The following is a 141376-nucleotide window of genomic DNA, read 5'->3' as shown; positions in this document are numbered from 1 at the left end:
ACTCGCTTGTTTTTTTCTCCGCCATTTTCATTTGTGACATACCATGTTGCACTAGTTAATATCTCATAACTGTAATTTAAGAAATGTCATTTAGGCACGCTGTTCTCTCCAAAAGTGTGGTTACATTCAAGCAGCACCACATGTACCGACTAGATAGACCGCTAGAAATTACCGTCTGTATTTTAAACCCATCCTGTCAGGAAATTGTTTAAATATTTGAATAATAACTCAAACATCCTTCTTAACTCACAGTGGCATACAAGGAGCTTTCTGCAGAACTGGTGTTAATGTGAACCCAAGAACGAAACATGACTGTCCACTTACCCTGATGCTCAGCCTGGACTGCTGCTGTTACTCAGCAGATGACAGACATCTTCTCCACTTTGCTCCCCTCCCCGTCTCTCACCTGTTGAAAGAGGATGCAAAGCGGGCTGCAGCAAGACATTGTCTTTTGCTGCCCACTTCTGGCTCGAAGGAGGAACAACACCACACGATGGCCTCAACTACGAAGCACAAAATCAACGTGATGGCTCTCTCTTGTGTTACTTTGCAGACATTGCCAAACTAGCCATGCACGCTCTGTCAAAAAGCTCATGCAAAGTATCATGGCTCTACTAACTGTTCGTCAGTAACCTCACATGCACAGTTGAGATAAGTTAAATTCAAGTCTATATTCAGCAAATGGTGACTTCTGTCTGCATAATTAGTAAATTACTTCATTACACTTTCTGTACATGACAGTGATTTCAGATGAGAAGGGTTAAAATACAGACATAGCAATACCATTTACTCTAAATTATTTTAAGTTATGATTTAGGGATTGTGGTCTTACCAGCTACAGAAGAAATTTGACGTCACCTACATCAAAATCCTCCAGTTCAAACAGAAACAAAAGACTTGTAAAATAAAGAAAACAGACTCACCGTTCTCATATCTATTCTCTGAAATGAGGGTGATCATGTCAACTGCAGTCACCTCAGATCGTATCTTCTTTTTGCTACAGAAGTTCCACCGACGCCCTAGACGAGACTTTTGATCGGCGCCCCCGACCCCATTATTTGTCCAACACTAATCGCCACTTGCAACGCAAGAAATCAAACATTGTACAACATACATAATAAAAATATTAATGATGTATTCATTACGAAGAAAGCAACTTTTGACAACTGTTAAGAGTATTTCATCCTTTTTTGACTCATTTTGCAGCTGCAACTCGAAGGCAGACCTAGACAGTCTTGGATGGTGCGTAATAACGTGCATGCATTGGTTACTTGCATGACATCAGGGTAGCAGACAGTGTTCATCATGTTGTCAACTTGTGACTGACAGTTCAGGGTGTTCAGGGCTGAGCTAGAATTTGGACCCAAAATACAGACAGCCAGACTCTATGAAAGTTTTAACATATTTCATAGTTTTTTAAGCAATATAGGGTGAGGATTGGGGGTTGCGACTTTGAGCAGTGACGTAGACAAGCAGGAACAAAGTCATCGAAGAAACTGTCCGAGTGTTTAATCACGGTCGGAACAAAACAATCTGGCGACGCCTCACAGCTTTAATTGAGGAGATAGTGAGCTCGATCAGGGACCGGTGTGCAGCCCATGGGAACTCAGGAAGACCACGGCCACTGACAGACAGAGAACTTATCGACAGAATAGGAGCAGCCAAGTCAGAGCCGTGACATGAACTTTATGTTTGCGTGGATGACTGCGCCATTAGCATTTCCCTATACAGCCTATGCCTAGGGCCGGCTCACCGCTGCAATTTAAATCAAATAAGGAGACACTTCATCTTCACGCATGACAAGACAAAGTTGATCAAAATGTAGCATTGGTGTGGGCTTGGAGGGCCATGTGCCTTGTAACTGCAGTGCCCGATCATCAGTAACACATATTTCCTGTGAAGTGCAATGTTTCTTTAGTACTTTAAATTTTGGAAGTTGACTTATTTCTTAAGTCAAACCCACTTACACAGCCTGCTGCCATAAACACCGGCTCACACACACGTGTATAAATACACAGAAGAATATGGTCCCCCAACAAATACACCATTTTCTCCTGTTTTAGTAACATCTGCCTGGTTCCCTATTAAATCCAATCATACTTTTTTCTAATAAATAAATATATATATGTATATTTTAGTGAACAAAACACAAAATAAACACTCAGCAAATAAAATTACATTCTTTATGTTCAAGTCATATCTTCCAGAGATACAAAAACAATGAGAAATCATATATTACAAGCACAGTACACTGTATCATCCACAGTGTATCTTATACAAAAGGCACATGCTTTGAATTAACTAAATCTCTGACAATCTTACAATATTGACATCATCTGTCCTATAATAAGTGCCGTGTGGCTGGAACGTTGCAGTCATTTTGCTGGTCAGCAGACATGTGGCCAGACAAGGGAAATGTCAGTGAAGAGCAGAAAAGTGCCACTAGATGTAGACGTCCAAGTCCATGTGTTCACTCTGCGTGTCTCCAGTCTCCGATTTATCCGTGTCTGTGCAGTCGCAAGAGTTGTCCACATTTACGGTCTCGTCTGGATTCATGCTAACATTCTCTGTATGGTCAGAATCAGGTGGACGTGCGTCTCTTTGAATGGGATCTGCATTAGCATCTGTTCTTTTAGTGGGGGTGTTTTGTTCATCCTGAGTGTCTATGTCTGTAGCGTCTGCGTGTCCTGGGATGTCATTGGTCGGAGAAACAGGTCTTCGACTGGGCACGCCGGCGTCAGTATCAACGTCTGGATCATTCTCGCCTGTTGGATCCTGGTAAGTTTGTAGTGTGTCAGCGGAGCTGCTGGAGTCTGAGATCTGGTCCTTCGCTGTATCAAAGGACTCAGTGAATGTACTGTCACTGCACGACTGACTGGCGACGGTGTCTGTCTCAGGACCATCCACATGAGGAATGTTCTCCTCTGCACCCGTAATGTCCACATGCCTCACACATGTTCCTGCGGCTAAGTCAACATCATACTTTTCATCTGTAGGTATAGAGTCAAAGATGTGTTTTCTCTTCATCAAGCTCTCTGTGTGTCCCAGATCAACTTCCATGAGCTGTTCCTGTTGGTCAGGCCGCGCTTCTGCACGGTCCGTGTTCTCCTCTCCAGCCGCAGTGGCTTCCGCTCCAGCCAGAACTCTCTTCAGACCCTGAGCTCTGTCTCTGTAAACTTGGCACAGCTGAGTGTCGGGCATGTGGTTGCCGTGGATCTCTGCCAGCTTCATGTACACCACATACAGAGCCTCAGGCTGAGCTTGGTCCTCCAGGGCCGCTGCCAGAGCCAAGTGGAAGTAGCCCACTGCATCAAACGGATCCTGGACAAAGTGCACAGTGCAGAGTTGGTCATGGCTGGATTTTGATCACCACCAGTTCTGTTTAGACAACACCAGATAAAGGTACAAAATGCAAAATGTGTCCCTGCCGAGATCTGAAGCCTTTTATCAGGACAAGTAAAAATAAATGTGACCTAAAATTTAATTTGCCACATTATTCTTCTTCATGCCAAACACAGTAAAATGCATTAGTTCATCCAAGAAAAGTACCATTACCATTGTGTAAACTACATTTTTTTGATCATATAATTTAAATGTATTCACTTTCAGTCACATACAGTATAACTGAAAAGTTCAACTTTGAAGCTTGTGTTTCACATCCGATCATATTTCCAAAATGTGACTCTGTTTTACTCGTGTCCTGTACCTTCAGTTTGTGTAGGGTGAGATTTCCCAGTCTGCAGTAGACCTTGGTGAAGTAGCCAGCCTCCGTACGGTGCTGCAGGACTGGGGGGCAGAGGGACAGGGACTTCAGGTAGTAGTTTTCTGCCAACTCATACTGCTGCAGGCTGTAGTAAACTGTGGCCAGCCGGTGGTAGGCTGCTCTCTCGTTCACACGCACAGCTGAGGAGAAACAACAACGGTGTCTGCTCACAGCGTAGGTCTATATATCATCGACAACGATGGTTATAGCTTCACATCTTCATGAACAGTTAACCAATAATCATAAGGTGCCGATTCTTTTTTAGGCCACCCTCCTACTCTGTACCTGTTTTAATGGCGACCTGGACGGCCAGTGTGGCATACTGCAGAGCCTCCTCCTGCTCTCCCTGGTTCATCAACAGCTCTGTCAGTTTACTCAACAAACGAAACTCCGAGTGGATGTCCTTGATGCTGCGTGCAAAGGGCAGACTGCCATCCTGAATAATATAAGAGTTATTTGTTCAATTAGATCGAGAAGTGATCCAGAAGTGTCGAGAAGCATTTGACCATGAAGGTTACAGATTAATCAAATGTATTTTATGTTGCATCCTCTTACCCTGAAGAAAGGCAATGAAGACATCCGATTTCTGTGGCCTTTAAAGTAGACGTCTCCTGCCTCCTCGTAGATGCTCATGGCAAAGTGAGGGTCATTCATCCTCAGGGCCGTCTTCACTGCTGCCTGCCAATCAGATAATGTCAATCAGCACTGATTGTATGTAAAATAATTAGTGTTTGTCATGGCTGCTCAGGAACACAGATCAGGGGTGTAGCACCAAATTCTGGGCCCTATTCATGAGCAGTCGCTGTGGGCCCCTCCACTATTTTTTGTAAAACATTCATTCAGTCTCTCAACCAATGTATTCAGCCAATTTTTAATTCATGTTTTGACATACTACCTAAAAAACTTAGACCCAAACAAAACATGACAAATGCCATACAAGCCCTTGCACACTGATGCACAAATCTCAATGCAACTTACATCCCAATGCGACACGTCATGCATCCAAATATATATATTGTTTGCATCGCAAATAATTGTAATTCTTTTTTCTACTTGTTTGCATCTATTCCAGTAAATATACATATATATATATGTATATATATATATATATATATATATATTATAGAAAATATGACAAGCAAATTCTGCTAAGGAGCCCTCCTACTTGTCTGAGACATCAAACGACCTATCACAGCTTTCAGAGCTGTTAGTTTGTGAAAAAGACCTTAGCAAATCCCTTAGCATACTTATCAGTGAGCATTTTGCTTCAATATGCATATTTCAAGGTTTGCATTTTCACTAGCTCACTTATTTTAGAATTTATTGACTTCAGAACCACCTAAAGGATTGCTTGTGTTTGGTGAATGCTAGTTGAAAAATGCTCCCCTCCCTCATGGTACCACTCCGCCCTACTCTGTCATACATACCTGCAGGTACATATCAGCCAGCTCGTCCTCCTGGATGAGGTAATATATGCGTCCCACTTGTAACCAGGTCTCTGACTCTTCCTCTCTCCTGCCCAAATCAATAGATATCCTCAGGCTCTGCTTGGTGTAGTCGAGGGACTTACGCGATGATCTGCAACACACAAAACAATTTTTTTATTTTTTTAAATTAAAGCATGAAAGAAAAATTAGAGGATGAGAGTGAGAGAGAAGGAGAGAAAACTCACCTCTCGGTGTTGAGTGAGAGGTAGAGGCTGCTGAGGATTTCCAGGTACTCTCCCTCCAGTCTCTTGTCCTTCAGCTCTCTGGATACTGACACACAGTGCTCAAAGTAGACGATGCTCTGACCGTACAGCAGCATGTCAGCGTACAGCCGACTCAGCACCTTGGCCACCACCATCTGACCTATGAGAAATACAGCTTGAGTCTTAAACTTTGCTCCTGAGAAATGATATCTTACCACAGGTATGTCGGTATCAGCGTGCAATTGATATCAGTCGATAATGAACAAATAGGAGCAGTGTATTTGTCTATATATAATAAGCAAATATAATAAACAAGTAATCATAAAAATACATTCATTAACATAGACTGTAGAAAAAAAAAGGATGTAGTCAACAGGTCCGGGAAGGGGAACCAATCCAGAAGTGGCTAAAGACTGTATAACCTCTGGAATGACCAGCAGAGGGCGACGCCACTGGTTGCAACAATATGTAAGGGTGACAGATTATTTTTGTCTGGCTCATTTCAAATTTTTCCTTAGGTGTACAGTACTTACTGTGCATATTCCTGGCATGTAGTGCAATTAGCAGTCCCATTTCGTAACACGCCCTGATGTCCTGACTCCTCCCCCTGTCTTTGTAGCTCCGCCCCATCCAAAGGTAGGTCTGAACATGCTCCTCATCTGTGGGGCTTTCCCAAAGCTCAAGAAAAAGGTGCAGTGACCTGGTGATACAATTACCATCAGAGTAAATTAGCATTTGTACCCTCTGTCTACATTTCCTTGGAGCGTCTCTATTGCACAACTCGGAAAATCAACAGCAAGACAGTTATCTGACCTGACAAGGAAGCGTTCTGCTACCCAAGATGCCCCTGCATCCAGCGCCAGGCAGCCCAGGTTGGACAGGGCCAAGGCCTGGTTCCTCTGATTACCATTCTCCTTGGAGATCACCAAAGCTGAGTGGAGGTGCCAGCCTGCCTCCCGGACTCGACCCTGTCGCCTTAAACACAATGCCAAGAGGTTGTGAATCACTCCTCGCTGCGTGGGACTGTCTGTGCCCTGGAGACAAATTCACACAAAGAGACACATGATAATTATATAAAGGAACATATAGAGCCCAAGTGTCTACAAATGTCTATGTGCATTTGCTGTACCTGAAGTGATGTGAGCAGTGGATGTAGGACGCTCTGGGCCCTCTCAGCTTGTCCCGACAACACCAGCAGCCACCCTAGCAGGACAGAGGCTTCAAAGCCCTCCTCCTCATTGATGTGGCCACCCATCTCCACAGCTTGTTGAGCACAGCGCACAGCTTTGTCTAGAGCATTATACTGCTGGTAGACCGAGGCCAGGCCCAAACACAGGTCCCTTTGGGTCTTCATGTCTTCCCCCTGCTCAGCAAGAGCCAAGGCCTGCTGAAGGAAAACCACAATCTGGGCAGGGAGCAAGGAGGTTCCTTCCTTCCAGCACGGGTTCAGGCGAACAGAATTCCTGATAAACAATTCAATCCTCTGGAAGGCATCAGGGAGGGAGTGGTCTTGTCTTGAGTCCAAGCTCAGAGAGGCCAGGGCTAAGTAAGGCATGTATTTACGATGATAGAGCCAGCTCAAGAGCCAATTGAGGTCCAGAGGAACTATGGGCTGCCCCTCGGCAGCAGAGAGAGTTACTGAGAGAAACTGGAGTCTCTCCACAAAGGGAAGAGCTTCATCGGTCTTCTTGAGAAGCAGGAAGAGGCTGGAGATGAGGTAGCATACGCGAGCCTCCAGGTTTTTGTCCCCTATCACCACCGATCTCCTCAGGAGCAGCTTCAGCAGCTCGACCTCGTCCGTGGAGGTGAAGGTGTGGCTGGGGAGACAAAGGAGCAGGGCGCTGGCCTTCTCCAGAGTCTGGGGCAGCTTGTCCGTCATACGCTGCTTCAGGTAGACGGCGGTGAGGTTTGTCAAGAGAGCGACGAGGAGCGGGGTGTCAGAGAAACTGTCCACGCAAACGCTCAGAGCCTCCTCATAGTACACCCTTGCCTTGGGAAAAGAGGAAACACATGTAGGGTCTGTGAAAACAATGCATGAAAGGCTTAAGATTCATATTCTTTTGACTCACTTGTCCCTTCAACGAAAAGTAACCAACAGCAGATGATCAAATACAGAAATAAAGCATATTGATATCAAACACCACTCACATATTAATTCTACAAATTGAGTTCAAACCTGTGATAGCTTTAGCTTCTTAGCACAGAGCCTTCCCAAGAGAAAGCATGCTCGTCGATGTGCCCAGTTCAGGCCCATCCTCTTCGCGCACTCCCTGACACTCTCGAGGTGACCCGAGAGTTCATCCTCTGTCTTACCACTGAAGGTCACCCACAGGAAGGAATACCGCAGGTCGTACAGAGGCAGGAAGTCCTCCTGGGAAAAAATAACAAACAAAATATTTTAAAGTTAAGTAAAAAATAGAGTTAATGGGATTGACTGGAGTCCCACAGGTGCGTCCTTACACATATAATAAAGATTGGACTAGAAATTAGTTTTTGAACAAAGTGAAAATGGTGGCTAATTTAATGGATGAAACCAATGAAGATATTTGAAAAAAACATCAGAAATGTGATATTAAATGGAAAAGACTTGAAGCCTTTTTTGAAGATGTGAAGTACACTCTTGATTCTTGCACTTTTTGGATAATATCATCATGGTTGAATACAATTATTGTAAGTCGCTTTGGACAAAAGCGCCTGCTAAATTCATGTAATGTAATATTATGTAGATCGATGTCTGATGGTGTTGCTAGAACGGTTAAAAGAAGTGTGCTTATGCTGGAATAGGATTTTTGTTTGTCTCTTTGCACTGTATAATTGACTCAGACATTACAGGAAATGATTTTAGTTATCAGAAAATGACAGAAATAGAAAATGCTTTCTGATAAATGAAAAAAGGTTCAAGAGTTAAGTGCCAAGAGGATTATGAGTGAGCTGAAAATAAGATTGAAGGTGGTGCTGGAATAAATAACTTTGAGCAAAACAGGAAAGATTTGAATATGCTGATTTTCCTAATCTATCAACCATCTGAATTATGAAATCTTGAAGAAAAAAGAAAGTCTTCTGTTCAATCTGCCTGTTTGGCTTTGACTGAGCGGTTGACCTGAGACTCTGACCTGGAAGTGTTCATGGTTGAGCAGGGTCAGTGTGGGGTCACTGAGCTCTGACTCCTCCCCCTCCCAGCTGTTCTCCTCGGAGAAGAGCGATGGACCGTTCTGTAACTCGTCCAGCTCTCTGAAAGTGTCGTCCAGGGCAAAGGACATGTGCTCCCCGTCGCGGGGTAGGGGATTTTGGGAGGGATAGATGGACAGGCGGGGAGAGGAGTGAGAGACGGAGGCGCGTGGGGAGGATTGGTATGGGGGTGTCCCACCACTTCTCTCTGACATGACACTCTGACGTGTGCTCAAAGGAACCTTGTGATCTGTGAGAAGAAGAGAGACAAAGTGGTTAAGTATATCAGCGCAGAGCAAAGAAGCCAATTGAGGCTTATTTTTTAAAAAAAACAGCTGATTTCCACTACGAATTGTGAAGCATTACCATGTTTTGGCTGATTCCTGATGTACATGAAGTCGGTCTCATCCAGTCTGTCTGGAAACACGCAAGGTAAATCAATTTAAGCGTCAGTTTTCCATTTGGGAGTAGAGATGGAAACACTGTCCTGTTTCATTTTACTCCCAGAATAAATGCAACATTACCACGATTTACAAAACAAATATGAGCTGCACATCGAATCAAACATGACCCGTGATTCAGTTATGGTTCTGGCACAAATCCTTCCTTGAAAAAAGCATGACCTTACCTAGCCTGTACACAGAGCTGATGTCAGAGGAGAAGAGTCTTTCCAGCAGACTGCTGTCACTTGGCTCAGAGCTGCACGGGTTTGCCTGGGCCAGGCTGACCCTCTCCTCCGCAGTCAGGAAGACCAATTGTCCATCTCTGTGCAGGAGAAACAAAGGCAGCATTATCATCTCAGCTGTCGCCCCAGCCTCCTCACCCGATCCAGACTGCAGATACACTAAATGGGATTTCATTAAAGATTAGTGGAAGATGATAACCAAGAGGTAACTAATGTTGATTCGATCAGGATAAAGTTCTTTAAAGTTTAAATGACGCACAACATCATCAGACCAGTAAGTTCAAGCCACGTCATGTATTGTGTAACTGGAAAAAAAAGAAAAGATTTCTTACAGGGGCATAGTGTCCAGAGGTTTGACGTGGGCCTTTTGTATAAAACCAGTGCGTCCCGTGGATGTGTGTGTTCCTATGAACATGCCCAGGCCTCGGACTAGCAGACCCTGGATCTCGACAATGTCCCCTTGGCTCAGCTGAAGCTCCTCCGGCTCCACTGGACAGTGGTCGACCACTGCGACACAGGAACCTGTGACTGAGGTATTTGATGAGGGGAACAGGATTAGCACAAGCAAAATATATTAGCCTTTTGTGATCAACATGTAAGAGCATTATGTGATCGTGATTATGTGGATACGATACAATGTATTTACACTGTACCGTAGTACTACATGGATGTTTATATCCCAACAAGAAATTGAGAGGACATAAAAATTTAGGGGCTTATTACCTCAAAACAGCTGCCTGCTGTATCGGGAAATAGCTTTTAGCAGTATGCGTGAGGGTTAGGTGTTAAAGCCTAAACCTAAAACGTTAAAGCTGCAGGCTGTAAAACCGAAGCAAAGAGCTTAAAAAGGCCAAAATACTCTGTAGAGGGGATATGCAGAGTAGTGTGATAGTTACACCATCTGTGAGTTTGCTACTTTCCCATTACACATTTGATCTCAAATGTGTTGAAGAAAAATGTGAAAAACTAGTGTAGCATCCATTGCACTGCAGTGCCCGGTGTGTGAGTGAGGATATGGTATAAGAGAAAACTATACAGTACACTGAGTCTTGTTGATGAACACATGGTGCTACATATGTGTGCATATACTCTTACCAATTGGATGTTCAAATGGTTCCTTTTCTGTTGGCAAGCATCCAGGATAGCCTGGGTACTTCCTCAGGAACCACCTGACCAAATGGGAAGTACAGTTTATCAAATCTATAATTCTATTAATGCGTATAAATGTCCCCGTCCTTTAGTACAGCTCCGTTCATTCAGCCAATCGTTTTGACATGGGAACATATTAGTTTTACTGTTTCTAAGTCTAGGACTGTGTAACTGAAGTTGCTCATTTGAGGGACGCAGCGTGACTCACTGATAGAAGGGGTATGGCAGTGGCTGCATGGCATCGACTGGTACCATGCCGTGGTTTCCTGTGGAGAGCATGGTGCCCTCCCGCATGTTGTCCTGCCCTGTGTCCTTGACCATCAGCAGGTCATTCTTTTTGAATGGCAGCAGTTCTTCGTCATCTACATCCTGCTCACTTCTTGTGAATAGCGCCTTCGCAAAAAAGGATCCTGCGAGGAGATTTGCATTAACATGCATTAGTAGAGAGACACCGTCGGGTCAAACACACACACACACGCAAGCGAGCATGTATTAAACCAGACACCTCAGGTGTATTCAGTAAGTGGTTTTGTGTTGATAAAAGTCACAACACTTAAGTTAAAGATCAGCAAAACTGCTACTACTGCGCCCCCATTCAGTCACTTGCAAATGATGGATGTTTTATAACCCCGTAATGTAATTCCCATAACTATTTGCCAGCACTGCAGTGCCTATTATACGTTTCCATGGAGTGTTTGGCCTCGGGGAAATGCTGAGGAGAAATAAGTTATGTCTGTGTAGACCAGGCAGGAGGGAATCAATAAACATTCTTTAAGGCAAGTAGAATAATAGTTTTGCCTTAGCTGCTAATTATGTAGGAGTAAAATGGGAAAACCAGCTGAGCAGAGTCATCAAAAAAAAAAAGAAATCAAAGGATCACATTGCCTACTTGCAACTAGAAGTCTATAGCAGTGTAGAGATTGGCCATACACAGTAAGACATGGGCGGCTCTCTCAACTGACGATAAGCCGCTCAATGCTATGACATGTTCAATGTCACGTGCAGTCGTCAGCGGGTCTGTCTTAGTGTTAATTGGGATCGGTTGAAAATCCGTGATGGGTTCAAATGTCAGCTGCAGCTAGTTTCTGTTATATCCTGCACTGTCACTGTCGTCAATTGAATGCATTCTGAATGCATGAAAGAAAAAAGCGAAAATAATAAAAAATAATAAAAAAAAAATTGGATCGCATATTGAATGGCTGATTTCATTCGTCTCCAAAAGTCTTTACAAGGGTCTCAGTAATTTAACAGAGGACCCCTTTCACTCTCTCAGCCTCTGTGCTAATTGCTCAAATTAAGCTCACCAAGCTTCCATTAATTGACTGACACAGCATCACTGACCTTCCTGGACCAAAAGTCCTAGGTAGAGTGTGGCCAGATGTTCCTCATCCACGCTGACTTTAATCTCCAGGTCGCTGAGCAGCTCTGGGTCCAGCCAGAAGGACTGATCACACAGGAAGTTCTCCAAGCAGCGAGCCACATAGCCTGAGACAGTGCACACGCAGTTCAACATTTAATACCCATAACTTTACTCATGGTAATATCACTGCATCCCCGACAACAGAACCATGCTACACAATCTGATGATTAACACATTCAAAATTGAACAATAAATGCAGGAGTGGGGAAAGAAACTTGAAAAAAACCATTCAATATATTAATGACCATGTAAGCATTAATCAGAGTTAATGTTGAGAGTTGTTTTGATGATGTTCTTTTAGGGCCATTAAAGAAATAAAAGGGGGTGTGGTTTCTTACCCAATGCCAGGTAAGTTGAAAACTTCCAGATTTCCTCCACAGTCTTGAATGTGAGTACAAAGCTGTCTTTCTCGGCGTGGACAGACACCAGACGTGCAGACAAGTCCTGCAGGAACAGAGTCTCGTTTTTCATTTATTGAAGAGAAATCCGTCTCCATAAAGTGCACAATACACATTGGCTAGAGTGTGATATATCACATCGCACTATATTGCCTCTTAATGCACCTTATTCTAGATTATATCAGGAGTTAGTGTGACATTACACGGACATTGGTACAGTAATGTCTGTGTAATGTCTGCATTGTCAGCGCCAACGCTCACTCACTTTAAAGAGCTGGATCACGTCCTGGCTGTTGCTCTCCACCACTCGTAGTCGTGTGCGCAGTGCTTCCTGTAGGCTTCGGTCAGGAGCCACACTGGAGCGCCTCCGCCCAGTGAACAACAGCGAGATTTCTAAGTGAAAGACGAGAATTTGAAAGTTTAAGATCAAACAAATCCAATGCAAATAATGTCCCTAATAATAATAATAATAAACATTTGTAATGCTCATAATAAACATTTGTAATGCTCATAATAATTTTGTAGAAGTAGAAATAAGTTGCACTTTTTTCTATTTGGGATCATTCAGTTTAAGGAAATAAAATAGAAAACTGACAGACAAAACTTTCAAGAGAGCATGAGGATTTTCTTCGAGAGCCCATATTCCCGTTAGATGCTTTGTGAGCACAATGGTAGTCCCTGGAGGAATAACATAGCTATTAGGCTTCTAACTGGACTCTCAGTGTGTCCAATTAAATCCATTTGAGAGGAAGAACCTGGGGGAATGTGATGGATGGAGCTAAACTGCTGAGTGAGTAAAACATTAGTAGACAGGGAAATGTGCTTCATCATTATGCAAAAAAAATAATAATATATATATATATATATATATATATATATATATGCACGGGGAACACATCTGTGGATAAAGTAGAACTAGTTTAGACTGGTCAATGTGTATGCCACAGATCAGGCGATGGACTCTGGTGAAGGCCTCATTAAATGTACCTGAGGAGAATTTATCTCCCAGTGACACTGTACTTCTTCTAAAAAAGGCCTCTTTCTTCTTCCAGTAACTGTCAGGCTCCACCTCTCCTTCAACCGACTCCCCCAGTGGACCGCCCTCCTCCTCACCTCCACCTGACAGAGGACAAACAAAACACTGGATCAAGTTAGGATTGTCATCTTTGCCAATTCAGAGCATAGATTACACGCTGAGGTAGAAAACTCAAAAACAGTGTTGTTTAAGCCAATGTTGCCCAAACAGCAACTTGTATTTACCGTAGGGTTTTTTGGTTTGATAAAGACAGGTGTGTAGTGTGTGGAAACAATTTTATCAAAATGGTTGTCTCAAGGGCTGTTCAAAGCAGGCTGCAATCACAGTGCACACTGGCGTGGGGATTTGACTCGAAATGTTACCAGATGACAAGAGATGGAAATCACTGTTTGCCCTTTAAGAAAACATACATGTCTGTGGTCAGCCTTTAGTCAGATGGAGCAGGTTGAATGTGTTACTTAGAGCAGTGGTTCCGAACCTTTCTTATCTACTGTACTTCCACCGCCCTGAAAAATAACATCAAATAGTCTTTCACTCACACCACCCATGATATATCCGCTTTCATTTCATTTGAAACTGGATATTATTCAACACTACTGATTGTTTAAACTTGAAACTTTAAAAAAAAGCAATAGTGTTGAATGATATCCAATTAAAGGAAATATCTGTCACTGGTTAAGTCGAGTAATATTGAGTATTGTTGAGCTTTACCTCAGCACATTCACATGATCTGAATAGTTTAGAGATCTATGACGCATATAATAGGGTAATAGTCGTATAGGGACAAGCCTCCCCTGGTTTGTTCCATTGTGCGGAGAGGATGGCCCAAACGCTTCCTCAGTTTGTCACCACAGCACAACTCCTTCCTAAATGAGCCTCACAATGTTGTTTGGGGGTCCAAACTAACAGATGAGCAGTCTGTTATGTTAAGATTTCTGCAATAACCAGCCTTTCTGTGGAACACACGCTACCTTGAGTCATGATGTCATTCCCTGAAAGGTAATCATTTGTTCCCCCAAGAGTATATGGTGGTTCCCTCCAAAGAGCATCCAGCTCAGCAGGAGAGATGTCTGTGAAAAGGGAAGCAAATCAGAGTTGGACTTGAAAATAAAGAACACATTTACTCCCGTATTAACCCAATGAATCATAAAATTATTCACTTGGATTTATAAAGTTCGATTATCATATCATTGTATATTAATGGAATAGTTCAACATTTTGGGAAAAATACATATCCAGTTTCTCTCTAAGTGGAGATTGATACCACTGCAAATTTGTACAGTCAACATGAAACTACAGCTAGCTGGATTGGTTTAGCGTAAAGACGCACTAGGGTTAGGTGCGGCCCGTCCATATGGGCAGGTGGGGCGCCACTAAAAAAATAATCCACCCCGAAACAAAGTTCCTCCTATTTTAGATTTTTGAAAGTTAAAACAAATAATTTCAGTGATTTGCTCTCAATTTAGTGCGTTAGCAGATTGATCTCATTGCCTAATGGTCAAAGATACGAACTGCAATATGCGCCAATAGAGGCTCATTGGGGCAGGATTAAATCCTGCCCTACTGCTGTACTCTGCAGACCTTTATTGTTTTCTTCAGTTAGTCTGTGGCGCACACGTTAAGAACTTCCTGAAGAAATAGCGACCAGTACCATCGCAGCGTCGGCTGTGTCTTATACTGTAGAATTAGTTTTTTTTAAAACCATTTGATCGACTAAAATTGGAAGAGGAGTTGGTGATCAAGCAGTTTGGCTCTGATAGATCAGACATTCATTCTATTATGTTTATGTACTGTCTATTCTCGAATGTAGTGATTATTAAACGTGATTACGATAAAAGTATAAAATATACTTAATTATTAAGAAACAATATGAAAAGTGGGTGTGGCTAGCAAGTGTTAGTGAGCAAGTGTCCGCCCCACTAGAATTTATGACCACGGGCCGCTGACGATTAGGTCCAAAGGTCAAGGCACTTCCAAAGCTCGCTCATGTAATGTAGTATAAAAAACATGATGTCATATATAAAATCACCATTTTTAGGGGTTAGCCTAGATGCAAGACTATTTCTTGGCTGGAAACAAACAGGAGAAAGTCCACAAAGTTATATAGCATAGCTCAGAAATGTTCCAGCTCATACAGTAACACTGCGTAAAATCATGAAAGGTATTAAAATATTTTAAATACTTAGATTTAATACAGGAGATATAATGTGTTAACTCATGAGATTTATATGTTCTTGTAGTGGGTGTAGTCAAGCTAGCTGTTTCCAGTCTTAACTGGTCCAAAGTCCTGTTGAAGTTTTACCTCACATTCTCTAAGAGTGACATTGATCTTCTCATCTCCAAAAGACAGTTATATTTCTCAAAATGTTAAACTACTCTTTTAAACGACATAGCTGTCCGGGTAGGGGAGAGAGTTAATGTCATGGGGGGAATTGGGTGCAGCAGTTTATACAGGAATCGCCAAGTCTGAGCCATTGGTTAGTATGAAGAGTTATTGGGTTGCGGAGGAGGGGGGACAACAGTGACATTGAACACAGACACACAGCTGCACTGACATCAGAAAAAACCTCCAGGCTCAAACAGCTGTCCTGCGCGAGACTCCTGAGAGCATGGTCACGTGTTTTCAGACACAGTTTAAAAATGACAAGGGGACGTTGTCCACCAGATAGTGCCAAAAAATAGTCGGGATTTGTATTTAAACGGCACTTGTCTTTATTTTCAACATGCTTTGTCAGTGCAAAACCACAACAGAACAGTATTATCTTGATGCAAAGCATTCACAACAGGACAATGGGGCGCACAACTTAGCAACACAATGCAACATGACACACGGGCTGGAGTGGACAACAGCCTATTCTCTTCCGTCCTACTACACAGAGCACAGTTAGCACCAGCAGGACTGCTTGGGTCAACACAAGCACAGTCATGCTGCTACAGTACAGAAACACGCCATGCCATTTTTACCTTCTTGGCTAAATGTGTTACCCATGTTGTATATACAGTACACAGAGCTATGCTCCTGTCTATCTGAATACAGGGCTGCGTCTCATGGCGGTACTGTAGTAGCACCGAGCGCAGGCTGGGACCGACCTGTGAAGGAGGAGAGGCAGACTTTGATGAGCGGTCCACAGCAGGAAGAGTTGAGCAGCGGTCTGCAGCAACAAGACGCCATCTGGCCCAAGAGCCCGCAGCTCCCAGAGATCAATGCCATCCCATCACTCCCCGCCCGGCCTCTTTAACAACAATTCACTCTCTTCCTCTCTGTTGGACAAGCCCTGTTTCCCTTCCTATTTCTGTATTCCCTTTCCTGCCCTGCTCACCCTCTGTCTTCCCTATAGTTAGTGTTTACTGAATGAGTCTCTTCTGTACCCCTGCAAACCTTATCTCTCCTACTTCTCTATCTGACTGGGCCGGCTTCTATTTCTAATCCTTCTGTCTCTCACTGTCTGCATCTCCCTCCTCCCACCAGCATCTCTCTCCTCAGTAGCTGCCCAGTTCGTCAGTGAATGCATAAAGCACTCTCTGCGACTGGTATGAGAGTGTGTAGGGGGGGCAGGCCTCAGTGAGAGTTTCCCTGTGTGTTGTGTATGTGTCCGGGTCAGTGAAAATATGCACAGAATGTGTGTCACAAAGACAATGAGTGAGTCTTCTGCTGGGAGAATGTATTGCTGATCCACTGTAAGGCAATGCCACGCAGGGACGGGCTGCAAGGTCACAGGAAGTAGGGGTGTTGAGAGTAGCCTGGTGGCATAGATCGAGGATCAGTTTATCCACATCACACAGTTCAACACAAGTCTGCTCTCTGCCATCAGAGGGGGAGCGGACCGACAGAAGGCAAGACATTTGCACGCCAGGATAGCATCATCCCACACTGTGAGGTCACCGTGAGGAACAGGAGGTCATATAATGAGATTAGTCCTTGGCGGTTTTGACTTTTCAAGGATCCATTTCTGCTGCAGACACTGAGGAGGGACAGGACCTTACCATGACTGCAAAATATACTGTCACTGCTTTCATGTGACCCTTTACCAGCCAAGAAGGAAAGGAAGCATTTGTTAATATTCTTTAAGAGAGAATTGAAAAAAGGTGATACATGTATTATGTTGTTCTCTTCGATGCACACAGTCTTAGCCTGTGGTATGAAGGCAGGACACTTTGTCTTGTGCTACTCCAGCATAATGTGTTCACTCAGGCAGTGACGAATCACGTGATTAGGTGCTGGAACTTCATGTCACTTTGGGAACAGTGTGTAATGTTCTGGGTGTGTAATCTTGACACTGTGATTCGATTTGTTTATTTCATTTAGTTATTTGAAATAAATGTAACCTTTTTTTTCATCATCAACTTTCAAGTTGACATGGTGACCTTATTAGCTTACAGTTGCTCATTAGAACATCCACTTGAACCAGAGCATCATCATCTTTCATTCTAAGTCTTGGTTTGACACCCTGGCCCGTGTAAGTCCGATAATCGCGGTCTTTCAGCTCTGTTTTTGGTCCCTACCAACTCCTGAAGGAAATATCTGGCTCTTCAGCTTCTCAGTGCGCCGCCATGTTCATCCTGTAGACTCTGCTGTCTGATGATGAACATGATGTGTACAGTGCATTTTGAGAGCTTTTCCACGGACAGCAGCTGGATGATGCAGGCCAAAACAATACAATGAGAGTGGTGAGCGTGAACCCACACAGTAAAGTAGGCAGGTAAGGTCCTAACCATCAATTTTAAGAGATATAATGCTTTTTAAAATATGTTGAACCCATACATCCACAGGCCTACTGTTTCTAGATGTAAAACCTGTCAACGCAAACCATCTGATTTGTCGTGGTGTTAGAAACAACCTGGTTCAATCGACACAGAGCGAGACGTGCTCCGTGCATGATGCATTGTGTGACTGATGTCAGTGAGTGGCCACTGAATGTGATGACCGAGCATGGGAAACCAATGCATAAAGTGTCTCCCTCTGTGGCCTGAACGTTCTGCTGCTTTAGCACACTGGAGACAAAGTGGCTGAAATCCTTGTCTGCGACCAGCTTGTTTACTTGGCGGCTGAATGACCATGACTGAATTCTGCGCGGGTGCATTTTGTGAGGCAGTAAACAGGCCGAAGGCGCGTCTGAGCATTTGCTGACACTTTTCCAGAGTGTCTCCCCTGCTTGTTTCTCATAGCGGAAAAGCAGATTCTGTCTAATCTAATAAACACAGACTGCTCAAGGCTGATATGTGCGGTCACATGCTAGTCCTTTGTTAGCACCAGGAGCTGCACAAGGGGCAGCGGTTGCCTCTAGTGACAACCACTTTTCAAACATACAGAGATTGACGAGGAAACAATGCAACCCGATTTCTGGCGATACTGTATAAGTCTCTGCATCATCTTTGCTGAACACCTGTGGCTATTGTTTCCTTCACACACGTCGCAACTCACAACTTTACTTGAGTCTCATTTAAACAATATACATGCGATTGCAGACATGTAAAGCCACAGACACAGAACGGGTTGACGGGTTCTAGTGACCACATACCATAAATGACCCTAGAGTCTCCACACAGTCTGAAAACCACAGCAAAAGCCTGCACTGGAATTGTGACCCCCTCGGCAGTCCATGACAACAACATTCAACCCTGATGAAAAACATATGGCACCAGCGGCGTCTGGCTGTCTTCAAATGCATGCTCAGTAGGGTTTGTTCGAGGTGTTTGTGACTGTGTAAGTGTATTTGTACAATCTGAGTTTTTTTAGAATTGGAATATGCGGCGCAGGACTTAGTGGAGAGTAATGTGAGACCTGGGTTTGGGGCTCTAAGTTTAGACGAACCTCCTCACTCACATGCCTGTGTGTCTCGGGCAGAGCTCCCTGCAGGGAGATTCCCACACTGTTGCGCACCGGCATTTGTGCAAAAACGGACACAAACATTGTGGAATCATAACCACTAATTCATCAGGCTACCGTGGATCAGTTTCCTTTCTGCAATATCACTTTCATTCATTAGAAACAGAACGGAGACATGAGATGAATTGTATAAATCTATTGCTCTGCCCCTGAAGAGACTTTGGAAACAGATACACAAATTAACAAGCCACAAATAGCAGAACTACAACGACTACATGACAGTTACTTAAAGCTTCACCTTCCACCCCTACAACCTGTTGACTGACAGCAAATCAGGCAGTTTGTTTTTGTGACTAGGTACAAAGTACAGTGGTGTTAAACCAAGGAGGAAAGTTCATGACACAGCAAGAATGGTGTGTTAAAAAGAGCAAAAAAACCCCAGTAACTCTTACCTCTGTGATGCCTCCAGTCCTCCCTTCTCAAGTCATTTCTCAAGTGAGTGGCAGAATGTGTGTGTATTATCTATATGTCTTTGTGTATGTGTGTGTGTGTGTGTGTGTGTGTGGTTTCACCATTTGACTGGCGAATTGTCTCTGATGGCTGGTGAAACTGGCACCATTCCCAAAAAAAAGAGATAAAGAAAGTCAGAGTGTGTGTGTGTGTGCGTGTGTGTGTGCGTATGTATGTATACACCTATGAGCGCTACAGAGGCTAACAGCATGTCACGGAGTGAGGGAGTTTTTCTTCGCTGTTAACTCCTCCCAACATTTATTTGGGACGAGGGTACAGCCCCCTCCTTCTCTCCCTCTCTCTTTTTTCTCACTCACCCCTACACACACACACACACACACACACACACACACATACACACACACACACACACGCTCTCTCTCTCTGTCGAAATGTGTCAACAAATGAGCCTGCAACCGAACTGAAGCAGTGAAAACAGGTCAGGTTGAAATTAGCTTTTGACCTTTTCTTGTAAGCGATATTAAACTATGTGACATCTCTTCCCATTAAGAGGCATAAGAGCAAAGTATTTCCTCATTCTACAACACCAGTCGCACCAGTTTGGTTTTTGACGCGCCCGCACTCAGGAGAGGACAGACGATGTTGAGGCACAAAACAATCAGACGATTTATACAATCGCTCAGTTCATACCTGAGAAATCACTCATCTTCATTCCAAAGGTGTTGAGCTGCCACAGTCCTGTCGAGTGAGTTACACACACATCAACAGCATTCCACCAAACTATAATGCCTAGAAATGAAAAGTGTCAAACTTCATGTACAAAACTAAGGGATATGGCGGTGCGAGGGGAGATAATAATCCCCAGGCCAACGGTGGTTTGGTTTCTTGTTTTTTTCTTCTTCTCTTTCCCTGCTTAGTTAAATATAAACTCTGGAACTGATTGTGTATCCCCGGCCCCCAGTCCAATATGACAAAGTCACCCTGAACATAGAATATCAGCCCTGCACTGCACATGTGATCATGCAATTTGCTATGCAAGGCTGCAGGACACAGGCCACTTATTCTGCTCTGTTTGCAAGAGTGTGCGCGTGTGCGTGCGTGTGTGTGTGAGAGAGAAAGGCAGAAAAAGTGTGGTGGAATGTGGGTATATACTGAATGGCAACAAATTACCTATAGACAGGAATGGGTGGAGTTAGCAGTGTAGCATTACAGGGTGGACGGTACAATTTGCGTTCATGTGTGAGTGTGTGTGTGTGTGTGTGTGTGTGTGTGGGGGGGGGGGGGGGTGTTCACACATCAGGCCGTGTGGCTGGACAAAGGGCAAGGATTGAGAGGGTTAGTGAAGAATGCAGCATATTGCTGATCGCTGCTACTGATAATGCACGCATGGCCTGAGTTAGTGACTGACGGATGATTAGGCCGCACGGTGTGGCAGTACACTGGGAAGGCATGAAAACACTGTCGTGTCATTTGGGCTCAGCGTCGCTGTTTCACACTGTTTGATGTGCTTGATGAGGCAGTTTCCTTTAGAAGGAGATGGGTGATGTCAACAGTGTGCCAGTTTATTCCAGTAAAAACACATACCAGGAGATGATTGCCCCTCTTGTTGAATAGGGGGCACTGGTGCCTTTGCAGACGGTGACAACACTGTGTTGACCTGGCGGCCTCCTGCCCCACTGCCTCCAGTTCGCAGGAAGGCCAGCTTCCTGTTTTTCTGCCCCGTCAGTTTTGGAGGACAAAAGCACAACGCAGGATTGACATAGGAGCACAATCAGCACCCGGCGCACGTCAGGCCCACAGGACACCCACCTACACACACGCACGCACGCACGCACGCACGCACACACACACACACACACGCACACACACACTCACCCTGAAGTTGGTCTTCTCTGTCAATCATTATCCCTTCTGATCATACTAAGCTTTGACCAGGGCACAGCCAGTAAACATGTAGCAAACATTTAGGACGCTCGCATTTATGTATTATTTACTTTTTCATTTAGAGTGAACTTTTCAATTGTTTGTTGAAAAGACCAGACATAAGCATTGGACAGTCAAATTTATTGACGTAACAATGATGACTTGATCTTGAACCAGTGATGTTACATGGTACAAACTTCTTCTGTAATGGCGGAATTTACGAATCAGCTTTTATCGAATGCAATTTCTTTATTGCCATGTAAAATCCAAATCCAAAGCTCTCTGCTCACAGTATAGAACTCTGTGAGAACTGAGAGAGAAGAGCAGATTAGATGATGAAAAGAGGTCGTCTTGTACAAACACAGAGCTCCAGAAGCGAGGAGGTAAGACTGATCATGGCAGCAGAGAGGGCGAGAGAGGGAGAGAGAGGGAGCCTGTCACATCCCGCCATTGTCCAGCTTCCTCCGAGCTTCAGAACCACGGCTTCCTCAGGACACGGGAAGAGTTATTTGGTTAGTTTCATAAAACAGCACATGGACGCACGCACACACACGCACACGGCCTGAGCATAAAGTTCTTCATAGCTCCTATGACAACACAAATAATAATAAATGCATATTTGAATTAGGCTATACAATATTTTTCTGTCTGTTTAGAATATTTAATATATTTCCATTGCCTTCCTTTTTATAATAATAGCAATGATAAACTTTATTTATATTGCTCCTTTCCAAACACTGTCCCAGGGTGCTTTACAAGTTAAAAATAAACACTCGAGGACAAATAAGAGGGAAAGAAAATCAAAAGCAGTTTGAAGATCTCTGACTGTGACTAATGTGTGAGACTGTGGTAAACGGCGGCTGCGTGTTTGACCATTGGTTGGAGATGGAGATCTTTCCACTGAGTCCTGAATGGAGCACAAGTCTTCTTCTGTTCATCACACAGTCAAAGTGTTTCAGTAATGACCAACAGAGTGGGGGGCAACCGTGTCACAGTTAACCTCAGCTCCTCACTGCAGCTCCACCGCAAATAATCCAATTAACTCATTTGCTTACGACGATTTTCCAGAAGGGGGCGGTGTCGTGATAGTTTTAGCAACAAGCCCGGCCCAGCACTGCAAAAAGAAAAGAGGAAAACACCAACAAGTCCTTTTAGAAAGACCCCACAGACTCTTTCAATATGATAAATGTATGAGGTTACTGCTATGACTCTTATTTGTATGCCAATTGGCAAATAACGCAGGCTTCTTTTATCAAGGTAAAAATGCAGCAGGTATTTTGCATCTCTGTCTCAGGTCTCACCTCGAGTGGATAATGAATAAAGACCGAGACTAATGACTTTTGAACACTTAACACTCTTTAGCAGTGTGATGTAGGCCATCGTGTCCTCCGAGCGTTCACAGCAGCCCAGAGTGACGTCGCTGACTCGGGATAATGAGAGTGATTAGTCAAGTTACCCACAGATAGCGAAAGCCACACCGGAAATACAGCAGCCTTACTTTCACAATAAAATAAAAAGCTTTTTTTTTTCATTTACCGGATCCACTTGACATCAAGTGGTAATTCTCATTTGTATGCGTATATTATGCACATGTTTCTCGATGTGTTTACAGGTGTGTTGTCTGCTGTATACATTGGACCCTGCTGAAGTTGCAATTTAAGATGTCCAGGATACAGGAATAAGAAAGAAAAAAGCGTTAACAGTGTGTTTCATGTCATGATATTTCAAAGAGATAATTTGTAAATGAAACAGCTGAATGTCATTCAACTGAAATCTATATAATTTGTTAGCTAGTTATTTTAGTGTAGTGTTTTGAGATATGTTTTACTGTAACCCTTTATATACCTCAATTAATAGATAACTAGTAGATGGATAGTGAGATAATTAAATTTAACGTCTAACGTGAAAAGTATTGGACCCATGTGTTTGCCGTACTCTACAGCACCTGAAACTGAATATTAATGGTTTCAAATTGTTTTCAAATCAAATTTGTAAATCAGGGAAAGGTAATTTACTGCTCAAACTGAATTGAACTTTTAATTCATCAATCATGTGTTTATCAGTGGTTTTTGCCTTTTCAAAATAATGCTTTTGGCGATCAAAGCACGTTGATTTGGATAAAGGTGTTTGGCATATTTTTTCAGGGTCAAATCAGTGATTTGAACATCTTACACCCAGAACAAAAAACAAGCCACAGCCGATGAGAATCACCTAATTGCTCCTCTTATTCTGAAAGCGGACGGCCGGAGCGCGTTTCCTGTGAGTGGGTTGGCAGCGTTTGCGAGGCGCGCGGCGACAGCGGCAGGCGGGCGGGCACAGCGCACCAGGGGGGGCGGGCACAGCGCAGCAGGGGGAGCGCGCCCGGAGCTGGAGTCAGTCCCGGAGCGAGGATGTGAAGGTGCGACTCGACTGAGCAGCGTTGTGTTGTGTGTATCTGAGGGAAACAACCCACATCACCACACGGCAACCACAGGAGCTTCATTGGGATTTCATGAGCACAGGAAAATATCCTCGCTTCATTTGTTTTTCATTTAAAAAAAAAAAAAAATGATTTTACATATTTTTTAAACCATCGCGCTGTGGCTGCGTGCACCTCCTCCAACAATTGACTGGGGAGCAGTGTTGCGGAGAGTGAGGAGCATCATCTATGTTTGCTGGATATCTCTTCTTCTTTTTTTAAATAATTGGCTCACACAGTTTGCAAGGGGCAAAGTGCTCCGCGAAGACCTCCTCTTGCTTTATGGGATTATTTGCGACGAAGCCCCTTTGTTTTAGATAAAACCACATTGGGCATCATGAGTTTCAGAGGTAAGTCCATTCTTGCGCTCTCTTTCTCTCTCTCTCTCTCTCTCTACTTGCAAGGACAACACCTATTGGTGCGAGCAGGGAGAAGAACTACTACAGAACAATAGAAGCACATAACCAGTGTGAAAGAGGAGATGACCGATAATAAACATTTGAAAAACAAAGCTGAGATTATGGTTTTATTCAACGCCTCAACGCCGCCCCCCACACCCTTTTTTAAGAATATTTCATTTCACACTCATTTAAGATTTACATTTTAGCATTTATCCATAAATCAAATATTTGGGGCTGATGGGAAATAGTGTGAGCCAGCAAGCCCTTAGCGGAGCAGGTTTAGAGGAGAGCTAAGAATATCTGGAGGTCAACGTAGCATTTGCCCAGAGTTCAGGTGAGAACAAGCATTTTTGGGATTCCTCGTCCACGTACAGTAACAGCTGTTGCTGGGGCCCCTCCTAACGTCTCCCTCTCTCCTCCACCCCTTCGCTTTCACCCCCCCCCCCCGCTCCTTCCTCATCCTCTTCCACACCAGCAGCATGTGCCTTTGACCTCCCCTCGGGAGACCACTCGGGCTTTCAGCTGCTGCCTCTTCGTAAAAAGTCCACCTGCTCTTCTCATGGAGTTTGGTGTATGTGTGACGCAGCACATGACAAACAAGTCTGACAGCCCGAGGGCTCCTGTCATGCTTATCCTGGCTCGGCCTGGGGGTGGGGGGGTCAGCTGACCTTGTATCAGCTGACTGTGACCCTGATCCCCTGTCAGCTGAATCAGGGCTTTCCCCTGCAGGGCTGGCTGGGTCGGCTGTCTGTGCGCTCATATGCATGTGCCCACTCTGTGGTATTTCCAAGTAATCACTGGTTGAATCAAGGCAGACTGCTTAGATCGGGCAAGGTTGCCTTTTGAGGGACCCTCCCACCCACCCCTCTGTACCTTAGCTGTCAGCGAGGCCAGTTGGAGTCGATGTGCTCCAGGTTCTCCGGGAACTGATGGTGTCAGGCGCCCCGTGCCCTCCTTCTCCTGTCTACAGGAGTGAATCGGGGTATCACTGCATCATTCATAATCTGGCCTGTCATTGTGTGGCACTACATTATTCATCCAGTGCTCTTAACCCTCTGGTACCGAAGGCCTCGCCTGGCTGCCAGTTCCCGTGCCGTGCGTGCCGGGAGTGGTGTCACAGCTCCTCGATCGCTGAGGAGACTGTGTAGAACGTCTTTTGTTCAGCTTTTCTCAGCTGACACACGGTGGAGGAGGAGCACATGGAGGGCTCTCGCAAAGCCCTTGTGATTTAAAAGCATGTGCTCAAACAGGAATCCACACAAACACACACATACACACGCACACACCACATCAACATTGTCAACCTGTGGTTAACCATTTGAATGTGAGCGCGCGCGTGTGTGTGTGTGTGTGTCACAGCAGGCAGATGGGATGGAGGTGTGACATGTGTCCATACTCTGGCTTCAGGCAACACAGCTGAGGAAGGAACATCTCCTATCTCCTCTCCTCTCAGGCAAACATATGTTCCCCTCCAACACTCTCAAGGTTTGGAAATGAATGGGCCTGTTTCCGGTGTGTGCGGCGTTTTCCGCCGCGTTGGCTGTGATTGCCCAGAGGCCACCGACACGCACAGAGCAATTACAGACAGCTCCGACTGTCTGTCTTCATCTTCTGGGCCTTCTATATCTCATGGTCACTGGGTTTTCTGTGTGTGTGTCCAGTCAGACACTTTTTTGTTTCTGCCTGGTTGGCAAACAAGTCATGACGGGTGGAAAAGTCCTTGTTTTAACATACTCATATAGTCACACAGTAAGATAATATCCCCTCACAGTAAAGACGCAGTTTATGCAAAATTTGGCCTAACTGATAAATCAGAGGATTTCTGAGATGCAGTGTACGTACAGTTCAGTTTGTGTGTTTCAGGGGAGTGATAAAACACGTGTTGATCAATATACTGATCATTGAGCTCGGGGACCTGAGGGGAACAGAGCCATACATCACAGGCAGCACTGCCACCGCTCTCCTCCTCCCCCCTCGCTGCATAGCTCAGAGTTCTCTGTCATGGAGAAATTGAATGCAGCAAGTTTTGAATGTAAAAGTTCCGTCATATTTCATTCGCCAAAAATCACATCCCAAACTTTTTTAACAGAAAAAAAAAAAAAATTACACTCCACCATCTGAATTGTGATCTATATCCTTGATTTACTGTTGAGAATATGCAAAGTGAAACCGGCATGGACTCAACGCAACATTGCACTAAAGACACAGGCAGATCATGCCATTCATCTTTACACAGCTTTGAACGGCACCATATCCTTAACTAGGTAGGATGTGACCGTCTTACTCAACTCTTTGGATAGTTTGCTTTTTTTATTATATTTTTTTCCAACTCTTGTCATGCGTCGCTCAGTGATAACTATTCATGTATCGGGGCCTCGTGTGATGAGTAGGGTTGTACAGAGTTGGCACATTCCTTCAGGTGCTTTCTTTTTAGGTGGATAAATAGATTTGTGGTATAACCTCCAGAAGTGCCGACCATTGCCCGACAAAGTTGACAGATAACTTTGTTTTGAGAAGTGATTTCCTATAGCTGAACCACTGCCGCACAACTGATATCGAGTCTTCCGTTGGCACCATCTCCTCCTCCACCATGCTGCGAGCTCTCATTGAACTGTTTTTCAAATGCATCCTGCATGAAAGAGGCCCTTTGATAGAGACATGTGATATGAAAGGGACTTTTTTTTTCTCTCATCTGCTTGCTCATTGAGGCGACTGTTTTTGTTTTTTTCTGTAATATTGTGGGGTCTTGACCCTATTATGTAAAGTGTTTTTGTCATAAAATGTCAAGATCTCTATGATTCACTTGCAGAATAGATTTTTGCTTAAGTGCTACCATGCGGGCAAAATGTAATTTGGACGGTACTGTAAAATCCAATCGGCCTGAACTGTACTTAATTATAAAAGGTCATTAGCAAATGTAAGCACGCTAAGCCAATATTGTAAACATTACCCACAAAACAAGATATTAAAATTTTGTCAAAAGCCTCACCGTGCCTATGACAGTTTAAAGAATTAATTCAAAATCAATTTAATGATCATTTTTCCTGTTTTAAATATTTTCCATATATATGTCAATAACTTGAAGCAGATGGAATCAAATTGATTGATCCACTTGTGCCAAGAAACGGCAGTTGGTTTCATAAAGGTATTCAAACAATCTGATTTGCTTTTAAACGTGATTCAGTCTGCACCAGCATGGCCTCTGGTATCAGTGATTGTCTGGAAGATTGCGCTGGCCTGTCGAGGGCAATAGAAGAAAAACAAACGAGTGTGGCGCCAAAAGAGCAAGGATTCTCTGATACTATAAAACGTTTGTGAAAATTGGGCCTTTATGTTTCCTGATGCCTTGCCATGGACAAAATATTCATCATTCATTTTTATTTAATGAAGTGCGTAACGAAGGGACTTGTTCCTCTTAGAACCATGAATATTCACTCTGAATTTCACAGCAATTTGGCGAGTAGAGTAGCTGGGCAAGTGTGTATAAATGGACAGACGACCCTCTGACAGACTTCCTGTTGAAGGAGGAGGGGCTGAGTGTGTATGTATGATTCCTGCTCTTCTGCCTCATCGGGTGAACAGTCCAAACCAGAGCCAAGCACCATTTATCACCCTTCCTGCCTCACGCCATCGCTCAATAACACAGAGAGCAAAGGTAGATGACAGATGCAAACACAGATGCTGGGATGCACAGATGAATATTCATTCAGACTTGTACAAGTGGTTTGTATTTGCAGACCAGCGTAAAATTTGGCACGTGTTTTTGTTCATTTGCAGCTGCACATACAGTGGTTATTAGACTGGTGATCATTTAGCTTTTTGTGCAAACTTTTGGAATGGAAATTTTGGATACTGCTTAGAAACAACATCAGGTGGCAGTTTCATCTGTAAGCATTTGTTTTTTTCTAAATTTCAGTGAAGAGAATAAACGGCAGCCATCATTCATCGTATATCACATGGTGTGTCCTCGAGGTTGCTGTCCCCATGACCTTGCCTTCTGGTAGGATTGAGCGATCATTCAGACTGTCAGTAGCACTCTGACCCTTCTCTCTCGCCATATAGAGTGACAGTATGTTTGTGATTCCACTGGACGCTACCAGCGCTCTGATGATTGTTCCTGCCCAAGGCCCTGACAGAGATGGAGGGAGATAAAGATAAAGGGATGGGGGAAATGCAGGGAGAGAGCTGATCTTTGGCTCTGTAAGATTACAGAGAGGGAAGACATGTTGTGGTCAATATATAAAGTATAGCAGATCTCTGGCTCCTTTTCTGATTGGCGCTGCCAGTGTTTGACTAGTTAAGCTGATATTAAAGAGTATGCTCACCTAAAACGCAAAAAGCAAGTAAGACACGGATGTAGCATCAGTGGTGTCATCCGTGACTCTCAGAAGGGTTGTAGTGAACATTTGGATTTCCTGCTTATCGCCATCTCTCAGTTGCTGGAGCCAATGAACCTGAAGGCATAAGGCTTGTCCGCACAGGAGGTTGTTTTTCCATTCATCCATCTCACGTGTATGTAAATCCGACAGATAATACATTTTTGTTTTTGTCAATCCAGCATTCTACACTGACCACCCATATTTAATTTGGATGTAACACACATAGCCATGTTAAAGTCTGCATTGGTCCATTTTAATTGCATAGCCACAGTGATTGTGAAATGAGCTCTGAACAAAGCCTTACTTTTTGAAGGAAATATGATTGCACAAGATTATATTTTCTATTAATATAATGAGGAAATTACATTCAATTGTGTATTTGGCAAGTAACTCTGGTTTCTCCTTGTGTTGCTTGCAGAGGGTGAAAAGAGGAGCTGCAGGAATGGACAGTATGAGAACACTGATGCCTTTTCTGAACATTAGAGCATGTGAACCTTTTCAAGTGGTGACACAGATTAAAAGTATGAACCTGAATATGAGCATAATATGTCACCTTTAAGCCAAATGAGGTCTGTCCACACTAGATGCTTCGCTCCTTTCACTCGTCACCACCAATCTCAGCTCCCAGCATGTTCCTCCCCGGAGGCCGTCAGATCAGGGGCAGAAATAGCAGCAGTCTCTCCGTCCCCCGGGATGCTCCTGGCCCTATCTGACCCCGGCCCTGTTCTTATCACCTGTCTGCTGCAGGCTGTATTCTCCCGGGGCACTTCCCACTGATTTGGACTCAGTGGATTACACCTGTAGTCTGGTGGCTATCATTAGAAGAATGACTCAACACGTCGGCTTGGGGGAGGATGGAGGGTTGTTCGAGAGCTCTGTAATGGGTTTAGATGGGGAGAGCTTGGCTGCGTTCAATGAGAGTGGCCACACTGACACAATTAGAAAGAGTTGCGTAACGCTCCAGCTCCTGAGCTGATTGTCTACCTGGGTTCTCTGCTTAGTTGTCATGAACATTCAACATGCCACATAAGCTTCTCATTATTAGTACATGTTGAATATTGTATAATTCTACCCCTGTGTTGATAATCTTCATGCACCACCTTGCTCAGTTTTAATGCATGTTATTCCCAATACAACTCCACCTGCTCACTTGGCCCACTTTCAGAAGGTCAGCATTGTAAATAAATGCCAATGTGTTGCCACTAGGTGTTGGCACAGGGGTGCATGCACTGGCATTAGTTCCCGTCTCTCATTCACACCTGATGGGATCAATGTGGCTCCTTTGGTTTTGCAACAGAAACGAGACTGCCTTCCTTTGCCTGCTCTCACATACACATGTAAAAAAAAAAAAAAAGAACAACTACTCTTTGAGGGGAGAGTCATTATTGGTCACCAGCGGCTGGGCACTTATCAGGCAGGGCGGTGTGTCCCAGCTGTGCAGCCAGCATTGTGGGGGAAACAATGAACCAACAGAGACTTGAGTGTGGGAGACTGGGAGTGGGAATTAATCATGCTCGCATATTTCCATTGCCCACAGATCTGTCGTATACAGGAAAGTAAACAAGTACACTCATGCATACATGCTCTCTTGCCCCCCCCCCCCCCCATGGATGTATGCCCTCACACTCAGTGTACATCATTGCATGTACTTGTCGTCGAACTCAGGACGATGGAGCCGGTTAGCCTGTCGTTACACCAAGTGTAGGACCACTCAGATGCTCCTTAAAGAAGATGGGGCTAAATAAGAGACACTGTGAACCCAGCTGTTCTGGCACAGACTCAGCGTTGGCAGGCTGCTTGTCTCCGCTTGTTTAATGCATCAAGATCTTTTTTATTGCCATGAGGAGAAGATGGACCTTTTAAAGAGCCCGTTGTAGCCCGAGAGGTCTTAGATACTCTCCCCTCACTTGTTTAAGATCAAATTAATCATTTCGATCTTGAGATCTTGCATCAGTTCCATTAGCCTACTGATAAAGCTGTATGTGAGAACTTCCTGACAACGTGAAATCAATGAAATGCAGCAGTCTGACATGAAGGCTACTGCGTAATGAGGTAAAGGGATCCATCCACTTTCTAACATGGTGTGTGTGAAAAATGGAGATAGTGGGAGAGAAAGCCTGGAGCTTACCCAGTTAACATACTGTAGGTGTCAGACCTCACAACTTCAGAACAAGTGTTGACAGCTACACACTGACCTTATTGTGTTAACTTCACAATCTATAGTGCATGCTCCTGCTGCATACATTTAAGAATGTTGGAATGTTAAGATTAATGAAATCAATACAGTGTTTTTATGATTTAAGCAGATGATGGGTTCGCTGTGGTTGGAAATGTTGTCCTTATCGGTGTTACGGTTTGAAGGGGCAGGACCCAAATGCAAGGTGCAAAAGAAAACTATTTTTAATTAAAGAAAAACCAAAAGAGACATTACAGTCTTGCAGGTTGATCTAACAAAAAAAACCAAAAAAAACCCCGGGAGATAGAGAAATAAACCAAACCCAGGAACAAGGCACAGGAGACAACACAAAACAAGCTGGGGGGAAAAAATCACAGACAGACTGACATAGACCAAGGAAAGCACAGAGACTAAATAGACACAAGGTGGGCGGGGCAAATTGAACCCAGGTGAGACACATTAGGGACAGGTGCAGACAATCACAGGGGGCAGGAGACACAGGAAAAGCAAAGACACCAAACACAGGGGAACAGGAAGTGCAGAGACACGAGGAACACAACTTAAAAAAGTTAAACAGGAAATAACAAACTCGAGATAAACAAACAGAGAATACAAAGGTGACCTAGCTAAAACCTAGACGCAAGGAAAGTCACTACAAAACTAAACATTTAAAGAAAGCAAGGGACCAAGGCACCAACAACAGATACACAAGGGATGATAATCAAACCAAAGACCAGAAACAAGGGTTCATGAGGGCAGAACCATGGCAATGGGGGGCATATCTGATGAACAATGCCAATGATACTTTATTATGAGGCAAAACACTATTTGTTTTAGGCTCCATGATTTGCCAATCAAAATTATTTTATTGTATTCCAGTAACTGGGAGGTAACCTTGCGTTTGAGAAAGTCACTAGCCGTTCACCAAACCCCTCACTCAAACAGTTGTTCAACTTTCGATCGTCAGTTTTAACGTAAGCTGTAAACATTTGCATGTCCGGCTATATCATCAGCGTTACATCCAAAGCCAATCACATTTCATTTAGTTTCTCGTGTTTGTGTGTGTCACATCTCTGTGAAAGCAGTTCCTGAATTCTATTTCAGACTAATGTTAGTTGCTATGTCCTTGTCTTTAGAATTTGAAGAAGTTTATACTCCAGCAACCCAACACACTAATTAGTCCTCATTCTATAAGCCTAGTGAAACTCTGTTTAAAAATACGAACAATGACACATTACTTTAATCACTGTCTCTGTATTTGTATGCTGATCACTAGGCTGTTGTTGGAATCGGACTGTAGAATATTAAATGTGTATTTTTGTCTCATCACCAAGCCTCGACGGGTGGCGGGCGGAGCTCTGGACCGATCCGGTGCCAGCGATGTCGGGAAGTCTGCAAAGGAGAGGTGGTGCGAGTACAAGAGACCCACTTTCATGTCAAGTGCTTCACCTGCACCGGTAAGAAATGGAAACTCGACCCATAACAACACAACACAGCCAGTGTAAGAGTAGACAAACTTAGCTGTAGTGATCAGACCTCACTAAGTCCCAAGGCCTGGGTGGCCCTCTTCACGAATGTTGAACCTGGGGGCTCAAGTTCCAGTGGTAGAGGACAAAGTAGAAAATTCTATCTTGGTCACATCTTTACACTTACTACACCGACACACTCTGACAGATATACTCAGTATGCTCATCCGTCTCCTACTGTACATGCTGAGTGCTACTATTAGCCCACAGTGGGGATTGGAAAGGATCAGAGGCGCGTTGCAGGAGACTTAGGCTCCTGCTAAGGTAGCTTGTTATTGCCTTGCCAGCTTCGAGGGGATTTTCTCTTGGATGCTGTGGTCTAATGAGACTGTCTTAACCAGCTTTGCACCGCTACAGGTGAACAGGTGCCCTACCATGGATACAGTGGTGACATAATGGCATATCCTCTCATGACAGGAACAGTGAAGGGTGTATTTGTAATATTTTTCAGTCTATGTACAATGTTTTTGATGCTTCTTCTAGCCAAGAAAAAGTCGAACTCTCGCTTCAACACAATAAATATAATCTAGGTCCTTTATTTGAATTAACTATGGAACTCTGCCAACATGGTACGGGTAAAAGCTGATGACAGTCAAGTATGTGTGTGTATGCAAATTATAAATCAAAGAACCGAGAAATGTTATTTGTCATGCTACTGTATGGCCTGGAGCCTGGTGCTATTTCTACAGAAAAGAGAGTCATGGGTTACTTTTCAGTTATTTGCAGATGACTCAGATTAGAAATAAACGTGTACCCGACACTTAGAATAATGATCGGATAGTTCCCAGTGAGTTGTATTTTTAGTTAAAAAGACTGGTACCATTATATCAAAGAAAAACCTCTAGACCCAAACTATGCATTAAACAATTTAAAAATGATAGAAACGATAACTTGAATTTTCTTATCTGTACACATTCATTCTGTTTTCTGGTTGATTTGTCTTCATTAGATTAGCTCACAGTGTTATTTATGTGTTTTACATGCTGCATTTTATTAAAATGCCTATCCTAATAAATCATTCAGTCCCGTATACATATAATCCCTGGCAGTTATTGTCTTCACTTGTTTAAAGAAAAAAACATTATATATTAGACTTAAAATGATTTGATAAAAATGTTTCAAAGCTGGGTTTTTTATAGAAGTCACGCCTTCAGCAGATGTTTTTGGAGGAGAAGAAGCTGAGTGAGTTGTGTTTGTTATTGCATGAGCCTCACTTCACTGTTGTTGAGCACAAAGCGCAACAGTAGACAAACTCACTGAAGGTTATTCATTGGAGGGTTGTTGTTCTTGTTGTTGTTACACGTCCCCTGCATGTAGCCACCACACACGTGAAAAGACAAGCTCATCGTGCACACATACACACATGCAGCCATGCATATGAGCGTGCGCATCCGTACATGCATGCGCACTCGCTGTGTGAGTTGTGAGGGGTTGCTGTGGTAACGCTGGGAAGGGGCACCCGGGCCCTGGTTGGTGGATATTCTCAGCATCTCTATGGTGCTATTAACCAATCGGAAGCGGTATTCTGTGCCCTGGAGAAAAGGGGGGGGGGGGGGTGAACACAGGAAGCGAGCAGACAAGAGAAGAAGAGGGGGGATGGGGGTGCTGCTTGTCGCTTAAACATTACATCATCACTTGAATGTAATACCAGTCCGACTCTCGTCTCCCTCTCTTCACTCAGCAGCGTTAAAGTAATGGGAAACTGTCATTGATGAGCATCATGTGAAATACACCTACCAGACAGCCCTCCCCTCTCATCTTCTAGAGAGCTCTCCTCGTCCCATGAGGCAGCGGGGCACTATTGTGCAGCCAGCCCCAGCCACATCCCTGCCCATAATATGCTCTCCTGCACGGCCTCTGCACAGCCAGCAGTTTTCCAAAGCTTTTATTGTTTAGTGTATAAACCCACGCTCACACACAGACATGTTGCATGTTCTTTTGAACTTCATTAACTCCATCTGCTCTACATTGTCTGTGTTTCTATTGTCTGCTTATCACCAGTTCCCTTGTATATTCTCTGAGGCTGAATGGATCTGAATGAAATAGCAGGATTTGAGATGGAATTTCTATTTTCTGTCTCTGTCTTTTGCCTTTCTTTCAGTTTCTCTTTCTCTTTTGCTCCCCCCTCCTTTTTTTTCCCGGTGACAGTCACCCAAGCATGAAATCAATTTCTCATCTTGGGACAGGATGACATTGGCATGCAGGGTTGCGATCTGGGGGCTAATGGCTAAACTGTATTATACGATTCAACTAGAGTGACAATCCGCTGTCAGCCGCCAATTGCCTTATCTGTCGGATGTGTTCATAAACTCTTTGATTGGGGTGTGTGTCAGCATTTGATTTTGTTCTTCGCTGGGCAATTTTTTTTCAGAGGATCAGTATGTCTACCCAGATTATTGACCTTGACCAATGATATTGTGTCCGCCACAGTTCATTCACTCATGGTTTTTCCAATGAAAACCATGACTTCAACTCTTATTCATCCCCCCTTTTTTCCTCCCTCTCATCTTTTCCTTCCATCATTTCTGTCTCCGTTTTCTTCGAAGGGCTGACTCTGCCCCACAGAATAGATCATGATCACTCAGACTTAAACTGAATTTTTTTGAGCACACTCATTCACTCACATCATTCCAGTCCACACATTCTCAAGCCACATTACCTTCCGGATGCTACATTATCATAATTCCCCTCTCATGCATTAGTCAGGAGAAGAACAGATCACTAATCATGTGCATTTAACCTCCCATTTGAACCCATTATACAGCAGCTGATCAAAGCATTAAAAAAAAAAAGCAGACGCGCAATCAAGTCGAGAGAGAAGTCTGTAGGAAATGCAGATGACAGAAGCCGTCTCACAGCTTGATGCATCAACTCCAGACACAGGGAAGGCGGTGGGGGTGTATTTTGTGGATTATGTAGATCCCGTAGCACTTCTCAGTGAAGCAGCCGGCTGTGTTAGTGTATGGGCGATGTGGTGTTGTATTACCGGCAGACAGACTGACTCGTGCATACTGGCCTAATGACATAGTGACCACATTTACCCCGCCTCTGAAGCATAATTGGCACTCGTAGATTCCAACAGAAGCAGCAAGGCCTGTCAGTGGCACAAGCACAAAGCTTACACACACTTAAACCAAAGGCAAAGGAGTCACATGTTTTCTGTGCAAGTCAGCTCACATGTTAACAAAAAAAAACCCACAGAGGGGGAGATACAAATATAGACACAACTGCACATAAACTTCCAAGCTGCTCTAGTTACATACTTCCAGAGACAAAAAGATCATCTCCCATAAAACAGTTGTAAGGGGAATGGCAGATTTACACAGAGACGCCAGATGAATATTTGACTGCTCTGCTAATGCTCCACATCGAGCTCGGGTTTTCTCACCAGGGCTCTTGTAAAATTGCAGCATCTTTGTCTCTTTCTCTGTGGACCTGTTTCAGTCAGTCCAGCCTCCCTTTGGATGCCATTAGCCCCCATCACTCATCCTCAGTGTTAATAACATCAAGCCACTGTACTGAACCGCTGCTCTCTGAAGGCAGTGGGGGAGATAGAGAGAAATCTAGTAGGAGGAGTAAGGAGGTGACAAATAGTATGAGGAATAGAGAGAAAAGGGAAGAAAGAGAGGTTATGAAGAGAAACAGAAAGAAAGACACAGCACGGGAAAAAAAGGGGGGTTACAGGGAAGGGGCGCTTCCTGTAGCTATAGCAACCGCTGGTTCACTGGTCCAATCACCACACCAGTGCCTGGTTGCTAGGGAGAGATTCCGGCAAAGAGAGAGAAGAGAGCGCGGAGGGCAGCTGCGCTTTTCCCCGACAACTCTCCAGGATCCAGGATAGATGACAGGGATTATTTCTCCGCTTGTCTCTCTGAAGCGTCGCCGTCCTCGGGGATTTTCACACACTGATGCCCTGACTGTTGTCTTTAAGTGTGTGTGTGTGTGTGTGTGTAAGTTGTAGCGGCTTGAGTGTGCAAGTGTCTGGATCAGCGAAGAAGTGATTTCTCAATGATAAAGAGGATCATTAGGTGACAAACCCAACAGTGTTGAACAAACGCACACATGCGCCCGCTAAACCCGTACGTCTGTACACAGAGCTGGAGCTGCACAAGGCCCCATCTCTAGCAGTTTGGTCATCTCTGTGCGTCTGTGTTCTCATTCACGCCTATCTTCCCCTCAGCCGAGTCTCTTACCAGCCCTCAGAGGGTTAAAAGCCGAAGGCCTCAGCAGCAGGGTTGGTCTGCTTGTATGACGGGACTCAACTGGGCAACCGTCTGTCTCCATCAGCCACTGCAGCCAAGTGCTCGGGGAACCCTGTCCCTCATGCCCTCTTTCTCTCTGCTTTAGCCTTTAGCTGCCTCTCTCTCTCTCTTTCCCTCTCTGTCACTCTCCCCTTCTTGCCCTTTTCTACGACCACATCTCTTCATGTTTTCTGTTACCGCTTTGGATGAGTTCTACGGACTTTGATGATCTATTCTACACCACCTAGCGCACAGATTATGTTTAACTTTTTGGTCTTGAGTTAAATATTCTGATAACTATTTGGTAGGTTGCAATGAATTCTGGTACACACGTTGATGTTCTCTACAAGATAAAACCTAATGACCTTGTGAGCCCCTGATTTTTGCTGCAACGTCACCACCAGGTCAACATTTTCAATTATTCATTCAAGTAGCTTTGCATCTACTCAATGGATTGACACAATGACAATGACACACTCCAGACGATGTATCCCATTGAAATTATCGATCCTTTGACTCCTCCTGTGACACAGTCAGAGAGTTAAAATATGCAATGCAGAGCAAATTGTCTTCTTAACTATTGGATCATTTGCCTTACAGTGTGGATACAGGCCTTTGTGTTTCCCCTAAGGATGATTTCTAATGACTTCAGTGAGTTGTCCTCTGGCACCACTATCAAAGGTACATTTTTGTGTCAAAGTGGATATTTATGACATTTGGTAAATTTGGCCAATTTGACATTCATGTTCCCCAGAGGATGGATTGCAAATAACTCTGATGATCCCTTGCCTTTTCAACTGTCACCATCATCAGGTTTGTCAATGTTGGTTTGTCACCTGCAAAACTAATGACATGTCAAACCACAATGTGTTTGGTGAATGTAAGCATAAAGCATAAATGTAAGCGTAAAATGGTGACATGATAATTGTCAACATGTTAGTATCGTGAACATGTAACCAATGCCGTCACGGGCATGTATCTCAGACCACTGGGCCTAAAAACAGTTTCACAGGGCAGCTGTAGTGTGGACTGTGGGACTTTTGTTTCTCTCTTCTTCCTGTCAGTCTGACCACTTCTTATCCCACCCTGCGATTTGGCACAACTTGAAAAAACACATTATTTACTCTTGGAGTGTTTCCTCCCTTCAGAGGGGCTCAGATCGGGGGGGGGGCACAGAGGAGCCCGGACCCCATGTTGGTAGCGCGGATGTGGGGGTGAATAGGTGAGTACCTCCCCTGCTGCAACTGCTCTGCTACATACAGTACAGTAGGCCTACATGGCCCTCTGTTAAAATGTATGTATTACATTGAAAAAAAGCCTTGAAAATTCTCAAAAAATGTATGATGACAGCAGCAATGAAGCAATTACAATATGCAGCAGGGCTACATTGATGTTCTGTACAAAGCATGTCCATTAACTTAATAGCACATTATGAAAACCTAACAGTGGCATAATGAGCTGGGGGAGAGAGGGGAGACTGTGGAAAAAAGGGAAGGTTGCACAGAGGTGCTCTCTGTAATAGTGAGAAAAAAGAGGGTGCAAATTGAGATAAAGTGGCCACCCTTTAGAGCCACAAAGACTTGGAAGCAGTCTTGAAACGGAAAGGCAGAGAAAGAGATGGGGAGGAGGGGGACAGGGGTGTCAGGACTATTTGGGGGTTCCGGCCCGGGCCGGCTTTGAGATGGGAATTTTAATTGCGTCTGTTGGCTGGAGATAAATGGCCAATCGTGCAGACCCCATGTGGGTGTCTAATCAGTACGGTTCTAATGACCACAGCTGCAGGCACCAGCCTACATGCTAGCCTCCAATCACTAGACTTATAATCTTTAGATGTTAACTTCCTGAGTTGCCAAAAAAGACCAGTATGAAGCAGCATCTTTTGGTTTCTCTCATTAGAGTGGCATTCAGGGATATCACAAAATGAGCAAGATAGAAGAAACGAAGCCCTTTACTTGAGTCTTGCAAAGCTGATTATGTTTAGTTTCGGAAAATAACAGATGATACGTCTCCATAAGATCACACATATCTCATACAAGCAAATCTTTTCAAAAACAGGAATTCTGCAAGACTATGATTTGTGTGCACTTTCCCACGAGTAGCTACAGTATAAATCCCTAAAGGCCACTGCATGGCACAGTGAAATAGACCGGTCTGTCTCAGCATCGGTTGTTTTGGGCTGTCATTTTTATGGGCGGGTGTCCGCATCGTGTGGTGCTGGTTGTGCGGCTGTAACCCAAATCTTTCTTCTCAAAGCCAAGCTATACCACATCGCTGCTGCAGCGGAGGAGACACCAATGCTCCGACCCAGCTCCACCCTCTGCACTGGCAGCTCCAACATGTGGAGGGATGAGTTTAAAGCTTCTGCTCGATGGTTGGGGTAAAAGGAGAGGATTTGAAGAGTAACGAGGGTGTGGTTGAATGCAGGCCGCAAAAAGTCGGGTCCATAAATCTTCCACAAAATAATAAGCATGCAATAAATAACTGTTTAAGTTCAGTGAAAAATGATTCACTCTGATTCAGTAGGCACACCTAGAGCAGATTTGTTCTTGCACATGTAAAAAGAAACATTAGTGTATCTCTCATACTGTTTGTGAACTTTTATGAACACCTTTGTCCTAGATTGTGATAATATATGTTTTTAGCTTATCTGATGAATTAACCATTTTTCTCAACCCATTAATGTAAACCTAATTCTTAAATATTTTTTAAATATTCAAGACCACAAAATTTGGAAACACTATGTCCGAAAAATTGTGTTCACTTTAGATTTTTTTTCAATTATTTTGGTGCATATTACTCACTGCATTTATACTATGCTATACTGTAATAAAATCACATATTCACTATATATGAACATACTTCACAGAGTATTATGTACTGATGATGCCTTAAATTGCATTTGGGATTTTTTTCACCCACATTCCTGTTAAACTGTTAAGATATGAATAACATTAGTTTGACATTTGAGTAAAAACTGGACTCTATTGTTTCACACGTTTGAAGTTATCATCCATAATAACATTTAGTATCTACAGCTACCAGTTTAATCACAACACCACCACCACATCATTCATACTGGGACCTGGCTGTCTCTAGGGCAACTGTGGAAGGTTTACGTCTCCTATGGCAACTGAGGAAGGGGGACGTCCTTTGCTATGCATCCAGCCAATCATCCAGTCAAAAGAAAACAATGTGATTAGCTGGACCAGGTGAACCGGCCAGCCGGCCCGTCCAATCCAGCCTGAGCAGGTCCAGTCGGCCGGCTGTGATTTGGTCAGGCGTCTGAATGCCAATGAAGTGCATTAGGCTAATTGAGCAGTAGTTTGAAAATCAGCCTGAGTGCAGATTGAAAAGCAAATCATTTTGAGAGAGAGAGGGAGAGTTGGAGAGAGAGACACAGAGAGAGATTTAAAGTGGTACTGTACATTTAACAACAATTTAGTTTTTAACAAAACACTGCTTTCATTAAATGAACACTATGGACCATTTCAAGACACAAGGTTCTTTTTTTTTGTTCATTTGAAAGAGCTTAGTAGATGTGGAAATATTTACTCTTCCATTTCCATTTTCCATGAAGGCATCACATAGCCTGTGATTTGGGTTTCTGGTTGGAGCCTTAGATAGTCTGGTTCGAACTGCAGAGCGACCACTTTCTGAGGCTCTGTGCCATTGTTCAGCAGATCTAGAAATGTGGTTGGCACATGCACACACTCACATGCTTGTGCACACACACACACACACACACTTTTATAACAAGCTATTTTTAATCTATCCCCTTTCTCTCCTTCACGTTCCTCCCCACTGCTGCACTTCTGCAGCCGCCTCGCCTTGATGCCAATGACCTGTCACAATGATAAAGATCCATCATCATATCTCGCCATGCACACACTGTCCCATTTCATCATCCAATCTTTGCGTACGCGCTGTGCCATCTCATCGGGGATGGATTTATGTGTCTCCGTCCTCCTGTGGGAGCCGAGATTGTTTTGTTTTTAAGTGAGGGCCCATTGATCTTTTATTACACCATTAAGTCAATATGCTCCACTCATAAACAGCTTGAGATTAAATGAGCTCCTTTGAAGGGTGTGTGTGTGTGTGTGTGTGTATGTGTGTGTGTGTGTGCGCGCGCATGTGTGTTTCCATTAGTCCATGTGTCCGTGCGTCTCTCAGCCAGGGAACACTGAAATCTGGTGGCTATTGAGAGCCAAGTATAGCCTGTGGCAGCAGCAGTTCCAGTCTGACCAGTATAAAGACATTTGTTAGCAGTATATATGTTGTTTATATTCCAGGTACTTCATTCCGCCACAAGTAGAATGGTTATTGTTATGTACTCATTCAATTATGTGTTTGTTCAGTATCGTCAGTTGGACCTGATTTGTTGATGTCATGATCTGCATTTTTTTCCTGTAGATTATATTTTTGTTTTTTGCCCCTGCTGTGATAACAGTTAATGTTTTGGAAAAGGTTTTCAGGAGTAATTGTTGCTATATGGGATATGGGGAATTCACATTCAGCTTTGGACATTTTGATCATTTAGACTGGCCATTATTTTTCCAGGCAAATCAAATGAATCTTTTGAGATTCAGGGGAAATTAACTAATTAAGATGAGTAGATTGATAGGATAGTTGTAGGTGTGTTTCAGGATTTGGGAGCTGCATAATTACAGTGCCATTGTCACTGCAGGGGTGTAACATTTGGGTCAAGTGTCAAGTTAGACAGCGATGATGGTTTACTTTCTCTTTGTACTGGTTTCAAGGTATAGTCAGATGCTGCAGGGTTGGGGTTACATGTGTGGAAATCTGGGTGTGCTTCACACAGTGTGTGACCTTCATCGGCGGCGTGTGTCAGCACACGGCGTTTTGTTCCAGCCAGGGGTTACAATAACTGTCAACTCTTCCTGTTGGTAACCGCAGAGACGAGGTAGAAACCAGAGACCAGCAAACCACACTAGCCGCTGATCCGTGAAAACGCCTTTTAGCTATACTGTTACACTCACTGGAATCCACTCTCAGTTACACGACAAAGTGCTGTAGCATACATTGTCTGCTTTGGATATACAATATAGAGACGCATACAAGTGCACAAACTGCACACTCTCCTTTCGCATACACAGCAAATGATTTCGAGGTCTTCCCCGTTGCTATGTAATGGGTCTGTAGTCGATGCTCTGATGATGCCGGGAACGTGCGGTGCGTTGTTCCGTCTCCGTCTTCACTTTGTTTAGCACAAGATGACTTGTCCACTGATTATATCATTATATTCTCATCAGAGCAAAGTGGCTCACCACTGTCTGGTGCTGAACAACTTCCCCAGCAGCGATGTGTGAAGACAAACATACACACAGCACAAACATGCACCACACACACAGGTGAAAAGGAGGGTGTTCAGAAAAACACTAGGTACAACATTAAACCATCACCTGTAAGACACCTAACACGACATACGTTATTGAAATAGATTGTAACAGCATATGACCGAAAATTCAAACCTCAATGTGTGTTTGTGAAAAAATTGCATTTCCATATGTTTTACTGTTTAAAGCATCCTACTCCCTCACTTTCTTTCCCCCTGTTCTCTCCACAGTGTGTAACTGTGATCTTGCACAATCTGGCTTCTTCCAGAAGAAGGGCGAGTACATCTGCACAGCAGACTATCAGCGTCTGTACGGCACACGCTGCGACCGCTGTGACAGCTTCATCACGGGGGAGGTGGTCTCCGCTCTGGGACGCACGTACCACCCCAAGTGCTTTGTCTGCAGTGTCTGCAGGTATACACACACACGCACACATGCACACACACACACTACAACACAAGGGCAATCGTGAGCATTAATTTGGAGTTGTGTTTTGTGACATAACAAATAAGTAAATCAAATATAAATCATTACCTGCTAGTTACTAACTCTGTACCTGCCATTTGGTATTTCACACACCACGTACATGATGAGGCTCTACACTGTGAGACACATGAATTCATCAATTTGTCTTCATCCTTTATTGCTTTATGGTGTATCCTGCCTGTATCTCAAACAAAGCAGATTTGTTGCCAATCAATTAGCAGGACTGCTTTATGGTAATAACAGATGTTATTTTTTGAATCAGTGTGAATGGGTATTGCACATTTGTTTGCCAATTGTTGGAACGTGCATTGCTCTTTTGGCTGCCCTGGGTCAGGAGAGAAAGCTGTAAACACCACACTGTCAATATCACTTGATGACGCGGATACAGTATGTTGTGTGTTTAAGCAAACAGTGGCCTCTCAAACACAGGGCAAATTTAGCCTCTATTTGGGACTGTGTTTCTGGCTATATGGTGACTTTAAATCACATGATCCCCTTTCCTCTAACCCTGCTTTTGGTCTCAACAAACTCCTGATGAAATACGTTTATCGGCTTAATGTTCACTATGTTCAACAGCTAGTTGCTTTTTGAGGCCAAGCAGCTGTGTGGTCATTCATGAGAGCAGTGATACCGAACCAGAACATAAAAGTGTTGTCCATATAATCAAAACAATGAGCTGAAAGACACCAAAGATGTTACTAAGAGTTGCCACTGCATGTTACTATGAGTGGCTGATTAAACATTACAGAGAGTCATTTAATCCATTGGTAACATAAAGATATGGATTTGAGCATCTTAATTATGAGGTATAATGCAAAAACAGAAATTCAGTTTGGTTTATTTTATCTATAAGCAATGACTCATCTGATTTTGCAAGATGTTTTGTTAATGCATATACGTGATACTGAAGCATAACAACATACAGAAATCATCACTTCTTCATCTGTACTGTTCTGCATTAGCTCTGTACTGTGAGGAAGCACAGAAGTGATGGTTCATTAGTGAAAGTGGCCTGTAAGAGAAAAGTGTCTGACTGGAAAGATCAAGCAGCCTGACGTTTTGCTTAGTCGAAGCACAATCCCCCAGAAAAAGAGAGCTGACCTGGTGTTTCACGCTGTGAGATTCAGAAGAAGTGGGCCATCCCTCCTCTGACCTCCATCAGTGTTCGTGTTGAGCACCTCCTGATGTACATCAGCATCGCGTTTGGCTCCTCTTTCAATTTCCTCATTTCACTCTCCTTGTCACACATTCATGTTTTAATTCAGAATTTTTCCTCTGTTTATTTTGCATAAGCATGTATTGAATGTGGGAACACACGTTTATCTTGTGCTCTCCCTCCTTTCCTATCCTCCCTGTCGTTTTTGTGTGTGTGTGTGTGTGTGTGTGTGTGTGTGTGTGTCATAAGGTTAACGTAACAGTCATTTTTTTCCCTCCCTGCCTCCAGGAGAGTAGTGTTTGTCTGTTGTTGTGTATCTGCTTGACATTGGCTGATAAACACACAGTCATGCCCAGTAGCCGAGGGCAAAAAAATTGAACTGACACCAACTGGCTGAAGACAGTCAGTGGAGCAGTCCAGGGGTGTGTGCGTCTGCGTCTTGTCAGTTTATGTGAGAAGAGACAGCGAGAAGCCGAAGGGTGAATCTCCTCTTTCCTGTACCAGCTGCCCTTTGTCACATCGCTCACAGTCCTTTCATGTACTGCCTCTTTCTTTTCTCATCCTCCCCTCCTGTCTTTTCTTCCATGCCCCCCTCCACCCTCCTCATTATTCCTGCCATCATCTTCCTGCTCCTAATCATCATCCGCATCCCATCGTCCCCCTCTATGTCTTCATCGCTGTCCATCACGGCCTCGGCTCTAATGAAGGCAGATAGCATGTCTTTGGAAAAGCGGCGGTGATCAAAACCAGAGGGCATATCGCTAAACCCAGAAATAGCTTCACTTCTGTGGACAGTTAAAAAAGAAAAGAAAAAAACTGGCATTGAATATGTAAACAGGGTGAATTTTTAAAGCGCTTAGAAAGGCTGACAAGGCAAGAGTGTCTTGAGGGAGTGAGAGCCACAGACAGGTAAAGACAAGGTCGAACACAGACCTAACTCCCTTTTCTGCACCATCATGGCATTTCGTGACCTTATTGTGGGCCATAGCTACGACCAGGCACTTTGACATGTAAAAAATTTAGCAGGTCAAACTTGGAAGTGGACACGGATACAAATCCCAAAAGCAATTCAAAGTCGGCCGTTTCTGCTTTCAATGCTTAGTTGTTTCGCTCACTGGAGGAAAGAGAATGTTTAAGTTTACAAAGAGATGATAAACCTTGTGCCGGAGGAGAAAATATCAAATGTGTTTTACCGGTTTTCACTGACTTGTGTGCGTCTCTTTCTGTATTAACCAGAGCCTTTGTTGTATAATTGGTTGTGCTGAAATGCCTCAGCTCACTTGTTGTCTTTACGCACTCTCTCGGGCCTCCACAGTTGCATGCAATGTATGCTTTGCCCAAGCCTTTATCGTGGTCGCCCCTGCACATCTCTCAGCGCGTACACGGACGCGCTGCACTCGCGTGTGCTGACTGTGAGCTCTGCTGGAGACTCGAGCCTCCCTCTGGGTCTTGGCTCCAGCTCCAGGCCTCAGCGGGGGAATAAAAGGATTACCGCCATCTATGTCTTTTGAACAGCCTTCCCTAAGCCTTTTAGCTGCACGCTCCTTCTCACATTCTCCCCGGCCATAAAGAAATCAATCTGTCGTTTTGGAAAGAGCAGGAGGAGGCGAGACAAAAACTGGGTGCCACGATGTGGTAAATGACATTTTGCATTGCGGTCACGTTTGTCTGCGTGTACTGTATGTGTTTACTCTTTCTCTACTGTAGCGTGGGTTTTAAAGCGACAAGGAAAACGGTGACCCGGTGGCACCAGCTTTGTAAGGAGTGAACGGGGCGGACAGACTGAGAAAGGAAGAGGCAGTTAGGATCAGGATGCGCTCCGCACAGTCTCCCTGATAAGTTTTCATTCTCAATGACAGAGCCAGTTTTCCTTTTAGAAGCCCTTGGCAGCGTCACATTATCGCCTCTTTAATCACAGAGCAGCCAGGTGCTCCTGCGGCGGCCAACGTCCTATTAAACCCGTCAGCTCAACTGTTTGCAAACGTGTTTTCAGGTCCATAGAGGAGGTCAGACTGTGCAGCTTGTGTCAGCAGGATTATGGCCTGTCTGTCACCCAATCGTGTTTCTGCCAGCACCCATTTGTTATTGCCATGTGTTCACTTGTGATGTAAACACACAGACTCGCTGTAGGAATTTTATCTCCTATTGTGTCCTGGTTTTCTAATTCTATCCCTTGATTTCCCCCCCCCCCCCTCAGTAAACCCTTCCCCATCGGAGACAGAGTGACGTTCAGTGGAAAGGACTGCGTGTGCCAGCACTGCTCGCGCACACTCGTCAAGCCAAATGAACCAATCAAGATCCACGGGCCCAGCCGTAAGTCCCGCATCCGCCTCGCTCTGTCCGCTCTGTTTCGGGCCACCAGGCGCTACAGCGCGCCGAGTCTAATGCAATATGTCCACAAGGCCCATTTAGCTCATTTAGCTAATCAAGTGTGTGTCAGATCAGTGGTCCGACCTGTCGAGCTGATCTGCCAGCTGAGGATTACGCAACAAAAACAGACACATCAGTCGCTCATTACTATGAACACAAAACATGCAGAGAGTAGAGGATCCGATGCATTTCACTGCACACGTGGGGACACACTTTCCTCTGCATAATGATATAAGAATTCTGTGTCTTATAATACGGGCGTGAGCAGCACAGCCCTCTCCTTTTTAATGACACATTATTATCCCACAACAGAGCAATAGTGGATTGATAGCGAATCATTTCTGAAGTGCGGCGTACAGACAGCCGGCTGCTGCTCTCTGGCTGTGCAGTAATAAGTGAGCAGGGTGTCCTCCCCAGACCGCTCCATTCAGGAGAGTAAAATCCAAAACCTCTCCCCAGGTACGTGTTCACCACTCAGTCTTATGAGGAGGCAGTCTATGAGACAGGACACCGAGTGCAGCTGCTTAATGCAATGCACTGGCTGTTACCGCCTGTGCCTCTGTACTTTTGTGAAACAAGCAGAATGCAAATGTGCGCTCGGTGTAGAGAAGTGGTGGAAATGCACTTGCCAAGTACAAAATGACTACTTGGAGAGATTTGAAGGGAAGGAACAGGCACTGAAATAACCTGATGGAAAACATTATTGATTGAAGCTTATTATTTTTGCACTGATGAACCCGAGAAATTAAATGTTATAACCTCAATCAAGTTTCCCATCCTAATCCTTGATAGTGTATTCTCATTAAGGATGACTCTCATCTCAGTTAGAAATTTAATGCAATCGTTTTTTTTTATTTTATCTTTTTTGAATATAGATAATTACTTGCTGAACGTGGTAAATCTGACATGTCTAGACTTGACAATCCTCAGTTGACCACAGTTGAGGCCTGAAATACTTCTCATTCCTCATCATAAATTTTATATTGGGGGCATCACTGTGGCCTAAGGGCTAAATCGGCACCACTTAAACTGCAACTGCAAGTTTGAATACTCTCTCCAAAGTTAACAACATATACCTACCAAGGTAGTACTCATTCGTTTCAACTGCTGAATAATCAAGGTGTGTTGGTTTGTGGGATTTTTCGGGCAAATAGACATTTTGTTCCCTTTGGACAGTGGTAACAGTGGCTGTTTCACCCTGGTTCTGCCCTGTATGCTTAACGCACAGTGGTATTGTGATTCCAATCAAACTCTTGTAAAGACAGTGTTTAGAGCATCTTTCCCAAAATGTGTCAAACTCTTCTTAACACTAAATCAAAAAACAGCAGGAAGTTACTGCTGTTGTTTAAGTTGTCTGTCCTCTCTCTCCTTCAATGGGAACTTGTATGTACCGTAACCAATAACTTCTTGTCACAAGCTCTGTTTCGTAACTGTAGATGATGTTAAATCGATGGTTAAAACGGGAACTTTACAGTGACTCAGTAGTGTCTCTCAGTCTGGACCTGAAATCCTCGTCCCACAGAATCAGCACTCTCGCCACTGAATGACAGTTGGGATTTACTTGGACTGGCCAGACTTTACCCAGTGCGCTGCAAAACACAGTTTGTCTTGGCTGACAGGGCAGAGTGAAGTGGTCCCTCCCCTGTGGCTCCAGGCATCGCTCAGGGGCAGTGGAGCAGGCCCGAAAAGGTCGAGCTGAGCCAAACATCTTCCGGACAGAAACAAATGGAGCACAGACTGTTTTTTGTCGTCCCCCCCCCCCCCATCATTTTGACACTCTGCAACCAAGCATCATTTGCAGCCTCGTCACTGTCCCGGGTCAATAACGGCTGCTGGGGCGTCTTTCTGAGGGAAATGAACGGTATGCTGGTATACAGCATGTTTGCGTGTGAGGAACAGAGACATTCATACATGTTGTATGGGGGGGATTTTATGAAACTGTTTAGGCCTGGGGCTGTTGCAGTGATATTTGCTTCCTGGCTGCACTCACTCATGTTTAACAGTGCTCACAGATGAACACACAGCTCTGCAATATCCCACATTAGACCGGCTATTGATTAAGGCGGTGGTTGTGCCAAAGGGGTAGAAAACTACACTTAGGAGCACAGGGGCTGTTTGAAGATGTACAATTACACCATGGCTCACTTTGTTTAATCTTTGTCTGTGGTTCTACTGCTCCTGTATTTCCAATGTTCTCTTTCTGCATCCTTCCTCTTTTCCTCTCTTTACCCATCCATCTTTTGGTCATGATCCTTTTTATCGCACAGACTGTGCCGGATGTGCAGCCGAGATCAAGCAGGGTCAGTCTCTCCTGGCGTTGGAGAAACAGTGGCACGTCAGCTGCTTCAGATGTCAGACCTGCAACATGGCACTCACTGGAGAATACATCAGCAAGTGAGTGGGGGGGGGAGGGGGGGAAACAAATAACACAAAGATATATCTGTCATGTTATTTTCATTATTCGTTTTTCGCCAGAATAGGAAAGCTGTGCATTTGACACGCCAAAAGCAGCTTCATTTATATTTTCTATATTACAGAGATGGAGTGCCGTACTGTGAGGCAGATTACCATGCACAGTACGGGGTGAAATGTGAGACCTGCAGCAGATACATCAGTGGAAGGGTTCTGGAGGTGAGAACGGGACCAGATTTCAACATGAGTTGGTGCTAACAGAGATTTAGCTGCACAGAAATGTGCGACAATGCAGAAATCCAAACTGGGAGTTGACTCTGGTAACTGAGCGTAAATAGCGTTATCAGAAATGAGCAGTTGCATTCTATCCTCAGCTCAGCTTAAGCCTCACTGTGCTTTGGGGAGAGAGCGACTTAAGATTGGGGGGTGATAAAAAGAAAAATTCTCCTGCTTTTCTAAACCAAAACGAGTTCAGCTGTACTGTGTGAGCATGGTCAAACAGAGGTCCATATCCACCACGGCTGATCAGAACACGAGCCCTACCTTCAGGAACAGGAGGCAAATAGATGTGAAAGTTGAGAGTGAAAAGGGTGTTATAAAAAGAACAGAGTAAAGAGTCAGGGGGAAAGGTAGAGGATGCAGACAACAAATTCTGAAGTGACAAAGAAAGTTTAAAGAAAGTCACATTTGCACGTTGCGTGGAGGAGTAGGAGCAGAGATGGACCAAAAGGAGACAAGTGGAGGGGAAATAATGAGGTGAGTGATAAAGTGCAGATGCTAATTAAATGTTTTGGAAGAGTCTCTGGAGGGGAGTCTTATGTCAGCTGGGTCTTGGGGAAAGGGAGCAGACAGAGTAAAACTTTGACACACACACACACACACACACACACACACACACACACACACACACACACACACACACACAGGGCCTTGTTGTCCCTGTGCTCCTTTTGCTTGTCAGAATGGCTGGTGTAAAGTGCTTTGTTCCTGACTGTCAGTCTCCCTGGACTATTTATAGACATTGGGACATATCAGCCTTCATCTGCAAGTCTATCTCTCTCTCTCTCTCTCTCTCTCTCTCTCTCTCTCTCTTTCTCTCTCTCTCTCTGAACGTGCAAACGCCCGTGTGCACGGCGTTCCTTCTTTTTCCCGTCAAATTTTGATTTTTATAATGATGCACTTCTTCAAGATCCAACGTGCGACTGACTTGACACACACGATATCTGATGCAGAAGACTTACTCCCCCGACAAATACACGGCAAACACGACACATTCGTGATAAGGATAATACATAGCCTCCATGTAGGCACTTTCAACAGATGCGGTGCTAATGCTGGCACCTCATTTCAATTTAGCTTTCAGTCTTTTGTGTTTTTGTCACATTTTAACTTGACACATTTTAGTCTTGCTTTCATTAGTCAAACCCCCAAATCAAAAAGAAAAGAAGATTCTTCATAATGTGAAGTTTAGACCACCAATAATCTATCAATCAACAGTTTATCAGTGGATATTTGTCTCAGCTCTGCTTGTACACAAGTTATACGTGTAAAAAGTAACTACTCAGATTCTGAAAGTTGTACTTAAGAACAGTACTTCAGTAAATGTTTTCAGTCACTTTCCTCCTCTGAATTTCTCCGGGGAGGACACGATCTGTGTTGGTGATTTTCAGTCCAACTTTCCAGAGCCATAGGTTGTTAGTCTGAGGAGTAGTTTTAAAGAAGATGGAGACAGGAAGACATAAAGAGAGGAAGCAGAAGACAGGTGTTCCCTTTCTTCAGTTTAACTTCTTTTCTTCTCCTCACTTCGTCATTGCCAATAAATATAGCGGCCTATTAATGTCACCGGGGAGAATGGGTGCCTCATTAGAAAACTTGAACGTCAGTCGCTGAGCCTGATACCTCACAACCACAGTCGGTAAACGTGCTGCTGCTCGGAAAGCAGGAGACGGAAATGCTGCATCCTCTCCTGGCTTTCCTTTCAGAGTAACCCGAGACAGACGAGGAGAGCAGGGACTGGTTAGGATGCGGCTCAGACACAATTAAGAAGCTACACTCTGGTCGTTCTTGGAGAGAGTACATCCGTCAACGATTTCCTTCACACAAACCGTATCGGTTTTATGAAAGGCAGGAAAAGTCAGAGCAGTGTAAAATGGCAACCCCCCCCCCCCCACACACACACACACACACACACATGCTGGGTGTGTTCAGACGAAACAGTGCAGATCTCCTTGACACGGGACACATGTCAGCTGGGCTTCTATTAATAGAAATTCTCCAATGGAGTGTCAGGGAAGGCAGAGGTGATGGGACGGGGCCACGCCTCAGACAGTCGGACACGTGAGAAACATCTTGACGCTGAACTGGATTAATGGACAGGCCTGTCTCACTGACATCATACTGCATCATTTCACATGTCCACTTCCATTGTGGTCCATTGTTTTTTAGCTGTGGTCCCTCAGGGTTCCTCTGAATGTCCAAGGACATGCATCACACACTCTTATGTCCTTCACTTACATGGCAACCTACCGCCCCCTCACACACACACACACACACACACACATACGCACGCACACATAACACACACTCATATAGTACAGTACACTCCAACATTTTTCTTCATGTGACTGGCCTACAGGGGTCTGTGCTCTAATCATGGCATGGAGGAGTAAGGATGGTGGTATCATGTGATTGCTGCATGCTGATGAAACAGCTACAGGCTATGCAATGATGTCTTTATGCATTATGAGGCCAGTGATGGTCAGGCGATGTACAGTAGAAAACATACGGGGACGTTGACTTGCTGTTTACAAAGGTAATGCATGTTCAGTCACACCCTCTTCTTTTCTCAGGCGGGAGGGAAACAATACCATCCGACCTGCGCCCGCTGTGCCCGCTGTAACATGATGTTCAAAGAGGGAGAGGAAATGTATCTGACAGGTGAAACTTGACGCCAATACATCCACACACTCAGACACACACAAACACTGCGGAGTACACTTGACGGTATGCAGGGACACCCCCAACACCGATCTGTCTTTCTCTTCTTCAGGATGTGAGGTGTGGCACCCATTATGCAAGCAAGCAGCGAGAGCAGAGAGGAGACTCAGGGTGAGACAGAGTTTGACATGAGACTGTTCAAATGAAATGGAAACGCTAATTTCTTCACGTTGTGCTTTCTCCCCTCTCTGCTTCTGTCTGCTCGTATCTCACAGCACAGACGCCTGTCAGAGACGTCCATCTCTCCACCAGGCTCCTCAGTCGGCTCTCCCAGCAGGGTTATATGTGTAAGTAACCTGTGAGTGTGCAGCTTTAAAGTCACTTTTAGCTGCCGCTGTCTCGAGCTTCCCCTAAAAGCACAGTCGCTACACCAGAGACACAAGCACTACCCATAGGCTTGAGTGGTTAGGCACCAACCCCAAAGGCTGCTCACTCCCTTGGCCTGTTCACTTGTCTGTATCCTCCCTTCTCTGTTTTCATTAGTCATGTGGCAGGAGTTCAAAATATGTGGGAAAATATGAACATTTTCAACAAGAAATGACACCAACACATATTAGTCTCCTTCTTTTTCCATCACAAAAATCAAGATTATGTCAGTATTTATGCTTTACACAGTAGCTATGAGGACCATCTTTTGTCATCGTTTCATAGAAAGCATTTATATTTACATGTCGAAAAAACATCTAGTCATGCTGATTAAATCTAAATCTGGATGAAAACTCATGACAGACTCGGCCCATAACTTTGGTCCAGACTTAGAATTCTATTCTATTGTTTTGATTGTTATATAATGTTGTACAGACATCCATTGTCCCCAGAGGATGACTCCCAATAAGTTTTGCAATAAGTGCCACCAGTCGTTGAAAGTCTTCAAGGATCCAGCTTGTGAAGTAGGTAATCCTAATGCACTTGTAGGCTAAATGCTGTCCATAAGGAAGGGAATGAAATCACAACAACTCATGGTACATTAGGGTGTTCATTTAAGTGCAAAAACAAATGTTTAAAAAGACCAAGACCAATATGTGTTGTCTGCAGGATGATCTTCCTCAGGGTTTTGCCACCTGACTTTTAATTTCATTGGTTTTCGTTCTGATTTAAATTCTGAGGTGCTTTGGTATTGTTTTTAATTATGAAGCCAGAGCGATAAAAAGGCTTTTTAATTCTTTAAGCACTATAACAAGGTGCCCTGAATTTATAAACAACTTTCATATTTCAACAGAATTCCCCATTTATTGACCCACTCACCTAGACATTGCGTGCGTGTGTGTGTGTGTGTGTGTGCGTGTGTGTGTGTGAGCGTTCGCGCATTTTAAAAAAAAGAAACGTGTGTGAGAAGGAATGCGCTAGGTTTATGTGATGGTTGTCACTCGAGCGCTCCAGTTGGACCAGTTCCATTCCTAAACAAAGCCTCAGACATACGTGGAACGTGGTCCGGCCGTATTCTCCTCACTGGGCGTTGCTGCATGTCGCCAGTATTGGCATGTCAAGTGTTGTCTGCATGCGAGCAGGAGTCAGCGCTCTCTGCTCAGCTCTGCCCTTCACTCGTCTCATAATCAATGACCTTTCTGTTTGAGGTGATGGATGAGGGAGAAATGCAGTGTAAGCATGCGCTCTCTCTCTCTCTCTCTCTCTCTCTCTCTCTCTCTCTCTCTCTCTCTCTCTCTCTCTCTCTCTCTCTCTCTCTCTCTCTCTCTCTCATTCTGCTTTGCTTTAGTACATGTTCGTACATGCTGAGCTCCTGAAGGTCAGAAGCTTACACTGCTGTCAGGATCTGCAGCGTACATGTGTAATTCTGATGAGCGCACACGCACAAGCTGCATGTGCAGATGTGCGTGTGCTTCATCAGCTCCGTGTCGCTCCCGTCGCTGCTGCATGATCAGCTCGCAGCACGCTGGCGGAGTTTCCATTCTGCTGTGTTGCTGTGCGTCGTCCACGTGGCTGACGTTGGGTCGTGTTTGCTGTTGTCTCTGTCTTTGGTGGGTGTATGTGTGTGTCCTCTCTCCAGGCCAGAGTGCAGAATGACATCCTAGATTATAAGGACCTAGCAGCCCTGCCAAAGATCAAGGCCATATACGAGGTCCAACAGCCAGACCTCATATCCTCCTCATACCAGCCCTACCACAGATACACCTCTGATGAGAGGCTAGACACTTACAGCTATGGGGAGGTACTGCTGCTACACACTCCAGGCCAAACTTAGCATTGGTCTCTTCACTGGTCCATAAACACTTTGTTTTAGTTGTTACTTATTAGAAGAATGTTCATTTGTTTGTTTGTTGGTTTTTCATGTTTTATTCAGCAAAACGTTGGGTAAATGTAAGTCCGACAAACTGGCTATTGGGATTGGAGAATTGGATAAAAAACATATAGTTTGCAACAAGGGGCTGGTGCATAACCAGAAGCTTTTCCCCTTTTTTTCTCTTCACTGTCAATTATTTGCTGCCTTTACTCAGCTGTCAACTTAACAATAGGATCTTGTTTTCTTTAAAACATTTTGAACTTTGGTTGCAGTGAACATCGTTTTTTGGAACATGGATTAAAAATATTCTTTTAACCAAACACCTTTTAAAATCATGGGTACTTCCTCGTGAAGACAGGATACAAAAAAAAACAAATACTTGGAATAATAAGTATGACAATTTTGTGAATATTTTGTTGTATTTGTTTAAAGTTTGAGACGATTATTCACACTTTCTGGTAAATGGCTTATTGCAAATGGGATAATATGACATTTTTGTCTAAAAAGGAATATCTGCCTATGATAACCTCTTCATCTCATTAACTGAGCCCAAACAAGAAATAGTTCCAGCACCTAGCGTGGGGTAAAACCGCAACTTGACGTATTCATGAACTGCTAAAAAAAAAGCAAAGGATTTAAAGTGTTAATAATTCAACTTAAGACAAACCTGACTTTAAAATGGTTATGTGGCTGCCAGCTATCACTTTAATCCACGCAGCGAACCCCACCGAAAAGCACAAACTGAATTTGAAATTAGCTTCTTTCTTGTGCTCCTGTTAATAAAGATGAGACATGACACATAGTTTTTTTCTTCCCCTCCGGCGCTACAGTACAAATAATAACTCTTTTCCCTCTACTGTTTCTCCAGTCACTCGGGACGCTCTCTCCCTATTCTCAGGTAAGCATTCTTCCTCCCAGGGTAAGTAGCAGAGCACTCAGGACGAGTTGAAACAAGTGAACTCTTGTCATTTTTGACCTGTCACTAAGCTATTTGTCTCCCTGTTGCCCCCCTGCTTTTCGTTCCCTCCTTGTCTTTCTAGGACTATGACAGCCTGGATTTGAAGCAGAGGAGGTGCTCCAGTCCAGGATATATAGACTCACCGACATACAGTCGTCAAGGCATGTCACCCATCATGCCTCGCTCCCCGCAGCACTATGCCTACCCCGGTGAGTCTTCTAGTATTCACTCCTGGCTGTCTGCTTTTAACCTCTGAGCTATGTATCAGTCTGTTGAAATAAAATCAAGTCGATCATGCTCATCATCATAATGTGAAATGTACATTAAACAAAATCAAAGCACTCGTGAAGTTTCTGAGCTGTATTTTCTTTTGAATTTTTGGGAATTATATCATTTAAGGGACGGTCATTTAAATAACTATTTTAACATTTTAGTTAATATGCTTTCTTGGTGAGAATGAGAATGAGAAGATTGATACCAGCCTTTTATCGGTCCTTTCAGTGAAGCTAATGCCAGGAGCCGTTTATTTTAGCTCAGCATAATGTCTGGTAACTGGACTGGATGAGAACCTGGTTATGATCGAAGGTAACAAAACCCAGCTACTTATCAGCACCTCTGTCGTGTCATCACCGTGATTTTGCCATCTTCAGGACATAACAAAAAGTAAATAATAAAAAATATGTACATAACTCTCTTTACTATCTTCAGTTTTTGTAATAAACAAAAAAAAACTGATCAACGGTTTTGATCAGTAAGCTGTAGCAGTGCCGGTCCCCAGATTTTGTCAGACTAACTGTCAGTCTCCTGTTTCCAGTATTTATGCTAAGGCAAGATAACTAGCCACGGGTTGTAGCTTCAACTGTAGCGTACACACGAGTTGTATCAATATTTTCATTAACTCTCAGCAAGAAAGCGAATATCTCCAAAATATCAAAATGGTTCTTCAATGGAGCTTAAATTGCTTGTCATTTCCAATATTTTTTACATTACCACTACCGTATATTGCAAAAAAAAGCCCTTGTGTGGTATCAGCATCAGCAAATGTTTGCCACATTAGGGATGGGTGTCTTTCCTTTCTCTAGGAAACACTTCTTTGACTATCTCATATGCTCAGTTGCGCCTCGGCTGTCATTGCATATAGGCTAACTCTTACACATGTGCATTGACACACCACAGACAAGTCAATAATCTCTGTCATTACACAAGTGGAAAAGTTCCCCGATGTCACTTTGTAATTTGAACGAATGCTTAAGCCTCTTTAGTTTTCACCTGCATGTGTTGAGGCCCTTCTTTCATGCTCATGTTTCCTCTGCTGTGATTGGCTGTGGCTGGCTGCAGGCTCTGAGAGTGGCAGGAGTTCACCTTATTACAGCCAAGAGGGGCGGTCAAGCACACCCACCACAAACCAGCCCCCTAAACATTTTCATGTACCAGGTAGGACTCCTCATCTCCCCATCGCCTTACTCACAATGTTGTAGAATTTTCTACTGCATCAGGAAGATTTCATCTGCCATTATTCACTAATGCTAATCATTCAGAAAGGTCACTTTCTGGGGTGGGGTGGGGGGGTGCAAATGTGACTATGTCATCTTTTTATAATGCACATGATTGCTTGCCATGATGGCCTATTCTTCCCCTTACACTGCATCTTTACCTTCCTTTACAACTGTCCCTCCTACCTCCACCTTCTCCCTCCTCTGTGCCGTCACCACGACAGAAACTCACATCACCTCCTCCTTTCACTCCTCCACGTTTCACCTCTCCATCTCCTCTTTCTCTCCTCAGCCACAGGGGACCCCAACATCTACAGGAAGCCTCCAATCTATCAGAGAACTGGTACAGTGCAGTTAGCCCCCCGCCTTAGCCTGCCTGTCCTCCTGTCAGTTTAGTCATGCTGTGTTTGAGTACTCGATGTAGATGTTCTCACAGACCTATCGACGTACTTCAACAGCCCCTTGTGCTTTAGCATTGAGTACTATTGATGTCCCAGTTATCATTGAAACTTGAAGCCATCGCAAACAAAACAAGATCAATGGAAGTGATTTCAAATGCACAAGTGAAATAGAGTTCGACTTGTACGACTTGCCCTTTTACAACTAACCCTTTTAAAATTGAGAAAAACAATCAATCCGACTTAGTGCACAAGTGATGAGGTGGAGAGGTGTGCAGTGTGCATGCTTACAAGCACACGCGCATGCCTGCCTTCGGCGTGCAGTCCCCACAGCACGACAGGTTCTTGTCAGTGAATAGGGCTGGAAGAGGCCATGAATGAAGGGAAGTTTGCTCAGGCGTGAAGTGTAGAGTAGAGTACATGGGACTCTGAGGACACACAATTCAGCAGAATGGAAGCTAACAGTGGAACAAGGCACGATGGAAAACTTGCAAAATATATTTATATTTACTGTGGAGACTTGTCTTTATTTTCCCAGCCCAGCCTTGTTAGCCAGCGGTCAGTGTGTGTTTTAACAGATACTGTGATTGTGTTTTTAAAGGATCTGGAGACAGCTGTTGTGCTCACTTTTGTAGAAAACAGACAAAGTGTGTGAGAGGGGAAGTCTGATTTCTTAATTGTGTGGCTTTCTTTTGTCATTCAGGCAAATAGCATGGCAGCGCGGTTGAAACAAAATGCTATTTTTGCCTCTCTTTTTCTTTTTTTTTTACAAGCCATTAAACTTAAATGCAGCTCAGCCATCTGGATAGTGTGCTTGAGCATAAACATTTATATGAAAAAGATTCACTATCCCCTCGTCAGATTACAGTGGAAAAGGCTTTTCAGCTCAGAGTCACAAGACTGACGATCTCTTGATGGAGGATAGTTCATCTTTGTTGTTGTCCTGCATGTTGCTCTGTCCCGTGTGTGTTGGTATTTGTGGGTTAGTTAGTGAACCGTGTCGACCTGTGCTAGACACGCTCACCTTTCTTTGTTACTCGGCTATAATTAGTACATCACTGGCCATAATGTTTCACCATTTTTTAGATTATTGAAGACAGATGAAGACAGTTTTGAACATTTCAGCATCTGCTGTAAACAGCAGTTCAAAAACCTTTCATCTTGCATTGTTAGAATACTGACATTCAACACAATCTTTATGATAGGTCATTTTGATCGATGCTGGTACTTTGTCTTTCTGAACAGCTGTTGATTATTTCCTCTTGTTTTAACAGGCATGTGGAGTTACTGTGTGCATCAATGGCCCGTTATCTACTAATCAGATTACAAGTTTGCTACCTGTATTGAAAAGAGGCTGTGTTACACCACACTTTTTCTGACTTTGTCCTTGAGCTCTGTACGGGTAGCAAAGCTCTCACATCATCACATCGCCCTCTGGAACGCTCCAATAATGTTTCCCTTTTCTTTTCACCTCTTTCTTTATTGCACTCTATCACTATATTTCACTCCCTTTCACCTTCTGCTTCACTTTACCCGGTGACCTTGCCGCTGTAAGTATCTCCCTCCTCTCGCTGTTTCACTCACTGTTGGTAGATGGATATTTCACGTTTGTCTGAGTGTGTATGGTACGAGCATCACTGCCGGTGTTTGTGATCCCATGTCAGTACTGCACAACCATACTTCCAGTGACAGAAGTCCCAAAGATGAGAACACCTACCGCTTGTCTCATGGTTCATCATATATATGGGAATTCAATGGATCATGAACCGGGGCTGGCATGGCTAATGGCTAACAGGATGAAGAGCGATCTATCTGACATAATATTGCATGTCACCCCCGTTGACTTCCATTGACCGTGCTTCTTTAATGCGGAGTGGCATCAATATCATTGCCTCACACCACTCATGACACGACTGTGTGCCTCAGGCTGAGCAGTAACTGAACTCACGTTAATACTGGCTTTGTTCATGCTCTTGGCTGAAATATTCATCATCTCTGACAGGAATGGTGGGTTGATGTTTATTTGTGGAGTGAATTGACTATCTAGCTGTAAATCTTTGTGATGTTCATTAACACATTTCCTCCTGAGCACACTACAGTGACAGTCTTGAGCCAATTAGTTTGGTATTTTGGAAAATACACGGATTTGCTTTCTTCTAAGAGCTATTTGAGATCGATAGGACTCTCATGTCTGTCCATATGGACTCCGGATATCTAGCTTAGGTTAGCATGAAGACTTGAAGCAATGGGAAACAGCCAATCTGGCCCTGTAACAAAATCTACATACCAATACCCATAGTGCTCACAGATTAGTTCTATCCTGTTTTTTCAATCCATACAAAAACCAGGATGACTTGAAATAGTCTGGCACTTCGTTTTTACTCTCTGGTTGTTTTTTCACCTCTATAGAAACAGGCTAGCTGACTGGTAATGCTACACTATGGTACTCGTCCCTCCTCCAGCCCCCAAGAAATTGAAGAAGCATATTTCCCAAAATGCCAATCTTTATTTTAAACCAAATCTTGATCTGTCTGTTTTTCTTTTCTTTCGTAACATCATGCGTTTCTCCACAGACAATCATATGGACGCAGCCACCAAAAGCAGGACCAGCGAGGACATTCTCAGATCCTCCAGACTGTCCACCTACTCTCCTGAGCCATACACCCAGTCCGAGTCAGACTACTACCCATACACCAGCTCCCCCAGAGGTAGGAGAGAATCATCTCACCGAGTTTAGCCTGGCAAGCTGCACAGTTAACTCCATTTTTCATTTTCCAATGGACCAAATGCAGACATACTGTAGGTGTGCAGTTGATTTTGTAAGTCTGGGTTGTCATATTTATTCACCTGCCCGCCCCTTTACTGCATTCCACTCCGAGCTCTGTATTCAAACAAGGGGATCTCTTTCATCTCTTTGCCCGCTCAGCCTATCGAGTACCGAGGAGACGCTTCTCGACAGGAGGAGATGAAGAGAGTTGGAGTCACAGTCTTCAAAGAGTAAGAGCTTCATTCTTTTATGGCTCACTTTCTTCAACATGAAGAAAAAATCCCTCAGAAATATCCATAAGTACCCAGCTTTTTTTGTATGGTGCTTAAACTATCCTCCTTTTCTTTATTTGCCTTTATCACCATCTTTGCAATCACTGTACATTTAATAAGCATTTTCCCTAATGTCTCCTTCCATTTTTCTCCCCCCTGTCTGCCTCTTTCTTTGCTCTCTTTCAACCCAGATTGGGAGTGGCATCGGGAGGATGATCCTAAAGGAGGAGATGAAAGCCAGATCTGGTTCCTATGACAATGACCCCTGGGGCAGTGCGAGGAATTCGCGTAGTGGGAGCAAGGAAACACTCAACACCACAGGCTATGGCACCACAGTGTACAACAACACCGTCAACGGCTGTAAGGATCCACCCTACCCCCTACGAATCTCGCTCTTTTGTCTGTTCCTTCAAATTCACGAACACCACCTCTAAATGCGTTTCTGTGCTTTTTTTTAATGGGCCTCAACATAAACTGTCATTGGGTTTTGGGGCAAGGGCAGGGAGGTTGTGGATGCAGGTCAGAGCGGGTCATGGCTGCTGCGGGCGGGGTGGTTAATTGATGTGGAAAGACGCTGAGAGGGGGGAACAGCTGCTGCCAAACCTGTTGTGGGCCAGCAGCAGCACCAGATGTGGCCTGTCGTTGTTGTAAGGATATCTGATCACACTGATTCTGAGTATTTTAAGCAACAGAAAACAGAGTGTCCAACCAGGTGTTCAGACATGCCATAGTTGTTTCTGTTTGTAAGGACCAAGCTTCACTGGACGTGCAGCGTAGTGGGAGAGTTATTTTAGCTCCTGAAGTTCAGACACCAGTCCGTCTTCATCTCCATCCAACTCTTTTTTTTTTTCTCTTCCACCCTCTGCTGAAATTGCTCTCTATATTCTACTGTTGACTCTCCATCTATCTCTCTGTGCATCTATCTCACTCTCTCTCTCTCTCACAGCTGGTGTCCCATATCCTGTTTTATTTATGAACAGTAAGATCTCTCATTAAAGCTGTTTCTCGGATGGGAGGGGACACAACTGATCAGGACTCTGCTGGCTACGGTTGAAAGGCAACAAAGCCTTGTAACCAGACAAGCTGTGTGGTGCGATTAGATGTTGGAGTGTGTGGTCTGTTTTTGTGCTGGTGTGATTGTGAGTTTGTCTCTTGTTGTTTTTTTATTTTCCTCCTCCACTTCCCTGATCCAGTTTTGGCCTCTTTCTGCCTCATTGCACCTTTGATGTTTTGTGTTGCTCCCAGGGCTTGACGGGTACCCAACTTGCTCCTTTTCGGTGTCTTTGTTAAGCCCCAAACTCGACAGATGGCTGTCAAATCTCTTCGCTGATTTTCTGCATTTATTTTTAGGAATTTAATCAAAATTGCAAGGAGGTAGGGGAGAGCAGGGGTGAAAGATTGTAGCAGCCTGTTGTGTGATTTGCAGTAAGGAAGATGCCCTGTAACTGTTTGATTTCTTTATTTCACAGCTCCACGTTCTCAGTACAGCACTGACAGTGGTGAGTTTATCATTCATATTCATGCGATAATAATCTTAAGCTGTTTAAGATGATTTTCAAAGGGGGCCTCGGAATTAGCTTATTAATGATGGGTTTTTGATGGATCCAGTTAGTTAACAACACAAAATTCCAGTAGTGTTTGTTAGTTTTGAGCGCCATCTTCTGGCATTTTGAAATTGAAGCAACTGCTGTTTTCACAAAGGTCATATTTAACCACTGTTGTCTGTATTTTAGATTTTGTTTGTAAGTCCGCCTCACTACCAGGATATAGACGCAATGGCCTCCAAAGGGTAAGACCACAGAATAATACCATGACAATATCTATCTGTCGTATATGCCTTTTACTTAATGCATCTCTGGTTCAATTTTCACTTTTAGAAATTTACATGAGTCACTTCAGTTCTACATCTGGCTTTTCTTTTTTAACTGTTTTGTTTTTTCGGCATCTGCAGCCTCAGAGTGCAGACTGCTACCAGTACCAGTACGACAGTGGCAGTGAGGTCAACTGGGGAAGCAGAGGTAATTTCACAGGAATTTAAATCACCTACCAATTATTGGATTGAAGCACTTAATTCAGTGCTGCTTTTATTCTATTGTACTGACTTTTTTATCTTTCTTTTTTCTCCCAGCAGAGTACAAGGTAAAGTGTTAACATAATTACCCAAGCCTGTATGTTAAAATATCCCAGTCTTCTTGTAACCGTGTCTCTGAAGTCTGATAGAGCTTTGCTGCCTCTGCTTCCCTTCAGATTTACCCCTATGAAGCCCTCATTGTCACCACCAGGGGGCGCAACAGGCTGCCTAAAGATGTAGACAGAGCCAGACTGGAGGTATGTTATGAGTCCTCTAACTTTACTCAGAGGACTTTGACCCTGGCCCAGTTTAAAACTAGTTGCCAAGGTTTTAGAGTCACTCACATTATAATAGGTAATCACATTACAGTTTTACTCTGTAAGAGAGTTAGGGTTGGCAATTATACATTACGCAATTAAGTAATGAGTTACTGGCCAACACTGGTAATATGTGTGCAGTCTTTGAATGGGTGAGTGTGACAGATAAATGTTGGACTTCAAGTAATAACTTTGTCATCTCCCTGTGCTCTCAGCGTCACCTGTCTCCAGAGGAGTTTGTTCAAGTGTTTGGTATGACAGTGGAGGATTTTGACCGACTGGCTCTGTGGAAGAGGAACGAGCTAAAGAAACAAGCTCGACTCTTTTAGCAATGTACAGACATCCACTGAACACTGCTATAAGCAGAGCCAGGGACTTGACTGAGAGTAGAAAGAAAAAATAAAGCCTTTTTTTTTTTAAAGACTACTCAGTTTCAATGCCATGGCTGAGAACCTGTTAAAGATCTCCTCAAACGACGAACGAAATTCCCGTCACAGCCGCTTGGACTTGTGGGATGCCAAGGGAGAGCAGAGACAGAGACGTTACGCACAGATGGACTGACAAACTGTGTCCTGGATGCCAGTGAAGCTGTGACTGTGTGCTGTAGTGGAGTGTGTATGCAAAAGAGACTTCAGTGTTGTGCTTTTCTCAAGCCTGAAGGATGAAGGAAGGCACGACAGTGCCCCTACAAGGCCACACTGGGGGAAGTCTGGGAACAGAGCTGCAGTACTTACAAATATTGAGGAGAATTTTGGTTTTGCCTTATTTGTTATGCTCTCTTAGTTACGAGTGTGCAGCACCAGCAATCTGAATGAGTAGAATGTAGAAACAGCATATCATTTATGACACTTTATCAGTGTGAATGATTAGATGTGAAGATCGAGTATGTGAGCATATACAGCATCACTTTGCTTTGGTTTATAAGGATGCATTTTGTTTACCTGTTCCCCTGCTTTTGCTCTTTCACATTAAATGTGTACCTCTGGTTTAGAATAATTGATACACACAGAAAAAACTAATTATGGAGCAATCTGAGTTGGACACAACATTTTCAAATGTATGTGCGACCTGCATTTGTGTGAAAATTAAAACCAAAGTGAGAATGCAAATAAACTGATTAGCAGATCACCTCAATGTAATGTTCTGGTAAAATAGTCAAGGATCATCAATAGATTCAGTTCACTGTGCAGCTGTGTGGTAACCTAAAATAATGTGCAATCCAGTAGATTTAATAGATGAAGTAAACATCAGTTCAGTCCTCCTGCTACACATTTTCCCAACTCATTGAGATACCATTATGGCTAAATGTTTTAGGATGAGGATTATAGTCATTCATACATTTTGATTCACTATTATTTATATTGTTTTAGAATGATAATCCAATACTTTTGTTACTACAGAGATTATATTCACTCACAGTAAAATGCTCTGCAAGGTATTTAACACATTGATAAAGATTCAGGGTTGTTGAAGACTTTTCTTCCTTTGAATACTGTTATTTTTGATTTTTGTCACTAAAAATTCAAATTCAAATCAGAATCAGTCTCCTCTCTTTTATCATTGTGAAACCATTATTTGAAATATATCTTCCCAAAGGATCAGAAGATCCATACCAGTCTCTTGTCTGTACGGTAAATATTTAAGGCTGCATGGTGACATTAGCCAGGATGGTCTGGCATAGCATAAAGACTGGAACTGCAGTGGAACTGATAGCCTAGCTTTGTCCAAAGGTATCTGATTGGTGGCACTGTAATTAAGGATCAGAAACTCAATTTTGAAGAGGCCATACCCCTCAGATTGTGAGTCACTTTAAATGTGACACAGATTCTTGAACCATAAATGACTGCCATGATGGTTAAATCCTAATTTCCACTCAATAAAATAAAAAACAATAAAATAAATAAAACATTTTGGATTTGCTAAACAGCCTTGGGGGTCTGAGATACAGACTACCTTGGAAAGCCTGGAATAATAAAAAAAACCCCAAAACCCTCAAATCAAAACAACAAAGATGACAATGAGTGCAGAGCGCAGAGCATTGAATGTCTGCCCCGTGCGCATGTCACTAAAGGCATTGTCAGGGACAAACCATTTTAATCTTCAATTGCTTTTTTGTTTTAGACATAGGAATGCCAAACCACTGCCATTATACAGAATGACAGCCATTTAGTATTTCACAACAATTAATTAAAAAATTTATAATTTAAAAATGAAAGGTTTGCATTTTGAATAGCTTACTCATTCATGGATTTATTGACATCAATTCCCCCTTCATGTGTCTAGGACATCCTCTCAACACTTTCATGGCTGTTAGTTTGTGAAAAAGGCTTGAGCAAATCCCTTAGAATCCTTATCAGTTAGGATTTAGCTTTAATATATTAAGGCTCAGAGGCAGGTGCATGGACTCAATAATGCAGACCCAGAGTCAGGCATAAGGTTCAGGGTAGTTTACTGAAACAGATTCAGGACACGGGAGGTCAGTCCAACAAGCAAAGGTATCCACAAACACTAAGCTAAATTGTGGATCAAAATATCAAACAGGATTAAACACACTAGAGACAAACACTTGGGAATGCTGAAATGCTCACACTGGGGTAAAGACAATCTGGCACAGAACGAAGGAAAGACACTCCTTAAATAGACTAGGAGGGAAAGATAACGAGACACAGGTGGAAGACATTAGGGCGGAGCACCGCAATCATAAGCGGGGAAACTTGACAGGATACGGGGAATGACATAAGACAGATTATCAAAATAAAACAGGAAGTACATTAACGCAAATAACAAAACTATCTAACTTGACGGGCCCTGTCAGTAATAAGTGAGCTATTGACAATGCAAACCTTGAAATATGGACATTAAAGCAAAACACTCACTAATATTGATGCTTTGGTATTTCATTTGACTTTTTTTTTACAAACGAACAGCTGTGAAAGATGTGAGAGGCTGTCACGGACATATAAGAGGTGGTTTGATGTCAATAACTTCTAAAATGACTGAGCTATTGAAGATAAACCCTTCAAATATGCATATTAAAGCAAAATGCTCACTAAAATTGATGCTATGGCATTTCCTTTGGCTCTTTTCACAAACTAACAGCTATGAAAGATTAGAGTGGATGTCACGGACATATAAGAGGTGGTTTGATGTCAATAACTTCATACATGACTGAGCTATTGAAGATACAAACCTTCAAATATGCATAATGAAGCAAAACGCTCACTAATATTGATGCCATCGCATTTCCTTTGGCTTTTTTCACAGACTTACCACTGTGAAAGATGGGAAAGGATGTCACGGACATATAAGAGGTGGTTTGATGTCAATAACTTCTAAAATGACTGAGCTATTGAAGATACAAACCTTCAAATATGCATATCAAAGCAAAATGCTCACTAATATTGATGCTATGGCATCCTTTGGATTTTCACAAACTAACAGATGTGGAAGATGTGAGAGGATGTAATGGATATATAACAGTCGGTTTGATGTCATTAAATTTATAAATGAGTGAGCTATTGAAAATTCAAACCTTGAAGGGTCGGCTGGGCAACCGACTTGACACGAGGAGCATCTGCGCCCAGACTACAGATGGAGGATTAGTCGATCAGCCTGCCGACTGGAGACGAGGAGGAGGGGTCAGCCAAAGAAACACTATTTTTAATTTACGAAAACAAAAAAGAGACATAAGAGTCTTTCAGGTTGAACTAACAAAAAACAGTGCAGATGAAAAAACAAAGCGAACAAGGCACAGGAGACACCAGACACAGTAACAGACTGGGCAGGAATCACAGACGAACTGACAAAGACAAAGACAAAGGGAAGCACAGAGACTAAATAGACACAAAAGGCACAGATAATGGGAAACAGGTGAGACACATGAGGAACAGGTGCAGACTATCACAAAGTCAGGAGAAGTAAAGTGAAAAGACAAGAGACAGGGAAACAGGAAGTGCTGAGACACAACGAACATGACTTCAAAATAAAACAGGAAACAACAAACTCGAGAAACCAACAGAGGGGACAACAAAGGTAACTTAACAGAGGTAATTAAAGCATCAATTATAGTCCATGAAGAAAAACAAAACTTTTCCAAGGTCTAGAGAGTCCATGGGGGCATTTGTGTATATATGTTGACTGCTACATGCATCTTAATGACACGAAAGAAAATTCCTCGTATGTAGCCTGTTACCTACCTGGCAATAAATATGATTCTGATTCTGATTCTGATTCTAAAGGTTCCGTGGTCTCCTGAGGCTCTTTGTTTCCCACAACAGTCCAGTGGTCAGACAGCGTACACCACACAAATGCTCACAAAATAAATATATAATTCTCATCAGGTTTTGCAATCTCAATTTACAGCGGTATTATCAATGAATTATTGTTTTTGCTGGCCTGCATCCCTCCAATTTTCAAATTATAATAATTTAAAAATTTGGGCAATTAATACAATTCACCTGTGCGTAAAAGTTAAGAAGTTAAGATTGATTGAAATATAAAACAACACAAAATGTGTAGTAAAGTTTGGGATGTGTATGTGTTGCGTGGACTGGTGTGATGGGTGGTCGTGCTCCTCTACACCACATGAGGGCGCTGTAGGGCCAAGAAACAGCATTGGTAATAAAGAAAACATAGAGGGTCTGCACGGTGGTAGTGGTTAGCGCTGTCGCCTCACAGCAAGAAGGTTCTGGGTTCGATTCCCGGTTCCATCCAACCGGGCCCTTTCTGTTTGGAGTTTGCATGTTCTCCCCGAAGAGGTTCTCTCCAGGTTTCCCGGCTTGCTGCCACAGTCCAAAGACATGCAGATTGTGGTTAGGTTGATTTAAGACTCTAACTTGACTCTAGGTGTAAATGTGAGAGTGATCGGTCATTTGTCCTGCGATAGGCTGGCCACCTGTCCAGGGTGTACCCCGCCTCTCCCCCAATGTCAGCTGGCATTTTCCCTAAATGGATAAAGTGGTAGATGATGGATGGAAGAAAAGAAAGACAGATTGGAGAAGCAACTTGAAGACAGGATGTTTGACTGTGTGTGCTGTATTACTTGTTTGCTGATTATTAGCTTATGAATTACCTTGCGACATGATCTAATCTCACAGTTTTGAATGCCAAAACAGTTTCAACTATAACCATGTAAGCCAACAGGTTTCCATATAATAAATGTTTAGCCCTGTGTATTTTCAGAGTCATTATACACTTTACATAAACTTCTACAAAAAAATGCTCAGCATATCACCACTATGAGGCTCAACCCTATTTTCTCAGTGTTACCACACTCAAAAAGGAATTACACACACATATATACTGTATGTATACACAAACATGACTGGCAGAAAGCAATGGTTTTTCCCTAAATGTTCACTCAGTAACAGAGACAAAGTTCAGGAGTAATAGTGACTGCTGCACTATGGGGTTTCTGTGTTAAACAGAAAAAGGGAAGACTCATCTCTGAATGAAACACTATAAGAAATGTGATAGCATTCCTGGGGTTTGTTGAGACAAGTTATGTGTGTGTGTTTGTGTGTGTGTGTGTGTGTGTGTGTGTGTGTGTGTGTGTGTGTGTGTGTGTGACAAATAGATTTCAGATGTACAGGAGAGAGAAGACCAAGACACATTTTAAATATAGGAGAAAAGAGATTAGGTTATGTGGATATAAAGTCAAAAGGTAGGTAAATAAAATTAATAATGCATAATATATGGTAGAAGAACCTTTTATGTGGGACTTTAAATAAGTAATTGGTTTCTCCTACAGTTGGCAGTGCATTTGAAAGCAGCCTGAAGAGTGTGGTGATTAACATGGGCCTGAGAGCATTTGAGTGAGTAGTGTGGCACGTGCAAGGTGAGCTATGTTTCAGAGCTCAGGAGACTGCTGTGCTGTAGACAAAAGGACCACCCTTCTTACCTGGAAAATCCACACAAAGGATTCGGAGGATAACTGGAACCCAAAGGAAAAGGAAAGTAAACCACTCAATTGAGGATCTCATTCCCTTCTCACTCTTCCACCTGTGTGCTGTAATTGCCAGCCTATGGACGGCCAAGGCGGCAGAGAACCGGGACTGATATACTGAACTGGGCAGAACTGAGTTTGTGGGGAGTGCTGTGTAAAGAATGGAAAAGAGCCCAACCATGGGAGCTTACACAACGTGTTGAGGTAGAAAGACCTCTTCTTAATGTATCACGATCGTACTATGACTCATTTATCTGGACTTGCTTTTTAACCTCCTTGTTTCTCCAAAGAGCTGAAACAGCCCCCATTCCCCAGTGCCTGAATGTTGTGTGGTCGCCACCTACAGATCACTTTGCGGGAGGAAGACCATTTTAAATATATTGTGTTTGGCCTTTTTAACCTGTGGTCCTGTGTTGGTTTTTGGTCCAATGTGGCTTCAAACTGGTCCAGTCTGTTTGAACCTTTTAATTTTTACTTTTTTTTGTGTGTGGTGTGACATGCATACATGCATTTTAATATTGTTTATATTATTCTATCCCTGGGCATGTTCATGTGCAGTTTCCTCTCAGTTGAGGCTTGAGATGTGCCTTGTGTCACGAGGGTATACTCCAGATTAATGCAGTACATGGTTGTGCATTAGCACTGCAAAACCAGTTTGCACAAATCTGAGGTAATGAAAAACAATCATCTCCTCTATTACCACCGCAGCCACGTTGAAGATCTCAAGAAGGAAAACGCATATCCTGCTTAATGAACCCAAAGGAAAAGAACAGGTTTGTTTTGTTACCTTAAAACCCACCACAATTTTGAGTGAGTGCCATAAAGTGGTGCTAATAAATTGTAATTTGAAATTATGGTCCACCGTAACCTAAGCCAATCCGCTTCTCCACTCGCAGGGAAGGGACTTCCTGCCGGAGGTGGAGTTACCCTTCACCTCAGAGAAGGCATCACGCACAGGCAACTTCCCAACTGAGAGGAAAAGGGACTGTTCTGACGCCAAAGCTGTTCATAAGAGGAAAAGGTCCACAAGTGAAGAAACTGGTTCACCAGAGAGGAAGAGAGGGAAAATGAGCTCGAATGGGGGAGACACACTAACTGCTAAGCACATCTTTGATTCCTGTCTCTCCATCTAAGTTAGTCATGTCTTGTACAAACTACTGATCTATGGGTAGTTTTGTGAAATGTGTTAATCTGCCTTTTGCTGTGAGAGTAATTTGGAAGATCTTGTGAACCAGCAAAAATAATTTATGGATTTCCTTAAGAGATTGTTTTTGTTTTATTACTGTGAAGCTTTATCAGTGTGATAACTTGCCACTATAACACTGACAAAGCAGGAAGGGTACACCCAAAATCCACCCCATATGAGGATATATTTCAGTAGTGTTTATTTAGGGAATAGAGACATTCCTCTACTTAACTGTATTTGCATTATAACCCCATATTTGTCACTTCTTAGAGTTACTTCGAAGATCCGAAGAGCCTCCAGGTGAGGATTCAACCAGCTCGGTCGAAGCTGATCGAAGGAGGAAAAGGTCCAGAAGTGAGGAAACTGGGTCACCGGAGAGGAAGAAGAGAAAGATGAACTCCAATGAGGTGGACACACAAACAGGTGAACACATTAGATGATGTACAGAAGAACGGACTGCTCATATCTAAAGACGACAAAAAAAGTAAAGGAGGGTCCAGCGGAGTGGCCTAGGGAAAAAAGACTGACCCACTGAGTGATGAAGGACCTGTTTCCAAAGGATGATGGAGCCAGAGGGACGATTGCAGGAGGGGACCGGATCCGAAGACCAGGATGAAATCACGCCGCATTTGAAGACATTTAGGCGTTGGTCAAAGAAATGCCTGCAGAAAATACTCGGCCAGTGCAGATTTTATACTCATTTAAAAAAAAAAAGAAAAAGATATTGTGCTTAAGAGTTTGTCTCTCCAGCTGCGTTTGGGCTTCGACCAAAAGTACCTCGAACCTTTCCCTTCCATCTCGGGAGGACTTTAGGACCCAGCAGAGGCGCAGACTCCAGCTCCCGACCTCGTAAGTATCCACTGAATTTATCAGCAGCAGCTTGTCCACACACACACACACTCACACACACACACACACACGCACTCTCCCTCATGGGCCTGCGCTGAATTTCAACATCCTCACACTGACAGCTTCACCAGTGGAATGGACGCAAACGGCCACAAAAGTAAGTCCCGATTTGTAATCTTGAAACAGTGCTGCAAAAAAAAAAAAAAAATGCTTTACCGGTGTTTGTGCACATTTGTGTTAATTGGTCACTTCAAACCATCAAGACCCACACAAGGTCCTCAAGGCTGCAGGCTCCCTGCGCTTCACTGGTCTTTACTGGGGAGTTTGCAGTTTACCTCGAAGTTTAAGTATCTCTCTCAATCTCTGCCCCAACTGCACAGATTGCCTCGGTGTCATCATGCTCACAATGTCCATTTACTCCATCAAAACTCTTACAGTCAGGAAGCACTTGTCTGTTGTCCAAGCAAGTGAATCCCACTCATGCTGGGGCCGAGGCAATTGCAAATATCTGGATTGGAGATTATATATGTGGGGATTAGGGTTGTCATGGTGATCACTGATGTTGGACACCACCTGCAGAGGACTCGTCGGATAGACCCATGGCGATCTACACTGTGTTTTTTGTTTTGTTGAAAAAGCTGGAAATACAGTGTGTCAATAAAATGTTTTTGCTCCATGTGGGGGTTTTTTCTGGGAGATGTGCACAGCACATCATTTTTCCACATTGTAAAAAGCAAACAAATGCATTTACGCCCCTCGAGGGCTTTGGTGTGAGGTTAGACATGACAGCATTCACAGGACGAGGTGTGGCACAACTCGGGTTAAGATTTCGGTTTATTGTTGACCCACGTTGTTTGAACTGTTCTTACACTTCAGATGATGTTGCCGTATCGTGTTACTGCTCATAGTGCTGACAGACCTGCTGCGAGCCGCCAGGCAGGTAAGCATCTGATAGTGATTATAAAGGAGCAACTTTATGGACAGTTTAGCCCGACTGACTAGAGGTGGAAGGAAATGGGACAAACTGCATATGGTACTTCATCTTCGCTCTTCTCTTATTTCCTGTACCTTTTTTAATAGTCATCGCCTACATGGAAACAGTAAAGACTTATTTTTAGTTACTTATTTTCTGCCCTTCCTGTCCATGATCGACCTCTTTTCCATCCTCCCTCAGCCTGTCAGTGTATGTTACCAGTGTGTTTAGGGTGAACACAACGAATCTAAGTTGTTTCCCAGGTTGGGAGAAACCCTAGTCTGTCACTCCCATTTCTTTCAACACACTGGCACACACAAAAACACATGGATAAACAGGAATTTAGCTCGACTGACTTTCAGTCTGAGCTTTGTGTTGTGTAAACCCCGCAGGAGTAAACAGGCAGCGAAGAATGACTATTTCATTTGTAAAGAACAAATGCTCTTGGCAAGCTCAAATTGGTGCTGTCTACAACTCTCTTGTCTGAAATGGTTATTACAGCAGCATTAATAGACTTTTGAGCCACTTGAGGACAGAAAAACAAGCTGTGAAAATGACACTGACATACTGTTTTATCACCACAGATTAAAAATGATGTGGTGAACATGAAAGCAAACGGTTTCCTCACACACACCTAGCAGACGCGCTGCGTCCCAATTCAGGGGCCTCATCCTCCGATGGTTGCATGTGAAGACCAATAGAGGACAAGCTAGTGACGCAAATAGGAACGCCTCCTTCGACTGGACCGTCTCTTTACCGTTTGGCCTTCGCTGTCCGCTCAGTTCACGAAGACCAAAACTTTGTAGACCGAGTAGATCGATTCCTCCGAAGGATGCAGCCTCTGAATTGGTCGACAGCTATGTAGCACATTAGTTTTTATTTGGAGTCATGTCGTGTCCATCTGATGAATGTCGTTTTTTGTTACTAACACTAACACTGATAGGAGTTTCTTGCTTTCAAGATGCTAATGCTTTGGCTCCACAATAAATGTAATTTCTGACTTTACAGTTAATTAAAGCTGCAAGCTGTCAGATCAAAACACTGAGCTGAAGGAGGTTAAAAAGGCTCTGTTGAGCTTTGGTGAGAATGTGAGTTAATAGTTAGGATCATCACTGCAAGTCACACCCTGGATTCATACCAGCCATCATTTGATGCATTGTTAATATAAGATATTGGTTACTGTTTTTTTTAACATGGATATTCTCGTAACAGATTAATCAACTACCTATTTCAGCACTTGTGTCAAAGGTTACTTTGACTCTACAGCCTGCAGCGTGGAGTTATGTGAGTTCAAGTTTGGTAAGTTTGATGTGAGGCAGGTATGAGCTTGAATGGTGGGAGCCTTTTAATATGCGCTCTCCAAGCCAGCTGGAGCAGCAGTGTGATAAAGGTTTTGTTTCCACCGTCGCCTCAGTGAGAAGTGGAGCATCAGCTGGGTGTGAGAGGGGAGCGGCCGCCCCCGTAGGGATGCATTGCAGTGGTGGGATTGTCTGTAAATGTAGCCCCACAGATGTGATGAATTGTGGCTATTGTCATGTTTCGGGGCATATGGAAGAACTTGTGGACAAAACAGTGGTCTGCTGTGGACCCTACTATGAAGCATAACTGAGCCATACTGCTAATGCAAGTATAAATGCTCAAGAAATCCATATTCCATATATGCCTTTTCCTCTACTGGGATGGTTGGTGTGCTCTGCATATCAACGTTGCAAAAAGGGAAATCCTGTGCAAGCAAATTAAATTACAAAGTGAATTAATTTACATTTTGGCACAAACTACAACTTCTTTGTTAGTACACAAGGATTTGTATTGGTGGCATTTGAATCAAAATGCGTTTTTCACTGGGTTTAGATAAGCATGTCACATGAGCACAATCAGAATGCAGTCTGCTGTCGTCATCTAACCAGTGGTCAGAGACCTCACTGTGTGCATTAAGCCACATTTCTCATTATGTATGCTGCAATTTGCATGTTCACGTAACAAAAGCAGTTTCCGTGGAAAGGAATTGTTCCAAACCTGAATTGTATAACATATTTAAAGGACTATTCCATTATGTTACAGCCTTTGGCTTTCTGACATGGTTTTAGCCCATGTAAAATGTGTAACTGTCCTGTTTGTGGACAGTTAGAAGAAACTCTCCAATGCGGTTCAGTGAGGCCATGCAAACAGTAGCCTTCATGCTTCATCCTTCTGTTTCATATCTATGTAAATGTGTATTTTTTCATTTAGTTTTACCTCTCTGCCTCTGTTTCCCTCTGCGGCTCCCTGTTCCCTGTTGTAAAGCTGTTTCCAGTGGAGCCACTCCTGTCCACTATCTCTGCCCAGCATGCAAATAGAGGGAATTCCCTCAGGATTTTATTTATGTATGCTCTATAAGTTTCATTGTTTTGTTTGCGCTACGAGACCAGACATTTATTTGACATGAAATGCGTGCACTGACTTGCTGATGCTCATTGAGTACTTACAGTATGATACATTTCTATATGTCCCATTATGATCTGTAAATCATGCATGATTTTGGAGCAGCCCTATAAGAAGTGGAATTCCCCTCTTTAACCCAGTAATGTGGAGATCACTATGATTCATGTGGCTGAGGTGCAGGATATCTGTGTGTGTGTGTGTGTGTGTGTGTGTGTGTGTGTGTGTGTGTGTGTGTGTGTGTGTGTGTGTGTGTGTGTGTGTGTGTGTGTGTGTGTGTGTGTGTGTGTGTGTGTGTGTGTGTGTGTGTGTGTGTGTGTGTGTGTGTGTGTGCTCGCTTGCTTGCTTGTGTGGTCGTGCACTTGCACTGTGTGTAGACAATGGTCAATCTCTGCACAGATGTTTGTGTGGAGTTTCCATGGAGATATGCTGCACAACATTACAGCAGGGGTCTATAGAGTGTATGTGACAGTTGGCAATGTGTGGTGTTTTCTTCTGTTGCAGAGGGTGAAAAGTGACGCTGCCTGGGGTTCATATACACACAGGTATGTACCTGTACAAGCAGCATATTCAGAGGGAAGGTTCGAATTTACTGGAGAAACTTGGCAGAAAATAAATCTTGGAAAGAATAAGACTAATAATTTAGCTCTGATATGTGATTTATGTAATTATACAGGTATAGAATTATTAGTTCGGCTTTGGCCTTAGGGATGAATCTTAGTAAATGTTGAAACATTACATTGTACTGAATGGTAATGGTATGGTACACAGTCACTTCAGCATGTGTCAACAAGAAGTTAGTTTGTAAAGATATCAAAAACTGTAAACGTCTTCCCTGTGTTCAGTCCTTTTTGGGGATTTTTAAAAATGCATGTAATACAGACACCTGGTGCGCCCTAGACTTTACATAGTCTGCAATCCCTCTTTCGCCTTTTGTGTCAGTCTCTCCTCAGATGCAATGTAGTTTCTAATGGGACTTTTCCTCAGCAGGAAACTCCCTTGATCTAGCCAGCTTATTGGTCCAACAAATAATTCAACATTTTGTGTTGATATTGAGACTCCTAAACAAATTTTGCCACAGATGCTTTATTACTTTCTACAGCTGTCAATGCACATTTCATATTGGATTTGTGTCAGGTGAATTTGGTGGTCATTTTTGTATTTGTTCTTTTCCAATTAATGAAATGCAGCATTGCTTTTCTCTTAGCACAATCGGTTTTCATTATATGTCTGTTATTGTAAAGAAATTTGAAAAAAGACTTATTTTTACTCAACAAATCCTGCTGTTTTAAAAACTGACCTCATACACTACATTAATCGTAAAGCAGCTACATAAACAGCGGTCATTTCGAAGAGATGTATTAACAATTGTGAAACCTTTACACAATAACCTAGAACAGCATTGATATGGAACACAGTCAGTTAGTACCTTCTTTTTTTTGTTAAAAGAATTTGCTCATATAATTGTTTCCCCTTCTTAAAGTTTCCTCTTTAACTGTTTGAAAATGAGCAATTTGCATGCGTGTATGGAGCATAAGATTCAGACAAGAGCCATAAGAGATTCCAAGAGTGTCCTAGTTTTCGAGTGAAGAATTGAAGACAGTGCTCTCCGGTCAAAACTCATTAACACAAAAAAAAAAAATTATCCCAGATGGAGACAAAGCAGCTCCTTTTCCCCTTTGTGCTTGTGTGGCTGTGTGTGTGTGTGTGTGTGTGTGTGTTCGCAGGCATGCATGTGTGTTCTGTGTATATTACCCTAGTCTGTGCAACATCAGTGTAAAGCAGCACTTCCACTTGCAGAATAGAATCATTCTCAGTGTGTGAATACTTTTCTGTGAGGGAGAACATAGCATTGTGGTGATCTCATCAGACTCGGGGCAGATATGGGATCAGAATGATACTGTAGGGCCTTTGTCTGGCAGCAGGCTGAGTCAAGCCCTCTGTGCCATCCCGGACGTGAATAAATGAGAGAGCAAAAGATGAAAAATGAGAGGGAGGGAACAGAAGTCTAGCAGACAGCGTGGCCAGCTGTGACTTCTGACCTTTGACCTGTGGCAATATTGAGGAAAAACCCACATGCTACCTTGCCAGCGCCATTCTAATTTTTATTCACAGTTTATTTGCTACTATTCCATCATTAGACCACCTCTACCCAACTGTCCATGTTTTACCTTTTTTTAAGGGTCTCTGGGAAAATCAGCATATCCCATTATGAATTGGGGAAAGACAAGGAAATCCCCTGGAGAGCTCCTGATACTATCAGAGCGCTGAACTGGCACACTGATCAGCTCTTGAGACGATAGGCTGGATATAACAGAAAACAGGAAAACAATTAGCCAAAGTGTCACATATCGCTCTACCAGCCAATTATTTGGGACTGCAGTAAAAAAAAAAAAGGACGAATGCTTCCTGTTTTATCCACAAAGGAAATTAAAAGCATATATCCCTTGACAGTATCATCTCCTGTGTATTATTATACTCCCTACACTGAGTATCATAGAGTGTGGGATCCGTGCTTTATTTAATGATCACCTGAAGCATCTTCGCGTGCACAATAAAAACAGTGTGAAGAGCATGTTTTTCCCCCTTCTCTCGCCTTCATTTGTGTAACTTTACGACTCCTCCAAACCAAATAAGTTTTTCCTCATGTGCCCCCCTCACCTGCTGCTCAACATCCAGCATTGCAAAGGGGAATTCGCTAGGTTTGTTGATTCGTGTATGTTGGTCTGAAATGTCCACCCACATGATGAATGTCCATGTCAAAGCTATGAGAAAGGAATTCACGCTCTCAAGGGGGACTACCTGCCGTAGCTAAATAAAGGTTGGTAATAATGGCGCATTCGAAAAAAAAGCTCCATTGTATTGTCATACCTTTGACATAAAGTTGTAGAAATAGACACAATCAATTGTATCTAGCGCAGGATCTAGACACTGCATTGAGAACGGAGTCACCAGAGACGGAACAGTAAAAGTGGGAGCGGGTCAGCTTACAGGAAAAGGAAACAGAAGGCCTGAGGTGATTGGTGATGTCATCAGCAGAGGGAGGAAGTCGTCTCTATAGGGAGCATGTGGGGCATCCAATGCAGTCCGTTGGCCCATTAACTAATGTAGAACAGGAAAGGGGTTTTGTGAGCAGCATGCACAAAGAGACTGGGATCAGTCTCTAGGGGTCTTCAGTTGTTAGCTTATCAGAACAAGCATGACCTTCAAATGTCCACTGATGATTCCTAGCCTTATCTCTGTATATTTGACATGGCATGACAACACTTGGCACCTGCCACAAGGTCCCCTGATTTGCTTCCATTGTCTTCCGTCTCCTGGGAATTTAATCTATTTCCTTGGCCATCACAATAATAAAGGATAAAGTTGTATATAAACCAGCATTAACTGATTAACCTGCCATATTTTCAACTCTGGCAGCCAGACAGTGATTGTGACTCGCCCTGTAAGACAATATAAATATAGTCCATTTAGTCAATTTTTTAGACATGAACACAATACGCAGTGTCATTCCATCCATTGGTATGATAAAATATTGAATTAAAATAGTTGCTTAAAACTTTTAACTTGCCTCTCATCCTCCTCAAATCCAGCCTGAATTGATGACTACACTGGCAGTAGCTAAACTCAATGTCAGGTCAGAGATGCAGTCGTCATGCGGATTTTTATCGTCTTACCCGTGAACCGGAACAGTCTCTGTTTGCCTCTCGTGGGCTCCGCAGGTATCAGTTTGTGAATGCCCCGACATGTTCTGTGCTGGGGAGAGGAGAACCGTCACCCTTGGGAAATGCCTGGAATCTGAGGAGTAGCGTGGGAGGGGATTTCACCATGATGCGGCACAGGCTGGTGAGAGACGACGGTGTTGGCACGGCTCTTGGTGTAATTTAAAGACTGTGGCCGTCTGGTTTAGCTCACCTTTGTTCGGGTGCAGGCTCCACACACCTCAGTGATCTAAGCGCAGCCAGTGGGGTGTGATAACGCCCGCGGTTCCTGAACCGGAGATATGACTTCTTCTCATCTGCGTTTCTCAATGCGATGACTCAGCTGTTTTCTTTAAAGACTCATGTCCCAGCTTTGATGACTGAGTTGGACGCTGGTATTAAGACACCCCTTGCATAGTATGAAGATAACAACCGAGCCTCTCCCGTGACTCGCTTAACATGATGAGAAAAGTTGCGGGGTCATGTTGTTCAGCTGGCCTCAGCGACGAGACGCCCACACTGTTTGTGGACACCTCAAAGTCTTCGACCTGCAGCGGCCTTTCATGTGGGATCAGGTTGGGAAATGGCTGCGCTGTATATCCAACATGTCCAAAGACAATAAGAAAGGGGAGACTTCCAAGGAAAACCCAGCAGTTTTCATTAGATACTGATCTCTTGTGGACTGAGACACAGGTGGTACTTGGTTCTTTGAGGTTCTCACAGTCGCTTTATCTTAGAGGATTTCCCTCTGATTAGACACCTTTTTTTTTCCCTCATATGTTTTCGTATGAAAATTGAAAGCAAAGTTTAAATATGTTTTAGCAAACACCTGAGGTGAAGTGTGTCTTACAGCTCTGTGTGCCTCTGCGTCCTTTCTCGGCACGTCCACACTCCCGTGTGAGTTCACAGCTTTACTGGCAAGGTCACATTTAGTCACAGTGATGAGCAGTTTGTCAGGTTGTAACCAAACCTGGCAGGGTGTGTCTGTGGCATCACGGTTCGAGGGGATTTTGGAAAAGTCGGGAAGCACCATGTACGCCTTAGGGACGGTCTGGTCTGTATGAAATTAGACAGCACAGGAGCGACTTCCTGTCTACATAATTAGGAAATTAATTTCCCATCATCTTCACTCACATCCTCCGGAGTGTATATTTTTAAAATCCTCTGTATGACTCATGCATTTTCGTTCACTGTCTGGTGGTATTCCTGCAATGTTCTTGACAAAGAGCATGTTTAACTCATGATCGTGTTGTCTCTTTTCTGTGGATTTATGGTTTTTGGAGATGGTTTATATAATTAGTTGAAGTAGCAGTAGGGCAGGATTCCAAACCTCAATTTAAAGTAATAATATAAATGTGGAATGGTTTTCGAAATTAGGTTTGGTAACATGATAATAAAGGACGGCAGAAAACAATGGATGGAGATTGGAGGTGACTTTTAATAAATTCTTATTCATCTAGTTGGATGATTTAGATTTCTCAAACCAATACAGTTGTAGGAGCCATATTACTACCATGGCTAAATGTATCTCTATCACTGTGGATAAACATGTATTTAACATGTATCACCATGTGCACCAGAAGATATACTTTACATTGGCGATACACACATGTGTATATATCAGGCTGTGATAATCTAGCAACAAAATGACTTTTGTGTTGAGTCATATCAATCGTTGATATATAGAAGCATGGGGAAATTGTGTTTGTACAAATGATGGAGATCATTACATTTAACATTCATTTCTGTTCTGTCCCCTCCTCACCTTCCTGTGTGTGAACAGTAAATACTGTCATACTCCTCGTGCACCCGGTCGGGCTACTGCTCAGCTGACACTGTTTTCATTCTGCAACTAGAAGCCCACACCTCGGAGAAGCAGTGTGTTTAGTCAGTGTGTGTGTGTGTGTGTGTGTGTGTGTGTGTGTTTGTCTTCACTGTTGTGCATACGGCTATGAATTTTCCTATACAGTATGTGCGCTCGAGGGTTTGTTTGTGCAACGCTACTGCCAGTGTGATTGAAGGCAGCATGTCGCATCGTGCCGGGACACAGGAGTCGGCCTCAAGGCAACAATTCATCCACGTGGAACTCTGTGAAGTCTCGACTTGCCTCTGCCTTCACTCCACAGCCTCCTGTGTTGTTCACTTTGTATTTCCAACGCATTCAATATGGTGAATTTATCAACTGCAGCGTCCTTGGAACCATTTCCCTGATGCAGTCACCAGTAAATAATTCCAGTGATAGAGATGCTCTAACAATGCTGCACTGTACGTGATGTGTCAGTGGGTGTGTGCGGCTAGTTAAATGTTAATAATGTGCACTGAGGGAAGGAATGTGAAAGAATAAAGAAGTTAGCTATTAGTCGACGTGTGTGTGTTTACACAGCAAGCCTTTCCCAGGTGCTATACGATCCCTGGGATTACAGCGGAGGGGGGTTCAATAGGGCTACACACACACACACACACACACACACACCCCACAGCACCACCACCTCCCTACCCCCCAAAAGAAAAGAGAGGAGGGGAGACAGTGTGGGAGGGGGTGGAGGGAGATAACAGATCAGAGGGAGGTAGAGAGAGGTGAGGGGAGTGTGTATGAAGCAGTAGGCAGCTCAACTACGATACCAAGACTTAACGGGACACACACACACACACACGGAGGCTTTGATTCTCGAACATCTCCTTCTGCTCGTGTATGAATGAGGAATTCTCCTCCGTAAGCTTGGAAAATGGTGGGACTGTCATCCACTGCCGTTGAGGGTAAGTGTTGAAAGAACGTTTTTGTAGCTCATCAGATCAGTTGGCAGCTCCGGCTGATGGAAGTTGCAGGGACTTCTGGAATTGTGCTGAACAATGTGAAGACCGAGAAGCCTCTGAGCTGTAAAGGGGGAATGTCAACATGGGATTGAGACGTCGGGCGACGGTTACCTCATCATCAGCATCATGTCAGGTTTGATGAAATACCAAGAATGGCAGTAATTGTGGAGACAGCAACTGTTTGCCACCACACGGAGTCAATAACGCAGCACTGAAATGTCTTTAAGCCTCCATAGGGTCTTTCTGGACTGCAACAATGTTGTGAAGTTGATTTGCTACAGGACGAGTGGATTTTGTCACTTTCAGCATACTAGGGCAAGTGTTTGTGTGATGTGTGTGGGGGGATAGCAAGATAAGTAAGCTCAGCATGCATTATTCTTCATATCAGCGTTTGCTGGACATGTTAGCACAGGTGCTCAACTCGCTGACATTATCCACCCCCCTCCTCCCCCCTATCTCCTTCACTCCCTCACAAGGTCTGATAATGTAAGGCCCTTGTAAAGCTCTGAGTCGCCACTGCTAAACAAACTGCTCTCCGCTTCACAAAAGTGTCCGCGCGTTACGCACACAGACACACAAATGCACTTTACAGAGTCTTGCACAATTAACAAGGTGAGGAATGTGTCTGGCGTGTAACAGCTATTGTCGGGCAAGTGTGAGGAGGTGAATGTCCAACGCTCTGAATAGCTTTACACATTCCTGTAACCATCTTTTGTGGTGTTCGAATTGATCTACTTTTTTTTTTTCTTCTGTGGAATATCCCCTCATAATGTCTTTGATGAGGCCTAAAAGAACCTTAAGTAGGCAAAGCGTAGATCAAAGTCATGGTTTGTCCTTTACTTGTGGCTGCAAATGTTCCAGTTTCACCTCGGTATGTCTTTGATTAAACCTTATCCAAGCTGCTTTCATGTCGTGTTATCATCATACGAGGGCTCGTGTGTAGTTACCCTCAGGTGCTGGGCTCAAAATCTGCTTTATCTGGCTTTTAAAGACATCAGAGAGAGAAATGTACGCGGGCGTGCACACACACACACACATACAAACACATACACACACACCCAGTACCTATGAACAGTTGCAGCAGAGATTTAAAGGATCATGTGCTGTTTTAGTTGTGTGAGAGCCCATGTGAGTAGAGTAGTGTTGATCATAAAGGCATGACTGGTGACTTAAGGGCGGTCTTATGTGCCGCACATGCCAAATACTGCAAAGTAATTCTCCGCTCATTTGAGCACAGTAAACGTCAAACTACAGATAATCCCCTTTTTGGAACTGCAGTCCAAGTGAAAGGATCAGTGTTTTGTCCTACTTCCCGCTGACTCCTCGAAAGCACGGCCTCGATTTCTGCACAATATTTGACTTAGTGCTGAGCGGTGTTTTTCTCCACAGTGAATGAGTCATGCTGTGGAAAAGGTTCCTCCACTAGGTTAGGGGAAGCCCAGTGGTGCACTAGGGCCAGAATCTAAACAGCTGAAACCTCTGGCAGAGGGACGGCATTCACTTGGCCAAGACATCCCGCTCTCATGAGTTTCCTTTCCTTCCCCCGAACTCCACTTCCTCATTGCCTTATTGCTGCGTGAGGCGGACCTTAAACGAGGAGACCGTCCAGGCCGCAGACATGAATTTACCCCTCATGCCCACTTCTCGGGTGTGAGCAAATTGTTTTGTCACAATGGAAGGAAGCTGCACTGGTGAAGAAGACTAAGTGGTTGCACAGGCAAACACACCTACTGCTGCCGTTGACCGGAGCATTAGCGGGGCACTGTGTGGGCCCATAGGAAGACCCACCTAAGGAAAGTATGTCTGTCTTCAAGGAGTGGGAGCAGTGGGAAACGTGGAGCACACAACGTGGACATATACCAAGACAAGGTCACTAACAGAGTCGTTCACCTAACAGTCCAACATTGTGCCGAAACTCATTAATATGCTCCAAACACAGACACACACACACACACACACACACACACACACACACACACACACACACACACACACACACACACACTCACACACACACTTAAGGCTCAAGTATCTTTTCTAAAAGGTAAACCAATGTTCACTTTTGACACACCTCACTAAATACACAACATATAAGCCTAACAATCCTAGAGATTTTTTTCATTTTGCATGTGTACGTGTGCATGCACTGGTGTTTGTGTGCTGTTACAAGGCCTTGTTTCCATACGACCGCCCACCACACAAAAGAGTTTTTTCTGACTCAGTGGCTGTCCCATGGTTGACTCCGGGAAGATGCATGGGTCAGTGGGTCCATTGTGGTTCAACTGTGAAAATTGGCTCGGGGGGCTTAGACACGGAAATGTGCATGTGTGGATGCAACAAAGAGGATACAAAAGTTGCCATGAAGTTAATGGAGGGAGAAGGGGACGGCTTGGGGACGACGGTCTGCTGGCGCTCGCTTGTGTCCGCCCTGAAATCCGATAAAGGAGGAATTCAGACACACACCAGCAGCAGGTTGTGGATCTGCTCTCAGCGTGTCCCACAGCTGTCAGAGGGAGACGGTTTATTTAGGTTCTGTTCTGAAAACAGGGAGTGGACCAATCCCACCTCACAGATCAACACATGATGTGAAGGATTTGCTGGAGGCCTGGGGGTCTGAGTCAGCTCTTGCTTTTGTGAGTCCACCAAGTTTAACTGTTTGGTAAAGATCACGTCCCTGTGAATTCAAACTCTGCTCGCTGGTTTGCTCTGCACTTTGTAAGTCTGGTCATAATCCCGTGTTTCTGCCAGTGTTTTCACAGTCTTTGCAGCACTTTTTCATTTACACTCTCAGCACTGAGAGTGGCTTGGGTTTGTGCCCATCTGTGTTAGAGCCGGCCACACGTCAGAGCTGCTGCTGAACGGATTTACGCACGGTGTTCTCTTCGTGTGCTGTGTCAGATTTTTCGTTTTTGGCAGCTTTGATTCCACTTTTCCTCCGGCTAAATGAGCCAGTAGCAAACGTGTGTCCCGTCACTCCGCTCTTGTGTCGTTGTTTAGTCTGGCTAGTAACAAACAGGAGAGGAGAGGAGGCAGACGGCCGCAAGGTGGCAGATTGATATTGACAACCTGTGACAGAAAACGAAAGAAGGACACGGGGGATGCCGAGCAGAATCAGCCTCCTTGACGTACGACTGGGGTCTGCCTGACCTTTGCTCTCTCTGCTGATATACTGAATTTGTGCCCCCCCCCGTCCAGCGATGGAGGTGTTGGTGAATGAGCTGGGAGCTCTGCTGCAGATGCTGGACCAGGAGAACCTCAGCTCCTCCACCCAGGAGAAGAAGACCTCAGTGTGGAACCTCCTGCAGCAGATCCAGCCAGCAGGTCAGAGAGACGAGCGGAGACACAGGAAGTGACTTATTACAGTTAATCCGCCAGATGTTCATATTGGGGAATGTTGAGTGTGTTTCATTCTTTTGAGTTTCACACGATGACAACAGACTGAAGTATATCTTTTAGCAAATTACGTTTATTAATTTCTATTTATTTTTCTAAACGGCAGCAGAATCAGAATTGGCTTCATTCATCAAGTTTTTGAACAAATGCAGTACAAAGAATTTGACTCCTGGTTTCCATTGCTCTCAGTTCTTGCATATAAATAGACAATCAGCTCGGAACAAGTACAATACAAAATAGAAACCCAAACTAACAAGTTAAAGAATGGATGAAAAAAGGGGCTGGGTGGATATGTACATTGTGTTCATATCCATATAGTATGTGCAATCTTCTCAAATGAACCAGTTTCCATTCACTCGGATTCCCAACTATCATCACTCTCCCACCACGCAGGAAGTTCATTCATGTTTTCCTCTTCCTCTCTGTCAGTGCCAGGGACAGACTACATCTACATGAACTCAGCAGTTTACAGGAATGGCACCAGCTTCGTGGAGTCCCTCTTTGAGACGTTTGGTGAGTTTTTAGTGCAAACACAGTGAGCATGCGCTGACCACGCTGTCTTAGTAAAAAAAAAAGAGAAAAAGGTGTGAGTGTAAATGTATGTTGCTGTCGTTTATAGACTGCGAGCTTGGAGACCTGAAGGACGTTACAGACGATATCAAAGAAGACAAGGACACCCAGACCGACACTTTAATACAGGCAAGTTGCAAACACACACTCCCCATCCCTTTCCATAAATATCAATTACTAATGACATATTGGCTTTAGATCCTGGAAGTGCGATGACGCCCAGTGCGTGGCATGTGTATTATTTTATGTCCATCTTTTCCGCACTCAAATCCAAATCCAAAATTTGCACAGGGTTAGTACACCTCTAAATGACTTATGGAGGAAAAGCATAGGAAACCAGGCAGTGTGTTCATCGTTGTGGGGGATTCCCCTGCACACGCACGCTCATCACGCTGCAGGCTACTGATCACACGGAGTTAAGACGCAGTGATCCGCCCCGACTCCACGTGTCTAATTCATAGATCCAATTTTGAGGCTTACACATTTTTTTTTATCTCTTCGATGATGGAGTTCTTTGGGTGTGAAAAAATAATCTTTCATGGAGGAAATTTGAGCCCTGTGTTTGTGTGTCTCCTCTGGCAGAGCGGTGCAGACTCCCCGGCCCCGCACTCTGCCGACTCTCCTCCCCCGCTGCCCACAACGCCTCCTCCCGAGGAGTACTACGAGGAGGCGGTGCCTCTCAGTCCTGGCAAGTTGCCGGAGTACATCATCACACGAGGTCAGAAGCAAATAGTGTCCTCTTTTGCTGTAAAAACCTCAAAGTCAACGTTCAGCACTTAAGTTACATAAAATAAAGTACACATTACATAAAACTGCATGATGAAACCTTCATGATTCTCTAATTCTCGATTTATTTATTTATTTCCCCATTTCCAGCCAGGTCCAGCCCTCCCAATTCTATAGAAGATGGGTATGAAGATGCCGAAAACAACTACCCCACTACCTGCATAAATTCACACCGTAAAAACTCTTGTGAGTGAGCTAATCCTAAGAATAACCACATCACCGTTTGAAACAGCCTTTTACAGCGCACTTGATGCTCTCTGTCGCCTCTCTCCCAGACAACGATTCGGACGCCCTGAGCAGCTCCTACGAGTCTTACGAGGAGGATGAAGAAGAGAGGAGCCCCGGCGTCCGACTCACTCATCAGTGGCCCTCGGACGAGAGCTCCATGCCTCCTGCGAGAGACTGTCGCATCTGTGCCTTCCTGCTGCGCAAGAAACGCTTCGGCCAGTGGGCCAAACAGCTCACAGTCATACGGGAGAACCGGCTACAGGTGAGAATGGGCACACTCACTACAGGATAAAAGCTCTTCACATCTGCTCCTTTTAACCCACAGTGTCCAATATGTCCCCCTTGCTGCAGTGCTATAAGAGCTCCAAGGACACATGCCCCTATGTGGACCTGCCGCTGCCCCAGTGCACCGTGGTCTATGCGCCCAAAGACAGCAGGAGGAAGCACCACGAGCTCCGGTTCACTTTGCCTAACGGCGATGCACTGGTGCTGGCGGTGCAAAGCAAGGAACAGGCCCACAGATGGCTGAGAGTAAGCGGCACTCTGCGCTGAATTCCAGCATAGATACACATGTGTGCAGTCACACAGAGTGGTTACACAGCCGGCAGTCATGCTGACAATCACTGGAAGTGGGTTTGGCAGACCTAGAAAGGAATTTACTGTAAAACGGAGATTGACATAAAAAATATCCCCACAGGTTGTTAGGGAGGTGTGCGGTCAGGGCACAGGGCCTGAGGAATCCGCGTCCCCCGTCAGTCCGCGAAGAACTGAACTCGACAAGGTAAGTGGGGAGGACGGTTTGTGCCCGTGTGTGCACGATCCTGCTGTTTTTTTTTTAATCATCCTCAAGACAATAATTCATCTTCACAGCCGAGGTGAGGAAAAGTCTGTCGCAGGCAGCAATTGTGCTGTCACCGTCAATTTTTCTGAAGCAACTGTTTGGTTTGACACAGAGCGCGGTGATAGCTGTGGTTCGCAGAAACAAGGAGGAGAATTGTAGTGCAAATTGGGTGCGAAGTCGGAAATGATAGGCGTGCGAGTGAGTCAGTGTCGGAACGGGCAGATCTACCTGTCGTAACATAAACTGCAGAAAGGCTTCCGACTTCAAAGCACAGACTGAGGAGAGGGGAGCCTCCGTAGAATTGATAGGAGAGGAGGCAGGCGATGTTTGTCTCCTTATGCCATGTGTTTGTGTAAGAGAAGGAAGAAAAGAATCCAGAGGTGGATACGTATATGCCAGCTTGTCTCGGAGACGGTGATTTAGCTCCGAGCAAACAGACAGATGCTGCCGGACTCCGCTGTTGTGAGTCTCAACCTGTGTTTCTGTTCCCCTTCTCCTCAGAGGTTATCTGCAGAGAGGAACACATCGGATTCAGACAGTGTGGGTGTGTCGGCTGGCGACAACTGCAGAGAGAACGGTGAGACACGCATCCTCAAGTTTACGACAAACTTAGAAATGAACACAGGGCCCCCGCCCCAACTGCATCTCTCGCGGTCTTCATCAGCAGATAGAGTTTGCTCATGTGTCTTCAGGCGACTTCAATTTCCATACCGTTGCATTCAAATTGTGCCAAATGGCTGGGGGCGATGGGAGAGTGTTAATGTTTACAAGGGGTAATAAAAAAGAATTGATAATATATAACAATCTGGGTTTAATTTTCTCGACGAGAGAGCTCTGGCTGACATCAGGAATCCGCATTTATTTGGATTTCAGCCACGTCTCTAAGTGCCAAGTCAGATTTATGAGCGCTTTCCGAATCATCTGACTTCCCCAGTCGTAATTACAACATGGATGTTTACGTGAAGGCTGTTCACAAGTCAGAAAGATAAACGCAGCATTAGGTCACAGCATAGCTCAATAAAAGTGAGCGCTCCGTGGAGCATCTCCCTGAAAACAGAGCATCTCCTGCTGAAGACCACGAGATACAGTTGATGGCCCGGGGAGAAAGGCTAGTATGTGTACCTTGAGTTAAGATGGTGTTTATTTTCTATTCTAACTGGTCCATAGTGTAGTGAAATGCATTTTATGGGATGGCTCCTACGTATCTCAACTGAATTAGAATTTCCACATGCCTAAGATGAATTTGGACAGAAAGCAACTGTGGAATCCTTTCCATGTTTCCTGTAGGCAAGGTGAGACGAGGGGCTCTCGCTGCAGGCCGTAAAATCACACGCATCATCAGCTTCTCCAAGAAGAAGCCCCCTCGGCCAGGTGATCCCCGGACGTCCTTCGGCGACCCTCGACAAGGTCAGACCCTGCCCCGCGTCGCTTGATCGGTCTCCCAGGTGTGCAGACGCCTTATTTCACTTCCCCTCCTCGCAACACAGGCTACCTGTCGGTGCTGGTGAACCAGGTGTGGCGGGAGCAGTGGTGCTGTGTGTGCCGAGGCTTTCTTTACTTCTACCATGACAGAGGAGACTCCCGGACCTCGCTGCCTTCCCTCCCCCTGCACTGCTGTGAGGTGTTGCCGGGGCTTGGGCCCAAACACCCATTTGCGTTCCGAATCCTTCGCAACAGCACAGAGGTGGCTGCTGTGGAGGTAGAATATTTTTTGATGGTTTCTTTCCTTAAAGCTACAATGAGCAATGTTGTTTAGCCTAACCCTGACAAAGGTCTTAAGGACCGTGTCTGATATGATTAGGGCATCCCATAGTGACGAACACAGACTTTACGGAGCATTTTATCACCTTTCAGCTCATTTTTTATTTTTATTTTTATGGCTCAAACTTTCCTCACATTGAGCAACCTGTCCAACACCAAACAGCAGACAGAAACCATAACTAACAAGCTGGTGATCTTAATGGAGCTGGTGTCGGAGTTGGTGGAGAACAAAATCAAAGCTAAAAGAAGAGTAAATGTTTTAGTCGCATTCATTTAGTGGCCAGAAAAACACAACTTCAAATGAACGATATTGTTGCTCTGTGTCTGCTGGGGGTGCAAACAGCTAACTACTTGCTAATAATGTTGTGTGTACATCTTGTTTCCCTTCACCCACGTGGCCAAAAAAAACACACACAGTTTTTCCACCTGTAATGTTAGATGTTTATACATCAGGAATATCAAAAAGGATTTGTCCTGTCTTCTTCCAGGCAAGCAGCTCAGAGGAACTTGGGAGGTGGCTGGGTGTCCTCTTGGCAGAGACGGGCTCCACCACTGACCCAGAGTCGCTGCATTACGACTATGTTGATGTGGAAACCATTGCTAATATCCGCGACGCTGCGCGTAATTCCTTCCTGTGAGTGAGACTGTCTGGGGGAAAGGGGGGAGTTGGGGTGTCGGGACGAGGTCAGTGCAAGGCCACCGACCAGAGCGGTGATGCTCTGACCTCACTCAGACTTCCTTTCTGCTCTCTCTCTGATCCTAGGTGGGCCACCTCCTCCAGCAGTGCCTCTACCGACTCCAGAACATACGACGAGGTCCCTAATGAGAATACGCAGGTGGGACGCATGTGCTCTGACGTGTATAGTTAAATCTTTTTTTTTTTTTTTTTTTTTACAATACTTTACTTTGAAATGACAAGATTAGAAGCTGTGTGTCTGTGTGTGTGTGTGTGTGTGTGTGTGTGTGTGTGTGCGCAGCTGTCGCCGACCGTCACTGTCTGAATATGACACGCCATATCAGTCACCCAAACGGACAGACAGTGCTCTGTTACATGCCTATCAATGACGGCTTTTTTTGTTGGCCAGAGAATAATTACTCCGTGGGCATGAGAGAGGGAAAAAGACCCCCAAAAAAGCAATCAAACGGGTGACAGGAAAGCAAGAGGTCAGGGCACTTTAACAGCCTGTAAACCTCTTCCTTAACCCCACTGACATGCACTTAAACACTCGCCCCCCTCACCACCTACAGACACAAACATACACACCTCAGAGGTCTTAAAACAATAAATCTGAAGATGAGTTTATTGCCCTGTCTTCTCTTTTCCCCTCTCTCCTCATCCTTTTTTCATCCTTCCCACATCTATCATGTCCTCCCACCCCCTCTCTACTCCACCCAGTCAGGGGAGGACCACAGGCCGCAGTCTGGGAATCAAGGGAAGTGGCGCTCAAGTTTCTCCAGCAGCGACTCGGACAGAACTAAACCATCAGTTTCCCTCAAGCGAACTGGCTCAAGTAAGTGTGATTGGTTGGTTTTCCAAAGTGACATTGCTGCACTTCCAGTGGTCTCCTTCGCAAAGGCCTTATGAACCATACTGATTGATTTATACTCACTGAATGCAAACATCTAATGTGATGAGATGAGATGAGAGAGATGAGATTCAACTTTATTGTCATTACACATATACAAGTATAGAGTAACGAAATGAGGTTTGGCATCTCACCAGAAGTGCAATAAGCAGATAGTGCAAGAGTCTGTGCTATGTACAAAAGTAATTACAGAATTTACAGATAGGATTAATGGGATGCTATAAATATAAATAAATACTATAAATATAAGTATAAGTGTATTCTACAGACTATAATATACAGATTAAGGTGCAGTGAACATGCTATGCTAAGTAACAGATAATATACAGAATATACAGAATATGGACAAATGTACAGGTCGATAACTTATTGAGGTGATATGTTACTAATGTGATGGCGGGGGGCCTCTTATTCCTTTTCAACTAACTAGTGTTAGCATTTCAATAATTAGAGTTATTGTGAGAAACACATTAGTGTGCCAGAGAAAGTTGGTGAGCTTATTTACAGAGGGTGGTATTAATTCTAGGGATTTATACGAGCTGACTGCAGCGTGCATGTGTGGTTAAAAGAATCTTATTACTACTGTACTAGTAGATGGCTTAGTCATGCAGGAAGTTTTTGAGGCAATTATGTTATATGAATATAAAAAGAGACAACAGAATATGGCTGTCACAAATGAAGGAAGGCAGGGCACAGTGGATAGTGTTTTTCTGGTTTTATGAATGTATGTAGGACCAATTGTTGTGACAAAGTCTCGAGTAAATTAAGCAAATTGTAAAGCTTAATTTGTATTATATTTGTAATGTGAAATTAGGATACTTGCAGCTGGAAATCTTTTCAGTTTTTCAAACAATTACATGTGCTGCTACATGGCATTTTTTTTTTTATCACTACTGTCACCAGGCCACTAATATGCATGTTCAGTTCAACTTAATCTTTATTAGAAGCTTCTCTCCTTGACTTTTCAGTTTTGCGCCCTGGTTTGCTTTAAGTCATCTATATCTCTCAAAAATAATTACATAAATAACAAGGATAGCAGCCGGCTGCCATGCTGCCCCTTCAAGGGAAACAACTGGTTCTGCAAATGGCCCATTTCAGTATAGTATAGCCACACAGCAGTCATAGATTCCAAAGCTCTAGTTTTGTGCAAGCTTATACTATTTATACAGTCATTTCAGTGGTGTGCCAATTCACTGACAGTCATAAAATCTGAGCCCCTCATCGGGCTCAATATTCCCCTTTTCTCCTCCTCTCAATCCTCTTCTCGGTTTCCATCTGTGATCTTTTCCCATTTCTCTCTCCTCTCCCATTTGCTCCACTGTGTCAGCTGGACTCTGACTTTACAAATGAAGGGGTTGACTGTCCAGGGTTTAGAAAAGTGATATCGGTGTGGTCGGATAGCTCAGTGCTCTTCTCAGTGCTGCTTCACAGGGTTCACTGGGACGTCCTGACACATCAAAGAGTCAAAGCTCTCCAGGGCTGAAAGCTTCAGGATGTTACCTGAGATTTATTGGACACTCGCATTAGATCCGCTGTCTTCCCTCCTTACTCTGCAGGAGTGTGTGCATGTGTTTGTCTTTATTTTTGCATCATATCCGAGTTCTCCCAGAAGCATTCTTGAGTTATGATAAAGGGCAAATTAGTGTGCTTCAGTTTTGTATGATTGTAGAGGTTGTGTCACCCCTCATCAGGTGAAGAGTGTGACATTATCAAAAAGGAGGAGCAGACCGAACGCTGTGAGACGCTTCGTCTTCTTCCCACAACCCCTGCACGTCTGACCTCTCACCTTTGCTCCGACCCAGATGCCAACCAGTATGGGAAGTATGGGAAAACACGAGCGGAGGAGGATGCCAGGCGTTACCTGAAAGAAAAAGAGGAGCTAGAGAGGGAGAGAGATGGGATCCGAAATGCACTGGTGACCCTCAGACAGGAGAAGAGGGAGCTGAAGGAAGAGTTAAAGACGGCCTCTGGTAAGAAGTGACGCAAAACAGATGCTGCACAAACTATGCGGTTCCACTTTCCAGAATCAAGAAAATGAAACTGAACCTGAACCTGATGTCTTTTGTAAATGTGTGAGGATGCTATATTAAAACAGCTGGATTGTCTTGTATTTTAGAAAGTCTGAACAGAAGGCTTGAATATCCTATGCAGACATCTTGGCTCTGTATCTGACCTTGACCTCCATTATTAGAGGGTCATGTGAGCGGAGGATTTCCCTACAGGGCTAAATAAACCCTCTTAATTGTTGTAATTAAAACAAAATGGCTATGAAAATTCCTTCTAAATCAAATTAATTTCATTTAGTTTCAGACAGTATGCTCATGCGCATACTCCTTTTCAGATAGCTTTTGATCATCTATTCATCGTATTTTTCATTCAAAAATGCTAAACATTTTCTGATTCCAGTGTCTCAGTTGTAAGTGTTGGATACTTTTCTTGTATCACGTGATGGTGAGATTTAGACAGTTGCCTGGACAAAACTTTATTACTTTACTAAATTTAAAGAAGTTACTGTGGGACGTGGGAAGCACTTTTCACTGTATTTTCTAGACCAGAATCACAAGAAGAGATGTACCTTTATTAATGCCCGTAGAGGAAATTCAAATTTGACACAGCAGCACAGAAAATTTAATGGAAAAAAAATGAATAAGTACAGAAAACAGGATCTAAGGTAAATGAGATAAGATAGAAATATTACTGTATATACAGAGAACAGTGCAAAGATGGTCGTTGTGTTGTGATATAACAATAAAAGATTAAGTGATATAAAAAAGTTGCAATTTCAATGGTTCATGTGCTATCCTGGTACACTGTATATATGTTATTTCTATTTTTCATAATTCCTTGTTTTTCTATTGCATCTTTTCTTATTTATTGCATTTCTAAGTTAATATCTCCTTTGCTGCTGTAACACGGCATATCCCCCTGTTGTGGGACTAATCTTATCTTATCTTAGCAGCAAATAGGAAAAAAACTAATAATAACAACATCAACAGGATTGTTCCACAGATGTTCTTCTAAAAAATTACCAAGTGTAGATGTTGTGGAGTTAAAACTACAAAAGTTGTATTTGCATTGCAGTGGAGTACAAGCATAAGTTAAAACTATAAGTAAATGAATTCGAGTATCCCCAAATCAGATTTGGATTAAGTACAGCACTCGAGTAAATATACGTTATTTTGTGTTTCTGTGGAGCAGATAAGAGGAAGTCCTCCCTGAACAAGCGCGTGTCCCATCTGGAGGAAGCCTGTCGAGCTAAGGAGGCAGAGCGGGTGGACCTGGAGCTCCGGCTGACTCAGGTCACGGAAAACCTGAAGAAGAGCCAGGCAGGCGGGGCGCTGGGTGCACCAGTCGAGGCTAAACCACCTGTTGGGGTATACTTGTTGTTTTATGTGGAAAGATTTCTTTGAATGCACACCTGCCTGTATGCACAATCTCTTTTTAATTTGCGATTTTTCTCTGTATGTTTAGGCCTCCGGCAAAAAGAGCCAGAACATCTACAGTGAGTCTTTACCGGTGAACTGTGCTGCGGAAATGCGTAGGAGACCTCTGTCCGTTTATGCTTCTTCCACAGGGACTGTCATGCAGAAAGCAAAGGTAACGATGATCTCCCCGTTATTCCCCTCGTACACTTCACAGATTTCCCTGTCACGCTCTACAGGAGATTCATAGTCACAGCAGGTTTTCACACATAAATAAATGATCTGTTTGTGTATGTTGGCGCAGTCACTTTGAACATTTACACCCAAGCACCTGTACGCGTGAGTGTAATTGAATTGACTATGATGAAATGAGATTCTGTCACTACACGTGGATGTATGACAGCACTTTATTCAGCTACTCCTACCTAATGATAACACCAGGTCTGGGCAATTTGCAAATGAATGAAATATATATGCAGCATTTTCTTAGAAGATGCCAACCACATATATTGGACCTTTACTTAGACTTTAATTTACCTTAATTCACAGATGAAAAGAAGCCAGTATGGTAGACTGCTGCATTGTGTAACTTGCTATTTGGGGTTTTAAAAATAAGTGAATATGCACACAAAAAATCTGCAAATGTCTAATTTATGGATTCTTTCCATGTTCTTATTATAAGAATATAATGCCTAATGTGGTGTCTACTTCAGCCTTAACCTAAATAATTTAGCCTCTTGATTTGCATCTGTATATTATTTTGTATATGATGTATTTATAAAGAATCTCTCGAAATGGTGGCCTTATTACACACTATTACTAAATCTGCTGACTTTTCTGTTTCTACAGGAATGGGAGTCAAAGAAAGCAACCTAAGAGCAGCATCATGAAAAGGACTGACATATCACGATGGGACTTTTTCGACCTGCAATCCTTTTAAGGGAAAACCTCCTATCCACATTCCAAAGCGCAGAGAGAGACTGTAATGAAAGAAACCAGCCACTAGGTGGAGGTACACATCACTGAATACACTACTATCTTTTCCAAATGTGAGGAAGTTAAGGACTTCACATCACTTGTATCCGAAACTTTCCGTCGTCTATGTTGACGCAGGTTCAGATGTGGCAAACAGAAAAGAGAGAATTATGGGTGTTTTAGAAGAAAGACACTAGAAAAGTGTACTGGAGAGCACAGTGAGTGCAAAGCATACAATGCTGTGATGGAAAAGCAACTGAGGATCGTGTTGGAATCACTGTTGCATGAGGTGAAATGTGTGATTGTGAAGGTGCCATTTGAGGGAAAGTGACCTAAGACATGTGAGGTGTTGGACAATAAGAGGACGGAGGCAGTGAGAGCCACAATGTGCCTTATTATTTTGACGTTGTTGTTTTTTTGTCTGTACATACTGAGCCATGACATCTGTTTTGTTTACTTTATACTTTAATACTGCACAAGGGTTTTTTTTCCATTTTCACCTATTCAGTGATCATCTGCTGTGTGACCAACAAAGCACCGCTATTGATTGGTACAAACCACCTTTCAGAAAATCTCCCTCATGTCATTTTAGCAACTTCTCTTTTCAACCCGTGGTCGTCTTTGGCACTTTATTGATCTCCTGCCTCGAGGAGAAATGTGCATTTGTTTCCCCGAACGTTTCTTCTCCCGCCATTCGTGACAATGCAGACACAGAATTTATTCCTCATTAAAACGCAGAAACGCATCCGTTCCGTTCAGTTACTGACTTTTAATTTCACATGAGAAATATACAGAATATGATCTCGTGCAGCCAAATATGAAAGCCGAAACAAGCAAAACACACATCTACATCAGTCAATGAAGGCAGTTCAATGCAGCACAGTGCAGGGTGGTGCAGTTCAGGCAGCCAGTTGTAGATAGCTAGTTAATTCATCCTACTTTGTTCTGTCGACGTGTCAGCAAACGGACAGATAAAGGCTTTGTATTATCTTTGACATGTTAATATGTTGGCAGCCATCCATTCATACATGATAACAGCTTTCAACACACGAGTATAATCCAAAGCTGGTCCCTCAGCCTAAGAAGCTGCTTTTCCACTAATTTGTACAAAAAGGCTCTGGCCGAAAGGTTGTTCAGTTTAGAACCAGGCAATGGCGACTGGTATTGGGTTCTAAAAATGAGGAGGTGGAGCAGCTTCTGAATGGTCAGGGGTTAACCATGCAACAGCCACGGAAGCAGCACTCAGAGAAAGAGATAGTAGAGCCAATAGAGGACATTGACAAAGAGGAATGCTGTGGGAAAAACGGTGCGGGAGTGGCGGTCAATGTTGTGTGGATTTTCCACAACGAAGACGGATGCCGCCCTGCGAGACGCATCCCTCACCGAAGACAGGCCGCACCCCTGGCCTGGCATCGTCTCCTTCGGCCCCGCGTGCCTCTGGGCGTCACTCTCCGCCGACCGCTCCGCGGGCTCCCCCGCAGAGGAGCTGATCTCCACTGACTGGTTCGGTTGGGTGGAGCGGACGACGGGGATGGTGCCATTTCTGTTGGATTCACTCAACTCCCTCAGGAGATCCTAACAGACAGATAGACAGACAACATGCACCCGTGCCTTAATTATCAAAAATGAAAATTCAGCTTTTTTTTTCATCTCATGTTTCAGTACGAACAAGTCGCTCACTCTGTGCACATCCTCTACGGTCTGGTGCTGCATGGTGTAGAAGTGGGCAAAGGCGTACTCCAGCAGTGCGCCAAAGATGAATGTGAAGCAGATGCCCAGGTAAACATCGATGGCCTTAATGAAGCAGTTGGCATTGGGCAAAGAAGTGCGAGCGCCCATCATCAGGGTGGTCATGGTCAAGACTGTCGTCACTCCTGCAGGATTGACAGATTACAATGTTGTCTCAGTCCTCATGTAATCATTTCATTTTGGTGATCAGTGCAAACATGTTTGTCCGGCCCCGCATCATCTCTGTCAGATTTCCCCTTTCTCTCGTTTATTTTCCGTGTTGAGTCACTGTGTTGGTTACACAATCCAATGATTCTGCATCAGGTGATGTGAGGCGATGACATACTCCCTCACCTCAAATATGTGCGCCGTGAGTCGATACATAAAGAGCCCCATGTTGCACAGTAGGAATTATTCCTCTTCATGTGCCAAAATCATAGTACATAAACATACATTACGGTGAAAATGTACTGAGATTGCACTAACCAATGCAGGTCCTGGCTGGCACAGAGGACTGGCTGATCCAGAAAGAGACCCAGGAGAGAACCACGAGCAGGACGGAGGGAACGTACGTCTCCAAGATGAAGAACAGCACGTTTCTGCGCAGTGCAAAATGCAGCACCAGCTTGGGGTATTGTCCTGTGAAGAGACACAATGAGACGTTTAAAAAAAAAAGAGAACGACGTGTGCCCTATGTGAAGTGTCCTCTTTATGAGGCCACGCGTGAGGGGAATTCTGGGACTTGTACCTGTTTCATACACCGCCTCTGACACCGATGTATAGTAGCTCTCTATACTGTACTGAGCCAGACGCAGCGTGTTGAGACCCTTCACCGAATCATTCCCTCTGGTCCAGTAGAACACCACATCCTGCAGGTTGTAGCCCCCTGACCACACACACACACACACACACGGGCAGATTCACACGCACCAATTTAAGTCGTGATGAATCTGACCTGCTGAGCAAAACAGTGTCTCTTGCTGTTGATACTCACAACACTGGTGGGGATGTAAATGGTAACGGTGACGATGAGGTGATGATGATTAATGTCCATGTTCACACTTGATGGGGAGGGGGCCGAGGCGAGCTCACGGGTATTACTCACAGCTCTCCAGCTGCAGCGTGCACACCTGTCGGTCCATGGGATACTTGGTCAGGTCCATGTTGCAGGCGATCGTAGCTGTGATGCTGTGGTGCGTTCAGAGCGAGAACATTAGCAACCCTCCACGACAGCTCCCCCCTTGAAAGACTATTACTCACGTAAGACATGCCAATTAATAATTAGTGAGCTTGAAAAAACTCTCTGCCCCTGAGCACCCAAAGACTAATATCTGAAATGTCAACATTTCTGTGTATGATCCATTCTTTTTGTAATCGTGTAACAGAGATTCAGAGAATTTTAATCAAAATGCTTCCGTTGATTTATTAAAAATAATACATTGCAAAAGTCAATGTAGTGACCTAATGTGGTTCCCGGAAAAAAAAAGCGAGGTCATTTTGTGGAAAACCGGGATCCACCATCACCACCATGAAATCAGAAACAGTAAGTTCATTTTTCGATTCTTTCACACCAGTTTCCACCTACAAGCTCAGCCGAATGTGAAAATGATCATTAAATGATCATTATCAAATGTCCAATCAATACACATAAACCTTTAAAAGAAAAATGATATTGATAATACCGAAGGGCATATAGAACCGTCCCATTGCTGAAGATGCGTATGAGGCGATTTTCCACCGTGACGTCATGCAGGAAGGAGCGCTTGGAGTCTGGGATGAAGGTGTCAGGGATCCACAGCAGTGACACCAGGCGTCCGTCCAGGCTGACGCTCTCGTTTCCCGGGAACACCAGCCTGGAATCACGCCAGCGCTGACGGAGGAAGATGGTCGCAGTGTAGTCCTGCAAGGATGATCACTGTTCATTAATGCAGTCATTCATTCCTCTGTTCACACGCTCCCTCATTCAGCGAGTGACACCAAATTGCGAGAAGAGTTCTGTACCATATTGATTTCGGAGATGGCATCAATACTGGCGATGTCAAGGCTCATTCCGATTTCCACAGGGCCCTCTATCAAAGACAGAGAGGGAGGAAATAAGTCAATTTTTCCATTAGGGGACACACATGTCTGCTGCTTTGCAATAGCTTCCAATTTCTTTTTTGCTTTGAATGAAACGCTACTTACTAAAATGTAAATGAAACAAACACTTTCCAAGCTCCTTCCTACCATTGAAGTTGGGTCTGAGGTAGCGGTTGTATCCTTTCATCAGCTTCTGAATTGTTGGCTGAAGCTGAGAGTCGTTCCACTCACCCCAGTGATGGTTATGGATCATACAAGCGCTGATACAATAGAGAGAGAGAGATGACAAAGAAAGAAGGCTGAAGGTGAACAATGGACGATAACAGGAGGAGCATTTGCATTTCCAGTCGATATAGATATCGGTATCTGCCTGTGTGTGTGTGTGTGTGTGTGTGTGTGTGTGTGTGTGTGTGTGTGACCCGAGGTCACTCACCCATGTGTGAACGTCAGGCCGAGGATCAGGAGCGAGTGCATCAGCACAGACATTGTTGATCAGCAGGCAGAGGTCAGCAGGTCTGCCGGGGGGGGGGGGGTGACACAAAAACAAATCACTGACCACAAATCATACTCCTGCATGTTCAAATTTGAATGGGATAACGCTGTCTCACCATAGGGGGGCAGCACCTGAACGAATGCGATCACAGACCTCAAGGGAAATCTGCAGCACACAAGCCATTCTCACCCTTTTGACGTCAGGGAACTGAGCCTTCTCCCCGCAACTCTACTTGTAAAATCAACTCGACGCTCGTGTCGATTTCCACCTCCCTGCCTCTACGAATACATCAGTCGCCGCTGCATCGGGCTCTCGCACACACGTGCACACACGCACACACCTGCACTCCATTGCTTCAGGGGACAGTGACTTGCATTCCATTCCTGGAAGCTCACGTTGACCTTAACCACGACTACAAACTTGCCTGACCCCAACCCTGACCTTAAAACATGTTCACCTTAAAATGTGATGATTTCTATTGTGGGGGCTCGCTCTTTGCCTCCATGAAGAAGACAAATCCCCATAATGGGACTGTTTGAACAGATTCAGGTCCCCACAGAATGTACCATACCGCTTGTACACACACGCACAGTTAAGAGCACACGAGAGATAACGGCAGTGAGTGTATTGAAATGTTTGTCTGTCACCTGCTGATTTATGTGACCACTACCTCATGGTTTATTCACAAAGCCTCATAACTAATCCTGTATCTAAATCAGCGAGGATTCGTCCTGGTCTGTGGTTGTTACTCACCAATCCAATCCCCCCCACCGCCCCACCCCCCTCGCAGCCAGCGATTAAGCCGAGCCCTCTTACTTTCAAACTGATTACTAACTAATCAGAATCTATTATGCATGTGCTTGTGTTTCCAGCTACTCCCAAAGCAATTTGTGTCAATTATATTGACCAGAACCGTAGCAAAATCATTGCCATTAATTATTCAATTAATTATTTACGCAGCAAATGAAGAATACATATTTTTCTGTCCTGATGGCCAACAAGGACAGTTAAAGGGATGGTAGTGTTTTCACAATTCTTTCCTCTACACATGCCAGTCATGATTATTTCCTTCAACCATATTTTTCTCTTTTCATTCCTTTCCTTGTGACATCTCAGTCGATTCCCCCCGTCCCCCTGATTTGTTGCTCCATTCTTTCATTCCTGTTTGAGTCCACACTGCATCAATCACCCGCTTCCCTTAAGCCATGAATCTGGCAAACTAGAGAATGGCATATTTGTCTATTGTATATCTTTGTTTTCCTTTCTGTACCTTGGCTCAAAATTGGCATGCACATCCCAATCCATCTTTACATTTCATCTTCTCTACACCTTTACATTGTGTACATTTGCACTATTTTTTTTTTCATTCCCAGATTTCTATCACTCTCTCTCTCTCTCTCTCTCTCTCTTTCTCCCACTCACCTGTTTCAGTCTTCTGGTTTTCTTTTCCCACCTCAGGTCACTGTCTCAGCTCTTTCCTTTGTTTCCTGCTGCACACTGACTCTTCTGTTTTCCTCTCTCCTTGATGCTTCCAGTGGCTGAGCTTGCTCCCCTTCCTTTATTCCAGACTACATCCCAGTGTTTCTTCCACCTACCAGTAAATCACAGCTGCGTGTGTTATTTGCTCCTGGTGTGAGTGGCTGCAGTTGGTTGTTTGACTGCCAGTGCATCTCCCTCCGACTCTCTGCACATCTGTATTCATCTCCCCACAGAGCCATGTGCACCCCTCCCTCTCTCTCCGTCTCTATTTATGCCATTCACCCTGTCATTTACGCTGCATCTATCCCCTCTTTTTTTCCACTTCCCCACACCGCCCCACACACACACACACACACACACACACACACACACACACACACATGTCTAGTTTGATTGCCCTTACCACTTCTTTATTTTTCTCACCCCCCCCCCCCCCCTCCCACACGTTCTTACTACATTAATCTCCATCCACCATCTACCCCCTTTTCCTCCAGTTTACCTCCTTGTGGGCTTCAAAGCTCCCCTCTCATTTTTCCAACATACCCGCTGCCACCTCACCTGCTGCCTTGCATCACTGTCATCATCTGGATAAGTTTCCTCTCAGCTGTCTCCATCGTCACTTTCATAAAATACCCATGTGAGGTGAAAAGACCCCTTTAGGCTCTTTTTGCTTTTTTCTTCTTGAAAAAAAAAACCCCTGCCCCCCTCCCCTCTGTTTGACTGTATAGCCCGATTTATTAATTTCATTTCTAACCCTGGTGATACCCAATAAGCTACAAGAGCTGATGGGGATCATTAGAAAAACAACCAGGGGCAGAATTGTGGTATTGGTATTGGTAATGGCGGGGATGACTTGTCCACAGTGAACCACAGGGCTAAACGATCAGTCATACAGTTCAAGCACGTTGACATTGTGCGATTAATCTCTATTAGCTCTTTGTTATCCTCTGGCTCAGTAGCTGAGCTTCAACAAAACGTACACTGTATAGCCTGACCTCCAACAGTCCACTGGCAGGAGCCCCAGCGTGTGTGAGAAACCCTTGGGGGTGTACCGCCAAATAACACCTTATGAGATTTCAGTCTAGGCGCTCAACGTGCTGCAGCCTATTCCTGAGTACTGAGCAATGACTCAAGTGGTCACCAACAAGCTCATATGTTGCTCTCCAGGTTTATTTAGTGCAGTAATATTACACTGTACAGTCACAAAGTCCTTCTATTCTCAATTTCATGGTGTGGTCTGGCTGTATTCTGGAATAAATGCACGTGTAAGTGCGCACGCACAGTCCATGGCAGTGAATGAGACAAATGGAGACTTGTGTGAAGCACCTAAAGGCGTGTGTCAATGATTGATTTGTGAGTTCGGGGGTTAATGAATAATTTGAACCAGGGTAGCAGCACTCGGTGTGCGTCAGCATCCACCTGGCGGCCTCTGTCTAACTGCCTCCTCCGTCAACTGCCTATGAGTGAGCATGTTTCTTTTTATATTTTTCTCAGCTCTGAAATGCCCACGGAATCTTTGTTTATCCTTTCTTTTATTCGCCAGCTCACTTTTCCCATTTTCTGATCTTTCTCACGTCCTCTGACTATTTATTTGCCAGTTTAATTTAGCCAGTTGGTTTTATGCTGCTGCTCCAGTCAGTCAATTCAGCTTTGACATCTTGTCAAAACCACAAATTTCTTCATCTGCCTGACGTTTGATTGTGGCTGCAGTTGAATCCAAATGTTCAGGATTTAGAAATGTGCCAAAAGCTCATGAGGCCGGAGCCTGGCTGGGACACAAAGGGCACCAGTTGGGTTCTCTTCCTCTCTCTCCATCTTTCTATCAGTGTGAATTAGCATTTTGTTGATTCCATGTTTCAGGTATAATGTTCATCTCCACTGCGGCGCAAGAAAATGGAAACGTCAGTGCGAGTGCACCGGCCTGGTGATTTGGCTGTCATGTGAAGACTGGAAATGTTACCGGACTGGCCATGAGAATGACATAGATAAATCTCTCCTGAGTGACAGTGACCGCTGCCATGTCCAGAAGGAACACGCAGGAATCAACGTGGCGCAGAGTCTGAGCACTGTTTAGTTTAGTAGATACTTTATTTATCCCGAGGGAAATTCAGGCATCCAGCAGCATTTACAGACATACATACATTAAACATACCTCAATCCTACATGAAATAAAAATACAAAATGAAATTAAATATTAAACTATAACTATAAAAACTAGCTTATGAAAATGGACGGGCAAATGCAGGTTGAAATGAATTGTCCTTTCCTATTGTCTATTGTCCTCCCTGCCTTGACTAGGAGCTGTTGTACAGTCTGATGGCCAGGGGGACGAAAGAGATTTTCAGTCTGTTGGTGGAGCTGGACTGGGACAGCAGTCGGCCACTGCACACACTCCTCTGCCGGGTGAAGGTGTTGTGCAGTGGGTGGTTGGCGTTGTCCAGTATGGACAGCAGTTTGTCCAGGGTCCTTCCTTCTGCCACTGTCACCAGAGAGTCCAGCTCTGTGCCCACCACTGAGCCAGCTCTCCTCACCAGTCTGTCCGGTCGACCAGAGGACGCTGGCCACCCCAGACTGGTAAAACATCTGCAACAATGTTTTGCAGATGTTGAAGGACCCCAGCCTTCTCAGGAAGTACAGACGGCTCTGCCCTTTCCTGTCTAGAGCGTCCATATTTGCTGTCCAGTCCAGCTTGTCGTCCATCTGCAGCCCCAGGTATTCATATGTCCTGACCCCCTCCACATCGACCCCCTCGATGGACACGGGTTGGAGATGTGGTTTCTTTCCTTCTGAAGTCCACCACCATCTCCTTGGTCTTGGAGGTGTTCAGCTGCAGATGGCTGTGCACTAGCCTCCGCTCTGAGCCAGCTGTCATACCTCTTAGTGACTGTTGTGTCTACTTTCTGTTTGTCTTTCCTCCGATACAACGGGTATCAAATTGTATTCCAGTACTCGCAGACTCTGTTGGCTCGTGACCTGTGGCATAGCTTGAGGCACTTCTTTTTTGACTCCCATCAGGGACTGGCCCCTTCTGCCACTGAACTTGCTGATCTCAAAGTAGTCAGCTGTCTCACTATCACCCCCTATATGTTGACGTCGTTCCTCTCCCACCATTTCTCAGATATTAAAGTTTTGCTGAAGTGGTTTCTATCCCTTTTCTGAATATGATCACTTATGTGACATCAGCTGGTCCCTGAAGAAAAAACATATCCACTAAAGTATAATTAAAATGCTTTGAAGGCAGTGTTCATATAGCATGGCACAGCATTCTGTTTAGGACTGGGAGCAGGACCCTTCAGGAATACCAACCACTGCCTTCAGTACCTGAGTGAAGTACCTTATTAAAAGTACACATGACACAAAATAAAGGTTGGTGGGGACCTCCGGCGTAGTCCGCCCCAGGCTATTTGAAATTGATCAGTCTAACACTATGCTAACAGAATAACATTCAAAATACTTCTTATATAACGATTAATCTTTATCTTTGTACTTCACTTAATAGATGAACCAATACAGGCAAAGATCTAGTAATTGTTAGTGCAGGTACAATGATACTGAAAACACCCAATCTTGCAATGTAAAGAAAGTGATTAAAGATTCCTGTATCTGCCCTTTGTCAAATTTAATGGGTTCTCTCTTGGCCCATGTCCCATCCTTCCACCAAGTTGTTTGGAAATATTTTGACTAGTTTTTGCATAATTCTGTTGACTAGCCACCATACGGCCTGGGGTGCAAACATAACTTCCTTAGCGGAGGTAATTAAATAAAGGTCACCAGATGTTTTGACCCTCAAGCCTTGTGTACACAATGAATTATACACTGCATGGCTGATAAGGAATATATTAATGCATTATAGTTTGTGTGGAGTAATGCTTAACTTGGCCAATATTCTGGCCAACCTTTAGCAGTCAGAGCCACACCAAACCATTGTGGATTCATTAGAAGAGCAGCTGCTTTGTCACTTCCCGAAGAATACTTGGGGATTTAAAGCTAAGTCCAGAGGGGGTGAAAATAGAATAATCCCGTGTGAAATAATCTGTTTACTCCCTCGACATTAACATCTCATTTTCCGTCTTCAGCCAGCTGCTACGTGATATGGTTGGGAGGTTATTTAAGCTTCAAACTTTTGTATTCCCCCAAATTGCAAAACAGCATGTGTGGGTACAGTTATTTTTTTCGGCTTTGAGGCCAATGATATGAGATCACTTTCTTGAGCAAACTGACATTGTGAATTGCTACATGAATCCGCCTGAATGAGTCAGTCACTCACTCTTTGATCTAAAATATAGCTGGCAGGGCAGAGGAAATTTGCATGACTTTAACAGACTGTTACAGTTAGTCTCCAGATAATAACACCCACGAACATTTCTGCCTCCAATCCTGTATTTATCAAACTAGCATCAATCCTTTTTATCCCCAGGGATAAACTCACACATTCTGTAATAGGCAAATCTTGTGTTGATACAATAATAATATGGATTTCACGCTGTTTCACATTAATCCACGTTGCATTTGTTTTTGCTGTGTGGATGCTGAGGGGAAGAAAAACTGTGTGAACCACTGTTTCCTGGCCATAGAGCTCCTGCCTGTTCTGCCCTCAGGTCCACCGGGGCTGTTATTGGAGCTGTCAGTAGTCGAGAAGACTGAAAGCTACTCTCTGCGGACATTTGTGCATGTGGACCCACCAGGAAGGAGAGCCTCCCATATGATATAAGAAATTCAATTTTTACTCTCCCCGTGCATAGCTGTGGGAATTCCCTCAACCATCACACGTGCAATTCAGTCGGGAGTGTGAGGCACTTCTGCACCAATTAGAGTTTGCACTTTGTCATTTAAGTTAAACAATCTCAGTTTCTGTCATGGGCCAATTCCACAGGCCAAATGTCAAACCGGGGGTTTTCCAGTTTTCCAGGGAATGCTTTTAAATGCACGTGCAGTCGCTAAACTACGAGGCGCCAGTGGGACCCGGGGAGAGGAAAACGTGTAGAAGCTGAGATAGTGTGATGATTTTACGTCCAGAGGTGCAGAGCTGAACTGGGGCGCGCACCTATGATGCAGACACACATGTGCAGTTAAATTGTGGCTGGTTTCAAAGGTTAGGTAACCACTGTTACGTGTATAAGTCAACGACAATTTTATGGTCATGTAAGACTGACTTCATGAATAGTTCCCTCATGTTGAGAATATTACATGGCAGTCAGATTCCTCTTCATTTTAGAGCTAGATGACGCCGTGGCATTGAACAGCGTGGCTAAATGAACACGAGCAGTTTACGTTTTGAAGGATTGCATTTAATTGCGCATGGAGCCACATTTGAAACGTCCATCGTGAGCAAAAGCTCCAGTGTTGACAGAGGTCAAGCTCAACGGAGCTAAGACAGCTTTCACCACCAGCTGGCTGTGGATGAAGAACAGGCTGTTGTTCTTCATTAACAGATGTCCTGCCGTCTTTTCATATTTGTTAACGTTAACTCGGTAGAAAAAAAATAAGGCACGCAGCTGCCATCTGCAAATTTAAAGGTGGAACGTTTCCTTTTTGCGACGTTGTGAATCAAGTAATACGCCTTAAATGTCCATATGACAACTAGCTCTTGCGTGACAGTCACTGTAGTGATGATCGGGTCCTCAACCTCTTTGACACTGTGTGCGAATTTCATCCAGTTTTTCTCAAATCTGAATATTTCTGTTTCCTCGCGTGGAGGAAAAAAAGTGGCTGAGCGGACCGGAGCTGTTTTGTCTGTCTGGATTCTTGTCATGGTTGTGACAACAATGGTTGACTGTCTGGGAGAAATGCTGATTCGCAATTGCCGAGAGTTAGATGACAAGACTGACACCACTCTTACTTCTGCAAGGTAAAAAATGAAACCACCACCAGTGGCCACTTAGCTTAGTCATGAGACATTCATTCATTCATCGTCTACCGCTTTATCCATTTAAGGGTCGCGGGGGGTCGCTGGAGCCAATCCCAGCTAACATTGGGCGAGAGGCGGGGTACACCCTGGACAGGTCGCCAGCCTATCACAGGGCCACATACAGAGACAAACAACATTTCACTCTCACATTCACACCTACGGTAATTTACCTGACCCCATTCTGCATGTCTTTGGTCTGTAGGAGGAAGCCAGAGAACCCGGAGAGAACCCACGCACACACGGGGAGAACATGCAAACTCCACACAGAAAGGCCCTGGTTGAACCGGGATTCAAACCCAGAACCTTCTTGCTGTGAGGCGAAGGTGCTAACCACTACACCACCGTGCAGACCTAGTCATGAGACATGAGAGTGATATTTAGTCTCTTGTGTGAGGTACATTTTCACGGCTCCATGCTTGCTCCAAACCCCATTTTCAAACCTTCCCCTTTCTCACATCATCTGTCGTGTCGTCTTCATTTTCTCATTTGTCTCCATCTTTCAGTCCGTCCTCAGTCCCTCTTTCTCACATGAGTGCTCTGTTTCTATCCAGCAGCCGAAGTGTGAATCCATTAAACAACACGGCGGCTCCCAGGAGACCTCTCGCTGATGCAGTCCATCTACTCGACCATCACCCTGACAAAAACTGGGGACAGGGATGGGTCAAGGGTATCAGTACACATAAACACTCCCAGTTTGTGCTACAAAGCAGCGTTTGTGAATTCCCTGTGAGTGTCAGGTTTAATACCTTATGAATCATTTTCTCTGCATTTGTTTCCCTGTCTCTTTAGTCAAAGCCTTATGTTAAGCACCGACCTCTCACTCCTCTGTAATTTCTTGGCTGTATTCTCTTTATCATGGCACCTCTGGCCTGTTGACAAATCAGCGCGCTGATCCATGGTCCCTCCTCCCAGAATGAGCTCGTCTCCCTGGGGCAAGTCCTGTCCCCCTTTGCCTTTCTACTTGAAATTCAGATGTGTGGGGTGTCAGGAGTTGTTATCGTCTGGATCTGGGTGACATCTCATTCAGTTCCACAGGAGGGAGGAGAGATGGACAGGGAATACGTTCCCCTGTCACCTTCATCCTGCCAAATGTGATGGGCCCATGGTACTGTAAAGGGGGACAAATCGGGATACCTTTACTCTGTGTTGTGTGTGTATTTCTGTGATTGTTATAGTCTATTTGATTATAATCAGATAGACTATATATTAATCATATGCAGAGCTGACCGTTTTTGTTTTACTATGAATTTTGTGATAGAAAATCGTGATTGTCGTAAAACGAATTTGTGGCCAAGTTGTTAAAGGAGCTGTATGTATGCTCTTTTACGTATTTACTTTTTAAAGGAAGAGTTTGTGCAAATATGATTATTCATATTAGAAGATAACAGACATTAAGCTCAGACAGGGAACAGGAGGAAACAATAAGAGAAAAAGCAACATGGCTCAGATAACTGAACATAACAAAAAAAAAAAAAAAAGCGTTTTTTGAAAAAATGAGTGTGGATTTAAGTCCAAGATGCTTTTGGAAGAACATGGTATTTACCTCTTTAGAGTGTGTATGCACATATGTGTGTATGTGTGAGTGTGTGGACGCGCAAGTGGACAGTGTCTAAACAGTACTGTCACATGAAGGATTTCTTCCCTGCAGCAATTGCAGTGTCCAACTCATTTGCATGGTCCAATAGAAACCCCATCCACCCACACACATTCAACACACGTGCACACATGCATGCATGTATACACATACACACACATACTGGTCCTGCTTTTGCCGCGGGGCTAAAGACACACCAATTAGTGTGAGCCAGTTGATTCACGCAGGAGCTGGAGAAAAGCCCGGTGGGAAGATGAAGGATCAGGAGGCTGAGGCTGAAAGTCTGCCGTAAGAATAATAAGGCATACGGCGGCTTCTTGAATGTGTGACCACTGGGGCAATATAAGCTAAATAGCCAATTATTGTATAATGGGTATTTAAACTTACATAGTAACCATCATGGCTCTAATGTTCCTTGTAGCCACAATCCCTTTTCCATGACAATGATTTAATGCAGACCTGAAGACATGAACAAACAATTTTTCCCTTAATAGTGCTCCCACATCAGTTCGCTGAATATGTCAATTCTGTGTCATATGGGTGATGTGTTGTTACCACTGTGTGAACAAAATGTTAGTTTTTGAGGAATGAACCCAGAAAACCTTATTTTCTCCTTGAAAACTCTTCACATTTATTTTTTCAAAGATATGTGTTGTTCAGCTAATTGAACTCTGCTGGAATATTCAATGTATTTTCATGAAATGTTTCAGAACAACCACTTTTCTTTGCCGTGTGCAACATGTGGAGATGTAAAAAAAAAATTTTTTTCATGTAACTTTACAAACATTCGAATATGATAGGGGAGAGGATTTTGCACAGTTTTGATGAATGCCACGGTGGATATTCTGCATGCCGATAATACTTTAGCGAAGTGTAATGGCTAGCTAGACAATATTCCATAGCACTTGGGTGAGCAATGGAGTCTGGCGGATTTGCATCTTGGGAAAATATATTCAGTTTCAACGATTATCAGGTGGAAAGTAAATTCATTTATTCCTGTCCCGGGAGCCACTTATTCTCCCTGGTGGTTTTCAAGAGTGGTCACACTTTATTGGCTTTTTCAATACAAACGCCTCTTGTTTTCTTTTCATGTTACCCCCACTCAATCTCTCTTACACCTTCTCGGGCACTTGTACATAATTCCGTCATCACCCACACTTGTTATTCCTCCAGCCTCCCTCTTTCTCTCTCCCCTTCCCGCACCTAATTCCATTCATCTTTTGCTTCTTCCTAACCCCAAGAGCCGAAGACAGCGCTCCTAGGTTGCAATGTTCACCGTGTGTTTTCTTGTGTACCTTATTCGTATGCGGATGAGTGTGAAAGTGTGAGGATGATAAATTAGGGTGCACATGATGTGATGTAGACATGTATAGTGTGTGCACCTGACTCCTGCTGAGGTGCGACATCCAACCACATTTGCTCGGAGTGGTGAAACAATTAACCACAACACCAGTCACTCCACCAGCAAACTCAAATTCCCACGTCTCCAGTCGACAAAGCTGTGGTCAATTTACCAGTTGTACATAAAACAAATTGCAGCATAGCACCAAATACAGGCAGACAAATATCTCTCCGAACAGAAGTCACTGAGTGGGTCACATCGCCTTCATCAACCACAGCACATCCTTTATATACAGTGCTCACTTAAACATACAATGCTTAAATTCCTTTGATACTCCTGCTTGTGTTGTGTATAGATGCACCAAGTAGCCATTATTGACTAACAATGCTGCTCAGTCTTGTGTGAAACCCTCACCTCACCCGAAACAAACCAGGCAATTAATTCATTTGCCGCGGATTCTCACAGTATCGGCACAGTGATGCAAAAATGGATTCACATGTAAAAAAAAAGTAGGTTGGTGGCTTCTGTGTCTTCATTAAAAGACCTATGGGATTAGCATGGTACCCCTTTGACACAGTGCAACAATCGATCACGTCAATAAAGTCAACACTCACCCAAATGCACCACTGCATATGCGTATGCTAGACCAATGGCCTTTGATAACTTTGAATGCCGTATGTGTAAACATCAGAACTGTATGATCGTTTTGTGTCATCCTTTGAGGGACACTTCTCATGCCTAAAGTCTTGGACATCATTTCCGCATCAGGGGACAGCTGCAGGCTTGTCTCTGGTCATCCACTGTATTGAGGGTCTGCATTGGTCCATTAATGCACCACAACGTTGTTTACCATCGGCTATTAAAAACCAGCAAGTAGGGGGAGGAGAAGAAGAAGAAGAAGAAGAAGAAACTCTCCAAGCCAGCTGCACGAGCAATATGGGTGCAACACAACACAACTTTCTTTCAGACCTTTCGGGTGTGGACCATGGCAACGGGCACTTGTTAGGGAGGAGTGCTGAACTCATGAACCGTATCATCATCGAAACAAGAATCCAGCGCAGTTAGCGTACCTGCTATGTGTACAGTACACACGGTCAAAAATTCTGAGCTGCATGTGCGGACATCTGCATATGGGTCCAGGTGGGCCATTGTAGCCCAGGGGCGGACAGAGACTTTTATGTCACACCGACCAAAGCACGGACATGCGGACATGGAAAGCATGAAACAAGCCACTGGGGGAGTTTAACTGTGGAAGTATAAACTAATGTTGTCAATAAAGGTCAAATTGCTGATGCCCACCTCCTCAAAATGCACTATACATTCTTATAAAGAAAGGATCCCCCCAAAAAAACGTTCTCACAGGTTCCTTAACTGGATCTTCTGAGCACCAACATGTTCCTGATGTAAAAAAAAAAGAAGAAAAAGTCAAAAAATCCATATAGCTACTAATCTTGGTAGCTATGGTAGTAACTGAAGCTTGCAATGTTCCTTCAGTGTCAGTTTTGACTTGAACTGTCCGCTTGGGGAAATTTGTCTGGCAGCCACGTAAAACACAGAGGACGCGCTTGATCGATAATCCCGGGCTTTTAACAGATTCATGGCATGACGGACAAAATGGTGTCTCTTCTTGTTCTTCCTCATGTGGGCCCATAAAGAACTGTCAGTCGGTGTGCATAGCATTAAAATCAGTTAATGATAAAATGCTGTTGTTTTGCCAGCCGAGAGAAACTGAGGGCGACATGTTGACTATTTTAACTTGACGACCGACATTTAATTGAACTTGCTTTTCCCACTTTCAAAAGCTGGATCTGGTTCTACTTTGTGCAGCTGGATATATTTAGCAAACTTGTCATGTTAGCGAGTTTTAAAGTCACAAAGACACATTTACTGAAATTACTCTTCATATAACAACCGGGAAATCCCTAACAGCACCTTTCCAACCAGTGGAGTCAGGAAAATTGTTTTTGTCCGCGGAGTCGGAGCAGTGTGTCATAACACACACACACACACACACACACACACAGACACAGGTTATGCGGGTTTCAAAGACGTGAAGCTCTGATATTTACTGTTACCTCCTGTTGTTCATACAGTAAGATGTGACATGCGATCCATCACGGGTAAACTTGAGGCTTGAGTGGCTTCAGACCCAAGATTTAAGATTATGAGTTTGTGGGGCAGTGGGTACTGTCTCTGGCTGCTGAGCAGTAAATATGCCAAATTGTGGGAGAAGACATGCTTGTGTGTGTGTGTGTGTGTGTGTGTGTGTGTGTGTGAATGGCAAACATTTGTGAGAGCTAAGTATTTCTTGATGTGCAGCCACAAAACAATATCTCTCTAGCTCTGTTCCAGTATAGCAGGCAATATGTCTCACCCCGGGTGAGCTTGTTTGTAAAATCTAGCCTCTCTGCTTGTTCACAACAAAATGAAGTGTCGGTGGTTTGAAATGATCTGTTGGGTCTTTCGATTTCTCACTGTGGCCAATGCTGCAGCCCCATTACATCTTCAGCAGGCCTGTGCGCAGCAGTCACACTGAAAGCATCCTACTGAACTAGGATTAAATCTGTTAATGCTTTACATAACCACATATTGATGGGAATGTGGACGGGAATGATTTCAACAAATACTAAACGTGCCCCGGTTGGTTGCATCTGTATTTGCAGCGCAGGGTGCTTTGTGCTGTGCCTGACTGCTTGGAGCACATGAAAGAGGAAGAGTGTTTCACATTTTCTTTATGTGCGCCACAATCCGGGTCATTTACCTAAATACAAACACACTGCAGAGATCCCAGCCACATCTGAACAACACTGAAAACAGTGAGGTTTGTGTTTCAGTTCCAACACCACAGCTTTGCATAATCATCCCGCAGTGATCCGATGTGACACTTTTAAGAGAAACAGCTTTCTTTCAGTTCCAAAATCAGCTACAATTACAATAAACATGCAAACGGCCCCTCTCATGCTGTACACGCCTGAGGCGCAATTGAAGGCGAGTCGGTGTCTAAAGGTTAATGGGCCAATCTTGTCTGTTTTTCTTTCTTTCTTTGCTTTTTGTCATTTATTTCAGTTTGCTGTTGAGCAAAACATCATCGAAGTGCATCTCAATCATGCTGTCTGGCTCGCTTTCAGAGCTGCTCAATGGAAATGAATGTGAGTCTCCTTCTCCCATACAGAGTGTGTTGGTGCACTCACTGCCCCGCATGCTAAAATACAGCCTCACAAAGTCTGCGTGATTCGGCAGGTATCGAGAAGACGTGGATGTAATCCGCCGGGCTTCGCATTCATAAAGTCATTTTTATTCCTGGTTTCATCCACAAAGCATGATATTCGATAAAACTCTCTGTGGGAAATATTAATAACACCACTGGTTACATTATATCTCCACTTTGCCAGGACAGTCAGGTATGACTCGAGAGCCACACTATCATCAGAGGCAATAACTGAGGTAATATGAAAAAAAAGATTAGTGTCTTCATTTTACAAAAGCAATACCTTTTATTGTCCTCTTTTTCAAGCATCTTCAACCACTCACCCATTGGACAGTACTGGCTGTCAATCACACTGTATCCACACCCCAGTGCATAATGTGCTTTATCTTCGATCTTACTCTAAATGAACCATAATTTACTAAATGAACGTCATACTGTATTGAAGCAGACTTGAAACTTTAGGGTTAGGGTTAGACTTTTATCTTCAACCAGTGGAGGTGCCCTCTGCTGGTCATTCCAGAGAATACAGGCTTCAGGCACTTCCACATTGGCTTCACTTTTTCTTACCCTGTGACTACGTCCATTTTTGCATACAGTCAATGGGTCATACGGATGACATTGAGTGGTGGACTGATGAACACACTGACATGCAATGACATCCCAATTCGCCGCCATTTCTTAAGAAGACTGAATGTTGGGACGTTATTCTAAATAATTCTCAGGAACAACTTCTCTGAGACTGAGAAACCCCTCCGACCTAATTCATTACTACAGGTCGCCTGTTAACTCCCCCTCTCAGATGAACTGTGACAAAGAAACATTAGTCAGTAAACGGGAAAATGGAAAAAAAGGGGGAAAAAAACATGAGGGGGGTTACGTAACAAGAGGCTTCCAATCTCCAGTAAAACACCTTATTCCCCCTTCTTTCTCTTCCCTCTTCGCCCTCCCTCACTGCAAAGCCCTCTTCATATCGCCATGTTTACTGCATGTTGACATGGAAAATATTTTAGGGTGCAATAGCAATGATTCATATACACACACACTCTCACTGCGCTCTCTGTTTGTCTTTAAACTTCACTTTTCGCCAAATCGTGTATATAAGCCATGTTTGGGAAGGGGCGATCACTCACTGCTTTATTGTCTGGACTGCGGGACACAGGGATTTTACAAGGAAGGACCTTTACATGGAAACGTCTGATGGGAAGTTGGGCAAACTGGGAAACGAGAAAGCTCTTTGGACAATGGCTGCCCCACATTTGCTGTGGGTGCTTGGCGAGTGTCTGAATATTTCGGCATTGCGGGGAGATTTTTCTTTTTTTTAATAGGATCGATAGCATCTGATTGGACAAATCCTAATTCAACAATGGAGAAATGTTTTGCAGCCAGAGCCTTTCATGCACAGTCAGCCGTATTTGGACACAAATCATAACCTCAAGAAATCCCAGTATTTTCCATTGACCTTTAAAAGGTCACAACAAAAAGAGAAAAGGTTGTTGAATGACTTCCAGACTAAAGGCAAGGTACTTCATTTTTTTCATCACCTCTATGCGTGTGTCTGGATTGTGGGTGGATGTTTACACATAACAGCAGGCTGGTAATGCAGTGCTCGAGCACTGGGCATGACGACGTGTCTCCAGGCTTGATGTTCTCTGCTGCCGTTTACTAAACAGCCTTGATAGGACATGACTGTTTTAGTAAATACAGAAGGCGCGTGTGTGTGTCCTTGTGTGTGTTTTGGGTTTATTTGGTACCTGAACAGTTAGCTCGCCGTGCAGGCAGCAGTCGTCCAAAGTAGAAAGGAGCCCAACCGCTCACTTTAGCGGAATAAACTTTAACAGATTTACCTGCTTCTATCCAATAAATAAATAGTGAGACGTGAAAACGTTTCTCTTTTTTTTTGCGCCGATATAATCAGAAGAGTTCATACAAACACAAATCCCTCATGCGCAGCAGCTCGGGTACACTCGCTCCCTGTCTGAGTTTATATTATAAACATCATACACTTTCATGCACTGCACCGACACGTGCACACACGCAGACGGACATAAACGAATATGCGTGTGTGTGTATGTGTGTGTTAGGGTGCATTCCGTTAGTTCGACAGGTGTGTGGAAGACTGCCACGAGCCAGGCGGCAGGTGGAGATGAGGATTTATAGATTTTAATCGCATCACCCTGTTGAGCAATAATTCTACTGCCTGAGGCAAGGAAGGTCTATAGCTACAGTAGCATGTGATTGATGGATGCTATGCTGGGTACCCCTCAGTCATACAGACACTGTTGTGGTCCCCGTTACATTGCTTATCAGCTGTCACTACAAAGCATCACAGCTTAAGTTTGAGTCCTGAATAAGGGACAGACAGCCGAAAATCAAACAGCTTATCTGGTGACAGTGTTTATACAAGCACGACTGTGTCCTCCACCAAGTAAAGATAAATCCAGACGCAGAGAGGAAGAAAAAAGCAAAGTAATTACATTTTATGTCAAGTTTGACATTGTGTGAAATCGGTGGACGAGGTAACTGTCCAAATAAAGGGAAGAAACCGACAGGCAGACAAGGGAAGTTCCAAAATATCGAAATGTGCATTGTGTTGTGAGTTAGAAGAAAAGCAAATTGACTTTGGTTTCAGGGAGTCGGTAAGGTAAATCCCTCAGGTTTTTCCGTCTTATCTGGAAAACTCCATCTGGATTACCGCATTCCCCCCCTAAACCTTGACACCCCCCGTCCATGGCGTGATTAACGGTTACAAATTTGCATCCATCTGAACCTGTCTGAATAAGAGAGCAGAAGGTGATATCTGCTGTTAATGAAGACAAAAGCCCTGCACTGTTTCTGTTGGCAGACACAGGGCCGACAGCGCAGAAGGCCACCCCCTACTGATGTCACATGTTTCACCTGCCAGCGTAAAAGTCTGAACAATGTATGGAGAAAAAAGAAAAAGAAAAGACACTTAATTGGCTGCACAAACTCTTCGTCATGCCAAGACAAGTTCAGGTGGATTATGATATGTTGGGGATGCTGGAATCCAAATATTTGCTGTACTTTTTTTGTGTGTCTCCTTTGTCTCCCTTCTTCACTCTTCATCTCCCTCTTGTTCTATGAATTTGGCACAGTCACGATTGCCTGAATGAGTTCTGAGGTTTATGGCACAGTTTGAGGCAGGGCACCTCACATACTTGACAAAGCTAATAAAGCAGGACCTCTGATCTATCCAACCTCATCACTTGCTTTGAAATCAGTTATGCAAATAATCTCCAACCACTAATACACTTTTCATTTTCTTCCAGGATGTCAAATTCCACTTGATCTGGGTCTAAAGTGTGCTTACATGCTTATTTACTGCCTTTCTTTCTCTCTCTCTCCTCCTCTCACCCTTTCTTCCTCTCTGTGTTTAGTGTAAATGACTGTCATGCTGCCTGTGTTTCGGGGTAAATAAAGGCCTGAGGCTGACACCAATCCAAGGATTTATATTTATTTCAATAACATGTGCAGGATAACCGAAGAACTGACATGGAAGGAAACCTGAAAGCAGAAATGGTTGCAAACTGTGTGAGTCACAGTCGACAAACTCTGGTTATTGAAGTGACTGACTCAGAGCTAAAATGATTAGTTTGGTTGGTGACTACATAAAGGCCAGATTTGTTGTTTGGTGGTGGAATCGTGGACTCATGGTAATGTGTTACAAATGTATGAAATACAATCCATGATGTTATATTACTACATGGATTGCAATTGGTGTATCACAACATATAACAGACAAGTCTTATAGCATGGATACATCAGAATCCATGGTACAGATTCTTGATTTGTTTTTTACAGTACAACTGACTTGTTGCCAAAATGTACATTGCTGTTCAATTTCCGCTTACACAAATGTATATTATCGTTGCTCTTTCACTGTTTGTTCTGCATATACCTTTACATATGTTTTCCCTTTTTTATGAATGCTAGACACATAGAAAGCAAACTATGACTTTGTTGTACAGTGCAAACCCATTTGTCTGTGCATATGAGAATAAAGCCATTTCCTTTGACTTAATGCCTGTACTGAATATCTGTATTTGTCGCACAGTATTGACTCTGACACTCTGACCACTGCCAGATAACTATATAGTGGTAGGATTCATCCAGTAATTATGAATCAACACGTGAGCCGTGTTCCGTTACTGTGTTTATCTAGCAGTTATTTCATGCTTCATTATCTTTGCAGCCTTTTTTTTTTTTTTTTTTTTTTTACAGTTGGCCCCTCTGCCTCAATATAGCTGCCTGCATCCAGTCAGCTATATCTGTGCACAGATCGTGTGACAGAGACAGAGCCCAGTGTTTAGTGCAGCGAAGAGGGACAGCATGGGAATGTGGATCTGCACTGTTTAGGAGAATCGGTTAACTATCAATCACACATAGATCAGGTTACACTGACATGCAGGATCTCCACTACTGGTCATCGCTTTTCTAGCAGCACTGTTTTCTGTCAGTATGAACCTTATGTCTTGCTTTCTCTAGGGGGGCTGTGAGGTTGTGTGTAATAATTATGAATATATCCTTCATACAATAAAAAGGAAAAATGCAAATATAGAACTCTGAAATATTTTATTCATAACAAAAACACAACATGAACAGCATCATACATCAAGAAGCAGTTTTGTACAATAACAGCCGCCCCAACAAAACCAACAATATAAAAGTATAACATTACACACAACACATGGACATATTTACAAAGTACACTTTTATATCAGACTCCAAGACTGTAAGTTCATCAGACTAGTTTAACTAAACCGTAAAACAGGTCTACCTTTTACCTTTTTCTTGATTCTTTGCTAGATAAAAACCAGTGACGTTGTAATTTAACTACCCCTCTGAATGTGCTGCTCGAGCATTGCATGTGAGATACCATCAGAGAATCCCAGATAGCAGTGTGGAATGGCCTGGTGTCAGCAGATCAGACCGGGAATCTGTTGATAATGAGTCAGATCTGATAGAGACCAGTTTAGGATTGAATAAAAGCTGACTGAGGATCTGATAGAGAGGCTGACGGTGGTTTCAGGGAGGGACACATGTCGTCCGCTGCGGCTGACTCGGCTGTTCCTGTGAGAATCAGAGCCTTTTTACTCTGCTGTCACACGCTGTAGTGATCTCAGGTGTCTCAGTCAGCGCAAACATACTCTGACTGTTTGTGTTTGTGTGTGTGTGTGCATATTGTCTTTCACAACAGATCCTCTCTAAATACACAAGTAACCCAACAGGTATAATTTCCCATCAAGAGTCTTCTCAAACTTTTATCCACCTTATTGTCTTGTTAAACCTCTGTGCCCTCGCGATGATAGATGATCCCTGTCGAGCCCAGTGTAGGGTAGAAATGCCCATTGGAGACACTGTACTGGCTGAGGATGGGGCTGGTGTACCCCAGGGAAGAGTGGGTGGGTGAAGAGGAGAGCACAGGGGGAGCCGGCACTTGTGGTACCCACTCTGGGTTGGGGGAGTAGCTACTAAAGCTTCCAGGCTGAGCGGGTCTATGAGGCCCATCTAAAGGAAGGTTAATATGCAGCGGCCTGCTTAACCCATCGCCTCCCACCTCATTAGCGGCTCCAGACGCCACGCCAGACATCTCAGACAAGAAGCTGCTCAGACACGGCGCTGGGCCTGTGGATGAAGGGGAGGGGATCCTGTCCGGAGAGGGGGAGATGTTAAGGGCAGTGTTTCCAGAGAGTTTGGGGCTGCCCCTCTCACTGTCACCCGACTCTGGAGCACCTGAACTGCCATCACCACCGGAGAGGGAATCGGACTTTCTCTTTCTTTTGCGGCGGAAGTTTCCGTTGTCGAACATCTTTTCACAGTTTGGATCAAGTGTCCAGTAGTTGCCCTTTCCTGTGATATCAGAGAGGATAATTTAAATTGATAAAATGTGATTAACAGTTAACCAATATTCAACACACCATGGAAACAACAGAACTATAATCAAATGGATGTTAAGTGGATTAATCATGTAAGACTTTCTGTGTAAGGGAGAAATATTCAAAATAGAGTGATATATATATATATATATATATATATATATATATATATATATATATATATATATAAAAGATAATTAGATTTTTACCTGGATCATCCTCATCTCTGGGTACTTTTTTGAAGCAGTCATTGAGGGACAGGTTGTGTCTGATGGAATTCTGCCAACCCGCTTTACTCTTGTTGTAGAAAGGGAAGTTGTCGGCGACGTACTGGTAAATCTGACTCAATGTCAGTCTCCTGTCGGGCGCTCCGTGGATGGCCATGGCAATGAGAGCGGAGTAAGAGTAAGGGGGTCGGACCAGCTTCATCAGGTCTTCTTGCGAGGGCAGAGAGAACCAGCTCAGTTCCCCTCCCGGGCCCCCGGCTGCTGCTGGACCCAGGTAAGGCCTTTGCATGCCGTAGTGCTGAGGGACAAAGGGGGGGCCCGGGTTACCAGACGGACCCGTGGTAGCCAGGTACGGCGGGGTGTTGATCCCCGAGCCGTTGAACCAGAGGTAAGGGTTTGGCGAGGAAGTGGTGTAGTCGCCCAGGTCGTAGGTGGTCGGAGTGGTGCGCTGAGGACTCGGCAGCGAGGGAGGAGGGTAGTAGCAGTCGCTGTACATGCTGAGCTCAGGGGGCTCCTGTCCGAGGCTGGGGAACTGCGGGCCACAGCGTGGAGGAGACTGGCCCTGGGTCTCGAAAGAAGACATTGTCAAGTTTCTTCTCACCCTTCAGTTTCTACTCTGAATGCTTTAGCTGTGGTTGTCCTTCCTTTTGATAGCAACTCTGTGGTGGCAACTCTGTCAGGCCCCCGAAAAAGTCTTGTTCAGTCCTCTGTGGGTATTTGAAAGTGAGTTGATCCAAATGATGGTCTCTAGGCTTCCAAGTTGTAGGCCACTCCTCCCAACCCCTTTCTCGTCTGTTTGCCCTTGGTTTATGTCAAGATGTCACCTGTCACACCGGCTTTATCTGTTTCCCTGGAAACGCCCCACCTCGTTTGATTGGCTGTTGTCTCAGGTGAACTCTCTCTTTTTTTTCCCCTGCTGTCAGCTCTTTCAGTTTCTACACAGGTTTTTGTTCACCCTCAATCAAATAATGTTCCACTATAGCTGTTACTCCAACATTAATAAAGAGCAGTCACATGTAATTTTAAAAAAAGGGATTATGATGCATTTTTAAAGAGAATGAAATGAAATGTGTATTTATTTGGCTGATTTAGATTGTACATTTGAATAACTTTGACTTCTTGCATGTCAGCCCTGCTGTAACAAACAGCTTAGTCACCCTGAAGGTGAACAACCATCTCCTGCAGTGAATATTTTTCATTCATTTATTTGGATATCTTGATGATCGAGCACAAAATGGAAACTGTTTCTAACATTCAACAAGTTGATTCTTTGTCTCATGATAAGAAATTAAATATATTTTGGTTTTGGAGTGTTGTTTGGTCAGAACAAGCTTATGGTAGACAATTAAAAAATGGAAATATGCAGTTATGGAACTATTATTTTTACCTTTAAACCAGGTTTAGCAGGAGTTATATCATAGAAGCAATGAAGTGCAGGAACCGGAGCAACAGGCTTTAAAAAAAAAAAAGATCTTGAATTATGTAAAATTATATTCTTCCAGAATTTGACAAGCTATGCAGTAGTTAACTGATAACTTAAATAATCATTTTTGAGAATAATATTTAGCTTTTCCCAGCTGTGAATGAGTGCAGGCAGCTTTATGGAAGAAGGCTGCGCATGAGAAAAATGATCCGGACGATCGCGGCGCGTGACGTCATCAGAGTATAAATTGAAAACGCGCAAAGCGTCGTGTTTTTCTTTTTTTTCTCCGTCTGAGTTAACGCGAGAACTCCCAACTCCAGTGACGCGTCTGTTTTCGTCTCTCGGGAGAAAAAGCGTTGTAACGTAAGTTTGCCAAACGTTTGAATTAAACAAAGGCTTTTCACCGCGTTGGCGGTTCATCAAAACTGTAGTTTGTACATTTACAAAAAAAAATAAAAAATAAAAAAAAGTTAACCGTTGAAGACGTGACGAGTAGAAGAGTTTACATAATCTCTCTCCGGCTAACAAACATTTACCTGTGCCACCGTCAGACAAGCAGCGGCTGGGTGCAACGTTAGCTAGCGCTCGTTAGCCGGCGCTCGTTAGCCCGAGTGTTTTTCATCTAGATGGACTCGTCCTCGCCCCCCGAGCGTCCTCGGGACGACGCGGTCGACATGTTGGAGCTGAACAAATATCTGGAGCGAATGATTGAGGACGCTGAAAACATATCAGGTGTGTAGCTGTCTATATATATATATATATATATATATATATATATATATATATATATATATATATATATACATGTATATGTATTGTGCTGTATTGTATTATGTATTGTGCTGTGTAACGTCAATGTGTGACGTCGTGACTTTTTCTTGTCGAATAACTTGTCTGCGACGTCGTCCCGTGTCTGTCCGTCCACCTGCAGTGCAGCTGACCTGGATGGCGTACGACCTGGTGGCCCTGCGCACCGGTCCTGAGCCGGGGCTCCTCATGCGGAAGCTGGCCGAGGCCCACCGCACCTGCAGGGCCGCCGTGTGCGGGGACCGCGACCAGGAGCAGCCGGAGCCGGACGACGTCCCCGAGCCCGCCGCTCCTCCTCCTGCTGCCACAACACCGACTCGCATGTGATGCTGCCGCCACCGGTTTCCGGTTCCACAAGCACCGATCTGAGATTACAGCAGTATTTTATGATTCATAAGTTTGTGATTGTGTTGTGTTCAAGTCAGTATTGCAGTTCGTGTCTTGTCTCCAAGGGGAAGCAGACGTTTGCACCTCTCTCTGTCTGACTACATGAAACACGGTGTTTGTGTCAGTAATGTCAACTGTAGCGTTTTGATTTTAATAAGCAGTTCTATGTTAGTGCGGCCTATTTGTGTTGGTGAGCGCTCAAGTGATTTGATCTACTTACCTTGTTGAATTGAATAAATGAAAACATTAAACTGAGAATGCATTCTGTCGTGTTTTTAAACAGACATACATCTCATTTTTTTACCATACTAATGTCAGTTTGCTGTTTGTTTAACCTATAGTTTGATTTTAGATTTGCATTTTTTCGTTTACATTTTACTATTATTATTGCATTATAATCGACATATGTCCCGTTTTGCTCTTCATTCATTCATTCATTCCTCAGATGGAAAACGCAGGGAAGACCAGAGAACAAGCTCCCTCCGCTGCCGACGTGGATCTGGAAACCGTACTGACGGGGCTTAACTCCTTGTCCAACTGTATGACTCAACTGGCATGTATGTATAACTGTTTATCCCCATCCACACCCTGTACACCGCCACATTGTCAGAGATGACCCTGACGATTTACAAATATGCAAAACGTGATGTAACTGTTATCCAAGATCTGCAATGTGATAGCCAAAAGTGAATTATTCTAGAGCAACTGCTGCGCAACCTAGCCTTTTTCTGTTACATGTCAGTGGTGCAGAGGTACATGATACTACACGACGTCTGTCAGATCACACCCTGCTGATGGGTAGATGGGCGTAACTGAAGGATTAAACATACATGGGTTTCCCATCATGCCATTTGATATGAGGAGTGATGTTCCAACTTATTTTTTTTCTCCTTTTTGCCACGGGGGACAGATGGGCAAAGAGACAGTCGGGATAATCTGACTGTGTTATCTTGATAATAACTGCACTCTCACTCTGAGATCAATGGCTGGAAACAAACATCAGAGGTTTGTTGTATATTACTCTTTAAATGGAAGGATTAGTGAACTCGTGACTTCGCACTTTGTCTATTCTTGATAGTTTACTGCATTAGCTGTGGGCATACAAGGAATACACCTACTTCACCAACTTGTACTAAAACCGATGATACATGATGTTCAATAACAGAGACCATTGGATCTGTGAATGCTTGTTTCGCTTTCAGTTAAGTTAGTTTGTAGCATGAAATTGGAAGATAACCTTTGGATACAGAAGCCTAATTTACAGTATGAGGGATATATCATATACCTACAGTATACCACAATAATGCCTCTTGTGTGAGTCATACAGGGAAATATCATTTTTCTTTGAAACAACTGCAGAGGAACATTAAACCGATGAGCCACAACATTAAAACCACCTTCCTCAAACTGTTTCCCCTCGTGCCGCCAAAACAGCTCTGACCCGTCGGGGAATGGACAAAGGGTCTGTGGGGCTGCCCTGTGTTGGGACATTGGCTGTCGATTCTTTGGGGTCCTGTGGGTTTTGTGCCTGGGGGCCTTTATGGGTCTGTGTTCTTCCGGTGTTTCCTAAAAGCATGGTCGGAATGGGATCCGTAGAGTTTTGAGGCCGAGTCACAGCCCTGCACTCTCTGTCGTGTTCTTACAGCTGCTCCTTTCAGAGCAGTTTTTGTAGTGTGGAGTCACGTTCTCCTCCTGGTTGAGGCTGCTGCCAGCCGTCGATGGTCAGTTGGTGGTTAGTGTCAAAGTAACACCCAGATGAATGCTGGTCAATGTTATCCACTGCACCCGTCAGTGGATTAAACGTTGTGACTGATTACACGTGTCATTCAGGCTGTTTGTTGTTGAGTACAATAACAGTGGATGTGGAGTAATGAATGTTTATGGAACGTCACTTCTTAGATGTAACGACATTGTGAATAAAAAGATCTTTGTTCTCCGTCTGCAGTGCGAACCCAGCTGAGGCTGTGTGATCTGATCGTTTGTGTCGGCTCCCCCGACAAGCCGACGGGTCTGAAAAATCCAGGAGGCATGGAAGCAGCGCCCCCCCTGCCTGACCTGATCCTGAGGCATGAAGAACAGAGGTAATGCTGTGTGTCTGGAAAACACGGTTACGTGAAATAAACAAATCATCGGCCCATGTAAAAGTCCTTCTTTTTCTCTCTTTCTCTAATTCAAGTTACCAGGGGAAGGTACGAAGCAAATTGAATTACTGTACATAACAATGAACTTTACGATTGTGAATATTGTGACATCTTTGTCCGTATGTTTCTTAAAATGCTCCCGAACTAAGCCACATGTTTGCAAGTGCACAAATTAGCATAGACAAACACGATGACGGCTACATTAGGCCTGGTGCTGGTACCGGTCACAGTCCCGCATGGTGCAGCAGACAACATGCAGAGGTGTGTGTGTGTGTGTGTGTGTGTGTGTGTGTGTGTGTGTGTGTGTGTGTGTGTGTGTGTGTGTGTGTGTGTGTGTGTGTGTGTGTGTGTGTGTGTGTGTGTGTGTGTGTGTGTGTGTGTGTGTGTGTGTGTGTGTGTGTGTGGTAATCATCTCCTTCACCCCAGGGAAACCCACAGCAGCACACAAAAAAGATGACAGGGACCTAATGACGCAGCGCAGCACAAGCCTGCATCAAACCCACTTGGAGGCATGCCACAAGATGTGAACTTCTGAGTTTACTTAGAATGAACGCACTGACATTTCCCTCATTTTATCAATGTAGACAAAGGGCATCGTCATTTTCAGTTTACCTTGGTGTTGATAAGGCGGTGTTTGTTGATGGTGTGTGTTACTGGAAAAGGCTCAAACTCAATCGAAAATTGCTTCTCTGTTAGATAATAATTGATCTGGAATCCTATGGCCTGTGTGACAATGGAGAAAATGCTCTTAACCTGAAAGATTCATGATGAATGGTCCTGAATATTTTGGATTAAAAGAATAAGTGTTTATATAAGAATAGGTAATCGCTTAATTAGTTACTTTTCTACTGTTTAAAAATGTGACTATCAATCTTACATTAATTTATAGATTCGTCTTTGGGTCCTTGGTAGCTCCTCTGCAGCCCAGGTTTGAGTCCTTTTTGCAGTCCTTTTCTTCCTTAACCTTTCCAAACTAAACTCAAAAATGGCAAAATGGGTCCAAATTGTTTAAGTGTCGAAAAGAAGTTATAAATTCCTGAAGTCAGCTCTTACAGGAGACCAAAATACTAAATGAAAAAGTAAGTTTTAATTGAGCATAATTAGAACAACTTGTTTACATATTTTGGCACTTATTGCCCATGAAGGTCTCTTGTCACCCTAGTTCTAAGAGCTCGTGTCAAGCAAAATAAGCTTTCCCCATTGATAGATTTTCTTTTAGATGATACAGGATTATGTGATTACATTTATGAATATTTGACGTATGTCAAGGTGGGGTGTTTTTTGTGTCTTGTTTCAGCACCATCAGGGTGTAGAGGTGGTCAGCAGAGCCTTCAGAGTTGTCCCTCACCACCAATGCCCACTGACAAATCCACACACAAAAACCCTATGTGGTCTCAACAGCACATTTGTGTTTGTGTGTACGTTTGTCATTCTGCTTCAGCAGGAGGATGAGAGATGTGCGATTGTGAGAGGTAGCATCCGACCTTATTCAACTCTCTGAGAGCGACTTCAGCTTGATGTCTGCTGGGATCCAAAACCTGGCTGCAGCATAAATAATTCATAGAAAAGACTAGAAAGAACACATTTTTGGGGGGGAAAATGACAGAAAAGTAAGACAACGTAACTTCCAGCTACCCAGCACAGGGAAAAAACTAAGGTCTCTTGAGTTCTCACAACTGACATCAGGGCTCTTGCTTTTCTCTTTACAACATCGCCACCTGTTGTTTCGCTCGTGAAAGTGCTCGACACGTGTGTTTGCACCGAAAACCCTTCACCCTCAACATCCAGTGTGCACTCCAGCCGTCAAACTATCCATAGGCTTGACTGGGATTCTGCTTTCGATTCTCACTTGTTTGTTGTTCGTTAACAATCATTTGTTTAAATTTTCTGCATGTCTCTAGGTTTTGGAGGTCCTTGGTTGAGGGAGCTTGCAGATGAATGAGCCAGGACACCTGATGGTGCTGCCATCTTGTGGACATTATGGAAAGTGTCAAATAGAAATGCAGTAATATGGAGATTTTAAAGTTCCACTGTTCAGCTGTTAAAACCACTAACGATAAATATTAAGAGGCACATACCTGTACATGGAAAGTCTTTCAGCGATTAGCCGTGCTGTTCACTGCTCTCGCTCCTGTCGACATGCAGATTGTGCTGGCTGAGGTTGAAGGAAATTACAACAACATGTTTCTGCTGAGGACCAATCAAAAAATTATCATAATGATCAATAGGCTTGGTGTTTGTGGCGTAGTTAACTTGTGTGTTAAAGGTCGCTGAAGGGAAGGATTCATTTTTGGTTGACGAGGAAGTTGGATGTTTCCTTTCAGCAGGCGGCCGGAGCTTCTCACACAGTGAATAAGTTAGCAAACATGAACACCAGGTAAGCTTTCAAAGCGAAAAAGCAGCTGAGATACAGTACTGAGGTTGTTCTTCATCTGACGGCAGTTCTTTTGAGCGCAGCACCGTTGTCACGGTGACTTTCTCTTACCTCTGGAGTGAGAGACCTTGAGTTCAGCCTCTCTCGGTGGTCGAGATGAGGTGACCTGTAGTTACCTTCACAGTGCTCATCACTGTCTTGCTGCTCAGATGAAGTAATCTTCCTCCTGGTCTGGACCGTCATGGTCATCATCACTTTGTGTCCTGCAGTGCAAAATTTGAATTCAATAAGTTATTTAAGAGTTTGCTGAGTTTATATTGACGAACACGGACAGTTTAATAATAGCTTTCACTGACAAACTCTTCCGAGCCCCACACTTCTTCATCCTGTACACATACTGTTGAGGAGAATACAGAGTAAGAAAAAAATGGTATCATTCTCAAGAAAACCTCTCGATGTCAGTGGCGTAGTTGAATTTTGATTCTTCTTCACTGTGTTGTTTGAGACCTTTGTGCTTTTCATCTGCTCAAAATATAAATAACTAATAAATTTAACTTTTACTCATTGTTAATTTTACGTTGGATCTTGGTGATCTTTATATTAAAAACACGTCCAGAGCATTAGCTGAATATATTCATTATTACAGTAAAAGCTCAGTGCAGATTACACAGTACGATATCAAAGAGGGCAGAAACAACCTCATGTGTATTGTCATGGATACGTTAACAGACATTGGTTGATGTGTTATTCATCAATATATGTGGCGGGAAAACTGTTTGCTATCAAATAAATTAATATATTTTCAGTTGGACTCACATAGGGGTAGAGGGTGGAGAACATATCAGGAACTTTGAAAATCAATGAGTCAATTTCTTTAGAACAATGAACGTGTAATGACAACATTTTTGATAGACCTAACAAAAACTGTGCTCCACGTTTACTTCCCTGAAAACATTGTATTGGGTTGTCGAGACGTGTTCCCTAATGTCAGGTGTGGGGTTACCTCATCAGGACCACAGACCTTAGCTATCACAGGAACTTTAAAATGTGACATTATGTATGATCTACTCCTCTTCTCCATGTTGTCAGCAAGACTTTGTAGATTCTATCCCATCCACCAAAACGAGAAGGGTTCACTTGACATCGGGACCTTCTTTGTTTCGCAGTGGGCGAAACACACCTATCTTGTAAAAGACTTAAGTAAAGTTTCAGTTTTCATAAAAATAGAGTGCACACTGTGGAGAACACCTTTGTACATATTCAAACGACAGAAACAAAGGTTCTGTTGAGTCAATTGCCTGGTTTTCTCGTTGGCGTTGGGATCTCACATACGTGCTTCTTATTCTAATTCATAGCAGGGGCGATGTCGTATAGGCCGCGTCAGATCTTGTATCCCAGCCGCAGCCTGTCCCGTGTCGGGCCTCATGGCATCTCACACCCAGGTGAGATGGGAGGGGAGAGGGGCGGAAGGGATGATCAATCACGCTCAGATCCCCCAAGACCCCCAGGCATGTCTGGGTGAATACATGAGTCCTCCTGGGGGGTCCTTGTAGGCAATCATCCACCCTCCCACTGTTTTCCTCCTCTGTCCTGATTGGGAAATATTCTCCCGATGGAAGACAACAATCCTGCCACCGTAGAGGAGGCATTAGATACAGTATCATTATAAAGCAAGCTAAGGACCACTCAAAGAGGCATTATAGCAGTGTAAGATTATATTTAGAAAAACAAACGCCCAGAAAGGGACACAAAAGGTTGCATGTCCCTTGCTCTTTGTTTTTTTTAGCAGACATGAATGGCAGAACAAATGTGGTCACCTCACTCGCATCGTATGGGGCCAATATGGAACCAATAATGTCTCCCAGTGGAGAGCAGAGATAAGAGGTGGAGCGGTGAGGGTCTCCAGTAGAGCTAAACCTTCATTAACACACAGCAGGACAGCATGGGAAATAGAGGAACGTCCCCAGAAGCAAACAGACAAATGGGGAAGGATGGGAGTGAGGGTTTCGGTCTGTGAGATCGTCACCTCAGATCTTTAAAAACTCTATTTGGGCTTTCTCTGCTTTTGTGAGTGAGCCCCCCCCCCCCCCCCCCCCCCACACACACACACAAAAAAAGTACATTCAGCCATACGCTCTTCACTTGTATTGAGTTTGCTGTGTTTATCTGTCCATTAAAAGTACTTTATATTATAAAACAATGCGCAAGGTTGAGGCAAATGAGGCTTCACTGACTTTAATTTTGGGATGTGGCGACTCCAGTTGATCTATAATGTAAATGATAATGATAATTCCTGCCGTACTTTCCTCACTTTGCTTGTTGATTACTACTTCCACGTAACTGGTCTGTAAAGACAGTACCCAGCCCCCCCCCCCCCCCCCCCCCCCCCCCCCCCCTCTTTTTTCTGTTAGACCCCCCCCTCCAGGCATGGACCCCCTGATGAAGGCAATATCCATGCCATCACTCATTTAGCTGAGACGGTGACAGATTTATGACGCCTCCAGCTGAGAGGAAGATTTTTGCAGATGCAGGGGGCAGAGGGAGGGAGGAGGGGGAATGAATGGCTCCTTTAGACGCGGATAGGACGGTGGGAGGAGTTGAAAGGCTCCTCTCCGACCTAATTACTTGCAAATTACAAGATTAGAAAAATTAACTTGCCTTCCTGGTGGAATGTGAGTCTCGTTTATAGCTTCTCCCCTGGATTTACAGTGTACGAGCTGGACCCTAGTTTGCTGTGAAAAAGTAAATGGAAGAATGGAATTTTATTTGTCTGTGGCATGTCTGTCAACGTGTCCCCCCGCCCCCCCCCTTGCTTTGATGTATTGTGATTGCTTTGCATTTGCCTGTGGGATGTGTCAAATCCCGGGAAGGGCAGCGGCGTGTCTCCGGATTATCAAACCAAATACCCTCGAACTTCCAGAATACTGACCTTTTTTTTTCTTTCTTTTTCTTTCAAAGCTTCGCTGCGGCTCTGAATGAATGAAATCAATACGCGTTGACATCAAAGGTGGCAGTGGATCAACGATGGATCAACACCTCGGCTAGGTGTGAACCGCACCGTGTTTATCCGTGTAATCCTCCGTTGTAGTGTATTCAGGCCATTCTTATTCTAACAGACTCAAGTAGTGTGCAACTGGGATTTATTAAGTCACGTCATTTCCCCATGACTGGAAATAAAACGTGGCATTCAGGGCTCTTATTTAATTTTTTTTATTTAAAGTCTTCATAAATAGCGTTTATACAATTCGACATGGGGGAAAAAAAAGTGCAAACAGATATTTAACAATCGCTTCATTGTGACCTGTAGACAGTCATCCGATCAATGTGATCATCATGATATATTTTGTGTCATTTGGGTCCACGGTGTCTCCGTCTGAAGCCGTGTCCGTCGGAGCCTTCCCTCCTGGCGCACACGTGTTTGACTATCACCTGAGAGCAGTCGTCGCAGTTCACCTTGCAGCACCAGTGGAATTTGCAGTTGCAGCTGCTCACCGCCTCCGTGCGCCTCTCCTCCACCCTCAGGCCGCACTCGTGGCACAGCCGGCGGCAGCTCCTCCTCTCCCACTGGGTCAGGCCGTCTCCGTGCTGCACGCACTCGCGGCCCTCGGTGCCGTACAGGCCCAGGCTCACGTTCCTCCGGCAGTAGTCCGGCGAGTCCTCCAGGTAGATCAGCTCCGTCTTGTCGATGCTGCCGAACGCGTCCACGATGGCACCGCGGCTGTCCGCGCTGTTGCCGGCGCGCATGCGCCTCTTTTCGATGTCCAGCTTCTGGGCTCGATCGTGCTTGATCTTCAGGTAGTTGCCAATTTCTCTGAAGTCCGACAACTGCGTCCAGCACGTTTGCACGCTGCAGCTCTCAGACATACCGTGGCATCTGCAGATGCGCTTCATTGTTGCCTTCACAGCCTGTTGGGGAATTGGAGAACGAAGCCTGACTTAGCCTGCTGCCTTGACAACTGTGTCTAATGTCAGAGAAGTGATGGTGGTGAGTGTGTAACTTACCAACCGTCCGGCCTCGTTGTTGTGCAGGTTGACGGCAGCCCTGGAGTCCTGACCAGTCTCCTGCGCATCCACGTACTGTTTGGAAATCCTCTCCCCGAAATCCACGTTGTCACTGCAGCCTCCCCACAACCAGCCACGGCCACCTGCACACGCGCAAAACACATCACTGGAAATCAAATCACCAACTTTAACCCCATCACAGAAAATCCCTCAAACACAGAAATAAGTCCACGTCTTTAACAGTCTTGATATAGATAAGTAACGTGGTGTTTGCTGTAATACTCACCAGTTTTCCCGTTTTTTGAGACGTCGCAGCCACAGTTGTCGAGGTCTCCCAGACTACAGTTCCTGGTCAGAGTGTACACGACCCCCGCTGCACTGATGGCGTGGACGAAGGAAGTCTCTCTGGTGGCTGTCGATGAGGATGAGTCATCACGTTCATTTATTTATTTTTTAAATGAAGGGCAAATACATTCCAAACTTTCATATAGATCACATTCAGGAAATAACGTTTTGAATGAAAATCGTGCTGATAACTACTTTAACTACTCAAACAGTGTAAATTAAAAAAAAAATTGTACACGTTTCTAATGTGCTAATGTACTGCAAAATAACATGACAATGCAATAGTGGACCCATATTTGGCCAATTACAGTATTTTACACAGTCCATTTGTGCATACAACACTCATTTTACGCATGAATGTATTTTTTTTCCTTTCAACACTAGTCGACGTGCATACACACCACATGATATGTATTAACCTTGTCAACCTACCGCGTCTCAGACCTCTGAGCTGTGTTGCGCTGTCGGGACAGTTCCATCTGTCCCACGCAAACTGCTGCTTGCACTCCTCAATCCCACTCCGTGCGCCCACCTGCACGCTTCGTGCGTAGGTGAGAAAGGCCTGCAGGGGAGGCAGTGACCGTTATTATTATTCTTCGTATCACCTCTTGGCACATCACATTTTTAATTGCTTTCAGAATAATCGAAGTAATCAAACTCACCTTAGGCCCCGTCATAAGAAAGTTACTTGCCACCCTGAGAAGAGGATAGAGGTTAAAGGGTGAGGTCAATACATTTTAAGGTTAAACATGTATAAAAGATGCTGCCAAACGGTGCATAAATTGTGTCTTACCAAGCATGTCCCGGACATATTTTGTATAAAATAGGGAGGAGCAAAAATAATGACTTCAGCATGTCCATCTACACTGTTGGCCCCTCAAAAGTAGAGCGATGTAGTTATTTTGACCCTGCGCGCTGCAACTTTCTCTCTTATATGAATGGAGAACAAATGGGACTGTTGGGCTTTGTCCCTCTCGGTCCGAAAGCTGATTGGGTGACGGGTTCAGGAAACGCCTTTATGCGCACTTCAAAGGGTGCCATTAGGCACCGTTTATTTTCTACCCCTGTAGGACACCGGGACACTTAATACACAAATAACGTAGTCACTGACAAATCAGACGGAGTCAAACATATTATAAAAAAAATATTTATTAACATCTTCAATTATAATACATTTAAAAAATATGAGATACATATATACATCACAGAATACAAACGCAGAAAACAAATTCAAGTAATTATCCCTTATGAGCACCAACATAAACCACTGAGCATGCTGGAGGGTTTTGGTCCTCAAAATATGAAATAAAATTTTTATACATAAAGTCATCATAGATAAAGTGCATTAAAAGGCTTCAAGCAGTGTGATCGTTGAGAATGACATTGTTATATTATATAATATCATACTGCACGGTGCGTATTGAATGTCCATAATGATGTTATAGATAAAAATGTGAGTATATTGACTCAGAAGTCTCTGCAACAAATGGCGATCATTGCCGGCGCGCGCGGTGCCTTTGCTTCGTTTTATTGTGTGGTCTCCTCCCGCTCTCTTTACGCGCACAGTAATATTTGGTTACAGTCTGCGTGCATCTGTCGCACCTCACCGTGCAGCACCAGTGGAACTTGCAGTTGCAGCTGCTGACGACCTCGATGCGCTTCTCCACCACCCGGAGGCCGCATTTGTAGCACAGCCTGCCGCAGCTCTTCCTCTCCCACTGCGACATGTTCTTATTGCCCTTCAGACACTCCCGCCCCTCGGTGCCCTGGAATCCCGTGCTCTGGTTCCTCACGCAGTAGTCCGGAGAATCCTCCAGGTAAATGAGCTCCGTCCGGGCAATGCCGCGAAAAGCGTGCGTGATGGCTCCTCTAGTGTCCGCGCTGTTCCCGGCCCTCGCAGGCTTCTTGTCCATCTCCAGTTTCTTTGCCTGCTCGTGCTTCGCCTTCAGATAGTTCCCAACCTCCCTGAAGTCGGCCAGCTGCATCCAGCAGGTCTGGATGCTGCAGCTCCCGGACACCCCGTGACACTTGCAGGCTCTCCTCATGGTTCCTTTGACTGCCTGCCAAGATAGTGAGAGTAGGGATGTAATTATCAAACTTACACAACTTTCTCTTTCTTAATGGTTTTAAACTCAATGCAAATGACATGACACGTGGAGTTGTTTTTGACTCCACAATGTCACTGTCCCTCCTCTGAGATTCACCGCCTCTCACAAAACGAGACGGGCCGAACTTGAGTGACTCCAATCACAGTAAAATCATATCTTACCAGTCTGCCTGCTTCGTTGTTATGCAGGTTCACTGCCGCGCGCGAGTCATGGCCATTTTCTAGCGCGTCCACAAACTGTTTGGAGATCTTCTCTCCAAAAGCCACATTATCACTGCAGCCTCCCCAAATCCATCCTCGGCCACCTGGGGGTTGGGAATACATGATGTTACTCAGTTCATATAGAATTAAGGGTAACGTAGTGTAGTCTAATTGTAAATACTAAGCAATTTGGCACAAAATTAAAAAAATTACCTGTCTGTCCAATTCTGGAGTCGTCGCAGCCGCAGTTGTCAAAATCTCCCATACTGCAGTTCTTGGTGAGCGTGTACATCACTCCGGCAGCGCTGATGGCATGGACGAAAGACGTCTCCCTTGTGGCTGCAATAGGTGATAAAATATAGCAAACCAACATGTTACACATCTGTCATTTCAAATCTTGCACCATACATGCGTAATAGCTGCATAAATACTGTGCGTAAAAGGTGCGCAGAGCGTGCGTAAAATCATCATTGGAGATCATTAGGCTAACCATTTTGAGCGTCTCGGCTGTTTTTTTTTACTTGGTTCCAGCAACGACTCTAGCTTTACATCTGTGCCTCTTCTCTGTGGAGATGAGAGAGCTCGGTCAGCTACAGCACCGTCTCTGCCTGGGAGGATGCACTTAACGCGAGAGCCCATCAGAAAAACTGACAGATGCTGGAAATTGGAATTGAACTCTTCGCCACACCATCCTGTGGCAGCTTGTCATGCATATGTTACAGAGGTGTGGATCAAAAAAGTCTTACCACTTCGAAGGCCGTTGTGTGTGGACAACTGGAGTGTGTTCTCTGGGCAGTTCCACCTCTGCCACGCGAACTGGTGTTTGCACTCCTGCATTCCACTCTGTGCGCCAACTTGCACACTGCTGGCGTAGGTCAGAAAAGCCTTGGAGAGAAAGCAAAATACATAATTTGTTATTGCATTAATTTCATAAAATCTATATTAGAGAAGTTACTCATATATTCGATGCGTTTTTTTTCCCAAGAAGGAGTTTTACGCACACAAAAAATGACAAGAATATATTTACCTTGGGTCCAGTCATGAGAAAATTATTCACTGTCCTATAGAGAGAAAACGGAGCCACGTTAATCGCAGTTTAATATGCGATCAGCAAACAAACATTAGCATTCTTTAAAACGAATTAATCCAAAAGAACATACCAAGCTGACGCAAAATGAAAGTGACAGCACGCGGATAAAACCACAGCCGTGAGGAGATCGAATGGTCCCATGGCAGCTGTATTCCAAGCGTAGGCCTGCTCGTCCCTATCCCAGAAGTGAGTACCAAGAGTAGAGGAAGGCGACTGGAGTTGTAGCCGGACCCCACGCTGATGATATTTATATGGCCTTGCCCCTTTGATTGACAGATTTGTCCTGCAGGTAACGATTCGCTGTGAAAATGCGCCAACGACGACATCGATTGCCGCGTCCCATAGACAAATAGGAGCCATCGTCGCATAAGTGCACTTCAAAGAAATGACGCAGACAGTTAAACAGCCCCTCATTCATTCACCTGTCGTTCCCAGGCTTTAACACGCACACACGTTCCCACGAATTGAAACATGTACCCGGTGGATTATATCAGTAGGCCATGTTCATGTTTTATTGGATACAAAAAAACCACTCAATCCTACAATAATTTAATTTAAGTTTATTAAGATAGGAACTGTACAGCGTAACTGATACAGGTGCGCTGCACAGTTACGCGTACAGCGTAATATATTATATCCTATAGGAAAATTGGCCTTATTTATTTGTTATGAGGTGAGGATTTAAAATGGAGTTGGCTGCTGCACAGAGGTCACAGAAATAACATCAGCAACACTGCACAACTTGGCTTCCCCCGAAATAGCAGGGTCCCATACGCGCCCTGAATGAGGCCTCATGTGTAGTTGGAAACGTTTGGGAAATGGCACCAGTGTCCCAGGGGGGGAAAGACAGCGACTACAAAGCCATAAAGTCTTTCAGGGCCTCAAGGTATATAGTCATGTAAATATTGCCTCACACATCGGCGACATTGGCATCGTCGTGATAATAGGATAATAGATGTTTCCCTGCGAAACGACTTGGTGTGAAAACAGTCTGGAATTTACAAGAGTATAAACACATGAGAGCTTCGATGTTTTCACCAATAAAGAGTAAGTTGGTTTATTGCCATACTGTAAAATGTTGTTATACGGTGGGTTTGATTTGTAGACAAAAAACCTTAAACAAAAAAAAAAAGATTTGCTCCATAGTGATCTTTTTTTAGAAATCCAGGATTATCCATTGTGTCATGTAATTCAGGCTATTATCTCCCAATCACTGCGATCATCAACAGTCATCATGGCAGTTTCTGTCATTTCATACTAATACTGCGATTGGATGTGAGAGGAGTTACCAAGTTAGTGATTAACATTACTTTTTTTTTTATTAAATGGTTGACACTTGTCAAATCCCCATTTAGCCACTCAAAATCCCCGAAAAGCTATCCACTCAGCGCGGTGGACAATAGCATGGGCGAGGTCCGTGATGAGGTGTAGGTGAGGATAATCCCCAGTAATTAGATATCGCCCGCATTCACTCCGCAATATGACTGAAACCTAGAGCCCCCTCATCACCTGGTCGAGGAATGATACAGAGCGATTCAAAATCAATCTTCATAATTTGATTCCGAGTGCCCCTGAGTGAGGGGCTCTTTTTTTTTTAATGGAATTTAATGGGTTGACAACCTGCAAACAACAGCAGCCCCGTGCAGCTGGACGTGTTCCTACACGTCGAAACTCTCCAGCACAAATCACGTGGGCTGTTAAAGTGCATTTACTGAAATTTGTATATTTCATACATTTAAAAATAATCTACAATTCGTGTCAAGAGGACTAATCAGAACGTTTTGGCCCAGCAGTCAAATGAATAATTTGATACATAGTCCAGTTATTGTCATAATTAAAACCTTGTTAATAATAGTACTACTTATAATAATTTAAAAACGATCTGCTTCCTTCAATGTTGTTGCCACTGTTGTGCTTTAATGTGGATTCCAGCGCAGGCCCAAAAGCTGACAGGGCGGGACGGGACGGGACGGGACGGGACACGTCGGGGTCAGGGCCCCTTTGAGTTACACTATATGCTTAGAATAACACGGCGGCTCAGATGCGGGTTAATTAAATTGCTCGAGCAGACATTTCGGACACATTGAGGTGCGCTGATGCGTGATTTATGGCAGCGCGGAGTGAGAGAAGTGGAGCGGCGAGGGCGCAGGAGGTGACGCCTTTGACAGCGCGAGGGAGGGTGGCAGGACTGGTGACGCCAGCCTGGGACAGCAGAGGTGGAGGTCTGCAGAGGGCTATAAATTACCATTGTCGTTGTCTGTCGTTATTCAATTAAAATGACCTGCAATAAATAAAGGATATAGGCTACACATATAGAATTCAAATCCCAATAAATACCTAGATTAATTAAATCAAATGTTGTCTCTGGATACTAAATAAAAAATAGAATAAAGTAGAATCCAATTTTATATAGCCCAATGAGTTTATTTCAAAAAAGAAAAAAAGTTTATTTTGTAATTTATTTGTTGTTATTTCATGATGGCTTTTTATTTTGACCACAACATCTTTTGTTTAATATTGTCTTCTTATGACACCATTGTCTGGTATTGCTGTCACCAAGCCCCGCCTCCCTCGCCCTTCCAGCCAATCGCTCTCCTCTAGCCAGAGTCAGGAGTTAGCAAGCTAGCCCATGTTAGCAACAGCAACAAGAGAGAAACCCATCAGATCAGAGTATGACAATGATTGTTTTCATTAGTGATTAATCTGCATTACGTCATTGCTATATAGTTGATTGATAGGTCAATCCATGTCACATCACCTTCTGAGCCCAATACGACATCTGTTGATTGCTTTTTCCGTCGGACTATTCAAAACCCAAAGATATTCTGTTTACTAAGACTAAGAAAAACAGCAAATATTCATAAATATTTGATATCAATAAAGCCTTTGGAATGTTTTACTTGAAAATGACACAACTGATGAAGTGATGATTGAATATTTTTTGAATCCAATTCATTGAATGTCAAAACTCTAATGCCAATTAAAAGGAGAAGATGATATTATTCCTCATAATATGGAGATGAGTTTGAATAATTGAAACATTTATGGTACAGTTAAGTAGTTAGATATTAATTGGTTGGTTTAATTTAAAATGCATAGGATTATGTGTCTGCTGTTAGCCATTCGTCTGGGAGTAGATGATGATAATGATGATGATGGTGATGATTATTATTATTATGGTGTAAAACTGTGTTGCCAACCCTTATTCTAAAATCATTAATAAATATTAACCCTGTTTGTGCTTTGTGCTTTGATTTGCACAGTTGTGTATGGGACTTATTTATGTACTGTAAAGTGCCACAGCAAACAGTATGAGTTATTGAGTTAAAAATAAGCTGTAATAAATAATTGAGAGGCTACATACGTTATCTCCTTAGCATAAAACAAATGAAAAGTCTGGGGAATTAATATCAAAGCATTGCTATCAAATGTTATCTATGAGTAGCAAACTGTCGAGATGAATCCTTTCTATTTTATAATTATTCTGTGGCATTGCTTGGTCAGCATTTGCCTCATGAGTGTGAAAGTCTGAAATTTGCACGTAGACACAAAGGAGACCTCAAAATGCACAGGATTGACTGGTTCCACGTCTTCATATTTATTTCATAAAGAAAAGTAAAAAGTTGATTAAGAAAACATCCCACATGATTAGAATGATTGCCCTCCCCACCCCACCCCAACCCCCACCTCAGCCTGGATGTCCGTCTCGCTCGCTCTCTCTCTCTCTCTGTGCTACATCACTACACCACTCCCACGTTTGGCAATATTGGAGACGTGTTAGCCGTAAGCTAACGGTGCAAGACAGGCACCCAGGCCAAAGTGTTTCTGCCCGAGCCGCAAGAGAGCCCCCCTGTGTGGGGACGCATTATACCCTTACAGCACCCAGGGGGGCTCAGGTGCACCCTTTTCTGAAGACAAAAGTAAGAGGTTCAAATACTGTGATGGTCAAAACAAAGTGCTTCTTCACTGTGGCATATCAGCTTCTTCTTTTTCTTGGTGTGCTCAGAAGTCAAGGTGTGGCATCGCCTTTCCTCTCTTGCTCAATGGCTGAAAAAGAAGAGGAGACTGATTTTAGTGACTGTGCGAGGAGGAAGAGGATGCTGCTTCTTCGATTTGCTGTACATCAGCTGATGCTGCAGCAGCTGCTCTGCTTGCTGAGCACGTGGTCTGTCGGCAGCACTGAACGAGGCTTCAGCATTGTTCAGAAACACAGACACACGAGGGACACTCACTCTCTTTGGTGGGCAGAGGGTTTTTCTCTTTCGTCTCCGTCTTCTTCAGCTTGGCCTTGTCGAAACGGGCGATCTCAGTCATGTCGGGCTTGTCGGACATTTTGGCTGTGAAAGAGGAGAACGACACCTGAGCACAAAGGGGTTTGACGTTTCCTGTCAGCCATCACGTTGATCATGCAGCATAAGTTATTAAAGGCATGTAAATGTTGTAAAGGTCAAATCCAGAAGGCTCTGACTGATATTTAACATGATCTTTTCAGACGGCTGCACGGAAAGGGAGTGGCCACGGCCTGTGCAGCTCAGACATGTCCACATGGATGCCTGTGAGCGGTGGCCGCCTCCCACACGCTCTGTCTTGATATTCTCCTCCACAAAATGGTTATGCCGTTAAACATGTGCCTATTTCTACCAAGCCGTCTCTTCATTCCTTTGTCTCTCTCTGAGGCTGAGGTCTTTGTTCTCGTCCTCTGCATCCCCCCCCCCCCCCCCCCCCCCCCTCCCTCTCTCCCTCTCTCTTGCTGCATCCACCCCTGCAGCCTCCTGGATGGAGGCGATGCTCCACTGGCTCCTCTGCAGTCATAATCTTGGCCTAGCCTCAGGTTGGACTACTCTGCCTCGCACAGTCTGGCCCAGTCACGCCCCTTTGAACCACCACTGTGCGAGAGACTGCTTTGGAAATGTAACAAGCCCACCCCACTAGCCTGCAGCCAGTCATTTGCGAACCAAGCGGCCGTAAAATCATCCTCTTGAATTTAAACGGGTCCTGATAGAATCAGTTTGACGTAGAAACTAGTCATGCCGGGCTCATGGCCAGAATTATTGCGTTTTCTTTTCTAGAAAGCAGTATGCTGAATCATATCTCGATTACCCTGAGCTACAAATGGTGCCTACTGTAAATCCCTTCCGAGCTTTGACATGGACGACTACAGTCGCAATCTCAAAGTTTTGTCATTTCTGCGGCAAACCTAATCATCCAAACATCTGCTCTATTGTGTCTTTATCACTACCATCATCATCATCATCATCATCCCCAACATTCGTCTTTCAAAACATGCTGCTGTTGCTGCTGCTGCCATCAGCCTTCTCATCCTCCTCATCCAGCCACACCCCAATCCTTTGTCTGACTCCCAGTGAGACAAGAGTCCAGAGGCAGACACACAGACACAAACACAGAGAACAGACTGAAGGAGTCTTTCTTACCGGTGTTCCACAAAGCAGTGGGCTAAAGATCCACCGGCGGAGAGAGCAGGGAGGGATAAAGACACGGAGATGGAGAAGGGAGCGCGATGCGGAAGCTGAGTCAATCTGCCGGTGTGTGCACGCCTGCCTGCATCCAGGGTGTGGGTATAAGAGGAAGGGAGGGAGGGGGAGGGAGAGGGAGAGAGGTGGTAGAGAGAGAGAGAGAGTGACTGGGAGCTTGGTCAGCCTCCCTCCCTGTCATCAATATTCATGTTCTCAAGGGAGAAGAGCAGAGGGAAGCAACCGCAGACAGGAAAACAGCTGTGCTGTGTAGATCATCTGAGATTGATTGTGTTTAATAATTCAGATAATAGAGTTTTATTGTTATCATACATTTTGTTTTTGCTGAGTAAGTCCAGAGATAAACAGCTCAAGATGCTGGGAAGAACATTTGACCAGTTTCTCATCGTCATTAATAAGAACTCATGTGTACGGTGAACTATACTTCAATAATTATAATAGTCTTTACATACCGATGTGTGTGCGCGTCTGAATATGCAAAGCATTATGAGTCTTTAATAGTTTTACACATAGGAAGCACTGCATAAAAGCCTATTTATATATCATGATCTTTATTTTTACCAGGACAAGCCCGTGGCATATGGACCAGTGCCACATACCACAGTGTTTACAGCCTAAGATAGTTTGCAGTACCGGTCCTCAGCAGGGCCTTTTATGATTATATATAACTCAAGCAAAAAAAACTAAAAACAACATGATGGCAAAACTCGTTGAAGCAAGTTCTTTCTATAAGAATGTATGTGTCACTACATGCTGAAATAATATCCAAGTCATGGGTATGTATATAATTAAAGAAGGTGGCATTTTCATTCTGGCAATGTATAGCGCTGCAGAAAACCCCATCTATATTCATAATGCTTTTATTTTTTTATTTTTTTAAATATTGACAAATATAACATCATATACCAGAAATATCATTATTGCCAATATACTGTACTTCGGTAAAATTAAATTTATACATTTTTCACATATTTAAAAGTAGTGCTAAATACTGCAATGAAGGACCAGTGACCAGATACAGCATATTTAGAAGAGCCTTTGTACAAATTCACAAAACTCATAGTGATACACGAAATTTTAAAATTAAACTCATTTAATTTGTGTTTAAAGAAAAAGTACTGAATATGAACTGCTTCCAGCCTCTAATATGAGTAGTACTCTATGATAGTTAACTGTATGCCTTTGGATGTTTGTCAAAACTATGAATCTGAAAACGACACATTGAGCTTTAAGAAATGATGATGGTGCATTTCTTTTTAAATTCTGACATTTTATAAACTAAACAATACATCAGTTAATAGAGACCCCCCCCCACCCCAATTAGTCATACAATAAAATTATTTTACACACTGTCATTAATAATTTGACAACATTTAACAACAATTTAGCTGGAAATAGTGAGATGAGTTGCTATTTACATGGGGCCAGACTATACATGGGTTTAACGTTAATCCGTCACATCCTCTATTCTGCGCCTGATCAAGCGACCCCTGATTACATCAGGCTCTAATAGGGCTGCGACGTGCAGAGCCCATGGTCCTTCGCTGACATCATGAAACCCGCTGGTCTTCACTCTGTAATCTCCCCCAGAGCTACAGTTACAGCCTGGCGATGCCAGACAGACAGACGGCTCATCTCAGAATAGCACAGTGAGGATGAGTCAACATGACTTCAAACCCTGAAATGATACAGTGAGCCAAAGCTGGGGCACATTAGGTAACATTCTGGTCAGCAGCGTGCTAATGTGTGGCTTGATATTCCTGGATGACTTTGGCTTTTACTGGAGTACTTCCACGTCACGATGAGGTCATTCCTGCTTCTGAGTGCTCTGCAGGAAGGCTGCATCACCACCTGCTGGCCAAAGGCCGGAACTGCTTCATGTAGCAGGAGCCATTGTGCACGTGGGCCTCACAAACATGGATGCCTAAAAGCAGCCTCGTTAAAACTTTAACTTGACACGAGGCTCGCTAAATGCTAAACACGAAACCTATTCGTCCAGGCTAACCTATTTGACGATCACGTGGAGCTAATTATATTTCACCGTTCTCCAAATCACCCACTGGCTCAGCCTGTCAGACGTGTCTGTCTCCATTGAGTTGTTTGTTTCTCTGTGACACCGTGGGGAAGGGATGCAGGGAGATCTTTGACCTTCTCTAAATTTGAGCTGAGCCCCCCAATTAACCTTTCTGTGGGGGAATGTTAGGGATATCTGAGGCCCCGGAGACAAAGCACCCTGACAAAGGTCAGAGCCAGCAGCCAAATGACCTGTCGGCAGAAATCTGACAACCTGCTGCTCGGTGGTGGACGGCTAAAGACCAGTAAACCTTTCCTGGGATGAGGTCTCTCTGCTGTTTGACAATGTCAAGACGAACGATGGTGTCGGTGATAGGCGCACTTTGAGGCCGTGTCCGGCAAAAGCCACAGGATGGCAGCACTGTGCATTTTCAGATGTTTTTTTAAAGATTGATATTAAGATTTTTGTTGTATTCTTTCAATCTTCTCCTTGACTTCACAATATCCCATACACATAGTTAGGCTGTGTAAGTGCACAGTAACAGAGTCATGCTCAAATAAGGTGTAAACACAGGATGGCAGCACAGGACTATTTCCAATGTTCAGGTTGAGTGCTGCATTGAGGAGAGCCGTCTGTGAGGGACCACCAGGGGGCGCTCATCCCCCAGCATGACAAAAATCACAACTGCTTGTAACAGCCTGAATCCCAGTGTCACGCTCCTTCCATACTTGTGTGTCAATTGTACGGAGGGTTTGAAGCAAATCGGCACTCACATGAGCAAGTCATAGCTGGAAAAGGAGCGAGATACAGATATAGTTCTTTCAGCGAAATCAACATTCCTTGTCATCAGTATGGAAAAATAAGCGAACGGCACTCAACATGCACTGCAGCTCTGGGGTTGATTCGTTGCTATGTTTTCTTCATAGCATTATTTCAAATTCTTACCAGTAAAATGAACAGGTTAGAGAGGACTGAGGTCTCCGTGTGATCTCCGTGTTCTGCTCAGGGCAAGTGTGGAGGTCTAAATGACAGGTTTAACATTTTGGGAAATATGCTTGAGGCTATCAGGAGCATTTACCAAATATGAAGCTAATGCCAGGTGGCTAATAGCCCGAGAGGTGTCATGGAGGAGAAAAGAAAATTGTCCACAAGATTTAGGAATTGTTGTTTTCAGTATGAGCTACAGTATCACCTTGATGCCGTTGGTGTTATTGGTTTTCATATGGTTTGATTTTGAACTTGAATCGATGTGATTCAGGTTTGCGCTGTTTGACTTTGTTTGAGAATTCAAGTTGTATAGTCATAGACAGTGAAATAACGGCCTAGAAAAAATGTGTCAGTTGATCTGCTTTTTAGCTGCTGGTGGAGGGATTTTGTGACCTGTGGGCAGAGCCATGTTTTCCGTTTCCTCTCCTGTCCAGTACTTTATGCTCAGCGAAGCTGACCAGCTACCCGCTGCAGCTTCCTCCAGACACGAGAGTGGTGTCAACCTTTTTCATTTCACCCCCGGCAAGAAAGCGAATGAGGCCAAAATGTCAAACTATTCCTTCAACAATCAATTCTCCTCTTTCATCAATTTTTTCCTTCCTTCCT

At 43.9% G+C, this 141376-nt stretch overlaps 9 protein-coding genes across 32 annotated transcripts; 3 read left to right on the top strand and 6 right to left on the bottom strand.

The window, feature by feature from the left end:
• Positions 1-2169: 2169 nt before the first annotated feature.
• On the bottom strand, positions 2170-19870 carry sh3tc2 (SH3 domain and tetratricopeptide repeats 2). Of its 3 annotated transcripts, XM_035649878.2 has the most exons (23): positions 19589-19870; positions 16274-16399; positions 14281-14379; positions 13261-13392; positions 12539-12666; positions 12214-12319; positions 11797-11940; positions 10664-10865; positions 10402-10475; positions 9639-9834; positions 9250-9386; positions 8988-9038; positions 8567-8871; positions 7630-7824; positions 6583-7443; positions 6267-6487; positions 5987-6153; positions 5436-5613; positions 5191-5341; positions 4319-4441; positions 4049-4199; positions 3707-3903; positions 2170-3321 (listed from the first exon to the last, which is right to left on the bottom strand). In XM_035649878.2, exons 2-23 carry the CDS (start codon positions 16296-16298, stop codon positions 2443-2445), a joined length of 4722 nt encoding a protein of 1573 aa, XP_035505771.2. In that variant the 5' UTR covers positions 16299-16399; positions 19589-19870; the 3' UTR covers positions 2170-2442. The 3 variants fall into 3 exon arrangements, with proteins under 3 accessions (XP_035505771.2, XP_035505772.2, XP_035505770.2); XM_035649879.2 differs by lacking the exon at positions 16274-16399 and having other exon boundaries at positions 19589-19869; XM_035649877.2 differs by lacking the exons at positions 16274-16399; positions 19589-19870 and adding an exon at positions 16400-16693.
• Positions 19871-23871: 4001 nt separating this feature from the next.
• On the top strand, positions 23872-63540 carry ablim3 (actin binding LIM protein family, member 3). Of its 13 annotated transcripts, none has more exons than XM_035650583.1 (23): positions 23872-24338; positions 32279-32401; positions 42296-42479; positions 45905-46020; positions 48345-48471; positions 48615-48708; positions 51339-51426; positions 51539-51597; positions 51702-51773; positions 53492-53653; positions 54594-54644; positions 54766-54892; positions 56022-56117; positions 56469-56519; positions 59166-59282; positions 59501-59571; positions 59805-59973; positions 61083-61112; positions 61347-61402; positions 61565-61631; positions 61745-61752; positions 61861-61941; positions 62217-63540. In XM_035650583.1, exons 1-23 carry the CDS (start codon positions 24326-24328, stop codon positions 62328-62330), a joined length of 2076 nt encoding a protein of 691 aa, XP_035506476.1. In that variant the 5' UTR covers positions 23872-24325; the 3' UTR covers positions 62331-63540. The 13 variants fall into 13 exon arrangements, with proteins under 13 accessions (XP_035506476.1, XP_035506483.1, XP_035506478.1 ...); XM_035650590.1 differs by having other exon boundaries at positions 23873-24338; positions 42334-42479; positions 61742-61752; XM_035650585.1 differs by having other exon boundaries at positions 23873-24338; positions 54594-54623.
• Positions 63541-70002: 6462 nt separating this feature from the next.
• afap1l1a (actin filament associated protein 1-like 1a) lies at positions 70003-94193 on the top strand. Of its 8 annotated transcripts, XM_035650302.2 has the most exons (21): positions 70103-70137; positions 70857-70920; positions 73876-73916; positions 83082-83207; positions 83709-83792; positions 83899-83978; positions 84432-84567; positions 84726-84821; positions 84911-85125; positions 85215-85394; positions 85561-85644; positions 86206-86281; positions 86992-87111; positions 87192-87403; positions 87954-88099; positions 88229-88301; positions 88862-88976; positions 90743-91021; positions 92250-92425; positions 92523-92648; positions 93323-94193. In XM_035650302.2, exons 4-21 carry the CDS (start codon positions 83084-83086, stop codon positions 93347-93349), a joined length of 2349 nt encoding a protein of 782 aa, XP_035506195.2. In that variant the 5' UTR covers positions 70103-70137; positions 70857-70920; positions 73876-73916; positions 83082-83083; the 3' UTR covers positions 93350-94193. The 8 variants fall into 8 exon arrangements, with proteins under 8 accessions (XP_035506190.2, XP_035506192.2, XP_035506197.2 ...); XM_035650297.2 differs by lacking the exon at positions 73876-73916 and having other exon boundaries at positions 70003-70137; XM_035650304.2 differs by lacking the exon at positions 73876-73916 and having other exon boundaries at positions 70006-70137; positions 90854-91021.
• Positions 94194-94327: 134 nt separating this feature from the next.
• LOC118319722 (gamma-aminobutyric acid type A receptor subunit pi) lies at positions 94328-99461 on the bottom strand. The gene is made up of 10 exons (XM_035650306.2): positions 99171-99461; positions 97689-97770; positions 97403-97515; positions 97178-97245; positions 96859-97076; positions 96282-96364; positions 95925-96062; positions 95663-95815; positions 95129-95322; positions 94328-95023 (listed from the first exon to the last, which is right to left on the bottom strand). The coding sequence occupies exons 2-10, from the start codon at positions 97739-97741 to the stop codon at positions 94691-94693; spliced, it is 1353 nt and encodes a 450-aa protein (XP_035506199.2). The 5' UTR covers positions 97742-97770; positions 99171-99461; the 3' UTR covers positions 94328-94690.
• Positions 99462-115854: 16393 nt separating this feature from the next.
• On the bottom strand, positions 115855-118683 carry foxi3b (forkhead box I3b). Its single transcript, XM_035649782.2, has 2 exons — positions 117383-118683; positions 115855-117147 (listed from the first exon to the last, which is right to left on the bottom strand). Exons 1-2 carry the CDS (start codon positions 117981-117983, stop codon positions 116579-116581), a joined length of 1170 nt encoding a protein of 389 aa, XP_035505675.1. The 5' UTR covers positions 117984-118683; the 3' UTR covers positions 115855-116578.
• Positions 118684-118899: 216 nt separating this feature from the next.
• On the top strand, positions 118900-127649 carry syce3 (synaptonemal complex central element protein 3). Of its 3 annotated transcripts, none has more exons than XM_047334421.1 (4): positions 118900-119186; positions 120463-120574; positions 121963-122098; positions 127491-127649. In XM_047334421.1, exons 2-4 carry the CDS (start codon positions 120463-120465, stop codon positions 127513-127515), a joined length of 273 nt encoding a protein of 90 aa, XP_047190377.1. In that variant the 5' UTR covers positions 118900-119186; the 3' UTR covers positions 127516-127649. The 3 variants fall into 3 exon arrangements, with proteins under 3 accessions (XP_047190377.1, XP_047190376.1, XP_047190375.1); XM_047334420.1 differs by lacking the exon at positions 127491-127649 and adding an exon at positions 124060-124800; XM_047334419.1 differs by lacking the exons at positions 120463-120574; positions 121963-122098; positions 127491-127649 and adding exons at positions 119450-119555; positions 119755-120272 and having other exon boundaries at positions 119035-119186.
• Positions 127650-127726: 77 nt separating this feature from the next.
• Positions 127727-129829, bottom strand: LOC118319403 (protein Wnt-8-like). Its single transcript, XM_035649783.2, has 6 exons — positions 129673-129829; positions 129542-129575; positions 129312-129441; positions 128821-128946; positions 128535-128677; positions 127727-128438 (listed from the first exon to the last, which is right to left on the bottom strand). Exons 1-6 carry the CDS (start codon positions 129738-129740, stop codon positions 127881-127883), a joined length of 1059 nt encoding a protein of 352 aa, XP_035505676.1. The 5' UTR covers positions 129741-129829; the 3' UTR covers positions 127727-127880.
• A 175-nt stretch (positions 129830-130004) lies between these two features.
• LOC118319404 (protein Wnt-8a-like) lies at positions 130005-135735 on the bottom strand. The gene is made up of 6 exons (XM_047334422.1): positions 132348-135735; positions 132215-132248; positions 131934-132072; positions 131401-131526; positions 131149-131291; positions 130005-130939 (listed from the first exon to the last, which is right to left on the bottom strand). Exons 1-6 carry the CDS (start codon positions 132689-132691, stop codon positions 130373-130375), a joined length of 1353 nt encoding a protein of 450 aa, XP_047190378.1. The 5' UTR covers positions 132692-135735; the 3' UTR covers positions 130005-130372.
• Positions 135736-136270: 535 nt separating this feature from the next.
• Positions 136271-137867, bottom strand: tmsb2 (thymosin beta 2). The gene is made up of 3 exons (XM_035649787.1): positions 137710-137867; positions 136510-136614; positions 136271-136324 (listed from the first exon to the last, which is right to left on the bottom strand). The coding sequence occupies exons 2-3, from the start codon at positions 136607-136609 to the stop codon at positions 136287-136289; spliced, it is 138 nt and encodes a 45-aa protein (XP_035505680.1). The 5' UTR covers positions 136610-136614; positions 137710-137867; the 3' UTR covers positions 136271-136286.
• Between the last annotated feature and the right edge of the window lie 3509 nt (positions 137868-141376).

Source organism: Scophthalmus maximus, chromosome 9 (genome assembly GCF_022379125.1).
Source record: "Scophthalmus maximus strain ysfricsl-2021 chromosome 9, ASM2237912v1, whole genome shotgun sequence".
Classification (NCBI taxonomy): Eukaryota; Metazoa; Chordata; class Actinopteri; order Pleuronectiformes; family Scophthalmidae; genus Scophthalmus; species Scophthalmus maximus.
Note: the sequence above shows the minus strand (reverse complement) of the source record. Positions and strands in the feature narration are given on the sequence as shown.

Excerpts from the sequence above, each read along its gene's own strand:
- sh3tc2 (XM_035649877.2), bottom strand. The coding sequence starts at position 16,520 with ATGGCATTGATCTCTGGGAGCTGCGGGCTCTTGGGCCAGATGGCGTCT. Across the intron at positions 14,380-16,399 it reads CTGCCTCTCCTCCTTCACAG|ACATCTCTCCTGCTGAGCTG; the intron begins GTCGGTCCCAGC and ends CCCTTTTCACAG. Across the intron at positions 7,825-8,566 it reads TCAACCATGAACACTTCCAG|GAGGACTTCCTGCCTCTGTA; the intron begins GTCAGAGTCTCA and ends ATTTTTTCCCAG.
- ablim3 (XM_035650581.1), top strand. Across the intron at positions 46,021-48,344 it reads CAAGATCCACGGGCCCAGCC|ACTGTGCCGGATGTGCAGCC; the intron begins GTAAGTCCCGCA and ends TTTATCGCACAG. Across the intron at positions 51,774-53,491 it reads CTCCCAGCAGGGTTATATGT|GCCAGAGTGCAGAATGACAT; the intron begins GTAAGTAACCTG and ends TCCTCTCTCCAG.
- afap1l1a (XM_035650297.2), top strand. The coding sequence starts at position 70,857 with ATGATGTTGCCGTATCGTGTTACTGCTCATAGTGCTGACAGACCTGCT. Across the intron at positions 87,112-87,191 it reads CTTCGGCGACCCTCGACAAG|GCTACCTGTCGGTGCTGGTG; the intron begins GTCAGACCCTGC and ends CTCGCAACACAG. Across the intron at positions 92,426-92,522 it reads AGGCTAAACCACCTGTTGGG|GCCTCCGGCAAAAAGAGCCA; the intron begins GTATACTTGTTG and ends CTGTATGTTTAG.
- LOC118319722 (XM_035650306.2), bottom strand. The coding sequence starts at position 97,741 with ATGTCTGTGCTGATGCACTCGCTCCTGATCCTCGGCCTGACGTTCACA. Across the intron at positions 95,323-95,662 it reads GCCAGCCAGGACCTGCATTG|GAGTGACGACAGTCTTGACC; the intron begins GTTAGTGCAATC and ends TCAATCCTGCAG. Across the intron at positions 95,024-95,128 it reads CCGTAGAGGATGTGCACAGA|GATCTCCTGAGGGAGTTGAG; the intron begins GTGAGCGACTTG and ends TCTGTCTGTTAG.
- foxi3b (XM_035649782.2), bottom strand. The coding sequence starts at position 117,983 with ATGTCTTCTTTCGAGACCCAGGGCCAGTCTCCTCCACGCTGTGGCCCG. Across the intron at positions 117,148-117,382 it reads CAGAGATGAGGATGATCCAG|GAAAGGGCAACTACTGGACA; the intron begins GTAAAAATCTAA and ends CTGATATCACAG.
- syce3 (XM_047334419.1), top strand. The coding sequence starts at position 119,450 with ATGGACTCGTCCTCGCCCCCCGAGCGTCCTCGGGACGACGCGGTCGAC. Across the intron at positions 119,556-119,754 it reads GGACGCTGAAAACATATCAG|TGCAGCTGACCTGGATGGCG; the intron begins GTGTGTAGCTGT and ends GTCCACCTGCAG.
- LOC118319403 (XM_035649783.2), bottom strand. The coding sequence starts at position 129,740 with ATGGACATGCTGAAGTCATTATTTTTGCTCCTCCCTATTTTATACAAA. Across the intron at positions 128,947-129,311 it reads GCTCAGAGGTCTGAGACGCG|CCACCAGAGAGACTTCCTTC; the intron begins GTAGGTTGACAA and ends CCTCATCGACAG. Across the intron at positions 128,678-128,820 it reads CTCAAAAAACGGGAAAACTG|GTGGCCGTGGCTGGTTGTGG; the intron begins GTGAGTATTACA and ends GCGCGTGTGCAG.
- LOC118319404 (XM_047334422.1), bottom strand. The coding sequence starts at position 132,691 with ATGAGGGGCTGTTTAACTGTCTGCGTCATTTCTTTGAAGTGCACTTAT. Across the intron at positions 132,073-132,214 it reads TTCTCATGACTGGACCCAAG|GCTTTTCTGACCTACGCCAG; the intron begins GTAAATATATTC and ends TTTCTCTCCAAG. Across the intron at positions 131,292-131,400 it reads CTCCAGAATTGGACAGACAG|GTGGCCGAGGATGGATTTGG; the intron begins GTAATTTTTTTA and ends CCCAACCCCCAG.
- tmsb2 (XM_035649787.1), bottom strand. The coding sequence starts at position 136,609 with ATGTCCGACAAGCCCGACATGACTGAGATCGCCCGTTTCGACAAGGCC. Across the intron at positions 136,325-136,509 it reads CCCTCTGCCCACCAAAGAGA|CCATTGAGCAAGAGAGGAAA; the intron begins GTGAGTGTCCCT and ends CTTCTTTTTCAG.